The following is a 144,179-nucleotide window of genomic DNA, read 5'->3' as shown; positions in this document are numbered from 1 at the left end:
TGTTAATTGTTCGGCGGGCGCAGTAGAGGGCTCAGAAGGGAAGGAGCGACAAATGGTTTTTGGGGGGCATGTCACCTTTAGGAAGCCCCTATTGTGCCAGAACAGCAAAAGACCCCACATGGCATACCATTTTGGTAACTAGACCCCTCGGGGAACATAACAAGGGTTAAAGTAAACCTTAATACCCCACAGGTGATTCACGACTTTTGCATATGTAAAAAAAAAAATGTTTTCCCTAAAATGCTTGGTTTCCCAAAAGTTTTACATTTTTAAAAAGGGTAATAGCAGAAAATACCCCCCCAAAATTTGAAGCCCAATTTCTCCCGATTCAGAAAACACCCCATATGGGGGTGAAAAGTGCTCTGCTGGCGCACTACAGGTCTCAGAAGAGAAGGAGTCACATTTGGCTTTTTTGAAGGAAATTTTGCTCTGGGGGCATGCCGCATTTAGGAAGCCCCTATGGTGCCAGGACAGAAAAAAAAAACACATGGCATACCATTTTGGAAACTAGACCCCTTGGGGAACGTAACAAGGGGTAAAGTGAACCTTAATACCCCACAGGGGTTTCACAACTTTTGCATATGTAAAAAAAAAAAAATTACCTAAAATGCTTGGTTTCCCAAAAAAATTACATTTTTACAAAGGGTTAAAGCAGAAAATACCCCCAAAATTTGAAGCCCAATTTCTCCCGATTCAGAAAACACCCCATATGGGGGTGAAAAGTGCTCTGCTGGCGCACTACAGGTCTCAGAAGTGACGGAGTCACTTTTGGCTTTTTGAAAGCAAATTTTGCTCTGGGGGCATGCCGCATTTAGGAAGCCCCTATAGTGCCAGAACAGCAAAAAAAAAAACACATGGCATACTATTTTGGAAACTAGACTTAATACCCCACAGGTGTTTCACGAGTTTTGCATATGTAAAAAATATTTTTTTTTTTTACCGAAAATGCCTCTTTTCCCAAAAATTTTACATTTTTAAAATTACCCCCCAAAATTTGTAACACAATTTCTCCCGAGTACGGCGATATCCCATATGTGACCCTTAACTGTTGCCTTGAAATACGACAGGGCTCCAAAGTGAGAGCGCCATGCGCATTTGAGGCCTAAATTAGGGACTTGCATAGGGGTGGACATAGGGGTATTCTACGCCAGTGATTCCCAAACAGGGTGCCTCCAGCTGTTGTTGGGGAGGGGAGGGGGGCTGTGTAGGGGTATGTGTATATGTAGTGTTTTTTACTTTTTATTTTATTTTGTGTTAGTGTAGTGTAGTGTTTTTAGGGTACAGTCTCACGGGCGGGGGTTCACAGTAGTTTCTCGCTGGCAGTTTGAGCTGCGGCAGAAAATTTGCTGCAGCTCAAACTTGCAGCCGGATACTTACTGTAATCCTCCGCCCATGTGAGTGTACCCTGTACGTTCACATTGGGGGGGAACATCCAGCTGTTGCAAAACTACAACTCCCAGCATGTACGGTCTATCAGTGCATGCTGGGAGTTATAGTTTTGCAACAGCTGGAGGCACACTGGTTGTGAAACACAGAGTTTGGTAACAAACTCAGTGTTTTGCAACCAGTGTGCCTTCAGCTGTTGCAAAAGCTACAACCCCCAGCATGTACGGACAGCGGAAGGTCATGCTGGGTCTTGTAGTTATGCAACAGCTGGAGGCATACTACTTTGGCTGGGGATGCTGGGGATTGTAGTTATGCAACAGCTGGAGACACACTGGTTTGCTACATAACTCAGTGTGCCTTCAGCTGTTGCAAAACTACAACTCCCAGCAGTCACCGACAGCCAACGGGCATGCTGGGAGTTGTAGTTATGCAACCAGCAGATGCACCACTACAACTCCCAGCATGCACATTAGCTGTTTGTGCAAGCTGGGAGTTGTAGTTACACAACAGCTGAAGGTACTCTTTTCCATAGAAAAAATGTGCCTCCAGCTGTTGCAAAACTATAAGTCCCAGCATGCCCATAAGGGAATGCTGGGAGTTGTGGTGGTCTGCCTCCTGCTGTTGCATAACTACAGCTCCCAGCATGCCCTTTTTGCATGCTGGGAGCTGTTGCTAAGCAACAGCAGGAGGCTGTCACTCACCTCCAACGATCCACGCCGCGCAGGTCAGTCCCTCGTCGTCGCCGCCGCCGCTGCTCCTGGGGCCCCGATTCCAACATTGACGCCGGGGATCGGGGTCCCCAGCACCCGGGGTGCACGTCCCGCACCCGCTTACGTTCTCCGGAAGAGGGGCAGAGCGGGTTGCGGGAGTGACACCCGCAGCAGGCGCCCTGATTGGTCGGCCGGGAAACCAGCCGACGAATCAGGGCGATCGTGAGGAGGCACCAGTGCCACCTCACCCCTGCTGGCTATGGCTGTTCGGGGCCGTCTCTGACGGCCCTGATCAGCCAGTAATTCCGGGTCACCGGGTCACTGGAGACCCGATTGACCCGGAATCTGCCGCAGATCGCTGGACTGAATTGTCCAGCGATCTGCATCCATCGCCGACATGGGGGGGCATAATGACCCCCCTGGGCGATATGCCCCAAATGCCAGCTGAACGATTTCAGCAGGCATCGGGCACCGGCTCCCCTCCAGTTAGCGGCGGGTGGCCGGGATTTGACAGGAAGTACTCAAACGTCCTGAGTCCTTAAGGACTCGGAAAAGGGGCCGTTTGAGTACGTCCTGCGTCCTTAAGGGGTTAAGGTACTGAAGGTATTAATGGACTAATACTATCTACTGTAAGTGGTCCCAATAAAGGTCAATGAAATCTATAGTTTGGACTCATTCAAGAACGGATCTGTCATACCAATATGAACAGGGCCTAAACCATAACTTAATTTCTATAATCCCCAAAGTGTGTGTAAAGGGGGTACATCTCATATAACCTATGGCAAAAATTTTATGTATGCCACTTTAACAGAGGTTTATTGTTGTCATGATGTCATGCAATGTTGTGTTGTACCTCCATTATGCTGTACAACTGTTAAGACCTCAAGTGACGTGAAGTGGGGTCCTCAAGTGACTAGAAGTGGGGTCCTCAAGTGACGAGAAGTGGGGTCCTCATGTGACATGAAGTGAAGTCCTCAAGTGACATGAAGTGAAGTCCTCAAGTGGCGTGAAGTGAAGTCCTCAAGTGACGTGAAGTGGGGTCCTCAAGTGACGTGAAGTGGGGTCCTCAAGTGGCGCTAAGTGGGGTCCTCAAGTCACGTGAAGTGGGGTCCTCAAGTGACGTAAAGTGAAGTCCCCAAGTGACGTGAAGTGAAGTTCTCAAGTGACGCAAAGTGGGGTCCTCAAGTCACATGAAGTGGGGTCCTCAAGTGACGAGAAGTGGGGTCCTCATGTGACATGAAGTGAAGTCCTCAAGTGACGTGAAGTGAGGTCAAGTGACATGAAGTAAAGTCCTCAAGTGGCGTGAAGTCCTCAAGTGACGTGAAGTGGGGTCCTCAAGTGACGTGAAGTGGGGTCCTCAAGTGATGTGAAGTGGGGTCCTCAAGTGACGTGAAGTGGGGTCTTCAAGTAACATGAAGTGAAGTCCTCAAGTGGCGCTAAGTGGGGTCCTCAAGTCACATGAAGTGGGGTTCTCATGTGACGTAAAGTGAAGTCCTCAAGTGACGTGAAGTGAAGTCCTCAGTGGCGCAAAGTGGGGTCCTCAAGTCACATGAAGTGGGGTCCTCAAGTCACATGAAGTGGGGTCCTCAAGTCACATGAAGTGGGGTCCTCAAGTCACGTGAAGTGATTATGGGAGTTGTAGTTTTGCAACAGCTGGAGGCGCCCTGGTTGGGAAATATTGCAATAGACAATCAAAGCATGGCTACCCCTAGGCCTAGAAAGAGTCCTGCATATTTTGGACCAGCAGAGAGAGTAAACTGGTGGAAAGTCAAGGCACTGTGATAAAACCACTGAGCTCTGGGAAGATTATCTAATCATGTAGGAATAATCCCTCCTCTGTGTACGGTAAAGGATTAAGAATTAACCTGTGTGAAGATTTCATTGCAAGTTATTTTGGCCTGAAAGGGAAAGTGTCATAAAAAACGACCCAGGGAGGAATGTATCAAAGCTTTTTTTGAGATGTAGAAAAGTCGCAAAAATTTGTGCCACCTCTTAGAAAAGTGATTTTGACTAAAATGACTTTGGTACACTCTTCGTCTTTTCACTTTGCAGTGGTTGCGGATTGATGAAGTGCGATTTTTATTTAAAAGAGTCACAAGTTTGTCTAAAAGCCCTCAATGGGCCACAAATCTACACCAGCCCAGATCTGGCGTACGAAACTGGCTGTGGAGAGCATTTAAAAAAAGTTGCACTTTTTTTTTTTGCCCAATAGGGTAAAAAGGAGGAATAATATAGAGATGTTCTGAAGTGATCTATTGTTTTTTGCTTAGGACACACTTTCTCCGGTGGAAAACTTTTTTTCTTTTTTTTTGTTAAACAGATTTGTAAATGGCTTCTATTAAAAAATCTTAATCCTTCCAGCACTTATTAGCTGCTGACTACTACAGAGGAAATTATTTTCTTTTTGGAACACAGTGCTCTCTGCTGACATCATGAGCACAATGCTCTCTCCTGACATCTCTGTCCATTTTAAGAACTGTCCAGAGTGGGAGAAAATCCCCATAGAAAACATATGCTGCTCTGGACAGTTCCTAAAATGGACAGAGATGTCAGCAGAGAGCACCATGGCCATGATGTCAGCAGAGAGCTCTGTGTTCCAAAAAGAATTTCCTCTGTAGTATTCAGCAGCTAATAAGTACTGGAAGGATTAAGATTTTTTTATAGAAGTAATTTACAAATCTGTTTAACTTTCTGGCACCAGTTGATTAAAAAAAAAATATATATATATATTCCACCGGAGTACCCCTTGAAGCATATATTTTTCTGAATTTTTGGTGCTTTTTTTTTTTTATTTCATATCTCCCTATTTCATTTAAAAAAAAGAAGGGGGGGGGGGAATAATATGCATTGAATTATGCTAGGTTCACATTGCTGTTCGCATCCGACACGTTAAGGGTCCGATCGGATTATTATTATTATTTTTTTAGCTTATTGGTCCCTAAATTGGGTCGGATGCAAACAGCTACTGCCTGGTCCCGACGGACCCTATTCACTTGCATGCGCTCTGTCGGTGATTCCATAATTTTACAGGAATTTGGCAGAGAACAGAATTGTGCTTGCATTATTTTTTTCTCCGCTAAGCTCCTGTTCTTCTGGCCGGATTATCGACGGAACTCCGAATAGCAGAGTCCGAACTTTTGTTAACTCTTTTTGAGGGATAATAAAAAAACAATTCAGTTACTGATGCAGCATAAACAATGTCTCACCAAACATATGAGGCCAAATATGGTATCAAAAGTATATGTCAATCTTTATTAAACACAAATGTTAAAAAGACATACCGTATTTTTCGCCGTATAAGGCGCAAAACTGGGGGGAACGGCTGTCCGGGCATGCTGGGAGTTGTAGTTTTGCAACATCTGGAGTTCCGCAGGTTGAAGACCACTATTGGGTTCAAAATCTTTATTTTTTTAGATTTTGCACCTATAAATTGGGTGCGTCTTATACGCCGGTGCGTCCTATAGGACGAAAAATACGGTACATAAAATTGCTAGATAGAAATTGGTAAACAGAGTACACCTACGGATGAAATGGAGGTGAGTATATCACCAAAGCAACTAAAATAAACACATAGGCCCTGATTTACTAAAGTCCAACCGACTTTTTTCTCAGTTTATGCGCCTAAATTTTTGTTGCATCATCCGTGAGACTATTTCTGTGCCCAAATTTTACGCCGCACAACCTACACTTTTGAAAACATTCGGAGTGTTTTTTTTTTACTCTGAAATGGGAGTTGTTAAACCAAAAATGGGCGTGTTCCCGACAAAAAGCCAAAAATACTCTGAGTACTTCAAAAATCACTCCAGAAAAAGCTTGAGTTTGTCTCACAGAATAACCGACAGCCAAGAGGACGAATGCGCATTGTGATGACCTCATTGGTGGGTAACATGCGCTATCTGCATTGTTATGTTATACTGGGCTTTTACCTGTTGGAGACACGCGCCCTGATGAAGCCACAGGCAAAAACGCGTTTGGGGTGAGGATAGATCCCGTGATAGGTCTACCTTACTACTCTCTTCCATATACACCTGTATATCCACAGTGATAGGGGCTGTTACACTCCATTCATTTATATGATATGTTTTGGATTGGACAAACAATGGCCCTCCTTTGCTATTGCAAACCCGACTTGTTTTGTCAGGTTGTGCACCAGATTCTGTGTCATTGTACCAGAAATTCTGTCTGCGCCATATTTTGCGCCAGAATTTAAAAACCCCAACTAACTCTCCATTTTGCTAAGAAAACCCGAAAAAGGGGCATGGTCGCCGGGAAAGGGGGCGTGGTCTCCGAAAAGGGGCATGTTCCCGACATTTTCACAAAAAAACAACATATTTACTAAGGTTTCCACATAAAATGTGGTGGATTTGAGCTGAGGAAAACCCGACAGATCAGAACATGTGTAAAAAAAACAAAGTGTACGGAAAGTGGAAAATGTTGGGAAACCTTAGTAAATAACGTGGAAAATAAATTGTAGGGGATTAAAACCCACAAAGAAACCTACACAACACTCTTAGTAAATAAGGGCCAATGAAGATTTATCAAAACCTGTGCAAAGGAAAAGATGCCCAGTTGCCCATGGCAACCAATCAGATCGCTTCTTTCATTTTACAGAGGCCTTGTTAAAAATGAAAAAAGCGATCTGATTGGTTGCTATGGGAAACTGGGCAACATTTCCTCTGCACTGGTTTTGATAAATCTCCCCCAATGTGTTTATTTTAGTTGCTTTTGCTTTTTTTTTTGCTTTTCACCCGTATGTGTACTCTGTTTACCAATTTCTATCTAGCAATTTTATGGATGTCTTTTTTAACATTTGTGTTTAATAAAGATTGACATATGGGCCCTTATTTACTAAGAGTGTTGTGTAGGTTTCTTTGTGGGGTTTAATTCTCTACAATTTATTTTCCACGGTATTTAATAAGGTTTCCCAACATTTTACACTTTCCCTACATTCCCTACATTAGCAAAATGGAGAGTTAGTCGGGTTTTTTCAATTCTGGCGCAATTTTGCGCAGACAGAATTTCTGGCGCAATGCGACAGAATCTGGCGCACAATCCGACAAAACATGTCGGGTTTGCAATAGTAAATGAGGGCCATACTTTTGATACCATATGTGGCCTCATTTGCTTGGTGAGAGTATGGGATAGTGTCCTATGGTTATAGACGATTTTGTGCCCACTATTTTCTGATAAGCATAAACAACGTGTTAACTATTGGTCGTTATTATTATCGCTATACCCAATATATACTTTTACTTCTAAATATATTATTTTGTCACTACATTCCAAGACTTCTATAGATGCAGCTTGTTTCGGTTGAGGACTTTTCCTTTTTTTTTTTTCCGTCACAAGTCATTGGGGCATCTTAAATATTAAGATTTATTATTTATTGATTTATTTACAGCATTTACTATACCATTAAAATAAGGCTTCTTTCACACTAGTAAAGTTACTCCGTTACAAACGGACGTTAATGGCTTTTTTTTTTCTTCTACTTTGACTGCCATTAATGTCCGTTATTGTAACGGAGCATAACGGGTGTTATAACGGGCATAAAGGATCCCATTCACTTGAATGGGATTCTCTAACGTCTGTTATAAGTCCCGTTATTGTGGTCGAAGATTGCGGGAGAAAAAGACGTGTCATGCACAAATTTTTCTCCCGTTATCTTCCTAACGGACGTCACCTACTGGACGAAAACAGTAGCGTGAAAGGAGCCTAACGTGGTAGAAGAGTTTTCAGGATTGGGATAAATTTCCACTTACATTTTTGTTTTGCAAAAAAACACCAAAAATGGTTTTGGAATTAGAAAAACATAGCTGTTTTTTTTTTTTTTTTTTTCCAAAAACAGGGCCCCACCTGTCCTCAGGTTGTGTGTGGTATTGCAGCTCAGTTCCACTGAAGTGAATGAAGATGAGTTGCAATACTAAATATAACCTGAGGACAGATGGTGGCGCTATTTTTTAAAGAAAGCAGCAATTTTTTTTCTAATTCTGGATAACCACTTTAATTTTGTTTTACTGGAGTTGTTATGACTGCAGACATAATATATATGTGTGATGTTTTTTTTTGTTTGTTTGTTTTTTTAAACACTAAAAAATTTGCTTTTAAAAAAAAAAACATTTTTTAGATTGTTTAGATTTTATTTTACATTGTACTTTTATAGATCTTCATTTAGGGTAGAACTCCAGATGTTGCAAAACTATAAGCCCCAGCATGCCCGGACAGCCAACGGCTGTCCGGGCATGCTGGGGATTGTAGTTTTGCAACATCTGGAGGTCCACTGTTTGATGACCACTGCACTAGAAGAAGTCAAAATGTATCCTAAAATTGTATCTATAATGCTTTGATATACTCAATATACCAACCAACGTAAGATAAGTACTATATACAGTGATGGATGTTGCCTCCTATGGTGTCTTAACATTATTAATTATGAACCAGATCTGTACATTTCCCTATTCATCTACTTTAAAGTGTCATTTCCCCTCATTAGGATTCATAGTACATGATTCCAGAGCAACAAGGCAGTTCAGATCATCTAGTAGACATGACACGCATACTTTGATTAAAGCGCCGTAATGTCAGTACCACCTGAACATGGCTGCAGAACATCACAACTACCCCCTCTAAACTTTTTGTGATGACACTGTGACACTGCCAATTATATTTCACTGCACACATCGAATTGCACATCCGACAACACGATACCAGTATCAGCATTAGAAATGTGGATGCTACCCCCCTGTGCCATTTCATTCCCCCTCTTGATCGCCCATGCCACTTAATTCCTTCCCCCCTTGAACCCCTCCTGTGCCACATCATTTGCCCCATTGATCCTCTATATCATATCACCCTCCCCCTCCTTGATCCCCCGTATCATATCACCTTTCCCCTCCTTGATCCCCAGTGTTCCATTTCATTTCCCCCATTATCATCCCCTGTGCTATTTCACTCCCCCTTCATCATCCTCTAGCACATCATTCCCACCTTGATCCTCCCCTGTGCCATTTTATCCCCAATTTATCAACCCCTGTGACACATCATTCCCCCTCTTGATCCTCCTGTGCAATTTTATCCCCCCCCCCATTTCATCCCCTGTGCAACATTATTCCCACCTTGATCTTCCCATGCCATTTCATCCACACCTCTTGACCACCCCCTGTGCAACATCTTTAAACCGTCCCCCCCCTTTAACACCCCCCCGTGACATTTCATTCCCTGATCCCCCCCACTTTATCCCCCTGTGACATTCCATTCCCTCCCCGATCGCCCCCTTTATTCCCCTGTAACATTCCATTCCCTCCCCGATCCCCCCCCCTTTATCCCCCTGTAACATTCCATTCCCTCCCCGATCCCCCCCCTTTATCCCCCTGTGACATTCCATTCCCTCCCCGATCCCCCCTGTGACATTCCATTCCCTCCCTGATCCCCCCCTTTATCCCCCTGTGACATTCCATTCCCTCCCTGATCCCCCTGTAACATTCCATTCCCTACCCGATGCCCCCCCTTTATCCCCCTGTGACATTCCATTCCCTCCCCAATCCCCCCCCTTTATCCCCCTGTGACATTCCATTCCCTCCCCGATCCCCCCCTTTATCCCCTGTGACATTCCATTCCCTCCCCGATTCCCCCCTTTATCCCCCTGTGACATTACATTCCCTACCCGATGCCCCCCCTTTATCCCCCTGTGACATTCCATTCCCTCCCCGATCCCCCCCCTTTATCCCCTGTGACATTCCATTCCCTCCCCGATCCCCCCCTTTATCCCCCTGTGACATTCCATTCCCTCCCCAATCCCCCCCCCTTTATCCCCCTGTGACATTCCATTCCCTCCCCGATCCCCCCCTTTATCCCCCTGTGACATTCCATTCCCTCCCCGATCCCCCCCCCTTTATCCCCCTGTGACATTCCATTCCCTCCCCGATCCCCCCCTTTATCCCCCTGTGACATTCCATTCCCTCCTCGATCTCCCCCTTCATCCCCCTGTGACATTCCATTCCCTCCCCGATCCCCCCCCCTTTATCCCCCTGTGACATTCCATTCCCTCCCCGATCCCCCCCCCCTTTATCCCCCTGTGACATTCCATTCCCTCCCCGATCCCCCCCTTTATCCCCATGTGACATTCCATTCCCTCCTCGATCTCCCCCTTCATCCCCCTGTGACATTTCACCCATCCCCTTTATTACCCCCTGTCCCACATCATTCCTCCCTCTGATCCCCCTCTGTGCCATTGCATTTATCACCAGGCTCAGGTGCAGACTCTGTATCTTGGTGGGTGTGATGAGCGACGTCCTCTGCGCGCCACTTGGGAATTACATCCCGACATCTGGAGCAACACTCGTCAGCCATGTTGATTGATATACATGGAGTGTGACGGTGAGGACATTCATTCTGATCCCACAGATCTACTGTAGAACAAATATTAACACCGGCTACGATAGAAAGATGTCAGAGCACAAAGCTCGTTCTATTCCATCTTGCTCTATGTGAACTACAGAAATCACATTGTAGTGCGCTGTAATACTTAAATGGTCACTGTTGTTTTAAACCACTTCCCTAAAGTGTTAATCACTTTATTTACTAGAAATTACTCTCTAACCTTGAAAATGCAGCTTTAATGTCTTGGCCACTAGGAGTCTCCCTTCCCTGCAATCTGCTGTCCACTGCCTGTTGTTGGGGAAAATTTGTCTCAAGTTACTGCTAGATCAGGATGAAACACAAAAAAGTGGGTGCAAGGAGGAGAGATAGAGAGCTAAAGAAAGCCTGAGCTGTGTACCTGCAAGCTGAGCCAGTCTGCCTGCTGAAGATTATCCCCACTGTGCCTGAAAGGTAAATTAAGGCTTCACAAGCGAAAGGGAAGTGAAGCCTTAATTTACCTTTCAGGCGCAGTGTGGGTCATCTTCAGCCACAGCTTTTTGGTACTGCGTGACTTTCTGGTCTTGACTCTGGCCTGCTTGACTTCGGTGTCCTAAGGATCCGGTGTCATTTCATTCCCCCCCCCCCCCCCCCTTGGATCCCCTGTGTCATTTCACCCTCCCTCTCCTTGATCCCTAGTGTGCCATTTCATTCCCACCTTCATCATCCCCTGTAGCACATCATTCCCCCTCTTGATCCTCCTGTGCCATTGTATCCCCCCTCCCCTTTTCATCCCGTGCCACATCATTCCTGTCTTGATCTTCCTGTGCCATTTTATCCACACCTCTTGACCACCCCCTGTGCCACATCAATACTCTTTATCCCCCCTTTGCCATTTCAAACCCCGTCCTTTATCACCCCCCGTACCACATCATCCCCCCCCCCCCCCCGTGTCATTGCATTAATCACCAGGCTCAGGTGCAAACTCGGTATCTTGGTGGGTGTGATGAGTGACGTCCTCTGCATGGCACTTGGAAATTACATCCCTTCGTTCCCCGGCCCGACATCAGGGGCATCACTCATCAGCCACTGCTGCTCACTGATTTAAAGTGGCCTGTGATGCTGATCCTGAACTGGCAGCTGGCACGGAAGCCACTTTGAATTATTGAGAATTGGTGGCTGCTGCTACAGGGACAGACGGTCCCGCGGCACACCTGGGAATTGCTGCCCACACACTAGTGCAGTGTTTCCCAATCAGGGTGCCTTCAGGTGTTGCAAAACTATAACTCCCAGCATGCCTGGACAGCCTTTGGCTGTCCAGGCATGCTGGGAGTTGTAGTTTTGCAACATCTGGAGGCACCCCGATTGGTAAACACTGCACTAGTGTGTCGCGGCACCAAGGTTAGAAAGCCCTGGCTTAAATAACGTGAGAAATAAATACACAAGCTCTGACACGTTTTCAGTTTGCTGATTGGATGCTGTTTTGCCTCTTTATTGCGCTTACAATACACAGATCCACAAAAGCCGCCAACAAATTCTTTAGCTGCAGCTCCCCATTGCCTTGCAGTTGGCTGTGCCTAGTGGATGGGGATAAGGTGCAACATAGTGATCAGACAGAACCAAAAAACAAAAACAAAAAAATGGATTTCTCCTTTAAACCATACTGTGGAAAAAAAAACACAAGCATTGCTTGCTCTGATTTAAAAGGGAAGTCGTGGAATTGAAGGTATTGCTATGGAATTTTCTGCTGGTTGTGTGGTAGTTAATGGGTTAAAAAAGAAGACTATGTTAAAAAAATAAACCTACTGTGCTGGAAAACCTTCCTGCACAGGTATCGAAATGAGTGGAAGCTCTGGGTTTTGGACTCACCTGTAGTTACCATGCACAACCTGGGGGAGGGGCTGGTCAGGGTGGGGCTGGGTCTCTGCGTAAAGCGGAAGGGTCCAAATCTAGACATGAAAGGTAACACAACCATAGAGGTGTTTGGGGGTTGGTCTGTGTGCCACAAGGGGAATAAGTGTATTGGTGGTGAAGAGCAGGGACATCTGTTTCGTTCTGCAGGGGTGTTAACCTATTTTTTAGCTTTGGGTTTTTCCTCTGCAGCTTCTTCTTCCTCTTCTTCTTCACCTTCTCCCTCAGCTTCCTCTTCTCCTTTATCCTCCTCTTCTTCTCCTTCACCTTCTCCCTCTTCTTCACCTAATATATATATATAAAATGAAGAGATAGTCCTCTACCGGAATTCAACGTGCAAAGTTATAGTCCTAAGGAAGTAACAAGTCTTACCCTCTCCTTCTGCCTCTTCTTCCTCCTCAGCAGCCTCTTCTTCTTCTTCTGGAGGTGCCGCTTTGGCGTCTTCTGCTCTGGAGGACTCAATGGTCTCTTCTACATCCAGTTGTTCTTCTTGCACATGGCTGGCATAGTAGGTGGGGAAGGAGCGTGTGGAGAGGTATGAACTGCTCTGCAGGCTGTAGGCTGATCGGCCAAATATCGGAGCACTTTGTGTGTAACCACTGGTGATGGCTCCGACACCGGAGAAGCTCAGTCTGGTCTCCTCTCCCTCCAGTAACTTTCTGCGAAAACAGACACAACAACTTCCAGTACTTATCAGCTGCTGTATGCTCCACAGGAAGTTGTGTAGTTCTTTATTAAACAGATATAAAAAAAGACATACATTTCAAAATAGAGAGAACGTTAAAATATGGGTACATAGGTGACAAAAACAGAAGAATGGAGCTGGCGAGGGAGGTACAGCAATACATGGAATACGGGACAAAGGCAAATGTAATGGTGATATCACTCTGAGTAATCAACCGCAGGATATGGCATGTAAAAAAAGAAGTACTACAAGCATAGACAGAGAGATGGTCACACCCCCTGACGAAGCACAAACGCGAAACGCACGTTGGGGTGAGCTGGTAGGTGGAAACATGCATGGTGGGCAGTGTCTTATTTCCTAGCTGGTTTCTCTGTCTTTTTCCAGCCTTATTTGTAAAGGATTTATCTTATGTTTTGACCATCTCTCTGTCTATGCTTGTGGTTAGAGATGAGCGAACTTACAGTCAATTCGATTCGTCACGAACTTCTCAGCTCGGCGGTTGCTGACTTTTCCTGCATAAATTAGTTCAGCTTTCAGGTGCTCCCGTGTGCTGGAAAAGGTGGATACAGTCCTAGGAGACTCTTTCTTAGGACTGTATCCACCTTTTCCAGCCCACCGGAGCACCGGAAAGCTGAACTAATTTATGCAGGAAAAGTCAGCAACCGCCGAGCTGAGAAGTTCGTGACGAATCGAATTTACTGTAAGTTCGCTCATCTCTACTTGTGGTACTTTTTTTTACATGCCATATCCTGCGGTTGATTACTCAGAGTGATATCTCCATTACATTTGCCTTTGTCCCGTATTCCATGTATTGCTGCACCTCCCTCACCAGCTCCATTCTTCTGTTTTTTCACCTATGTGCCCATATTTTAACGTTCTCTCTATTTTTAAATGTTCGTCTTTTTTGATATCTGTTTAATACATTTTGTGGTTTTACGCGATTGGTTCTTTTTGATTGTGAGAATTGGTTAAGTGAACCAATTGTGGTTACTTCACTGTGGCCATTATCTTGTTGGTGGTATAATTGTGTAGTTCTGACCACAGTGCTCTCTGCTGACACCTCTGTCCATGTCAGGAACTGTCTGGAGCAGGAGCAAATCCCCATAGCAACCAGTGCGCCTTCAGCTGTGGCAAAACTACAACTCCCAGCATGCCCGGACAGCCGAAGGCTGTCCGGGCATGCTGGGAGTTGTAGTTTTGCAAAAAGCTGCAGGCACACTGGTTGAGAAACAATACTGTAGAGAACAAAAGCAAACAGGGAACCCATTAATAAATATCTTTCTATTTAATTAATATAACATTATAAACATATGACGCTTACCTGCTCCTGGGTCTTAAAAGTGAAGTGCTCCGCTGCCCCGTTCTCTTATTCACGCCGCTGCCGCTGTCCCGTTCTCCTGTCCGCATAATGGAGTCTTATGGAGGAGCATGTGACACACACGTCACTCCCCTGCGCCCAGCGTAACGCTACGGAGGAAGCAGAGTGACGTGTGTGTGTCACATGCTCCTCCATAGACTCCATTATGCAGACAGGAGAACTGGTAAGCAACTACAAGGGGGGTCCTGCTGGCCACAAGGGGGGTCCTGCTGGCCACAAGGGGCGTCCTGCTGGCCACAAGGGGGGCCCTGCTGTTTACAAGGGGGTCCTGCTAGCTACAAAGGGGGTCCTGCTGTTTACAAGGGGGTCCTGCTGGCCACAAGGAGGGTCCTGCTGTTTACAAGGGGGTCCTGCTGGCTACAAGGAGGGTCCTGCTGGCTACAAGGGGGGTCCTGCTGGCCACAAGGGGGGTCCTGGTGGCCACAAGGGGGTCCTGGTGGCTACAAGGGGGGTCCTGCTGGCCACAAGGGGGGTCCTGCTGGCCACAAGAAGGGTCCTGCTGGCTACAAGGAGGGTCCTGCTGTTTACAAGGGGGGTCCTGCTGGCCACAAGGGGGGTCCTGCTGGCCACAAGGGGGTCCTAAATATTTTAGTACCCGTTTGGTTCAGAATATTGTTTTTCTTGTTCTCCTCCTCTAAAACCTAGGTGTGTCTTATGGAGCCAAAAATACGGTAATAGCAAAAATCTATAAATCTGGTTATAAACTGACCGTTCATAGCCCCATATCCATTACCTGTATGCAGCTATCTCTATGTCCAGCGCCATCTTGACATTCAACAAGTCCTGGTACTCTTTCAGGTATCTCGCCATTTCGCTCTTCGTATTCCGTAACTCATCCTCTAATTTGTTAATGGCGTCCTGTGAGCAAGAGAAGACATTATAAAAGAAGAGCTATTATGATATTGACCGTATGTATGTAGCTGAAATGCGTGCAGCACTATAAGCTATAGTGTTAAAGGAGTACTCCGGAGAGAGAAAAAAATGTTTTAAAATCAACTGGTGCCAGAAAGTTTGTATATTACTTCTGTATAAAAATCTTAATCCTTCCAGTACTTAACAGCTGCTGTATGCTCCAGAAGAAGTTGTGTAGTTCTTCTGTCTGACCACAGTGCTCTCTGCTGACACCTCTGTCCGTGTCAGGAACTGAGCAGGAGCAAATCCCCATAGCGAACCTCTCCTGCCCTGGACAATTCCTAATACGGACAGAGGTGTCAGCAGCGAGCACTGTGGTCAGTCTGGAAAGAACTACACAACTTTCTCTGGAGCATACAACAGCTAATAAGTACTGGAAGGATTAAGTTTTTAGATAGAAGTAATTTACTAATCTGTGCAACTTTCTGGCACCTGTTGATTTGAAAAAAAAAATGTTTCCCCTTCGGAGTACCCCTTTAATAATAATATAATATAACCTATACGCTATATCACTAGATAATATTAATTAAGAAAGTTTAATCCAACCGATAAAAGTCTTTTATTATTATTATTTTTTTATAGCTATGATCATACATTGTGTTGCACTTAAAAAAAAATGTCAGTGCCCCCTAGAGACAGGGCATGAACTCGCTGCGGTAATGATACTCTAAGGCTCTACAGCAGTGTTTCCCACCAGTGTGCCTCCAGCTGTTGCAAAACAACAAATCCCAGCATGCTCTACAGCAGTGTTTCCCAACCAGTGTGCCTCCAGCTGTTGCAAAACAACAAATCCCAGCATGCTCTACAGCAGTGTTTCCCAACCACTGAGCCTCCAGCTGTTGCAAAACTACAACTCCCAGCATGCTCTACAGCAGTGTTTCCCAACCAGTGTGCCTCCAGCTGTTGCAAAACAACAATTCCCAGCATGCTGGGAGTTGTAGTTTTGCAACAGCTGCAGGCACACTGGTTGGGAAACACTGCTGTAGAGAACAAAAGCAAACAGTGAACCCATTAATAAATATCTTTCTATTTAGTAAATATAATATTGTAATTATAATACAGTTTCCTCTACATTCTACAATCAATCTAGATTTTTGTTTGATTGGGTACAGGTAAGGAGTCTTTTTGAGCACCAATGGGGCACATGCCCTGCAAATGTATATATATATATATATATATATATATATATATATATAATAAACAACAGCAATATATATATTTTTATATATATATATATATATATATATATATATATATATATATATAAAATAAACAACAATATATATATATATAATATATATATATATAATAAACAACAATATATATATATATATATATAAACAACTATATATATATATATAATAAACAACAACAAAATATATATTATATATATATATATATATATAAATAAAAAATAAAATAATATATATATATATATATATATATATATATTTTTTTTTTTTTTTTTTTTTTATAAATATTACCAATAATACTGTTAAGTGCCCTGTTATAGGTGGCTGTGGCATATACATGACACAGCAAATTCTGAGCAAAAGGAGGAAGGGTCCTTAAATCTGCTTTATAGGGAACCAGTCACATTGAACATGCAGTCCTATGCATGGACATCATGTTATAGAGCAGGAGGAGCTGAGCAGATTGATATATGGTTTTATGGGAAAAGATTCAGCAGAACTTGTACTATATTCATTGGATTTTCTACTCATTCTGGGCTTAGGAGTCCAATGGGCGGTCCTAACAAGTGGGTGGTCCCAGCAGCGACTGGCAGTTAGCTTTCTATATACTCGTAAACGGGCTGTCAGTCACTAATTAGGTCTGCAAACTTATTAAGGTGCCCACTGGACTCTTAAGACAAGAATGAATAGAAAATTCTATGAATATGAAATGCTGACTTAAAGGGGTACTCTGGTGGAAAGCATTTTTTTTTTTTTTTTTTTTTAAATCAACTGGTGCCAGAGAGTTAAACAGATTTGTAAATGATTTCTATAAAATAAAAAAATAAAAAATAAAAAATTGGACAGAGAGGTCAGCAGAGAGCACTGTGGTCATGATGTCAGCAGAGTGCTCTGTGTTCCAAAAAGAAAAAGAATTTCCTCTGTAGTATTCAGCAGCTAATAAGTACTGGAAGGATTAAGATTTTTTTTTAATAGAAGCAATTTACAAATCTGTTTAACTTTCTGGCACCAGTTGATTAAAAAAAAAAAAAAAAAAAAAAAAGTTTTCCACTGGAGTACCCCTTTAATTATACCTCTGCCCTCTGATCTTCTCACCTGTCCATGGTTCTGATTCAGTTCTGAACTGTCCAGGGTGCTGAACGCCTCCACTAGTAATATCTAATGCAATGTTTAACCCTATCATGGCTCTGCATTTTCCTATTAGTTACTGATATATAATGCAAAGTTTAACCCTATAGCGGATCTGCTTTTTCCGACGAGTTACTAATATCCAGTGCAAAGTTTAACCCTATAGTGGATCTGCGTTTTCTTATTAGTTAGTAACATATAATGCAAAGTTTAACCCTATAGTGGATCTGCGTTTTTCTTATTAGTTACTAACATATGACGCAAAGTTTAACCCTATTGTAGCTCTGCTTTCCTTTATAAGATACGAATATCTATTGCCAAGTTTAACCCTATCGTGGCTCTGCTTTTGCTTATCAGTTACTAATGTGCAATGCAAAGTTTAACCCTATAGTGGATCTCATTTTTAACTTATTGTGGATCTGTCTTTCCTTATAGGTTACTAATATCTAATAAAAAAAATATCATGAATCTGCTTTTTCTTATCAGTAACTAATAGTTAATCCAGTTTAACCATATAATGGATCCTAATTTTCCTTATATCCAATGCAGAATTTAACCCTATAGTGCAGTGGTCTTCAACCTGCGGACCTCCAGATGTTGCAAAACTACAACTCCCAGCATGCCCGGACAGCCGTTGGCTGTCCGGGCATGCTGGGAGTTGTAGTTTTGCAACATCTTGAGGTCCGCAGGTTGAAGACCACTGCTATAGTGGATCTGCTATTCCTATAGTTTCCTAACATCCAATGCAAAGTTAACCCTAAGCCTCCTATAATCTAGTCAGAGTTGTAGTTTTGAAACAGCTGGTGAGTCACAAGTTGGGGAACACTAGTCTTGAGTTCTATAAAACTTTTTGACTCTGCAACTCCCCCTCCCCCAAATACCTGCATGCCTCCGATCTCCTGGTTCTGCTTGTCCTCCAGCTCCTGGATCTGCCTCTGCAGTGCCTCATTCACCCCCCTGCAGGCGTCGATCTCGAGCGCCTTGGCTTTGAGCATCCGCCGACTCTCCGACACCTCGTCCTTGGCCACACGAACAGCGTCAGTATTGCGCGCCGCGCTCTGCGTCAGGACGGTGAACCTGGACTTGAACCACTCTTCGGCCGACTGCATGTTCTTGGCCGCCAGCTTCTCATACTGGGCCCGGATGTCGCGCAGGGCCGAGCTCAGGTCCGGCTTGGCCACGTCCACCTCCAGGGAGATTTGGGCATACTGGACCTGGGACTGGAGTTGGGCCAGCTCCTCCTCGTGCACCTTCTTCAGGAAGGCTATCTCGTCCAGCAGGCTGTCCATCCTCTTCTCCAGCTCGGCCCTGGCCAGGGAGGTCATGTCGGCCTCCTTCCTGATCTCCAGCAGCCTGGCCTCTGCGTCCTCCCTGCTCAGCGCCTCCTCCTCGTACCGCCCCTGCAGAGCGCGCAGCGCCTCCTCCAGCCGTTCCCGCTCGGCGCGTAAGCTCTGCCTGTCACCCACCGCGTCCTCGTGCGCCATGCGCAGCTCGCGCACCTCGCGCTCGTACAGGTCGCGTAGTCGGGACGGCTCGCTGTGCTTCTGGCGGAGCAGCATCAGCTCGGCCTCCAGCACCTTGTTGCGCTTCTCCAGCTCGTGCACCCGCTCGATGAAGTTGGCGAAGCGGTCGTTGAGGTCCTGCAGCTGCACCTTCTCCTGGGTGCGGACGATCTTCAGGTCGCTGCTGATCGCCGCCACTTGGTTCAGGTCGACGGAGGCGCTGGCGGAGCCGGACATCAGGGCGGAGGACGAGGAGCCATAGGAGCGGCGCACGGTGGAGTAGCTGCTCCGGCTGGGGGACGCATAGCTGCTCCGGAGGTGCACCCGGGGGCTGCTCTCCACCACCCTGCGCTTGTAGGGGGCGCTGCTGTAATACTGCTCGTAGCTGTAGGAGCTCATGGTGCCGGCTGGACGCAACTCTGTACGGCGCACCTACTTATAGGACTGGGGTGGTGGGGGAGAGAGACGGAAGGGGCGCGCATGCGCACAGGACAGCGCACTTCATCACCCAGCACCAAGGACGGCGGACAGTTCACACTGCACAGTATCCAGGCGGCTCCCCCCGGAATCATTAGTACAGCTCGCGTCTCTATCCCGGACCTATTAAGGCGAGTATATTAGTCTAGAAAAGCCGCTGTTAACCCTTTGTGTGCATTAAGGGTCTGCGGCACTTTTGACAGGCTGGGGTCGCCACAGCTCCCCCTGCAGGACGCGAGGGGTTTTTCTGATGTAGCGGAGTTTGTCCTTTAGCGCAGGACCTTGTGGAGGTGTCCGGTGTTCACACACAGCGGGGGATGCCGCACCTTGTGGGGGGGAGAGGTCATTTATATATATGGGGGAACTCTGGGGGGGGGGGTGAGGAGTGAACATGCAGCTAGATGGATGGAGAGAGAAGGAGGGATAGACTGATGATAGGTAAATAGAAAGGGAAAGATAAGATGATAATAATACAAATGTTATAATAACAGATAATAATACATTATATAATACATAATTCGATATATAAATAAAGTATACATTAGATATATAAATAGATAAGATAAGAGATAATAGATATCACATAGAATGATTATAGATATATAGGAAGAGAATGGTACTTATAGATAAGAGATAATAGATGCATACATGTGAGATAGACTGATGGTGGATAGATATATACATATATATATATATATATATATATATATATATATATATAGATTGTGAAAGATAGTGATAGAAAAACTAAGAGATGAAAGATGTACACATACAGGCACAAGATAGATAGATGCTTAATGTATATTATAGATATGAGATAGATACATAGGGAGAGATAGTGATAGATAAGATACAATAGGTACATACATATGAGATAGATACATATGAGATAGATAGATATGAGATAGATAGATAGATATGAGATAGATAGATAGATAGATATGAGATAGATAGATATGAGAGATAGATAGATAGATATGAGATAGATAGATATGAGAGAGATAGATAGATAGATATGAGATAGATAGATAGATATGAGATAGATAGATAGATAGATAGATATGAGATAGATAGATATGAGAGATAGATAGATAGATATGAGATAGATAGATATGAGAGAGATAGATAGATAGATATGTTGAGTCAGTTGATCCCGCCCCCATAGATAATAATGGGCTGGGTTAAATCTGCACAAAAAAAACTTCTGCTAAATACACTTGATTTGCTGCCGATTTTCAGCTGTTGACACCACTGCTGAAATGCCTTAGATTTTCTGCTGCAGCATATCTGCTATGTGTGGATGTACTTTTATTTTCCTTTATAATTTTGAAGGAATATACGTATGTCTATGTGTTTATTCTTCTCAATGGTTGTGGCTCCTAAGCATTGGATGGAGTTCCTCAATCCCACCAGGGAAGATACTTCTAAGGTGTGACTCTCTATGTATACACAACATGTGTGCATCCACTGCAGTGTGGGCGCATCACTGTACACGAAAGATGTATCAACACGATCTAATAGATGGTATATACCTATAAGAAATAGACCAGGTGACAAGTGATTGTCTCCAAGGTCACCTTCATGTATGGTGGTGTCTTCTGCATTATCTTTAGGGCCTTAGTATTGTGCTAAAACAGTATTTCCCAACTAGTGTGCCTCCAGCTGTTGAAAAACCACAACTCCCAGCATGCCCGGACAGCCAACGGCTGTCCGGGCATGCTGGGAGTTGTAGTTTTACAACACCTGGAGGCACACTGGTTGGAGAATACTGTGCACTGGTTTCTATTCTACTTTGTAGTCTGATCCTGGGAGTATTTCTCTTTTTTGCCCATTGATTACAATAGGAATTTTACAGCAGATGTTCTGTGAATAGAAACCTAGAAAATCTGTCTGGTTTTCTGCATTATGACCAGTGTGCAGCATGTACACCAGGCAGTCTATTCTGCAGTATTTCTAGAGCTAGTACATTGCTACAGACATCACTTTGTCTATATAACACTCCAGGATTAAAGGAATGGTCCCAATTCACAAAGATATCCCCTATTCACAGGGTGGTCCAACTGCTGGGAAACCCCTTGATCTCGAGAATAGGACCCGAGTCTCTATTGTGTAACTAAGATGGACCCATAGACTTACATTGTGTGAACAAGATGGTCTCATAGGCTTTTATTGTGTGATCAAGACAGTCCCATAGACTTACATTGTGTGACCAAGACAGTCCCATAGACCTACATTGTGTGACCAAGAGGGTCCCATAGTCTTTTATTGTATGATCAAGACAGTCCCATAGTCTTTTATTGTATGATCAAGACAGTCCCATAGACTTAAAATGTGTGACCAAGACAGTCCCATAGACTTACATTTTGTGACCAAGACAGTCCCATAGACTTACATTATGTGACTAAGACCGTCCCATAAACATAAATTGTTTGACCTAGATTATCCTGTAGACTTACATTGTGCGGCCAATACGGTCCCATAGGCTTATATTGTGTAACCAAGAATGTCCTGTACACTTACATCGTGTGACCAAGATGGTCCCGTAGACTTACTTTGTTTGTCCAAGACGGTCCCGTAGACTTACATTGTGTGTCAAAGACGGTCAAATAGACTTACATTATGGGACCTAGATGGTTCCATAGGCTTACAATGTGTGACCAAGATGGTCCCAGACTTACACTGGTTGACCAAGACGGTCCCATAGACTTACACTGTGTTACCAAGACTGTCCCATGGACTTGCTATGTATGACCAAGACGGTCCCATGGACTTGCTATGTATGACCAAGACAGTCCTATAACTTACATTGTGTGACCAAGGCAGTATCCTAGACTTACATTGAGTCCAAGTGACCAAGACATAAATTTACATTGTCTGACAAAGAAGGTCCCTTAGACTTACATTGTGTGACCAAGATAATCCCATAGACTTACATTGTGAGACCAAGATAATCCCATAGACTTGCACTGTATGACCGAGATGGTTCCATAGACTTAAATTGTTTTGAACAAGATGATCCCATAAACATGCATTGTGTAACCAAGATGGTCTCATAGACTTACATAGGCTGTTAGGGCATGCTGGGGGTTGTAGTTTTGTAACAGCTGGTGGTCCACAGTTTGAGACCACTCGAATAGGTTATCTCAGTTTTATTATGTAATACAGCAGTGAATAGTAACCAGCAGAGAAGCTGTAGTATACAGGAAGGAATTCTGATGATGGAAACAAAGGTTGGGAAATGTGATTCATGGATGGTGGTGATGGGATTAGCAGCACTACATGTATCAGTATATGGTGACCCCACGAGGCTCTGTATTCTCCCCTACACTCCATACCTCCATAATACAGCATCCAATGGAGCATGCCATAAGGAACCCATGAAAAGAAAGTGTCAGTGTGTCTCTATATTAAATCAGCGTACACAATGGGGACCATAGCAGAACCCTGGAATTTTCTAAATCTGGAATAGAAAATAAGATCTGGGACATCAGTATTAATCAGAATCGTAGTTTTCACTTTTAGGGAACTGCAACCGCTCCTCCTTTGGTGGGTACATCTGTAGATGTAGTAGAGCTGAGTTTGTCACTTTATCCACATGCAAATCTGTCCTCTAACTATTTCACATATGTAATTTCTAGCTGATGTTTTCCTAGAACAGTCAACTATACATTGTGATATTACCAACATGAGTTGTCTTAAATGCCATACTCGGTTCAGCAATGTTATGTATATATGTGTTTAGGATTTACAATATAACCCCTTATGGCTGTCATGACCAGGGGAGGACAGGGAGAGTGAGCCCTAAGCTGTCCCTAGAAACACTCGCCCTGCCTACTTGCCAATCCACCCTAAACGGCGAATCAACAACTTGGAGCCGGTCCCCCCCTGCACTAAAGTGCAATGGGCGTAAAGGTACAAAAATAATATTGTACATAGTCGTGGACAGATCAGAAACATAACGGGAAAACAACCAAACAACCAGATAAAACAGACAGGATATAAATATACAAACAGGGCAGGATATAGCGTACTATCATACAGATCAGAAACCGGAATCAAGATAAATGGCAGATAAGAAAAAATGAACAAGACTAGATATGGAATAAGTATAAACCAGGAGATGCAGGGGATGAACAGATGAACTGAATGTCAAACACCAAACAGGTCAGGAAACATAGAACACTGTTCACACTTGACACAGAACACTCTACAAAAACAGATAAAAGTTCTGAGGACACAAATCAGTGTTAATGTACAATGTTAATGTACAATGGACACTAAAGACCAATGGTAATGTACACTCTACACAGTAATCATTTACACTATGATCAATGCATGAACTAGAAACACAAAAGATCAGAAATCATGAACTCTTCAGAATCCCCACTCCAAACATGGAGGGACATCAATACTAACTCCTAATAGACTTCAAGCCAGCAGGCACACTCCACCATGTGATCAGGATACTGGCCTAGAAGGAAACAGAAATATAATACAAGGAACACTAGACTGAGAACCGGATGAGTCTGAACAGACTCCAGAAAAAACTTCAAAAGCCAAACTCCATAACATGGAGGAATGCAGGTCAGGACTCTAAACAGGAATTCTAAGTACTGAGCACGGGTACAAGCACAAGACTAACAGTGTGAACACAGACTAAGATAACAAGGACCAAGCAGGCTAAAATCTATATCAGAATAGGAAACAAACATAGAACTAATGACCCAACCCAGAGTTCCAGCAGAGGTCGGGTTTTAAAACCACACCCAAGCTGTCATAGGCTGAGAGCATTAACTCTTCCAACCTAAGGAAGACTAGCACAGAAAACTGTTCAGGCACAAACCTGGTATCTGAAGAGACACCAAAACAGAAAAATACAAAAATGGACATTACAATGGCTAGCACAAAATGTTCATCAAAATAATAATAATCATTATAACAAGACTTGTGACTTTGAAATGTAACATAACAAAGTTTTGCGGATGGATACATATGAGATAGATAGATATGAAAACAAGATAACGATAGATAAATAGAAATACATTAGATAGATTATAGAGAGAGAGAGAAGATAGATATGAGTTAGATAGATATGAGATATATGAGATAGATAGATATGAGATAGATAGATAGATATGAGATAGATAGATAGATGTGAGATAGATGGATAGATAGATATGAGATAGATAGATATGATAGATAGATAGATGTGAGATAGATAGATAGATAAGAGATAGATAGATAAGAGATAGATAGATATGAGATAGATAGATATGAAATAGATAGATATGAGATAGATAGGTATTAGATAGATTGATAGATATGAGATAGATAGATATTAGATAGATATGAAATAGATATGATAGATATGAGATAGATAGATATGAAATAGATATGATAGATAGATAGATATGAAATAGATATGATAGATAGATAGATAGATATTAGATAGATATGAGATAGATAGGTATTAGATAGATTGATAGATATGAGATTGATAGATATTAGATAGATAAGAAATAGATAGATAGATATGAGCTATATAGATAGTTATTAAAAAAAAAAAGGTATACTTTTTCAAAATGGAAAGTCTAATAACCTACTCTGCAGTATTTGATTAATGTCATATCTGACTGGTATTATTAGTTTTTGCCCATTTGGGGTACATTTGGAGCATTGTCTGAACTGACTGTATAAACATATGCAGCAGATCTTGTTTCCCGGCTGAACCTGCAGATGTATAGAGAATTTTACCTACATAAAACCAGCTGTAGTGTCCAATTCTCCTATGGAACATTCTGCAGGAAAGAAATAAGATCTCTAGAGGTTTAGTCAGCACATCATCCCAGATAATGCAATAGGGGTGAAAGCAGACATTGTAGGGGGAAGAATAAAGCCCAGAAGAGGGCTGTCCTTCAGGGGGGGGGTCCAGAGCATGCTGCAGGAGCTCTGGCTTATATTCAACACTGCAGCAAGTTCAGAGAGGGACGGAGAGAGAAGGATGTGTGCATGCTGAGAACAAGACGAGGACGGGAGCGGGAGTGGCTGAAGAACAAGAGAAGACAGATAGACAGACAGATAGATAGATAGATAGACAGACAGATAGATATGAGATAGATAGATATGACATAGATAGATATGACATAGATAGATATGAGATAGATAGATATGAGATATATAGATATGAGATAGATAGATAGATAGATATGAGATAGATAGATATGACATAGATAGATATGACATAGATAGATATGAGATAGATAGATATGAGATATATAGATATGAGATAGATAGATAGATAGATAGATAGATATGAGATAGATATGAGATAGACAGATAGATAGATATGAGATAGACAGATAGATAGATATGAGATAGATAGATATATGCATAGATAGAGATAAATAGATACATATGAGATTGATAGAGTAGGAGATAAATAGATCTATGCATGTTAGTGTCTTTATATTGTAATACTCTATTAAACAACCACAGAGGTCTGTAAACACTAAGCAACACATCCGCACCACTGCAATGTCCTCTATTCTACACTGCTCAAAAAAATAAAGGGAACACTTAAACAACACAATGTAACTCCAAGTCAATGACACTTCTGTGAAATCACACTGTCCACTCAGGAAGCAACACTGATTGACAATCAATTTCACATGCTGTTATGTAAATGGAACAGACAACAGGTGGAAATTATAGGCAATTAGCAAGATACTCCCAATAAAGGAGTGGTTCTGCAGGTGGTGACCACTTCTCAGTTCCTATGCTTCCTGGCTGATGTTTTGGTCACTTATGAATGCTGGCGGTGCTTTCACTCTAGTGGTAGCATGAGACGGAGTCTACAACCCACACAAGTGGCTCAGGTAGTGCAGATCATCCAGGATGGCACATCAATGCGAGCTGTGGCAAGAAGGTTTGCTGTGTCTGTCAGCATAGTGCACAGAGCATGGAGGCGCTACCAGGAGACGAGGAAGAGGCCGTAGGAGGGCCACAATCCAGCAGCAGGAACGCTACCTCTGCCTTTGTGCAAGGAGGAGCACTGCCAGAGCCCTGTAAAATGACCTCCAGCAGGCCACAAATGAGCATGTGTCCACTCAAACGGTCAGAAATAGACTCCATGAGGGTGGTATGAGGGCCCGACGTCCACAGGTGGGGGTTGTGCTACAGCCCAACATCGTGCAGGACGTTTGGCATGTGCCAGAGAACACCAAGATTGGCAAATTCACCACTGGCACCCTGTGCACTTCACAGATTAAAGCAGGTTCACATTGAGCACATGTGAGAGACGTGACAGAGTCTGGAGACGCTGTGGAGAATGTTCTGCTGCCTGCAATATCCTCCAGCATGACTGGTTTGGCAGTGGGTCAGTAATGGTGGGGGGTGGCATTTCTTTGGGGAGCCGCACAGCCCTCCATGTGCTTGCCAGAGGTAGCCTGACTGCCATTAGGTACTGAGATGAGATCCTCAGACCCCTTGGGAGACCATATGCTGGTGCGATTGGCCCTGGGTTCCTCCTAATGCAAGACAATGCTAGACCACATGTGGCTGGAGTGTGTCAGCAGTTCCTGCAAGAGGAAGGCATTGATGCTATGGACTGGCCCGCCCGTTCCCCAGACCTGAATCCGATTGAGCACATCTGGGACATTATGTCTCGCTCCATCCACCACAGACTGTCCAGGAGTTGGCAGATGCTTTAGTCCAGGTCTGGGAGGACATCCCTCAGGAGACCATCCTCCACCTCATCAGGAGCATGCCCAGGCATTGTAGGGAGGTCATACGGGCACGTGGAGGCCACACACACTACTGAGCCTCATGTTGACTTGTTTTAAGGACATTACATAAAGTTGGATCAGCCTGTAGTGTGGTTTTCCACTTTGATTTTGAGTGTGACTCCATATCCAGACATCCATGGGTTGATAAATTTGATTTCCATTGATAATTGTTGTGTGATTTTGTTGTCAGCACATTCAACTATGTAAAGACAAAAGTATTTCATACGATTAGTTCATTCATTCAGATCTAGGATGTGTTATCTTAGTGTTTGCTCTCTTTATTTTTTTGAGCAGTGTATAATAAACATCCTCATGATGCCTTAAAGGGATTATCCAGGAAAAAACCTTTTTTATATATCAACTGGCTCCAGAAAGTTAAACAGATTTGTAAATTACTTCTATAAAAAAAATCTTAATCCTTTCAGTACTTATGAGCTTCTGAAGTTAAGGTTGTTCTTTTCTGTCTAAGTGCTCTCTGACAACACCTGAACCGACCAATTTAGAAGCAAATCCCCATAGCAAACCTCTTCTAAACTGGGCGGTTCCCGAGACACATGTCATCAGAGAGGACTTAGACAGAAAAGAAAAACTTTAACTTCAGAAGCTCATAAGTACTGAAAGGATTAACATTTTTTAATAGAAGTAATTTACAATTTTTTTTTAACTTTCTGGAGCCAGTTGATATATTAAAAAAAAGTTTTTTCCTGGATAACCCCTTTAATTTTTTTTAGAAAATTATCTTAATGTTAACTGATGTTTAACAAACATCTTATATTAGTGGTGATCAAGTATCTGTCAATATTTGCATAAGATCACTTGACTGATTTCTTAAAGTGTATTCACGCCATTAATCATAGTGAAAAGCCTAAGGACAAAGCAAGTCCAGTCTATAGTGTGTGCTTAGTAATAATTAATGTGATTACACGTACAGGTGAAGAGTTAAAAACTAATGAGGGGGAGGGGGATTTGATCATTTGACGTGTAATCACATTAATTATCACTATGTACTGTATGGTGATATTGTATACACCACTTATTGGAGATACATGTTTGTAAAGATACACCTCACTGTATATATGTATACTATATATATATATATATATATATATATATATATATATATATTATTTATGCACTTTTTTATGTATACTATGTCATTTATTTAGTTTTGTGCATTAATTGCTTGTTATTTGGAATTGGGATGTCCTTCACATAAATATGGCTGTCTGGGCATGCTGGAAATTGTAGTTTTGCAACATCTGGAGGGCCACAGTTTGGAGACCAATGTGTAGTGGTCTCTAAACTGTAGTCCTCCAGATGTTGCAAACCTACAACTTTCAGCATGCACTGACTGTCTGGGCATGCTGGGAGTTGTAAGTTTGCAACATCTGAAGTGGCACAGTTTGGAGACCACTATACGGTGGTCTCCAAACTGTAGCCCTCCAGATGTTGCAAAACTACAATTCCCAGCATGCCCAGACAGTCAAGGATGTTGTGCGTGTAGTTCTGTAATATCTGGCCCTTCAGATGATGCAGAACTACAACTCCCAGGATGTCTGGGCATGCTTGGAGTTGTAGTTTTGCAACATCTGGAGGGCTACAGTTTGGAGACCTCTACTTAGCGGTCTCCAAACTGGTCTTCCTCAGTTTTTGCATAACTACAACTCCTAGTATTCCCAGACTGTCCAGACATCCTGGGAGTTGTAGTTCTGCAACATCTGAAGGGCCCGATATTGCAGAACTACACGCTCAGCATCCCTGCTGTCTGGGCATGCTGGGAGTTGTAGTTCTGCAACAGGTGGAGGCACCCTGGTTGGGAAACACTGAGCTAGAGTCTGTTTCCTAACTCAGTGATTCCAACCCGTGTGCCCCCAGCTGTTGCAAAACTACAACCCCCAGCATGTAGGTGCCCCCCCCCCCCATTGTGAATGTACAGGGTACAGGGTACATTCACACGGGTGTGTTTACAGTGGGTTTCCTTCTACAAGTTTGAGCTGCGGCAAATTTTCCGCTGCAGCTCAAACTCCCAGCGGAAAACTCACTGTGAACCCCCGCCCGTGTGAATGTACCCTAAAAACACTACACTAACAAATAATAAAAAGTAAAACACTACATATACTCCCCCTTACACGTTCCCCCCCCCCCAATAAAAATGAAAAACGTCTCATACGGCACTGTTTCCTGCCGGACAGCCATTGACTGGGAGTCTTGCAAAAGCTGGAGACACCCTGTTTGGGAAACACTGCTGTAGGGTTTTGATGGGGACAAGCACCATCCTTGTAACCGTGTCCGCCCCTATTGCAAATTCTTCATCTAGGCCTCAAATGTGCATGGCGCTCTCTCACTTCAGAGCCCTGTCATATTTCAACAGTTTAGGGCCACATATGGGGTATTTCCGTACTCAGGAGAAATTGCTTTACACATTTTGGGAGGCTTTTTCTCCATTTACCCCTTATGAAAAGGTAAAGTTGGGGGCTACACCAGCATGTTGGTGTAAAAAAAAAAAAATTCTTTTACACTAACATGCTGGTGTTGCCCCATACTTTTCATTTTCACAAGAGGTAAAAGGAGAAAAAGACCCCCAACATTTCTTACGCAATTTCTTCCGAGTATGGAGATAACCCATATGTGGACGTAAAATGCTCTGCGGACGAACTACATGTCTCAGGAGTGAGAGAGCGCCATGTACATTTGAGGCCTAAATTGGTGATTTGCACCGGTGGCTGATCGTTACAGCGGTTCTGACATAAACACAATAAAAAAACACCCACATGTGACCCCATTTTGGAAACTACACCCCTCACAGAGAGTAACAAGGGGTATGGTGAGCCTTAACAACCCACAGGTGTTTGATGAATTTTCAGTAAAGTTGGACATGAAAATTAAAAATGTGTTTTTTTCCCCCTGAAATGCTGGTGTTACCCCACATTTTTCATTTTCACAAGGGGTAATAGGAAAAATGCCCCCCAAAATTTGTAACCCCATTTCTTCTGAGTATATAAATACCCCATATGTGGATGTAAAGTGCTCTGCAGGCGAACTACAAGGCTAAGAAGAGGAGCGCCATTGGGCTTTATGAGAGAGAACGTGTCTGGAATTGAAGGCCACGTGTGTTTACAAAGCCCCCATTGTGCAAGAACAATGCCCCCCCCCCCACATGTGACCCCATTTTGGAAACAACACCCCTCAAGGAATTTAATAAGGGATGCAGTGAGCATTTACGCCCCACAGGTGTCTGACAGATATTTAGAACAGTCATCTGTAAAAATTAAAAATTTTATTTTTCATTTGCACAGCCCACTGTTCCAAAGATCTGTCAAATGCCAGTGGGGTGTAAATGCTCACTGCACCCCTTATTCAATTCTGTGAGGGGTGTAGTTTCCAAAATGGGGTCACATGTGGGGGGGGGGGAGGGTCCTATGTTTTTGCACCAGGGGGGCTTTGTAAACACATGGCCCCCGACCTCCATTCCAACCAAATTCTCTCTCCAAAAGCCCAGTGGCGCTCCTTCTCTTCTGAGCATTGTTATTTTACCCTCAGAGCACTTATGGGGTATTTCCATGCTCAGAAGAAATGGAGTTACAAGTTTTTGGGGGCTGTTTCTCCTATTACCCCTTGTGAAAATGAAAAATTTGGGGTAACACCAGCATTTTATTTAAAAAAATACTTTTTTTAATTTTTACGTCCCAATTTAACGAAAGTTTGTCAATCACCTGTGGGGTGTTAAGGCTCACAGTACCCCTTCTTACGTTCCTTGAGGGGTGTAGTTTCCAAAATTGTATGCCATGTGGGTTTTTTGTTACTGTTCTGGCACTATAGGGGTTTCTTAAATGAGACATGCCCCCCAAAAACCATTTCAGCAAAATTCGCTCTCCAAAATGCCGTTGTCGCTTCCTTCCTTCTGAGCCCTCTAGTGCATCCACAGAGCACTTTACATCCACATATGAGGCATTTCCTTACTTGAAAGAAAATTATTTACAAGTTTTGGGGGGCCTTTTTACCTTTTACCCCTTGTAAAAATGAAAAAATGGGGCTACTATAAGAAAAAAATGGGTCTACAATTACATTTTAGTGTAAAAAAATTGAGATTTTGATTTTTCTCCTCCATTTTGCTGCTATTCCTGTTAAACACCTAAAGGGTTAACAAACTTTTTGAATGTCATTTTGAATACTTTGAGGGGTACAATTTTCATAATGGGGTCCATTATAGGGGATTTCCACCATAAAGACCCCTCAAATTCACTTCTAAACTTAAAAATTCAGATTTTGAAATTTTCTGGAAAAATTGGAAAATTGCTGCTATACAGTACTTTGAAGCCCTCTTATGTCTTCAAAAAGTAAAAACATGTCAACTGTATGATGCAAACATAAAGTAGGCATATTGTATATGTGAATCAATATGTAATTTATTTGACATGTCTCTTTTCCTTACAAGCAGAGAGCTTAAAATTTTGAAAAATGCTAAATTTGGGAATTTTTCCTGAAATTTGGGAATTTTTCACCAAGAAATGATGCAAGTTAATGATCAACGTAAATTTACCACTAACATAAAGTAGAATATGTCACGAAAAAACAATCTCGGAATCAAATTTATAAGTAAAAGCATTCCAGAGTTATTAATGCTTAAAGTGATAGAGGTCAAGATTTGCAAAAAATGCTCCCGTCCTTAGGGTTATAATGGGCTCCGTCCCCAAGGGGTTAAGGATATCTGGCATACCTGTACGCCGCTTCTTACCCAGTGGGTCCTGGTTGCTATCAGCAGCTGGGACCCACGGCTAATGCTGATGTCCGGCATTAACCCTTTAGATGCCACGATCAAAGCTGATTGCAGCATCTAAAATGAGAATAAACTTATCCCAGTTAGCTCTGTGGGCTGATTGGGGCCACCACAAAGAAATTGCAGGGTGCAAATCAGCTGTGCAGACAGACAGAGGTCTCTTACCTGCCTTCTGCCTGTGTGATCGGTGCTCCAGTTCTGCAAGCAGCTTCAGCCGCCACGCACCTCCCATAGACTTGTATTGAGAGGGCGTGGCCTGATGTCACAAGGGGGTGTGGTTGACCCTGGCAGCACGCGCACAGCTTCGGAACTAAATGTTACTAATGCAGCCGGAACACTGGCCAGTGGAGACCCCTTTAAGCCACTCATTGAGGACAAGAAACATCTTGGATCAATGCTCACTCACTCTCACTTTTTTAACCCCTTAACGACCCAGGACGTATATTTACGTCCTGTGCCGGCTCCCGCGATATGAAGCGGGATCGCGCCGCGATCCCGCATCATATCGCGTCAGTCCCGGCGCTCATCAACGGCCGGGACCCGCGGCTAATACCACACATTGCCAATCGCGGCGATGTGCGGTATTAACCCTTTAGAAGCGGCGGTCAAAGCTGACCGCCGCTTCTAAAGTGAAAGTGAAAGTGACCCGGCTGCTCAGTCGGGCTGTTCGAGACCGCCACGGTGAAATTTCCCCGAACAGCTGACAGGACACCGGGAGGGCCCTTACCTGCCTCCTCGGTGTCCGATCGGCGAATGACTCCTCCGTGCCTGAGATCCAGGCAGGAGCAGTCAAGCGCCGATAACACTGATCACAGGCGTGTTAATACACGCCTGTGATCAGGATGAGAGATCAGTGTGTGCAGTGTTATAGGTCCCTATGGGACCTATAACACTGCAAAAAAAATGTTTTTTAAAGTGTTAATAAAGGTCATTTAACCCCTTCCCTAATAAAAGTTTGAATCACCCCCTTTTCCCATAAAAAAAATAAAACAGTGTAAAAAAAATAAAAATAAACATATGTGGTATCGCCGCGTGCATAAATGTCCGAACTATAAAAATATATCATTAACTAAACCGCACGGTCAATGGCGTACGCGCAAAAAAATTCCAAAGTCCAAAAAAGCGTATTTTGGTCACTTTTTATACCATTAAAAAATTTATAAAAAGTGATCAAAAAGTCTGATCAAAACAAAAATCATATCGATAAAAACTTCAGATCACGGCGCAAAAAATGAGTCCTCATACCGCCCTGTACGTGGAAAAATAAAAAAGTTAAAGGGGTCAGAAGATGACATTTTTAAACGTATAAATTTTCCTGCATGTAGTTATGATTTTTTCCAGAAGTGCAACAAAATCAAACCTATATAAGTAGGGTATCATTTTAACCGTATGGACCTACAGAATAATGATAAGGTGTCATTTTTACCGAAATATGCACTGCGTAGAAACGGAAGCCCCCAAAAGTTACAAAATGGCGTTTTTTCTTCGATTTTGTCGCACAATGATTTTTTTTCCCGTTTCGCCGTGCATTTTTGGGTAAAATGACTAATGTCACTGCAAAGTAGAATTGGCAAAAAATAAGCCATAATATGGATTTTTAGGTGGGAAATTGAAAGGGTTATGATTTTTAAAAGGTAAGGAGGAAAAAACGAAAGTGCAAAAACGGAAAAACCCTGAGTCCTTAAGGGGTTAAATAACTTTTCTGAATGGTTGCATTCCTCAAGTCAGTTCTATGCATAATATGGACACAGATCATATGGCGCCTTAATGTGACTGGCCAGAATTGTATTACATATGTACTACACTGAAATTTATGGCCGCCCAACTAGCAGACATTGATCAACAAGCAAATACATGAGTGATTATAAGTCTATGGAGGACTCTGCCCTGCTATTGTATCATGTGAGCGGGAAATCTGCGGAATCTGTCCCTATAGTTCTTCAATATAGACCTCTAGGAATTATTCTTGATGTCATATTGTGCTTGCCTAGAACCCATGGCTAGATAGATATGAGATGATAAATAGATAGATGATAGATAGATAATAGATAGATAGATAGATAGATAGATAGATAATAGATAGATAATAGATAGATAGATATGATATGATAAATAGATAGATGATAGATAGATAGATAGATAGATAGATAGATAATAGATAGATAATAGATAGATAGATAGATAGATAGATAGATAGATAGATAGATAATAGATAGATAGATATGAGATGATAAATAGATAGATGATAGATAGATAGATAGATAGATAATAGATAGATAATAGATAGATAGATAGATAATAGATAGATACTGAAGATGTGGGAGAAGCAGCACAACTAGAAGTTGCTCAGGTGCCGGGTGCCAGCTGGTATAGGCTCTGGTCCGGAGACTTAAAGTAGATATCTAAAATAAAGAAACTCCAGCAGCACACCGTTGTAGTGAAAAACAAATGTGAAGTTTATTCACCCAAAGTCTTGCGACGTTTCGGCCGTCCAATTACAGCCTTTCTCAAGCATGAGGCATGTGATACAAACAGGAAGTTAAATAGTGACTCAATGGTGGTATCAACCAATCACAGTGGTATCAACAATAGTGACTCAGTAGCGGTATCGGCCAATCACAATAGTGTCCACAATATTTACATAGTTGTAAGGGTATAATCCGTTTACAGTGAATACAAGTCCGTACATACACAATAGATGCAAAAACACTGTTGTTACATACATCTCAGCAGTGTCGTGAACGTATATAAGTGCTAACTCATAGTGACATAGATATGTGAGTTTAAGAGTAGGTATATCGCAATGTAGTGATGGGCGGAGCATACATACTGTATCCCGATGTCTGCAGCATACGGTGTGGCGTCAGACGCCGCTGTGAGACTCCGGTGGCGTGCGTTCGGGCCGGGGAGTCACTGCGCATGCGCATAGATGACTCGCTCTCGGTCGGGGCCAATCACCTGCCGGCATCAGCGGCGCCATGGTTACAGGTTTTCTGGCAGGCCCGCGCCTGCGCAGATCCATATACAGAGTCTCTGACAGCCATTTTAACTGTGGGACAACCTGTGGGCATACGGCTATGCTTGAGTGCGGTTTCAACGGGTACCCATGGTTGGGGTGGAGGGCAGTAGCGGCCTTCCCCACATGGACATGTGGAATGAGTGTCACCAGTCAGCCCCCCTCCACTCCCGTAATAGATAGTTAGATAGATATGAGATAGATAGATATGAGATAGATAGATAGATATGAGATAGATAGATAGATATGAGTTAGATAGATAGATATGAGATAGATAGATATTAGATAGATATGAGTTAGATAGATATAGATAGATATGAGATAGATAGATAGATATAGATAGATATGAGATAGATAGATAGATATGAGATAGATAGATAGATATGAGATAGATAGATAGATAGATAGATATGAGATAGATAGATAGATAGATATGAGATAGATAGATAGATACAGATAGATATGAGATAGATGGATATGAGATAGATAGATATGAGATAGATAGCAGTAGAAAAAGAACAGCACAACCACTGAAAGGAAAAGTGTCGTAGGGAGGTGCATGCAGCTTCTGGATCCTTGGTCAGGGGATCATCTTTCAAACAGAAAAAAAGTCTCGTCCACAGCACCAAAGTTCATGAAAAAAATAGGTGTTTATTCCATATAAGGTGTCAATACAGCAGCGACGTTTCAGTCAGCTCAACCTGAGAAAGGTCAGGTTGAGCTGACTGAAACGTCGCTGCTGTATTGACACCTTATATGGAATAAACACCTATTTTTTTTCATGAACTTTGGTGCTGTGGACGAGACTTTTTTTCTGTTAGATAGATAGATACCGTATATACTCGAGTATAAGCCGACCCGAGTATAAGCCGAGACCCCTAATTTCAACCCAAAATCCCAGGAAAAGTTATTGACTCGAGTATAAGCCTAGGGTGGGAAATACCTCATCCCCCCCTGTCATCATCCAGACCCGTCATTAACATCCTCATCATCATCCCCTTGTCATCATCCCACACATCCCCTTGTCATCATCCCACACATCCCCTTATCATCCCACACATCCCCCCTTCATCATCCCACACATCCCCCCTTCATCATCCCCTTGTCATCATCCCACACATCCCCTTATCCCACACATCCCCCCTTCATCATCCCCTTGTCATCATCCCACACATCCCCTTATCCCACACATCCCCCCTTCATCATCCCCTTGTCATCATCCCACACATCCCCCCTTCATCATCCCCTTGTCATCATCCCACACATCCCCTTATCATCCCACACATCCCCCCTTCATCATCCCCTTGTCATCATCCCACACATCCCCTTATCATCCCACACATCCCCCCTTCATCATCCCCTTGTAATCATCCCACACCCCCCCCCCCTTCATCATCCCCACCCCCCTTCATCATCCCCACACCCCCCCCCCTTCATCATCCTCTTCTCATCATTCGCCCTCAGTGGTCTTCAACCTGCGGACCTCCAGAGGTTTCAAAACTACAACTCCCAGCAAGCCCGGGCAGCCATCGGCTGTCCGGGCTTGCTGGGAGTTGTAGTTTTGAAACCTCCGGAGGTCCGCAGGTTGAAGACCACTGCGGCCTTCAACATGCGGACCTCCAGAGGTTTCAAAACTACAACTCCCAGCAAGCCCGGGCAGCCATCGGCTGTCCGGGCTTGCTGGGAGTTGTAGTTTTGAAACCTCCGGAGGTCCGCAGGTTGAAGACCACTGCGGCCTTCAACATCATCCAGCCCCCTCTCACCCCCTTTAGTTCTGAGTACTCACCTCCGCTCGGCGCTGGTCCGGTCCTGCAGGGCTGTCCGGTAAGGAGGTGGTCCGGTGAGGAGGTGGTCCGGGCTGCTATCTTCACCGGGGGCGCCTCTTCTCCGCGCTTCCGGCCCGGAATAGAGCCGTTGCCTTGACAACGACGCATCTGCGTCGTTGTCAAGGCAACGTGACTATTCTGAGGCCGGGCCCGAAGCGCTTAGAAGAGGCCTCCCCGGTGAAGATAGCAGCCCGGACCACCTCCTCACCGGACCACCTCCTTACCGGACAGCCCTGCAGGACCGGACCAGCGCCGAGCGGAGGTGAGTACTCAGAACTAAAGGGGGTGAGAGGGGGCTGGATGATGTTGAAGGCCGCAGTGGTCTTCAACCTGCGGACCTCCGGAGGTTTCAAAACTACAACTCCCAGCAAGCCCGGACAGCCGATGGCTGCCCTGGCTTGCTGGGAGTTGTAGTTTTGAAACCTCTGGAAGTCCGCAGGTTGAAGACCACTGCGGGTGGGGGAGTTCACTCGAGTATAAGCCGAGGGGGGTGTTTTCAGCACGAAAAATCGTGCTGAAAAACTCGGCTTATACTCGAGTATATACGGTAGATATGAGATATATAGAGATGAGATAGATGCAGTCATGGCCGTAAATGTTGGACCCCGGAAATATTTTAATAAAATGAAGTATTTCTCACAGAAAAGGATTGCGGTAACACATGTTTTGCTATACACATGTTTATTCCCTTTATGTGTATTGGAACTAAACCAAAAAAGGGAGAAAAAAAACAAATTGGACATAATGTCACCAAACTCCAAAAATGGGCTGGACAAAATTATTGGCACCCTTAACCTAACATTCGGCTGCACACCCTTTGGAAAAAATTACTGAAATCAGTGGCTTCCTATAACCATCAATAAGCTTCTTACACCTCTCAGCCGGAATGTTGGACCACTCTTCCTTTGCAAACTGCTCCAGGTCTCTCTTATTGGAAGGCGCCTTTTCCCAACAGTAATTTTAAGATCTCTCCACAGGTGTTCAATGGGATTTAGATCTGGACTCATTGTTGCCACTTCAGAACTCTCCAGCGCTTTGTTGCCATCCATTTCTGGGGGCTTTTTGACTTATGTTTAGAGTCATTGTCCTGCTGGAAGACCCAAGATCTCGGACGCAAACCCAGCTTTCTGACACTGGGCTGTACAGTGCGACCCAAAATCCATTGGTAATCCTCAGATTTCATGATGCCTTGTACACATTCAAGGCACCCAGTGCCAGAGGCAGCAAAACAACCCCAAAACATAATTGAACCTCCACCATATTTCACTGTAGGTACTGTGTTCTTTTCTTTGTAGGCCTCATTCTGTTTTCAGTAAACAGTAGAATGATGTGCTTTACCAAAAAGCTCTATCTTGGTCTCATCTGTCCACAAGACGATTTCCCAAAAGGATTTTGGCTTACTCAAGTTCATTTTGGCAAAATGTAGTCTTGCTTTTTTATGTCTCTGTGTCAGCAGTGGGGTCCTCCTGGGTCTCCTGCCATAGCGTTTCATTTCATTTAAATGTTGACAGATAGTTTGCGCTAACACTGATGCTCCCTGAGCCTGCTGGACATCTTGAATATCTTTGGAACTTGTTTGGGGCTGCTTATCTACCATCCGGACTATCCTGAAATTGACCTTTCATCAATTTTTTTCTTCTATCCACGCCTAGGGAGCTTAGCTACAGTGCCATGGGTTGCAAACTTCTTGATAATGTTGCGCACTGTGGACGAAGGCAAATCTAGATCTCTGGAGATGGACATGTAACCTTGAGATTGTTGATATTTTTCCACAAATTTGTTTCTCAGTTCTCTTCTCCTCTTTCTGTTGTCCATGTTTAGTGACCCACAATGCAAAGACTAAGTGAACTTCTCTCCTTTTTATCTGCTTTCATGTGTGATTTTTATATTGCCCACACCTGTTACTTGCCCCAGGTGAGTTTAAAGGAGCATCACAAGCTTGAAACAATCTTATTTATCCACAATTTTGAAAGGGTTCCAATAATTTAGACCATTTTTGGACTTTGGTGTAACATTATGTCCAATTTGCTTTTTTTCCTCCTTTTTTTGTTTAGTTCCAATACAAAGGAATGAACATGTGTATACAGGGGTGGGGAAATTTAATAAAAAAACTACTTGTCCACGGGACTAAAACAGAGCAAAATCTACTTGTCCCTCATGACGATCCACTTGTCCGGGCCATTTTTCGCTTTTACGCTCTCATTTTTTCCTCCTCGCCCTATAATAGCCATAACTACCTACTATAATGATACCTTTTAATTTTTCAATAACATATTCCCCTAAACATATATATATATATATATATATATATATATATATATATATATATACAGTGGTCCCTCAACATACGATGGTAATTCGTTCCAAACGAGCCATCGTTTGTCGAATCCATCGTATGTTGAGGGATTCGTGCAATGTAAAAAAGTAAAGTCATACTCACCTGTCCCCGCCACTCCGGACCGCGTCCCGCCGCTCTCAATGGTGTCCCCGCCGCTCCCGATGGTGACCCCGGGCCTCCGCTGGGCTCCCCTGGTCTTCTCCGGTCCTCTGCTGGGCTCTCCTTGTCTTCTCCGGTCCTCCGCTGTCTTCTCCGGTCCTCTGGTGTCTTCTCCGGTCCTCCGCTGTCTTCTCCGGTCCTCCGCTGTCTTCCGCAAGGCCTTACTGGGTCTACGTAGCGACGTCATTACGTCGCTGCATACGCCGTTCCTATTGGATGACGGCTTCGTATTGACGTCACCGGAGAGGGCCGAGAAGACACCGGAGAACCAGCGCTGGACCCGAAGGGCACCCCGGAGCATCGTGGAGGGGTAAGTAATACTTACCGCACCGCACGGGGAACATTAAGCTGCTATCCGGCAGCAGCTTTAGCATTTTGCGCTGCCGGATAGCAGTTAATGCGATGGCCCCAACATAAAAAAGCATCGTATGTCGATGCTGACATCGACATGCAATGGCCTCTGAGAGGCCATGGTATGTCGATTTGATCATATGTCGGGGTCATCGTATGTGGGGGGGTCACAGTATATATATATATATATATATATATATATATAATCAGTGAAGTGGAATTGAAATAGTAAAAGATGATTTTGCAGATTTGGTGGTTTTCTTTTCTATGCCATTTACCTTGTGGTTGAGATAACATGTTATTATGGTACTTTAGGCCGACCTGATTACAGAAATACCAGATTTGTATAGTTTCCGTCATGTTTTACTAATGTAAAAAAATTCTGAACTTTTTCAAATTTTTTTAATTGCCATTTTTTGACCCCTGTACCTTTTTATTTTTTTCACATACGAGGCTGTATGAGGGCTCATTTTTTGTACCATAATCAGTTTTTTGTATCGCTACCATTTTGGTATTGATCTGATTTTTTAATCGCTTTCTAACTTTTTTTTCTGGGATATTATAAAAATTGCAATTCTGTGGTTTAGTATTTTTTTTTTACATTTACGTCATTTACCGTATGGGATACATAATGTTATATTTTAATAGTTCGTACAATTACGCACGCAACAATACTAAATATGTTTATTATTATGTTTACATGTTTTTATATAGGAAAAGGGGGTGATTTGAACTTTTAATATGGAAGTGGTTAATGTGTGTCTTTTAAACTTTTATTAAAATTTTTTTTTTACACTTTATTACACCTTTAGGAGGAATCATTAGATTCCTCATACAGATCAATAGAGTTCTATTGAACGCCATTGATCTGTGGGCTCTACGCTCCATTGATAGAACTTAGTCCAGCCAGGCTTTACCAATGACAGAGCCACAGACACCAGGGAACAGAGGTAAGCCCTCCGGCTACCTCTATAGTGGACCGTCCCCCCTGCGATTGCGATGCGGGGGGGGGGGGGGCGATCCACCCCACTAGCTCACAGGGGAGCATTAACATGTCCCTTTAGGCAATCTAAAGGGTTAATAGCCAGATCGCCGCATGCTGGCTATTAGCGGCGGCCCCCGGCTACTAAAATCAGCCGGGGGCTGCAGAGTACAGAGCGAGCATGAGTCGGGAGCCCGCTCCATACAGACTGCTGAGTGCCGCTGCCCTTGTCAGGTCTGGCCCTGCTTGCCCGAAGCTGGGCTAAGGGCCAGAAAAATTCACCTGCCCGGTGCCCGGAACTGCATGTCCCGGTTGTCGGGCGATAGGTATTCCACATCCCTGGTATAGCAAAACATGTGTTACTGCAATCCTTTTCTGTGAGAAATACTTCATTTTCTTGAAAAATGTCAGGGTGCCAACAATTACGGCCATGACTGTAGATAGATAGATAGATAGATAGGAGATAGATAGAGAGATAGATAGATAGATAGATATGAGATGCAGCACAGTATTTTCCTCAGGAACAGGGGTGTCTAACTCAATTTCACCGAGTACCACATTAGCCTTATGGTTGCCTTTTAAGGACCATTTATAATAGTAAGGCTGTATAAATGTAACTACTCCCTAACATATTGTTCAATCCCCTGAGACACCATATCACATACCAATGTAGTTCTAATTACTCTACTAAAGATGTTATCGTGTTTAACTTGGTAAGTAAAAGGCCACAATGTCCTTTAGGACATAGCTACCTTGGAAGGTGGTTAGGGTGCCAGGTTAGGGTGCCACATCTGTGAGTTGCTGAACAGAGTGGTGTGGAGGTGCTTGCAGGAACTCTGAATCCAAGATGGCCCCCTGGGCATTGCACTAGAGTGTGTGTACTACACACACTGCTATACATAGGGGGTATGTGCATAGCATTGCACCCTAGTGTCTGTACATTCCTATGTTAGCGGGAGAGGGCGGGATTGGACAAACATTTCAGCGGGAGCGGGCGGGATTGGTCAAAAAAGTAATCGGGAGCGGGCGGGATTGGACAAACATTTTATCAGGAGCGGGCGGGATTGGACAAACATTTTTGTGGGAGCGGGTGGGAGTGTAGAAAACATCCTACTGGAGCAGGCGGGATTGATAAAAAAAAATCATCGGGAACAGGCAGAAAAAACAGTCCCGCGCAGGCCTCTACTCTGAAATATGTCTAGACCTTGTGGACCACATAAAATGACGTGGTGGGCCAGTAGTTGTGTGCCATTTTTTAATAAATGGTTTGTCCTACCAATAACACTTGTCCCCCATCCCAGTGGTTATACTCTGAGTGGTCTTGAGAACAGGGGTCCTTGTCTCCCACCAGAATGAAGTGGTGGCCATGCATGCACACTGCCGCTCTATTTATTGACTATGGATCTGCTGAAGATATGATCTGGAATCCCATAGACATTGAATGGGGCCTTAGAGTGCACATGGGCAGCCAGGAGAAAGAAGCATTTTGATCTAGTAAGATATATTCTAAAGTTTCTTTTATTAGTTTGCACTACTGATCTATGCACAGTTTGTTGAAGTGACAGTGCCTATTTAACCCACACCCCTGTGATATCAAAGCCATGCCCTTATGGGCGCGGAGATGAAACAATGACTAAAATACAGAAAAGATGCACATACAAGCTTTGATAAATTCTCCCCAAGTGCTGTTGGTAGGTCAGACTCTCTAAATGAGTCTACCATGTCTGAGGAAATTTAGGAGGCCACCCACTTTATACAATCCCAAATGTCACCCAAATATTAACTGATCCTAGAATATCCCACTGCTAAGAGATCCAGAGATTAGCTGTGGAATCTGTGGGAGATCCCATCACCAACTGTTTAATTCCCTTACAGCACCCCCGGAGGGGAAATGTAGTATTGTACAGTTCATGGTCTTTTTAAAGGGGTAATCCGGTGCAAAACATCTTATCCTCCTATCCTACTTATCAAAAGGATAGGGGATAAGATGTTAGATCGCGGGGATCCCGCCACTTGGCACCCCCGCGATCACTGGCACGCCACCAGTCATTCGTGCAGGGAGCGAACTCTGCTCCGCCCCCCTCCATTCAGGTCTATGGGAGGAGGTGTGATGCCTACGTACTAGCCGTCACGGCCCCTCCCATAGACATGAATGGAGGGGGCGTGGCGTGATGTCCATTCTCCCGTGTTCTGGACGCCGCTGCTGCCGGCCCGGAGATCGCGGGGGTCCTCTGCGGTGGGATCCCCACAATCTAACATCTTATCCCCTATCCTTTGGATAAGATGTTTTGCATCGGAGTACCCCTTTAATGCAAAGAAGAGACCAACCATAGAGACCAGTGTAGTAGCAGAGCAGGAGGGAAGACCTATGGAAATGGAGCTTTCCATGATATCAGTCCTGTAATAGCACCATGTTGTCCCTAAATGATACAGCGTTAGCGCCTCTAGTGGAGAACACTTGCATAGCAAGTGAAGGGGCTTAACTCGTGCACCTCGGGTGGAGTGCCAGCTCTTCAGACAGGGCGTTGGTGCATGCTGCAGTGAAGAGTCAGCAGTCCTGCCGCTCATACAATATTAATCCACAATGCTGCTGATGGGACAGAAAGTACAAGGACTTATTCCAGGAAACTGTGTACTTAACCATGACACGGCCGGCATGATGTGCGCACGTAGAACCCGCGGTGTTGGTTTTTGCATTTTCAGCAGTGAACATGAATTCCCACACAATTTGATTTGCCAAGGAAGGAGGAATTCATTGACTTTATTGTATTTTACTCTTTCATTACAGATGTTTTAATCGCCGGGTGACCTCATGGTGAAAGGGTTAATGAGGCCGCAGTGTCAGATCGATTGTCAGTGCTGAGGGTGCAAAAGACGACTCAACCTCTGCAATCCGGAGGCCTGATGTGATCAATGATAAGTGAAGTGGTGATGCCGCCTTCTTCATGCCTGGCTTGTAAATGGGGATAATGCATTTTTCTGCTCCGTTAACCTCTTACATGCCAAGAGATCTGAACGATTACATCCGCCTATCCCTGTGCACCGCACCTCAAAGAAGCAGTCCAGGAATTTGTTCCTTTTTTGCTTATATAGAGCAGCATAGGCTATTATAAAAGAATCATGTAGAGAGAGGTTCTTGTGGACACCTTCTCCTTACCTGTGTTAGCTGTTGGGCACTGGGCAGGCATGGAATAGGCGTCATGTTGGGTGCACACAGAATCTCCAAAACAACTTTGTTAGGGTAGGTTTCCACACAGGTTTTTTTCTGCAGTTTTTTGGAAACCTGCCACTGCAGTTTTTGAGCCAAAGTAAGAAGTGAATCCATGTGGCAGAAGAAGTCCTTCTTTTATATTTCTCATTCCTCTCGAATACACTGCTGGCAGTTTTACAAAAATTGTCAGAAAATAAACCTGTGTGGAAACCTGGCCTAATACTGCATACATTTCCTATGAATCCTCTGCCTGAGGGTGTGGTGTTTGATCATTATACCTAGTTATCTAATTAAGCTGCTAGTGCTGGAGATCACCCAGTTGAACTCATTAGACTCATAAGTGGGTTGGTGTCAGTGCGCACTGTGCAGTTCTGATGTGTTTTCTTACTCAAAAAAGAGACATTTTGTCATGAAGCAAAAGTGACTCGACTTGTAATTACAATTAAAGGAAAACTCTAGCAAAGATTAACTTACCCCCTATTCACAGCTAAATGGCACGCACTCCATTCATTTCTATAGGATTCCCATAGAAATGAATGGATTGAGTGCCGACTACTCACCGTTCAGAAGGTCGCAAGGGGTCCCAACGGTTGGACGCACAAAAATCCTCCACCCCCACCCTGCCATCAGCTCCTTATTTACTATCCTGTGGATAGGGAACAAGTTCATTTTTGCTGGATTTCTCCTTTAAAGAGTACCTGTCACCAAACGAAACTCTTAATATATTGTTCCTTCTGTAATTATAAGACACTTTGCTATTTACTTGCTGTTAAAATTCTCAACCTTTATATGTTTTTAAAGTGATTGAAAACACGTCCACTAGGTGGCTCTATTCTGTTCCCTGTGCAAGTCAAACAGTTAGTTTGGTCTCCTCCCGGCCTGGCAGGAGACCAAACTCAGGAAGTGCGTGCGGGGCATGGGGAGACACAGCTCTCGCAGGCTTCAGTAACATTGCGCCTGCTGGGGAACGCCCACTTTCTCCTGCTGGGAGCTCACACAATGTGAGCAAGGGGAAAGGTATCATACAGAGCTTTTTAAAGCTCAGAAAACATTTTTAAGGGCAGGAGGGGTGGTAGGAGTAGTTATATGGGAATATAATCTGAGTTAGTTTACAAAATGTAGTTTAATGGCAGGTACACTTTAAGGTGTTTTATGAAGATTTGACATTGTTAGGCTGTGTTCACACATTGGCTGTCTGGGCATGCTGGGAGTTGTAGTTTAGCAACAACTGAATCAATACCATTCGAAATAGATACAAGTAATTTCAGGCAGGATAAGATAGGAAACATCCTTCATTCCTTATCATGTACAGGGAAGAGGGGGACCTCTAGTGGTCAAGTTAAGTATCCCCCCACCTATAAAAAATAATTTGTCAGTCTATATTATAATTTATAAAACTTTTCATTTTAAGAAGAATCGTTCACCTTTACGTTTGTTTGTTTTATGATTCTCTGTTTTTGTTCTCTCCACAGATTCTTGTGTTATTGTTCATCTACTGACTTATTATGGCGTCTGAGGCACAAGTCACTAATGTAATGTCATGTAGAAATACAGTGCGGACACAAGTACCGTATTTTTCGCCCTATAGGACGCACCAGCGTATAAGACGCACCCAATTTTTAGGTGCAAAATCTAAAAGATTAAAGATTTTGAACCCAATAGTGGTCTTCAACCTGCAGAACTCCAGATGTTGCAAAACTACAACTCCCAGCATGCCCGGACAGCCGTTGGCTGTCCGGGCATGCTGGGAGTTGTAGTTTTGCAACATCTGGAGGTCCGCAGATTGAAGACCACTGCAGGAGGTGGTAATACTCACGTGTCCTCGCCGCTCCGGACCCGTCACCGCTGCCCTGGATGTCGCTCCATCACTGTCGCCGTGTCCCCGTCGCTCCAGAATGTCTCTGCTGCCGGCCGGGTATCCTCGCTCTCCGTCACCGCCATCACGTTGTTATGCACGCCGACGCACGTACGCGACGACGTGATGACGAGGAAGGAGAGCGCCGGCCATACAGGGGATCCCTGAACGGAGAAGACACCGAGGAGGCAGGTAAGGTCCCTCCCGGTGTCCTGTAAGCACTAACCCGGCTATTCAGTCGGGCTGTTCGGGACCGCCGCGGTGAAATCGCGGCGGTCCCGAACAGCCCGACTGAACAGCCGGGTTAGTGTCACTTTCCCTTCAGATGCGGCGGTCAGCTTTGATCGTCGCGTCTGAAGAGTTAATACAGGGCATCACCGCGATCGGTGATGTCCTGTATTAGCCGCGGGTCCCGGCCGTTGATGGCTGCAGGGACCGCCGCGATAGCGGTGTATTCGCCGTATAAGACGCACCGACTTTTCCCCCCCAGTTTTGGGGAAGAAAAAGTGCGTCTTATACGGCGAAGAATACGGTTTTTGATACACTGCCGATTTTGCAGGTTTTCCTATTTACAAAGCATGTAGAGGTCTGTCATTTTATCATAGATACTCTTCAACTGCAAGAGATGGAATCTGAAACAAACATCCAGAAAATCACATTGTATGATAAAAAAAAAATAATAATAATAATTTGCATTTTATTGCATGACATAAGTATTTGATACATCAGAAAAGCATAACTTAATATTTGGTACAGAAATGTAACCCATGATGGCGTGTTACTAATGGTTTTCTTTGAGACTGTGGTCCCAGCTCTTTTCAGATCATTGACCAGGTCCTGCCATGTAGTTCTGGGCTGATCTCTCACCTTCCTCATGATCATTGATGCCCCATGAGGTGAGATCCTGCATGGAGCCCCAAACGCTGCAGCCAGATGTTTGTTGTAAATCAATGAGAAATCGCTAAATTCTTATTCCACTTGGCGTTTTTTACTTTGGCGTTTTTTTATTCTTTTGGCGTTTTTTCACTCTTTTTTGACGTTTTTCAGATCCTCGGCAATCGCAGCATGTTGAGCCACTGGGGATTTTTTAGTCAAAATCGTGGCATGTTTCTCCCATAGGAGTCTATGGGAGTAAAAAAACGGCAAGAAAAATTATGTTTTTTTTTTTTACTTTGACGTTTTTGCAGGCAGTTTTCATTCTTTTTTGGACTTTAGCGATCCAAAAAAGTGATGGATATACCTTTTTTAATAAAATTTCGCAGGGTACCGTAAAAAAAAAAAAAAAAAAAAAGATACAGTAGTGAAGGAAAAATTGTATCTAACAAAATGTATTACTTTTTAAACAGGGATCAATTTATGTGGGCGGGCGGGGATTTAAAAATGTAGCCGACAAGAAAAATGTAGTGTGTGTGTTTTTAACTTTTTTTCTTTTTTTTTAATACATTTTTTAGTTAGTACTACTACTCCCAGCATGGAACACACGGTTCCATGATGGGAGTAGCAGTACCTGTACTAAGTGACAGATCGCCGTTGCGATCCTCCTGTATAATGTATAGATGCAGCAGCCGCTCTTTTATGGTCCTCTGCACTGACATATATATATATATACCTATTCATATTTCCAGCAGAGAGTTGTGATTGTCCAGATGGTTCCAGCCAATCACAGCTCTCTGTGAGAAATAAGAATATGTGTATATATACGGCAGTGCAGGGGCCCGCATCTATACATTATACAGAAGGATCACAGCGGGTGTCAGTAGTGACATCCGCTGTGATCTTTCCTTAACTTCAGGTACTACTACTCCCAACATGGAGCACACTCTGCTCAATGCTGGGAGCTGTAGTACCTGCATTAATAGACAGAAGTTACACATGTTGGGAGTAGTAGTAGTACTTGCAGGTAAGAACAGATCACAGCGGGTATCACTACTGACATCCGCTGTGATCGTCCTGTCTATAGCAGAGATGTAGAGCGGCTGTATACAGCACTCACATCTCTGCACTATACTTAGCAACTCACTCATATTTCCCTCAGATCTGTGATTGGCTGCAACCATCCGGCCAAACACAGCTCTGGACGGAAAATATGAATGAGTGATGTTCTATTCACATCACTGGCCGGAGTACAGAGTAGAGATGCGAGCGCTGTATAGAGCCGCTCCACATCTCTGCTATAGACAGGACGATCGCATTGGGTGTCATCGGGGCGATATGTCTATAGTACAGGTACTACTACTCCCATCATGGAACAGTCTGTTCCATGCTGGGAGTAGTAGTACTACCTAAAAAATGTAAAAAAAATAGAGAAAAAAAGTGAAACACACACACTTTATTAAAAAATAATAAAAATGTTGTTATAAAATATATACATTTCGTTTAATAACATTTTTTTCTATCACTGCTGCATCCTTTTTTTTTTTTTTTTTGGTACCCAACAAACTTTGGGTACCAAAAAAACTGCCAAGGTGCAATTTCCACACAAATGAAAAAACGCCGGACGCAGGAAATTGCACTGGTGTTTTTTCATGTGTTTTTTTCTACCCAAAAAAAGCAGCACAAAAAAACATGTAGAAACTTAGCCTTAGGGTGCATTCCCACGTGGCGTATTTTGCTGCATATTTGCTGCCTATTTGGTGCTATTTGGTGCCTATTTGGTTTAAAGAAAAAATTACAGGTCGGAATTCTTACTGGTTGGTAGGTGATCAAATACATATGTCCTGCAATAAAATGCAAATTATTTATTTTATTAAGTCATACAATTTGATTTTGTGGATTTTTGTTTTTTTGTCTCTTACAATTGAAGAGTACCTATGATAAAAATTAAAAACCTCTACATGCTTTGTAAGTAGGGAAACCTACAAAATCTGCAGTGTATCAAATACTTGTTCTCCCCACTGTATAACATCACATTCTAGGGAAAGGAAATGTTACAGAAAAACATAAAAGGAAATCAGTAGAAAGAAAAGAAATTCCAGCAAGGAGTGAAAACTTTAGAATTTATTTCATTAGATACACATGATAAGACATGACAGGACAGAAACTGACACATTTCAGGTGAAGCTCACTCTTAGTCATATGAGAAAACCCCAATATTAAATACACATTGGGGGGCATATTCAAAAACTACTGTACTGTAATGTCCATTTATCTGTATTTTGTGTTTTCTTCTATGGGTCGTGTTCAGACATTAGGTTTCTGTCTAAACAGTTTCTGTGTTAATTCACCCTGGTTTGGGAAGAGTTAATGCTTCCAGCCTGTGGCATCCTGGGTGGGGGTATTTAGACCCTAGCTTTGCTGGAACTCTCTGCTGGTAATTAGATCTGTACTCTGACCATGTCTTGTTTGAGCACATATCCTGAGTTTTAACCATGGTTATCTGTCCTGTTTGATACATAGATTTTAACCTGCTTTGTTTTAATACATTTGTTGGGTTTTAGTATGTGTGTATGTTTGTTCTGCATTTACTTTGTGCTGCGATAGTCTGTATTCACACTGTGCGTTTTGTCAGTCCCGTTTTTGCCTTGTTATCCTGCAACTCCGAGGATAGAATCCTGTTCTGAGCCTTGTGCTACTCCATCCATCTAGGAGTGAGTGAGTCTTGTGCCTGTACCTGTGTTTGCTTGTATTTAAGATCCTAGGCCAGTATCCTGATCACTCGGTGGAGAGTGCCCGCTGACTAGGAGTCTATTTGGCTTTGGTAATGATGTCCCTCCATGCTTGGAGTGGGGTGTTCAGTGTGTTCCTTGTTCTGAGTCCAGTGTGAATAGTGCTCTTGATTTCCTGACCAGTTTAGTGTTATGACAATCAGTTAACCTGTTCATCCCCTGCATTTCTTGGTTTTGTCTGCTGTAAACTTATCCCCATATCTAGTCTTGTTCATATCATATCTGCCATTAATCCTGATTCTGGTTTCTGAACTGTATATAAGTATTCTATATCCTGCCTGATATATCTGTTTGTTGCTTTGTTGTATTTCCATTATGTTCCTAACTTGTTCCCCGACATGTACAGTTCCGTTTGTTTTGTTGACTTCGACGCCTATGCACTTTAGCACTAGGAAGGGACCAGCTCCAAGTTGTCGATCTGTAATTTAGGGCAGATGAGCAAGTAGGCAGGGAAGTGGTCTTAGGGACAGCTTTAGGGCTCACTTTTTTCTGCCCCATGTTCATGACATGTACTTTCTGTTACAGCGATATCAATCACACTTTTTTTTATTTCTCCTCATTTTTAAAGGTCCCTTGTGCTACTCTGGAATCATGAAAATATGTGAGAGTGTCAGGGACCGGACAGGGAGAGTGAGCCCTAAACTGACCCTAAAACTGCTCTCCCTGCCTACTTGCCCATCCACCCTAAACGATGGATCGATAACTGGGCGCCAGTCCCTCCCTGAACTAAAGTGCAGGGGAGGGACCTGCACTAAATTACATACTAATAAATAGTTGGTCACAAACCAGAAACATAACAGGAAAATAGTACTCTATAGTTTAAAGTTCAGAGGACACAGATCAGAGAGTTAGTACAGAGGACACTATATCAGCGGACATGAACAGAGGACTCAGTGGTCGTGAACAGAGGACACTATAGAAAAGCAGTCATGAACAGAACTCCAAAAATCTGAATAAAGAACTAATAAACATATAGAATTCAAAACACCATACAGGAAAAAGGGTAAGTCTGAACATACTCCAGAACAAAACAGGAATATGCTTAATCCCCTAGAAAAACAGACACAGGAATAACAATACCCTCTGAGTCCCCACGGACAGGTAAACGGGATCTATCGCTAAACAGGAATAATCGCAGTCCCTCTGAACACCTCCAGTAGACATGGAGTCCCCATGGAACGGTAACAAGGATGCAACATAGGACACTGTTTACACTGGACACACAAACCTGCCACTCTACTCCACTAACGAAGTAGCCATTAATAATAAATCCAAATAGACTACTGGCCAGCGTGCCACTCCACAGTGTGGACAGAAGCAGACCCAGTAGGAAAACAGAAATATTAAACACAGAACTTCATATAAACGGATACAAGAGAAAACACAGTGTGAACAGACACATAGCAAAAATAATATACAAATCTTAAAACCGACTAAACAAACACAGCTTAAAATCTACTAAAAGCATGCCACATAAATTTGGCTAAAACCAGAAAATGCAAAGTGCATGCTAAAACAGAGATAGTAGATTAAAAGCTCAAACGAGGAGTGTTTCACCAAGAGCTCCATGCAGCATGTCCAGAATCTTAGCAAGTCAGGATATAATGAAGTCAGTCACCACCCTAGAGGCTAGACTGGGCGTGACTTTAAATAGACACACCCTAGGAACTATTGGCTAGCAAGCAAAAAGCTATTAACTATTCCCTGACCAGGGAACATAAAACTGTTCACACACAAGCAATCCAATAGCTGTGTGTGAACACAGGCCAATACAGACATGACAGAGAGTTCATTTTCATCCCTTTTTTATTTCTTTTACGCACCAAGATTGCTGTTTTTCGCATCAAATTGTAAATCCTGCTAAATTCTGGCGGAAGTATCTCATGTGTCAGCAGAGAGCACTGTGGTCAGACAGAAAAGAAATTCAAAAGGAAAAGAACTTCCTCTGTAGTGTACAGCAACTGTACTGGAAGGGTTACGATTTTTAAATAGAGGTCATTTACAAATCTGTTTAACTTTCTGGCACCAATTGAGTTTAAAAAAAAATTCCACCGGAGTACCCCTTTAAATGCGAGTGCAGGAGCAGTGACCATGTAAAGGTAAAAACATTTTATATTAACATTTGCCAACAAATAATATTTATATTTAAATAATTGATTAAATAACACACAAAAAAGAAAGAAAAAACATCACCGCGCCTACTTTTGCAATACTGTCATTACTAGTGTAAATCTTGGATCATTCTCATGTAAAACACTTTAAATAGATGATGGGAACTTTTTTGCTACAAAGTGGAGCGAAACTCAAAATTTTGACATGAATAGTTTTTAATTTGATCCCCATTGTTTTATAATTCTGGAGTTTTTTTTTCCTCCCATGGAAGTCTATGGGAGAAAAAATGCTAAGATTTCATGAAAAAAAAAAAAAAAAAAAAAAAAAAAAAAACATCCCCTCAGCATGCTGCTATTTTGTAAATGGCAAAAGGCCAAAAAAATGCCCCCAAAAAAAACAAAACCCTTGTTGGCCTGGCATTTCATATTGCCCTATTGACTCCAAGATAACATCTGGCCTCAACGTTTTTGCCTCAAAAAAACACGACAGGGAGTATGGCATTTTTGTATTAAAGGGGTACTCCACTGCCCCAGCGTTCGGAGCAAAATGTTCCGAACGCTCGGAGCGGGTGGCGGGGGTCGTGATGTCACGTCTCCTCTCATAGACTTGCATTGAGGGGGCATGGTGTGACATCACGAGGGGCATGGCCGTGACCGCCGCCACCCACACCCAACTTTCTTAATGAACACCGGGGGGGCTGCACAGAGATTGTGGGGGTCCTTTGGATAGGGGATAAGATGTCTAGGGGCGGAGTACCTCTTTAAAGTCTATAGGAAAAGTGTCAGACAGTGCACACATTGGGGGAGATTTATCAAAACCTGTCCAGAAAAAAAGTTGCTGAGTTGCCCATAGCAACCAATCAGATCGCTTCTTTCATTTCTCAGAGGCCTCTTCAAAAATATATGAAGCAATCTGATTGGTTGCTATGGCAACTTTTCCTCTGAACGGGGCCCCGTGCTACCGCTCCTTTGTTTGTATGGCCATGCTACCTCACCAATAAAGAATGTGACGTTTTTTCTACGCAATAAGTGAGTGCCATCATCTATAACTTCTACGTACATTCACCTAATAAAAATAATATAAAGGTCTAATAAAGCTCTTTAATAAAAACGGGCATCTAAAAGATAAAAAGTGTTTCTGGTGTCATTTCTTCTAGAATTGTTCCATAACTCTGTCACCATAATCCAGAGATCCAGTCATTGGTAAAACACCATATTTGGGTTGCAAGTCCCATTTTGTGCAGAAATATGACTTTTGCGTCACATGCACCACTTTCAGGAAATCGCCCTATTCTAACCCCTATAACTTTATTATGTTTCCATACACACGGCTGCATAAGGTATCATTTTTTGTGGCATCATCTGTAGTTTTTATCGGTGCCACCTTTGAATATGTTTCATATTTTGGGCTCTTTTTATATACCGTATTTTTCGCCCTATAGGACGCACCGGCGTATAAGACGCACCCTATTTTTTAGGTGCAAAATCTAAAAAAATTTAAGATTTTGAACCCAATAGTGGTCTTCAACCTGCGGACCTCCAGATGTTGCAAAACTACAACTCCAAGCATGCCCGGACAGCCGTTGGCTGTCCGGGCATGCTGGGAGTTGTAGTTTTGCAACATCTGGAGGTCCGCAGATTGAAGACCACTGCATAGGAGGTAATACTCACGTGTCCCCGCCGCTCCGGACCCGTCACCGCTGCCCTGGATGTCGCTTCATCGTTGTCGCCGTCGCTCTGGAACGTCTCTGCTGCCGGCCGGGTATCCTCGCTCTCCGTCGCCGTCATCACGTCGTTACGCACGCCGACGCATGTATGCGACGATGTGATGATGAGGAAGGAGAGCGCCGGCCATACAGGGGATCCCTGAACAGAGAAGTATAAGACGCACCCAATTTGTAGGTGCAAAATCTAAAAAATTCAAGATTTTGAACCCAATAGTGGTATTCAACCTGCAGAACTCCAGATGTTGCAAAACTACAACTCCCAGCATGCCCGGACAGCCAACGGCCGCGATAGGGGTGTATTCACCGTATAAGACGCACCAACTTTTTCCCCCCCCAGTTTTGGGGAAGAAAGAGTGCGTCTTATACGGCGAAAAATATGGTATGTTTTTCTAGGATGTGATATTAATTTGGCATTGTTTTGCATTTGCGCCGTTTACAGGATAAATTATGTTGTATCTTAATAGTTCAGACAATTCTGCACCCGGCTATACCAAATATGTTTATTTTTATTATTTCAATAAATTGGAAAGGGAGGGCAGGTCAGCAGATCATCGCGGGACAAGCATGGACTACACGGGGGAAAACAATTGGAAAACTACAACTACTTGTACTACAGAAGGTAAAACGATTAGAAAACTACAACTCCCAGCATGCCTAGATAGCCAAAGGCTGTGTGGGCATTCTGGGAGTTGTAGCTTTATAACAGCTAGAGATACAATGGTTGGGATAAACTGGTCTTTTTGCGGGGTGTAAATTAAAGGGGTTATTCAGGAATAGAAAAACCAGTTCCTCAGGTTGTGTGTGTCATTGCCGCTAAGTTCAATTGACGTGAATTAAGCTGAGTTGTAATACCATACACAGCCTGAGGACAGGAGTGGCGCTGTTTTGGAAAAAAAAAAAAAAGCAGAAATATATTTTTTCTAATCCTGGATTAAGTTTTTATTAAACTTTTTTGCAACTCACCGCCTTTCATTTTTCTCTCCTTTCCATGAATCATGACCATTGACTTACTGGTTATATCGATGATTTATTTTTAGTTTGGTTTATTGTATTACAATTTATGCTTCAGTCTTAAGTTACATCCCAGCACTTTACTGGAAAGGACACTGTCTATGTTGATGGTGCAGAGCCACCCAGAGGTCAACTATGGTAACTGCAGGTTTCAAAAGCAAGGAGCAATTTAGTAGAGGAGTAAAATAATAATACAACATAGACATCTGCTGTAGTCCATATACAGTACAGCAGACACCCATTCATATATATATATATATGTATATATATATATAAAAGGTGGTGTGATGAGCTGATTTGCATATATATATATATATATACAGCAACCAAGTAAACGCAGCAGCACTCCAGCGTAGTGAAGAATAGTGACTTTTATTTATCACCAAAAAGCAATAGCTATTGCTTTTTGGTGATAAATAAAAGTCACTATTCTTCACTACGCTGGAGTGCTGCTGCGTTTACTTGGTTGCTGTATTTCATCGGGGCCCGAGGACCAGGGCCCATCCACAGCCTGCACCCACTGCACCTAACTCAACTTGAGTGCTGCTCCACCTGCTTCTCTCTATATATATATATATATATATATATATATATATATATATATATATATATATGAAGGAAAGAACAAGGTCCGGCACTAGGTTGCAGGTAAAAACTTCTTGTTTCTTTATTTGAAGATTCTGCAGTACAGGGTAGAAAGTCTGACGCATTTTGCTAAAGAGCTTAATCGTAGACTGGGTCTGAGTCTACGATTAAGCTCTTTAGCGAAACGCGTCAGACTTTCTACCCTGTACTGCAGAATCTTCAAATAAAGAAACAAGAAGTTTTTACCTGCAACCTAGTGCCGGACCTTGTTCTTTCCTTCACAAGTGAGCAGCCGGAGGTGGTACCGGCCGGTCTGCGGCACAAGTGGCGAGGTGGGCGTGCACAGGGTGAGCGACTCACAAGTCAGCCTTTGATATATATATAAACTTATAAAACACATTGAAAACTACACAGCCTGTAATATATAGCGCAAAAGATTATATTTATTTGCCAAACAGCATATTTCAGTCTGGTATATACTTATATACTGCAAAAATCTTATGCAGTAGTATTGTAGATTACTCTATCCCATACAGTGGTTTTCAGTAAGGCAGTGTTTGCCTACCAGGATGTCTCTAGCTGTTGCAAAACTACAGCTGTTAGTTGTCCGGGCATGCTGGGAGTTATAGTTATGCAACAGCTGGAGACACCCTGCTTGGGAAACACTGTAGTAAGAAAACTTTAAACACAATCTTGCATTCAGCACCTACATCGGGGAGCTGCACGCCGCACTGCCAGCTCAGAATCTGCAGTGTGATGACCACGTGTGACGCCCCTGCTATGCAAATCTATGGGAGGGGGCATGATGTCACACGGGGGCGGAGTCGTGACAGCAAGATACTCCGGCCCCGTGGTTGTCACACGGCAGATTCTGAGCTGGCAGCGCGGTGTGCAGCTCCCCGAGGAGGGTGCTGAATACAAGATTACGGTGGTCCCCAACGGTCAGACATCTTATCCCCTATTCTTTGGATAGGGGATACGATGTCATAGGGCCGAAGTACCCCTTTAACCGTGCAGTTAGAATGGTAGCCTATAGGTGGCAGATGCCACTGTAGGTCAATCACAGTCCTGTCGTGAATTATTATTAGAGCTGTCACTTATCAGGCATCTGTTCTATCCAGATTCTTCAGGTCCATTTGATAACAATACCCAATTTATATAGGTTTGTCTTATTTTACTACTTATATTACTACTATATTACTACTTAATTATCACTTTTTGTAAGAAAATTTGTAAGCTTAAATTGTCCTCTACTGACCCCTATGACACTTTTATTTTTCTGGGAAATTAGGTAATTGGGTGACTACTCACTATATCTAAAATATGTATAGTTTGCTTAGACCCAGGAACTGAGTTGCACTATAATAATAATAATAATTTTATTTATATAGCGCCTACAGATTCCGCAGCGCTTACCCTAAGTGCCAATGGATAATCGAACATAAAAAGGTTTCAGACCTCAAGGTGTAAACAAACCAGTGTTTGGCTGATTAAAATGAATACATTGAAATGTAGCTGGTTAATGTAAAAATGCCCCTTTGCTGTAAAAGTTCAATAGTGCCTTGAAAAAGTAAATATGGAAAGTTTTGGAAATAGAGTTCCTCTAAATGAAGGCGGTGGTCCCCAAGTATTTTAATAGGGTTTTATTTGCAACGCATTTCGATCCCGGACAGGGATCTTCATCAGGCATGAGGCCTGTCAGGGATCAAAACGCGTTGCAAATAAGACCCTATTAAAATACTTGGGACCACCGCCTTCATGTAGAGGAACTCTATTTCCAAAAATGTACATATTACACTTCCAACAGAAGTTCCTCATGGCAGCAGTCCGGCCATTTCTCTCTCCAGACGTTACTGTAGGTGTTGTGCCCTGAGCGCAACACCTAAGGGTAAGAACCCATCTTTGTCTCCTTTTGGATACACCCGCATAACGGTCCTCTCTAGGGGCGCACCTCTTGTTCCTTTTTTTCCCCTTTCTATATTTGAAAAAGTAAATGCCATTGGAGTCAGTGGAGCAATAGTGATCAGCAGTAGTTGTCTCCAATAGTCTGGTATTTTATCTGCCCTGGAGGACTCCGGGATTAGCAGATGTAGATAAGTAACAAGTTCAATTCAGAAGAGGTTTCAGAGAGGTAAATTCCTTATACATGAATGGATGACTCTGCAGGTTGGCACGGGCTGCTCCCGGCCTCTGGGTGAATGTTACCTGTGGTTGCCAATGTATCCGCTCGTTCTGGTGAAGGTGTCGCAGTGTATGAGCTTGTCCTGCGGGAGAAAGCTGGCAGGCTTGATCAAGCCATTGAAAAAGGGGTACTTCCCGGAAACGCGTCTGGCCACCATTTGCCCAGTACTGCCATCTTATTGCTGCCACAATTTGATATACAGTTGGCCTTGTATTCACAATGTATGAATCGCTGCAGTCTACCAGGAGACCACTGCAAGGTTTGGTCACACGCCTGAAATCTCTAACTAATGCACGAGGACACCGGAAACAGAGACTTTACTGACCAGATCCTGTTGCCCAGACACTGACATCAAGCCGGATGGAGATCCGCGTCACCTCGCAGCAGAGCCTGCCAGCTTCCTCCCGCAGGACGAGCTCATACCCCGCTCACAGCGACACCTTCACCAGCACGAGCCGATACATTGGCAACCACAGGTAACATTCATCCAGAGGCCGGGAGCAGCCTGTGCCAACCTGCGGAGTCATCCATTCATGTATAAGGAATTTACCTCTCTGAAACATCTTCTGAACTGAACTTGTTACTTATCTACATCTGCTAATCCCGGAGTCCTCCAGGGCAGATAAAATACCAGATTGTTACTATTGGAGACAACTACAGTGGTCCCTCAACATACGATAGTAATTCGTTCCAAACGACCTATCGTTTGTCGAATCCATCGTATGTTGAGGGATTCGGGCAATGTAAAAATGTCTTCTTCGGGATCCTCCGGCTTCTTTCTGGTGACGTTATTACGTTGCTGCATCGGGACGGCGTAATAACGACGCCGGAAAGCGAGGCCCGGACCCCAGAGAAGATGCAGAAGACACCATGAGGATCGCGAAGTGGACCCGGAGCAGCGGGGATAGTTAAGTGAATCTGCCCAGGATGCTTAAACTGCTATCCGACAGCAGCTTAAGCATTTTGCGCTGTCGGATAGCAGTTAATGCGATGGCCCCGACATATAAAAGCATCGTATATCGATGCTGACATCGACATGCGATGGCCTCTGAGAGGCCATCGTATGTCGATTTGATCATATGACGGGGCCATCGCATGTCGGGGGGTTACTCTACTGCCGATCACATATATCATTGCTCCACTGACTCCAATGGCATTTACTTTCTCAAGGCACTATTGAACTTTTACAGCAAAGGGGCATACTGCTTTATATTAGTATTTTATTTTCCCAAACTTACACTGTACCATTATTATCCGATATATGTTTTTCTACACTATATTTTTATCTGCTAACTTGCCTATGGCTTGCGCAGCGAAACGCGTTGCATTCTGGTCAATAAACCCTTTTTTACCTACTCACCTGTCTGGTCGATCAGCGCCGTGGAGCCGGGTTCCCTTGAAGCTGAACAAACTGATAGCATGGAGGCAGGTATGGACCCTCCTGCCGTCGTCTCAGCTGTTCTGGACCCCATTATTTCCCCGCTGATAAAAAAAATACCTAGGACAGCAGAGGAGAATGGTGTAGGCAACTGGTACTGCAGTTGTTTTAAGAGGGTAGCAAAAGTGTATGGGGGATGGGGGAGCAATGGATAGCAACGGTGGCTCAATCGGTGTCACTGTGCTGCAGTGGGAATGCCACATATAGTAAGAGGTAAGTGAGCGCAGCATTACACGTATATGTGATCCTTCATGTGTCCCTGCAGTACACAGCTCACCAAAACAAGGTTTCATTTTATTTATTTTTTTAATTGTGATAAGTAATAAAAATATCTCAATAAAGTGAAAAAAGTTTTCTAAATGTAAAAAATGTATATTATAAAAAAGAACATTATTTTACCAGAATGTTAGGGGGCTGACAGAGAAACAGATTGACACATACTAAATAAGCCAATATAATGTCCAGGTATAAAAATATATATATCTATTAGTATTCAAGCTGATGTAATATCACAGATATCAAACCATTGCTCAGAGACTCTTCTTCTGGGTAGCACACCATTGATAGGCAAGCTGGCATTCTGAGATCTCTCCTTGGATCCCACCACCTTCCAGAAATAGACGCCCTTAAAAAAGAACAAGGCCTGGTGTGTAAAGGAGTAATACACTGCATCCAGGTTACCGATTGGATGATCCGAAGGGGTCACTGAAGGGAACATGTCTGTAATCCTCTGCGGGTATCCTCCTAAGGGCCGATGGGTCTTGATATCGAAGACGGTGACCTGAGGGTAGGATCAGGGGTGTCAGATATAGGATGATATAGAAAAGAACTATGAGTAAAAGCAACATTGATGCCTCCAACATGTATCCTGTTAAACTCAAAAGTACTATTTCCATCATTCATCAAAGAGAACAAGTACAGTGACCCCCCCCCGACCTACGATGGCCCCGACATACGATCATTTCAACATACAATGGAGGCAGCATCAACATACGATGCTTTTCTATGTCGGGGCCATCGCATAAACGGTTATCCGGCAGCGCAAACTGCTTCAGCTGCCACCGGATAGCCGTTTACGGTGCCCCGTGTGGTCCGCTGACAATCACTTACCTGTCCTCGGGGCTCCGGCGCATCCTCTTCGGGATCCCCTGCATCGTCAGCGCTCTCCATTGTCGTCATCACGTGGCTGCGCACGCCGTCCCGTCATCCAATAGGAGCGACGACGGAGAGCGAGGATGCCGGGGAAGCAGAGGCCTTGCCGGAGCGTCGGGGACACCCCGGGGACGCGGCGTCAGCGATGGAGGGTGACATCCAGGGCAGCAGTGACGGTCCGAAGTGGCGGGGACACGTGAGTACAACCTCCAATACCAGTGGTCTTCAACCTGCGGACCTCCAGATGTTGCCGTTGACTGTCCGGGCATGCTGGGTGTTGTAGTTTTGCAATATCTGGAGGTCCGCAGGCTGTAGACCACTGTCCTATACTTTACATTGCACGGATCCTTCAACATACGATGGTTTCAACAAACGATGGTCCATTTGGAACGGATTACCATTGTATGTTGAGGAACCACTGTAATGTTTTGTAAATGGCAGACATCTAATAATCCAATATCAGAAACTCAACCATAAAGACCAGAGTTAGAAAAACAGCTGTATTCTTCAAGAGCAGTGCCACACTGGTCCACAGGTTGTGTGTGGTATTGCAGCTCAGCCCCAAGCTCTCTGATATAGGGGGGGGGGGGGTAGTAGCCTTATATATCACAATACCTTAGCTGCTTTCTTCCACATACATTGCCATAGTTATATCTGGTATTGCAGCTCAGCACCATTTCAGGGAATGGGATTAAACTGCAATACCATCTACAACCCACAGACAGGAGTGGCACTGTTTTGAGGTAGAAACCACCTGAGGCTAGGCCCACATGTTCAGAAGTGATCCAGCAGCCATCTGTATTAAAGGGGTACTCCGGTGAAAACCTTTTTTTTTTTTTTTTTTTAATCAACTGGTGCCAGAACATTAAACAGGTTTGTAAAGTACTTCTATTTAAAAAGCTTAATCCTTCCAGTATTTATCAGCTGCTGTATGCTCCAGAGGAAGTTCTTTTCTTTTTTAATGTCTTTTCTGTCGACCACAGTAAAAAGAAAAGAACTTACTCTGGAGCATACAGCAGCTGATAAGTACTGGAAGGATTAAGATTTTTATATAGAAGTAATTTACAAATCTGTTAAACGTTCTGGCACCAGTTGATTTAAAAAATTGTTTTTCACTGGAGTACCCCTTTAACACAAGTGTCATACATTAAGCTGATCTACAAAGCTCCATCCACCAAACAGAAGCCAAAAGTATGTAGTTATGGCCTCCGTTCTGGACATATATGTAAGGGTTTGCCAGATGGCATAGTACAGTCTACCATGCTATTCCATATGGTTAAATCCTGTAAAAATAATTATACCGAGTGATTTTTATTTTATTTTACTTGCCCCTATGTGGTGTTCGTCATAGGCGTACATCAGACATATACATCGGGAACTTCCCCTGACGTGTACGTCTAATGGTCACTGCTCATGCCGTGTAGACCAACCCTTAACAGTATGGGCTCACCATCGATCCAGTAAAGAAGTATATGGTTTTCTGGGTGTAACTGAAGTATGCTGCATCTATAGGTCCAGTGATACCAGGAAACCTCTCCTGGATAAGCTGAGTGGATTTCGGGCCATAGGGATCCTTAGATTCCTCAGAATTATGGATCCAGACACGAGCTCCTGAAAGAATAATAGTTTTTACTATCCAGAAGGTAATGCCTACTCTTGCACAAGAGGCTTTTGTAATTGTATAAAACGCTGGGCTCTGTCCCATTTAGGGTCAATTTGGTGACAAACAAGCTGAATCGACACTTTTCACAAGGACACCATCAGGTCCCACCCGATCCCATTGACTTCGGTATTTTACGGGAGTAGGACATACAGTATTTTGTTTTCTGCTCAACTCCCGCCCTTTGAACAGGTTAAGCAACAGAGTTACCTTTAGCGGAGCCCAGCATCAGTGTGAACTGAGCCTTAGGGTCTATTCACACGGCAGAATTTCCGCTTGCGGAATTCCGCCTCAAATGAAAGCCCATAGACTTCTATGGGATTCCGAACTCCCATTCACACTTCTGAATTTCCGCTTGCGGAATTCCGCAAGCGGAAATTCAGAAATGTGAATGGGCGTGCGGAATCCCATAGAAGTCTATGGGCTTTTGTGGTGTGCCACGGGGGTGCGATGAGGTGTATGGGGCAGATGTTGCTAATCCCTATATGTTCGTGATGCCAGGGCATGGTTTTCCTAAGTAACCACCCGAAGGTATCTCCGCTATCCCTAGGTTAGGCAGGGTAATACTAGTCCAAGACCAGGTCAGGGTTAACGGTAGCTTTACTGAGGTAGACAGATGGTACAGTCTTTACAGCTAGGCCAGGATTCTAGAGAGATGACCAGTAACACAGGGGACCTCGCAGCTTGCTGGGACTTGCAGTGACTTTGACAGACTTTAGGACAGCCATGCTGACTATAATAGACTTGACTGAGGGTAGTGACAGCAGACAGAGATGACTTGACTTACTGACATGTGGCTGTAGGTAGGCTTGAGGCCTCCAGATGTGCTGGACACTAGCTCGGAGACGTCTGGTTTGAACTTGACCTCAGCAGAGAATAAATCACAAGAGCACAAGAGAGAGATTGTAATAACTCCCCCTCTTATAAAGGGGGGCTGAGCAAGGAGCCCATAGGTCAAGCTGCAGGTCACCTGGTTAGCTGGTGCTCTCTGGGTAACAAACATGTTAATTGAACATGTGACAACAGTGTCATGTGGCTAACTCAAAGGTCCTTTATACCAAATACATATAACACAATGGGGGAGAGGCTGCAGGAGAGACCCTAGGACACAGAGGGACTCAAACTGACAGGGGCAAAGTACTGTATGGGACTATATCCCGTACTGGGACATCACTCTTTAATTTGAGACAGAATTCCGCAAGCGAAAGAATAGACCCTCAGTAGTATGTAACTAGCAGTTCCAACCACTTCCCAGCAGGATTTTTCCCATTGCTTCTGCAATCTATGTAAAATGTCCATTCTCACCTGCAAAAAAATAGGTTACTTGCTTGGTTGAACCCCAGATGTGCAGTACTGTGTCCAGCTTGGTTCGCAGCGGGATCCCCCATTCACTAGAAATCAGTCTCGGCTCTCGGGGACGCGTTCTGTTTTTGTTTTCATACAACCAAGACCATCGTCCTCTGAGAAAGAAGGTGTTAAACCTCAAAGTCTGTGTCCCCTTAGAACTCCGCTTTGTCCATAGCCAATCAAAGACAGCATCAAAGGGACCTTCACAAACACCTGCAAAGACATGAATGATACACCAGTGCTTCCCAACCAGAGTGCCTCCAGCTGTTGCAAAACTACAACTCCCAGCATGTCCAGACAGCTTAAGGCACACTGGTGTGGAAACACTGTGGTTGACATTCACAATATGTTATAATGCGGCTGTCAAGGTGTTATAGCCATAGTATGTAGAGGGGTTTGTGGTGTCCCGGTACCACATCCTATACGGTACCTGTATATAGGTCCCCATAGCCAGAGTCCCTATGACGTCGGAGTCCTTCTTATCTAGTCCGCCCCTTGTCACCTCTCATCTAGGAATTAGTAGATCTAGCAGTTTATTCAGGATTTATATAAATATAATTGTACAAATGTATATAATTGGTTAATTACCTGTACGGAGTGTAGCAGGACCTGTGGGTCACGTGATCAGGTAAACTCTATGGTTTTTGCTTAAGGACCTTTGGAGGTCCCTATGATGTATTGCACCCATCATTCCTTGCAACGGTGAGTGACAGATATTCGGACCAATAGAAACGGCCCTGCCCATATAAGGGAGCGGCGGCCATTGCTCACTCTCTTGTTCCTGGGCTGTTGTGAGAGAAGGATCTGCGCTGCTGTCATCAGTGAGTTAGGCCTGAGCCTTGCGGCGACGGCTGACCATTACGAAACCGTGAGTGTATCAATCCCTAAGCACTCTGCAAGATCACCGGACCGTATGTATCCCCTAAATCCAGATGGATCTTCGCAAATAACCCTAAATTCAGAGACTTTTAGCAAAAGTCAAGGTCCGCAACAACTGTCAGTGACTGAAGTGTATAGAGACTGTATTGATGAGACTGTTACTGTTCATTGGATGTACCGCAAGCCTTTGAGTAAATCAAGTTCAGCTACTTGGTGGACCTTCAGTTATTATTTACATGCACCTATCGTTACTGGGAAGGGCGGCGATAGGCCGGAGAATTACCTCAGCATCCTAGCCCTTAGCCTGGCTTCACGAACTATAGGGTTAACCTTAACCCATAATATACTAAAGCAAAACCCTGACTACACTACCCCTACCCCAGAGGCCTACCACAAAGCCTTTTTGGCATTGCAGGAACAGGATTCGGGTTTGTGCCTACTACAGTCGCCACTAGTGAAAGTGTACTCCCCCCAGAAAACAAACTTTATTCATGTGCTGTAAACCGTGTTGCTGTGTACGGGAGCGGTGTTTGTGGTGCACCATACAAGGGGGCCACGATAAAAGTAAGGGGGGAGGTTAAAATTCATCTACAACTAAGATGTGTAAACTGCGCAATGAGTTCATGCTGCAATCCTTTGGTCCGGTCGGCACAGGCGGAGCCGAACTGCTGCCGGAAAAGCGCGCTGGGCGTGGCTGCCAAGTTGCTGTGTCACAGCCGAAAGGGAACTTGGAGATGCAGGAGTCATCTCTGGAGGGACCAGAAGTCGGGGCAGCACTGATAACGTCCTTCCTGCCAGCCGCCATTTTGGGGAAGCCCACTACAAAAGACGCAACACACAGCAATCTCTTCAGTCTGCACAGAGAGCCGGAGAGTGCAGACATGGCGGAGAGCAGCGTTCCACGTGGTGAAGTTGGCAAAATGGCAGCGGAAAAGCGGAAAGTTGTGACGGTCGCAGCCCGACTTTTCCGGGAACTTGCTGACCGTCTGCAGAGGTTGTCATTGGACGAAGAGGGGGCCTGCAATCTTCCCCCACTGCCTGATGATGATGACGATTGGTCAGACACACCTCCAACGGAGAGTGCAGGGAGGTGCATCGCCGGTGAGATTGTCCGCTCACCACAGAACTTGGGGCTCGTGGGCCGAGATCCCATCGGAGGAGTCTGCAGTGAGTACCCTGCCAGAGGTGGCCTATTCTTCCTCCTCCAGCCCTGAGGTCATATCTCGATCAAGCTCACCAAAATTGCTGCAATGGGTGTTCGGAGATGAGCCGGAGCTGATCGAGTACATGCACAGAGTACTTCAACCATTACCTGGGAAGTCACTCCCACCAATCCCAACTGCAGAAAAAGAAAGGGCCCGTCAAGAAGCCGAGCTGGCCGAATTGATGGAAAAGCTAAAGGCCCGACACAAAGAACTCTATGCCCCCAAGCATGTGCATTTGCCCCATGAAGAGAAAGTACGGTGGCAAGAAAACACCAAAGGAATGGAGGCATTGTACATTTGTAAATGGGATCACCCCCGAGAAGGGGAGGAGCCATTAGAAAAAAGAAGAGCAACTGTGGCCAAGTTCAACAAGGTCAGAGGTTATGGGACACTCCTTGACTGCCACACTGGGCAGACCATCCTCGTAAACCGGCGAGCAGTGCAAAGACCATATCTCCATAAGAAGTTCTACACCTTGGAGGTGGGTGAAATTGTGGAGTACACCCCCGTCCAGAGCCTTCGTGGAGAATGGGCTGCAGCGATCACCAGACCAACAGCCCCAACACAGCTTCCCTTCAAATATTTTCCGTCAACTGATTGGGAGTCCGAGCCCTTCAACTTGAGGCCGAAAAGGTCTGCTCCTAAAGCCTCCACCAGCGTACCCAAGGAGGAGGAGCCTCAACAGCCAAGTTTATCATCTTCTATGTACAGCAAAGAGTCAAGTTCATCGTCTTCTATGTACAGCAAAAAATCAAGTTCATCATCTTCTGTGTACAGCAAAGAGTCAAGTTCTTCATCTTTTACAAACTGTCGAGAGTCAAGCTCTGCTCAAGTTCAGGAAAGTAAGCCCAAATTGCGGGCACCAAAGACCGTACCTAGACCCTCTCGGAGCAATGAGAGTTTGTCTGTTCCAGAGGTACCAACGCACGTACCTAGGCCCTCTCGGAGCAATGAGAGTTTGCCTCCTGCACAGGTACCAACGTATGTACCAAGGCCCTCTTCTGACATAGAGAGTTTGCCTGCTTCCAGGGTACCAACGAAATAGTCATGTGTCCATCCTAATTTGGAGATGGTACTCAAGCCCTATTGCCCCACTTTGATCCCAGCTAGAAAGCCTGTGTCCCCTTCTAATGCTGCCATCCACCACTCCATCCTCACCAATGTGGTGTGGCAAAGCTATGTCAATTCCAATCCTGCCCCTGATGTTCTCAGATACAGAGGAACCCAGAGAGGCACTAGAAGAGTGAAGAGGAACATCCTCTAAAGAGACTCTAAAGTAATGTCAGATTGTTTCTTGTTTTAACCACTTTCATTTTGCAGCAACCAAGTTCAAGAATTGTGCCTAGCAGGACTGTGCTAAGATTGTTCCAGTTCAAAGTTCAGCAACATAACCACTAAGCTTGTGCCTGACTATTAAGTCAAGAAACTCCCGGCTGAGTTGTGGTTACCTTTCCCTTCCATGAACTCTTAGTGTAGGTGGACTGCTGATCCTTACACGCCACTTTGTATATTTCCCTTTGAGTGGACTCCTAGTGTAGGTGGACTGCTGATCCTTACATGTCTGTTTTATGTATATACCAGCAGCTTTGTAAGAACTCTTATGCTAAATGTTTCACTTATCAGGTGAATGCGCCTGAACCATGTTGGAGTGTTCATAATTGTGTAAGTCTGTATAGTAAATATGTATATGGTTCTTGTACACAGGAAGGTATCCTTGTGTCTGTGTACATAAAAAATAGGTAAGGGTTGTACATAGAAAGATAGTCTGATATCTATGTACATAAAAAGTGAGTCAGAGCTGTACACAGTAAATATCAATGTACTGCACGTGTACACTCAACACTAAAAACGTAAATAATTCTTGTACATACAAATGTATAAAATGCTAAAGGTGTTTTAGTAGTTACTTAACAGGTGACACCCTGGCTCCTCCGAGGGTAGTATTATTGCCGTCGCCAATCGCTAGCACCTGTCTCAACAAAAATAATAGGGAAGATTGCCCTTAAAGGGGTATTCCAAGCAAAACATTTTTTTATATATATCAACTAGCTTCGGAAAGTTAAACAGATTTGTAAATAACTTCTATAAAAAAATCTTAATCCTTCCAATAGTTATTAGCTTCTGAAGTTTTCTGTCTAACTGCTCAATGATGATGTCACGTCCCGGGAGCTGTGCATGATGGGAGAATATCCCCATAGGAACTGCACAGCTCCCGGGACGTGAGTCATCAGAGAGCAGTTAGACAGAAAACAACTCAACTTCAGAAGCTAATAACTAGTGGAAGGATTAACATTTTTTAATAGAAGTAATTTACAAATCTGTTTAACTTTCCGGAGCCAGTTGATATATAAAAAAAAGTTTTGGCCTGGAATACCCCTTTAAAATAGTACTTGCACACATAGTACCTTAACTAACTGACTTAAATGTACTACTTCAAGTTTCTCTAGTACATACACCAAAGTAAATAACTCACTTAAGAAAACATTTTAGGGATTGTAGCCTATTGATATCCAATTCATGTCACTGTTAGGTACACTCGTACTTCTTCTCCTTCTTTGCGTGTGTGAGATGCTCTGCCTGGCCAGTAGGTGCTCTTGCGAATATAGAATTAAACACATAATTCTTAAAGTAACCTAGGTAGGTTATGTGAAGTGCTCTAGGGGTAAGTAGCGTGTAGCCGATAGACCCTAGCAGCCAACCTTACTGTTACCTAGTTTCCGGCTAGCCAGTATAACTTTCGTGTACTAACAGGTAACTCATTGTTGGCGAATAAAATGTGTGAGATAATAAAAATGTTTAGTCAGCTTGACGCTAAAAGTATATAGAGCTGTACTAATGTTTAATTAGCCTCATAAAATGTGTAGAGAGCTAATAAAAATGTCTTAGGAGCTAGTAACTAGATGTCAGATAGCTGCCTAATTGTATAGTAAGTTTAATGGAATGTCTAAGAAGCTAAAAACTAAGGGTTAGATACAGCATATGTTTGCTATGGGGATTTCCTTTTACCCTGGACAGTTCCTAAAATGGACAGAGATGTCAGCAGAGAGCACTGTGCTCATGATGTCAGCAGACAGCTCTGTGTTTCAAACGGAAAAGAATTTCCACTGTAGTATTCAGCAACTAATAAGTACAGGTAGGATTAAGATTTTTTAATAGAAGTAATTTACAAATCTGTGCCGAAACTTCTCCTTTATCAGGACTTTCACTAACACAGGTTCTGCTTGGCTTGAATTATATTGCAAAAATTGTATCACTTAAGCGTATTGCAACAGTTTGATTGACAGATATAACGGCAGTGTTTTGAAGAGATCTACACCTTTACAGGATATATTTTGGATTAACATATATTCTCATTGGATTTGTTAATATTTGATTTCTTCTTTTTAAAAGATTTGGACTTTGCTTTACAGGACATTCCTACTAAATATTTTTTGTGCTACATCATCCTAATTTTTTGTGTTATATTATCCTTTGTTACAGGACAATTTTTATCACAAAGTATTTCATTATTTCTGATATTTTTTATGTTTTATTATTTTTTCTTTGCTGCAGGATTATTATAGGATTATTTTACATATATTGTAATTATTATGACTATAGAGGTGAACCGCATTATTATATTATCTTAATCCATATTGTTTTATATATTCTCTGAAGCGTGCCTATATACCGCAAGGGCCCTGCGGCAGGCAGACTTCTAGAGATTTTTTTGAATTGTGTAATAAATACTACTATTTTGAACTGGCTTTATAAAAATTAATTATCACCAGATATCCATTACACACTCATTCGTGAGTGGAACAGTGAGGACTGATCTTTTTACATTTTTTACTTTTCTCCCTATCCTTTGAGTGAAGGAAATCAGTTAACCTCGTGTTCCTTAGTGTGAGCTCCACGTTTTTTTTAATAATTTACAAATCTGTTTAACTTTCTGGCACCAGTTGATTTAAAAAAAAAAAAAGTTTTTCACCGGAGTACCCCTTTAAAACGATTCGACTCCCACCTACCAATGCGCTTGATTAAATCAGGACCCAGCACCCACTGAGCCGCCTCCGTCGCCGCGCCTATGCAAAAGGAGTGCGAACTGCACAATGGCCAGCATCCCCCAAGCACTTGCGGAACACCGCCGTAAATTGGAAGCACGACAAAAAAAAAAAAAACGTCCTAATGTACCAATAGGGGGCCCAAACCAGAAGGACGTACCACCAGAAAATCCTGGTAGCACGCCACAGGACACAGTCCAGACCTCTCCAAAGGCGCCAATCAAACCACCACCCCTTTACCCAACTGGTCCGTCTTGGAGCGGCAAACCAAACACTCCAAAGCCCCATCCACGACTCGTACGTCCGACAACAACAAACCCCCTGCCTTCCGCTTAGTAGGAGCAACCAGCTCTGATATACGGAACGCCCCGAAAAAAGCCAAGGCAAACCCCAGGCGAAACAGAAGAACTTCAAACTCCAAATCCCCGGGAACATTTGGCCCAGCAGCTGAAAGGACACCGGCCTGCGTGTGTCCCTCCGAACCGCCCCTTTTCGAAAACCCTGCACCGTCTGCCAGACCAGAAAGAATTTTGTAACGTCCGGCAGCCATCTAGCCTTAAACCATAATGCAAGCGTGGACAAGTGGCGACCCCACACAGATGGAGAAATACCCACACAAAAAGCCCTGCCAATATAGAACAACATAGCAGCCTCCCACTCAGAAACAGCCTCCCCTAGCGCTAAGCGCCCAACCAAAGCCTCCCAATCAACCCACCACCGACTATACGCAGCCCAGGGAGCCCCACTCACAGACCGGCCGACCAGACCCATCGCCACAGCTACACCAGACTCCACAGCCAAGCAGGACAAGGGACCACATTCTCCGCTGCCTCCGGCACCAACTCACAAAAACATTCCCACTGAAAACAAGAGAGGACATCAGCAACATCATCAACAACACCGGGAACATGCATGGCAACAAATTGAGAATTGAGCTCCAAACCCCTCAACACCAGTCTGCGCAACAAACAGACCACAGGCAGGGAATTCGCCGACTGTCTATTAATGGCTTGCACCGCTCCCAAGTTATCACAATGGAAGCAAACCTTCCAATTGCGAAACGACTCCCCCCAAATTTCCACCACAACAATAATGGGGAACAATGCCAACAGTGCCAGATTCTTAGTGAGCCCTGCCATCCGCCAAGCATCAGGCCACCTCCCCGCACACCACTGTCCCTGCAGATAAGCCCCAAAGCCACAGCTCCCTGCTGAGTCTGTGAACAGACACAAGTCTCCACTAGACACCGGATGTCCCATGACCACTGACCGACCATTGAGGCAGCTCAAGAATTCCTTCCATACCTTTAGATCAACCCGCAGATCAGCGGACAGCTTTACAACTTCGACATGGGCATTATCCGGCAGGCAAAATAAGGCCAACCCAACAACACCTGCACCTCCCTCAAACGCAACTTGCGAGCCCGACACCCCTGCTCCACTGCTTTCAGCTCGGAGACCTTATCCTCCGGCAACCAGCATTCAATAGCTACCGTGTTTATCACTATCACTATATCACTCTGAGCCTTCCATTTTTTCCGGGGACAAAGGGACCACGAACCAGCGGGCCACCCACTCCAAAACCTGCAGCAGGATCGCACAGACTCTAGACCCTGCCAGGCCGATAAACAGAAAATTCATCCAGGTAATGAAGCATTGAGTCAATCTGTGACTCCCACTTCACCACCCATTCCAAAAACAAACTAAACTGCTCAAAATAGGAACACGAAACCGTACATCCCATGGGCAAACAGAGATCCACAATGTACCGCCCCTCTAAACAACAATCCAGCAAAGAAAACCTCGACCTCCTTCAACAGCTTTTCCACGACCAAATCAGGGCGGAAGAAAGCCGAAACCAAGTTCCGCACAGGCCCCACCAAACCCGTGGCTGAACTCGGAATCTGAAACCCTTCCAAAAAAACCCACGCAACAATTATGCCGCCTCCCTATTTGGATACAGATCTAAAAAGGGGGCCATCCTTCCCACCATCACCGGAGTTGCCCCTCTTGAAGTCAGAATCCCCACCCTTTCCTTTGTCTTTCTTAAAGCAGCGGGACAGGCCGTGATTGCCCCCACACCCGGAACACTCATGCCGGCACTCTGCCCCGAATTTGCAAGTCCTATTGTTGAACTATAATTAACCAAACCCCAGGGCCGTAGCCTGGGGTGCAAAACACCTAAATTTTCTCCCCCCTAAAACATAACTTTTAATAGTATATATCTAAAAAGTAACAATTCCAGAAAGTGATAATTAAAAATGCAATGTCACATGGGAGAATAATAGTTATTGGGGCAACATGGCTCCAGTGTACAGGGCTCTGCAGAAGCCCAAACTTCCCAATTGTGACACTAATTAAAACACAAAATTGCCGCCTCTACATGTTTCGCCGTCACACGGCATTCTCAAGAGGCAATATGTGGCAACATCTATTGTTGAACTGCCAACAAACTCCCTTTGGGGTAGGAAAAAAGGGAAAAAAAGAAATACAAAAGCGACCCTGGTGAAGTATGTCAGACACAGGTGTGGTATTGCTGGTTAGAAACACTCACCCTGTAGTGTTGCGCTAAGAGCACAACATCTATAAGCGTATGTAGGTTGCAATGGGGTCCTGCAGCTTGGTTCCCCCGATCCCAGGAATGTTCTGGTCCGGTAGTATAGTGGCAGGCAAAGGAGAAGGAAATGTAACTTTTCAAAGCGCCCAACCCCATTAGATTCAATTTCCTTCGCCTTTGCCTGCTACCAAACTCCCTTTGGCATGCTAGCCATCCGGGCAGCTCCCGAGCCGTCGACGCCATCCCAAAAGGACTGAGGCCCACCACTAGGAGCGACCATGAGCCCCATCCACAAACCAATATCCTTATGATCCCACCTCAAGGAAGGCTGTACAGCCATCCACTGCCTAAACTGCTCATCATAGCGCAACCACGCCGCCCCCCCATAAACGTGGTACGCCTCACCTGTGCAATCCATATAACAAAAAAGCCCGGCAAAGGCTAAGATGGCAAAAGCCTGCAGCCAATTATCAAACGACCGCGGAATCAATCGATACCGTCACCGCTCCTCCTCCTTCCCCCTCTTCTTCCCCTCATCCACCTTGACTCTGTCCAGATTAAACTTTTCCAGGGGCAGCTGAGAGAATATGTCCACGTATTCCCCCTTCCAAATTTTTTCCTGCTCCTCAGCCTTCAGGTGCGACCCTAGAGGGCCCTCAAAGCAGACGTACACTTCCCCCTGCGCAGCATCCTCCAACCGCACGTCCCCCCCGGCCCCAGAGCCATCAAGATCCTGACCCCCCCCCCCCCCCCAAAGCCCACCCACCGCGCCAGGAGGGGCCAATGTCGGCACTGCACGAACCTGCTCATCCGAAAAACCCACTGCAGCAACAGCACCCGAGGGCCCGCTGTCCCCGAGGCCCACAGCAGCTGTCAAAGCAGAAGACCCCCCAGCCTAGGGCGCAGTAGGTTCCCCAGCACCTGCCCACCCCACCGTTCTGCCACCTGAGACGATCCCTGCAAAGCCTGTACAGCAGGGGCTTCCTCATCCTGGCCCATCATCCTCGCTGACATCACTGGGGGAGGTTCCAGCCTCCCGCGCAGCACACAGTCTTCCTCCAGCAGGCCCGCCTCCTGCCCGTCCTCCTCTTCACTGGAGACGGGAGGGTCCTCCACCACCGCAGCCTAGGAGAACTCCAGGCCAGCAGGTGACCGTCTCTGGGGGAGCACGTATAGTTGCCGAATGCTGTGCCGGTCTCTGCCGAGCCCCACCGCCTGCCGGAGCAGGGGCATGTGAGCGGGCCGCAATCAAAGGCTCCTCCAGACACCGGGAGGCTGGGGCATCCATACACCGGCCCCTCCGCTCCACCGCACCAGAACAGCTGCTGGCAGCCCCCACAGACCGCCCCCGAGCGGGAGGTAGAGGGGCCCGCAGGTGGATTTACCCACGAGTGCCTGGCACGTGGGGACGAATCCCTGGATAGCCGCTCCGGCGGGCGCGCCAACCTCTAGACCTGGCCCCCAGCACTGCATCCGGCTGCAAGACCACCTGCGAAAAGGAAGTGAACTGCTCCTCCAGCCACCTGACCTCTTCTCATGGCCCCCTCCCGCAGGCGCTGCAGAACTTCTTCCATGGACGCCATCCCTCCGGTAAAAGCGCTTTCGCCAATCTTCTTCCTTGTCCACGTGCCGACTGACTCCCCCCCTTCCTTGCTTGCTCTTAAATACCTTCCTAACTCCTCCTATTCCTCCCCTACTCCTTCCTATGTGCCTTAACCCCTGTTAACCCTTCACTACCCAGCGCATTTTCCCCTGTCATGCGCCTTTCCAGTCTGAGATTCTCCCTTCCAGGGCTTCCTTCCCTTCTGCTGTCTGTAGATGTCGCTGTTGCTCTCTTTTGCTACCTACATGTCTACATGTCAGTGCTTGTCTTTATATTGTCCATACATGTCCTTCCTTGTCTGTTATCATTTATACCAGTCATTGCTTGTCTCTATTTATTTATAGGGGTTTTCCCAGAATGCATGTCTCATTGAGCAAGATTTACTATTGCAAATGTGCCAGTATTCTGGCATAATTTGCACCACAAAAAAATCCACATGACTTTTCCAAATGACCCACAAAATTCCCCATTATAAAGGGGTACTCCAACATCAGGTAAAATAAATTAAAAAATGCTGCAGTGGCATATAGCATTGCTTGCATGTCTGCCTCAGCTCTAAAATAAATTACAACCCATTTTTATTTGCTCTTTAGATTCTCTTCCCATTTCTCATAATCACTGTCTTTCCTGATTGAGCACTGCAGAGGCACTGCAGAACATTTCTCTACTCAGTAGACTCTCTCTCCACATCAAGTCTGCAATAACTGCTGTATTAATTTCCTGTCTGCTCCTCTGCCTGTAGCATTGTTGAGCACATGGCAGCATGCTATGAAGACACCTCATTATTCCATAAGGCTGGGTTCACACTCTGAAAATCCCTAGTGTACACTGTGCAGCAATATCCCACTGACAGCAATAGAATTTTCCAGTACCGTCATTTCCAAACTGAGGTTTTAAAGCGGAATTTCGCTCTGAAATTGCATAGTGTGAACCCAGCCTTAAAGTCTTAAGCAGGAGATACAGGGGCTAGTGGGAAAAGTAACTTATTAATGTAAACTGTGGTCAGGTGTATAGAAGCAGCCAGACTGACCAGATTTTGCACTGAACATGACAATGTGGTGTCCCAGTACAGGACCTTGTCCTGTCCCTGTCTTAAGTCCCCTCAGTTAGAGTCCCTCCATTCCACAGGGCTCTTCTGCAGGGTTTACCCTTTACTCGCCTCGCATAATGCATTAAAGATATAATGTATATTGGTCAATATGTATACAATTATGTACAAAGTTGTATAGTAAAATGTGATGTACCCAGAGTTCTCTGGGTTCAGGACCTCCAGGCTTGACAACCAATGGGATTAGTCCAGCCCCCTTAATATATAAGGGACTGTAGTCTCTTGATTCCTGGATCTAAAGCAAGCACAATCAGCATATCTCAATTCATCGTACCTAGGCCAAAGCCTAAAGAACCAGCAGCCACTAAAACCGTGAGTTATCAAGCTCTATCTACAAATTCCTAGTGACTACTATTCAACTCAAATCCTATAATTAATAGCACAGTGGCCAGCTTAAAGCTCAAGACTACTAGTCTCATCAAAGCCTGTGAGGAACCTGCATCCCGGTTACCTCAGGAGAAACTGTATATTTGTAAAGACTGTTTGTTCAAGAAGTTAAGTAAAACTTCCAGTTATCTCATAAATCCTGCTGTGGACATTCCATTTATCCCCTGCCGTTTTCGGGCCGGTTGGCGGCAGGGCCTTCTATACTAAGCAAACCTCACCCTGGCGTCACGACAAACCAAGGGTTAATACCACCAGACCCTGTAACATCATTGCCTCACCCAGACACCACAACAAGATCAATGGAGGAGCCACAAGAGAAGGAAGGAAATCACACAGTAACATTATATATTGTATATATGTGTGTGCGTATGTGATTTGTTTTCTTTTGTAGGAACAATACAAGGGATTTTCCAAAAAACTTGAAATTCTAGTGTAACGTGACTGTTGCTACCATTGAGTGTATCCTGCTTGTACATGTGAATGTTTGTCTCTATCATTGCCTGTACTTGGCTGAGTAATTTTCTTTGCCTGTCTTTATCATCGTCCATACGTCTGTGCTTGTCACTGCAGGTCATTGCTTGTCTGCATCATTACCATGTACCTATCATTGCCTGGCCGGGTCACTATTGAAGTCATTGGGTGCCACTATTAGTGATATGTACAGATATATATGCTATCTGTTACACCTGCGCTCCAGCCGGACACGCCAACCCTGAGTGCTCTCTGCTTATGTCCCCTCTGCCGGCGGGGCTGAAATTCGCATCGTGGGACCCGCCCACATGCAAATCCCAGCCCGTCAATCACCTCCCTCATCTTCCGCCTCTCCGTGTCCTCGCAGCCCCGGCGCGTGTGCCCCTGCCTCCTAGGGCACGCGCGCCGGAGCTCTCACTCTTAAATGGCCTGTGCTCATTTAATTAAGTGTCTACACCTGCACCCTGTCCTTAAATATCAGCTCCTCCCTTGGTTCCCTACCGGATCTTTGGTTGCCTAAGCCATAGTGAAAGTTCTGTGTCCCTGCTTCTGTGTGCCTGTTCCTTGCTACCTTACCTATCCTGCACCTGTGTTACCTGCCCTGACCTACTGCCATCTTGCCACGTCCTGCCTTTCTCCTTCTGTGCCACTCCACTCCCCAGCTACCTGTGTGGACGAGTCGGGCCAGGGGTAGTGACCTGGGTGCCACCTGCAGCAGCAAGACCATCCCGCTTTGCGGCGGGCTCTGGGGAAAACCAGCGCCATCTTAGATACCGCTCCCTGACACGGCTCACGTCATCATCCACACAGGCCCAAGGGATCCACAACCTGCCGTGAACGTAACACTATCATAGTGGTCTCAAACTTTGGCTCTTCACATGTTACAAAACCACAACTCCCAGCATACCCGGACAGCCTTCGGCTGTCCGGGCATGCTGGGAGTTGTAGTTTTGCAATATCTGTAGGGCCACAGCTTGCTGACCACTGCAATGATCATGAATGCTTGGTTACATTGCCTGTACTTGTCATTGCTTCTACCCCGATCTCCACCTCGGTACCTACTGTCATATATATGATCGCTTGCCTCCTTCATGATCTCACCATAAAGCCGCTGGATATCCCTTCTGTCACCGATTCCCAATTCCAGGCTGCTTTCCTCTGTATTGTATGATGGAGACATCACTGAATCGGCCCGGGTACTGTGAGGTAACCCCAGGACATGTCCAATCTCGTGCACTGCCACCTGTAAGAAGGCATAAGAGGTGACAAACTAGTAGAAGCAATAAAAGAATCTAAAAATGACCCTCATCCCATTATCTAAAGGGACTGTCCTTCAGTCCATCCAGAGCGGAGCTGTCAGGATGTCACTCACTGTCAATAAGGGCCTCCCTATTTTCTAGAGTCCACCCCTCACATTATACACAGTATCTCCCATAAGTGACTCCACCCCTCACATTATATACAGTATATCCCATAAGTGACTCCACCCCTCACATTATATACAGTATCTCCCATAAGTGACTCCACCCCTCACATTATATACAGTATCTCCCATAAGTGATTCCACCCCTCACATTATATATACAGTATCTCCCATAAGTGAGTCCACCCCTCACATTATATACAGTATCTCCCATAAGTGAGTCCACCCCTCACACTATATATACAGTATCTCCCATAAGTGATTCCACCCCTCACATTATATATACAGTATCTTCCATAAGTGAGTCCACCCCTCACATTATATACAGTATATCCCATGAGTGACTCCACCCCTCACATTATATATACAGTATCTCCCATAAGTGACTCCACCCCTCACATTATATATACAGTATCTTCCATAAGTGAGTCCACCCCTCACATTATATATACAGTATATCCCATAAGTGAGTCCACCCCTCACATTATATACAGTATCTCCCATAAGTGATTCCACCCCTCACATTATATATACAGTATCTTCCATAAGTGAGTCCACCCCTCACATTATATATACAGTATATCCCATAAGTGACTCCACCCCTCACATTATATACAGTATCTCCCATAAGTGAGTCCACCCCTCACATTATATATACAGTATCTCCCATAAGTGACTCCACCCCTCACATTATATATACAGTATATCCCATAAGAGAGTCCACCCCTCACATTATATATACAGTATCTCCCATAAGTGAGTCCACCCCTCACATTATATATACAGTATCTCCCATAAGTGACTCCACCCCTCACATTATATACAGTATCTCCCATAAGTGAGTCCACCCCTCATTATATACAGTATCTCCCATAAGTGAGTCCACCCCTCACATTATATACAGTATCTCCCATAAGTGAGTCCACCCCTCACATTATATATACAGCATCTCCCATAAGTGACTCCACCCCTCACATTATATACAGTATCTTCCATAAGTGAGTCCACCCCTCACATTATATATACAGCATCTCCCATAAGTGACTCCACCCCTCACATTATATACAGTATCTCCCATAAGTGAGTCCACCCCTCACATTATATATACAGTATCTCCTATAAGTGAGTCCACCCCTCACATTATATACAGTATCTCCCATAAGTGAGTCCACCCCTCACATTATATATACAGTATCTCCCATAAGTGACTCCACCCCTCACATTATATACAGTATCTCCCATAAGTGAGTCCACCCCTCACATTATATATACAGTATATCCCATAAGTAAGTCCACCCCTCACATTATATACAGTATCTCCCATAAGTGAGTCCACCCCTCACATTATATACAGTATCTCCCATAAGTGACTCCACCCCTCACATTATATATACAGTATATCCCATAAGTGAGTCCACCCCTCACATTATATATACAGTATACCCCATAAGTGAGTCCACCCCTCACATTATATATACAGTATATCCCATAAGTGAGTCCACCCCTCACATTATATATACAGTATCTCCAATAAGTGAGTCCACCCCTCACATTATATGTACAGTATATCCCATAAGTGACTCCACCCCTCACATTATATATACAGTATCTCCAATAAGTGAGTCCACCCCTCACATTATATGTACAGTATATCCCATAAGTGAGTCCACCCCTCACATTATATATACAGTATATCCCGTAAGTGAGTCCACCCCTCACATTATATACAGTATCTCCCATAAGTGACTCCACCCCGCACATTATATACAGTATCTCCCATAAGTGAGTTCACTCCTCACATTATATACAGTATCTCCCATAAGTGAGTCCACCCCTCACATTATATATATAGTATCTCCCATAAGTGAGTCCACCTCTCACATTATATATACAGTATCTCCCATAGGTGACTCCACCCTTCACATTATACACAGTATCTCCCATAAGTGACTCCACCCCTCACATTATATACAGTATCTCCCATAAGTGAGTCCACCCCTCACATTATATATACAGTATATCCCATAAGTGAGTCCACCCCTCACATTATATATACAGTATCTCCCATAAGTGAGTCCACCCCTCACATTATATATACAGTATCTCCCATAAGTGACTCCACCCCTCACATTATATACAGTATCTCCCATAAGTGAGTCCACCCCTCACATTATATATGCAGTATCTCCCATAAGTGAGTCCACCCCTCACATTATATATACAGTATCTCCCATAAGTGACTCCACCCCTCACATTATATACAGTATCTCCCATAAGTGAGTCCACCCCTCACATTATATATACAGTATCTCCCATAAGTGAGTCCACCCCTCACATTATATACAGTATCTCCCATAAGTGAGTCCACCTCTCACATTATATATACAGTATCTCCCATAAGTGAGTCCACCCCTCACATTATATATACAGTATCTCCCATAAGTGACTCCACCCCTCACATTATATACAGTATCTCCCATAAGTGAGTCCACCCCTCACATTATATATGCAGTATCTCCCATAAGTGAGTCCACCCCTCACATTATATATACAGTATCTCCCATAAGTGACTCCACCCCTCACATTATATACAGTATCTCCCATAAGTGAGTCCACCCCTCACATTATATATACAGTATCTCCCATAAGTGAGTCCACCCCTCACATTATATACAGTATCTCCCATAAGTGAGTCCACCTCTCACATTATATATACAGTATCTCCCATAAGTGAGTCCACCCCTCACACTATATATACAGTATCTCCCATAAGTGATTCCACCCCTCACATTATATATACAGTATCTTCCATAAGTGAGTCCACCCCTCACATTATATACAGTATATCCCATAAGTGACTCCACCCCTCACATTATATATACAGTATCTTCCATAAGTGAGTCCACCCCTCACATTATACATACAGTATATCCCATAAGTGAGTCCACCCCTCACATTATATACAGTATCTCCCATAAGTGAGTCCACCCCTCACATTATATATACAGTATCTCCCATAAGTGAGTCCACCCCTCACACTATATATACAGTATCTTCCATAAGTGACTCCACCCCTCACATTATATACAGTATCTATCTCCCATAAGTGAGTCCACCCCTCACATTATATATACAGTATCTCCCATAAGAGAGTCCACCCCTCACATTATATATACAGTATCTCCCATAAGTGAGTCCACCCCTCACATTATATATACAGTATCTCCCATAAGTGACTCCACCCCTCACATTATATACAGTATCTCCCATAAGTGAGTCCACCCCTCACATTATATATACAGCATCTCCCATAAGTGACTCCACCCCTCACATTATATACAGTATCTTCCATAAGTGAGTCCACCCCTCACATTATATATACAGCATCTCCCATAAGTGACTCCACCCCTCACATTATATACAGTATCTCCCATAAGTGAGTCCACCCCTCACATTATATATACAGTATCTCCTATAAGTGAGTCCACCCCTCACATTATATACAGTATCTCCCATAAGTGAGTCCACCCCTCACATTATATATACAGTATCTCCCATAAGTGACTCCACCCCTCACATTATATACAGTATCTCCCATAAGTGAGTCCACCCCTCACATTATATATACAGTATATCCCATAAGTAAGTCCACCCCTCACATTATATACAGTATCTCCCATAAGTGAGTCCACCCCTCACATTATATACAGTATCTCCCATAAGTGACTCCACCCCTCACATTATATATACAGTATATCCCATAAGTGAGTCCACCCCTCACATTATATATACAGTATACCCCATAAGTGAGTCCACCCCTCACATTATATATACAGTATATCCCATAAGTGAGTCCACCCCTCACATTATATATACAGTATCTCCAATAAGTGAGTCCACCCCTCACATTATATGTACAGTATATCCCATAAGTGACTCCACCCCTCACATTATATATACAGTATCTCCAATAAGTGAGTCCACCCCTCACATTATATGTACAGTATATCCCATAAGTGAGTCCACCCCTCACATTATATATACAGTATATCCCGTAAGTGAGTCCACCCCTCACATTATATACAGTATCTCCCATAAGTGACTCCACCCCGCACATTATATACAGTATCTCCCATAAGTGAGTTCACTCCTCACATTATATACAGTATCTCCCATAAGTGAGTCCACCCCTCACATTATATATATAGTATCTCCCATAAGTGAGTCCACCTCTCACATTATATATACAGTATCTCCCATAGGTGACTCCACCCTTCACATTATACACAGTATCTCCCATAAGTGACTCCACCCCTCACATTATATACAGTATCTCCCATAAGTGAGTCCACCCCTCACATTATATATACAGTATATCCCATAAGTGAGTCCACCCCTCACATTATATATACAGTATCTCCCATAAGTGAGTCCACCCCTCACATTATATATACAGTATCTCCCATAAGTGACTCCACCCCTCACATTATATACAGTATCTCCCATAAGTGAGTCCACCCCTCACATTATATATGCAGTATCTCCCATAAGTGAGTCCACCCCTCACATTATATATACAGTATCTCCCATAAGTGACTCCACCCCTCACATTATATACAGTATCTCCCATAAGTGAGTCCACCCCTCACATTATATATACAGTATCTCCCATAAGTGAGTCCACCCCTCACATTATATACAGTATCTCCCATAAGTGAGTCCACCTCTCACATTATATATACAGTATCTCCCATAAGTGAGTCCACCCCTCACATTATATATACAGTATCTCCCATAAGTGACTCCACCCCTCACATTATATACAGTATATCCCATAAGTGACTCCACCCCTCACATTATATATACAGTATCTTCCATAAGTGACTCCACCCCTCACATTATATATACAGTATATCCCATAAGTGAGTCCTCCCCTCACATTATATATACAGTATCTCCCATAAGTGAGTCCACCCCTCACATTATATATACAGTATCTCCCATAAGTGAGTCCACCCCTCACATTATATACAGTATATCCCATAAATGAGTCCACCCCTCACATTATATACAGTATCTCCCATAAGTGAGTCCACCCCTCACATTATATATACAGTATCTCCCATAAGTGAGTCCACCCCTCACATTATATATACAGTATGTCCCATAAGTGACTCCACTCCCCACATTCTATACAGTATCTCCCATAAGTGAGTCCACCCCCCACATTATATATACAGTATCTCCCATAAGTGAGTCCACCTCTCACATTATATATACAGTATCTCCCATAAGTGACTCCACCCCTCACATTATATACAGTATCTCCCATAAGTGAGTCCACCCCTCACATTATATATACAGTATCTCCCATAAGTGACTCCACCCCTCACATTATATATACAGTATCTCCCATAAGTGAGTCCACCCCTCACATTATATATACAATATCTCCCATAAGTGAGTCCACCCCTCACATTATACATACAGTATATCCCATAAGTGAGTCCACCCCTCACATTATATATACAGTATCTCCCATAAGTGAGTCCACCCCTCACATTATACATACAGTATATCCCATAAGTGAGTCCACCCCCCACATTATATATACAGTATATCCCATAAGTGAGTCCACCCCTCACATTATATATACAGTATCTCCCATAAGTGAGTCCACCCCTCACATTATATACAGTATCTCCCATAAGTGACTCCACCCCTCACATTATACATACAGTATATCCCATAAGTGAGTCCACCCCTCACATTATATATACAGTATATCCCATAAGTGAGTCCACCCCTCACATTATATATACAGTATATCCCATAAGTGAGTCCACCCCTCACATTATATACAGTATCTCCAATAAGTGAGTCCACCCCTCACATTATATGTACAGTATATCCCATAAGTGAGTCCACTCCTCACATTATATATACAGTATATCCCATAAGTGAGTCCACCCCTCACATCATATACAGTATATACCATAAGTGAGTCCAGCCCTCACATTATATATACAGTATCTCCCATAAGTGAGTCCACCCCTCACATTATATATACAGTATATCCCATAAGTGAGTCCACCCCTCACATCATATACAGTATATCCCATAAGTGAGTCCACCCCTCACATTATATACAGTATCTCCCATAAGTGAGTCCACCCCTCACATTATACACAGTATCTTCCATAAGTGAGTGCACCCCTCACATTATATACAGTATCTCCCATAAGTGACTCCACCCCTCACATTATATATACAGTATCTCCCATAAGTGACTCCACCCCTCACATTATATATACAGTATCTCCCATAAGTGACTCCACCCCTCACATTATATACAGTATATCCCATAAGTGAGTCCACCCCTCACATTATATATACAGTATCTCCCATAAGTGACTCCACCCCTCACATTATATATACAGTATCTCCCATAAGTGAGTCCACCCCTCACATTATATATACAGTATCTCCCGTAAGTGAGTCCACCCCTCACATTATATACAGTATCTCCCATAAGTGATTCCACTCCTCACATTATATACAGTATCTCCCATAAGCGAGTCCACCCCTCACATTATATATACAGTATCTCCCATAAGTGACTCCACCCCTCACATTATACATACAGTATATCCCATAAGTGAGTCCACCCCTCACATTATATATACAGTATCTCCCATAAGTGAGTCCACCCCTCACATTATATATACAGTATCTCCCATAAATGAGTCCACCCCTCACATTATATATACAGTATCTCCCATAAATGAGTCCACCCCTCACATTATATATACAGTATCTCCCATAAGTGACTCCACCCCTCACATTATATACAGTATCTCCCATAAGTGAGTCCACCCCTCACATTATATACAGTATATCCCATAAATGAGTCCACCCCTCACATTATATACAGTATATCCCATAAGTGAGTCCACCACTCACATTATATATACAGTATCTCCCATAAGTGAGTCCACCCCTCACATTATATACAGTATATCCCATAAGTGACTCCACCCCTCACATTATATATACAGTATCTTCCATAAGTGACTCCACCCCTCACATCATATATACAGTATCTCCCATAAGTGACTCCACCCCTCACATTATATACAGTATCTCCCATAAGTGAGTCCACCCCTCACATTATATATACAGTATATCCCATAAGTGAGTCCACCCCTCACATTATATATACAGCATCTCCCATAAGTGAGTCCACCCCTCACATTATATATACAGTATATCCCATAAGTGAGTCCACCCCTCACATTATATATACAGTATCTCCCATAAGTGAGTCCACCCCTCACATTATATATACAGTATCTCCCATAAGTGAGTCCACCCCTCACATTATATATACAGCATCTCCCATAAGTGAGTCCACCCCTCACATTATATATACAGTATATCCCATAAGTGAGTCCACCCCTCACATTATACATACAGTATATCCCATAAGTGAGTCCACCCCTCACATTATATATACAGTATCTCCCATAAGTGAGTCCACCCCTCACATTATATACAGTATATCCCATAAGTGACTCCACCCCTCACATTATATATACAGTATCTTCCATAAGTGACTCCACCCCTCACATCATATATACAGTATCTCCCATAAGTGACTCCACCCCTCACATTATATACAGTATCTCCCATAAGTGAGTCCACCCCTCACATTATATATACAGTATCTCCCATAAGTGACTCCACCCCTCACATTATATATACAGCATCTCCCATAAGTGAGTCCACCCCTCACATTATATATACAGTATATCCCATAAGTGACTCCACCCCTCACATTATATATACAGTATCTCCCATAAGTGAGTCCACCCCTCACATTATATATACAGTATATCCCATAAGTGAGTCCACCCCTCACATTATACATACAGTATATCCCATAAGTGAGTCCACCCCTCACATTATATATACAGTATATCCCATAAGTGAGTCCACCCCTCACATTATATATACAGTATATCCCATAAGTGAGTCCACCCCTCACATTATAAATACAGTATATCACATAAGTGACTCCACCCCTCACATTATATACAGTATATCCCATAAGTGAGTCCACCCCTCACATTATACATACAGTATATCCCATAAGTGAGTCCACCCCTCACATTATATATACAGTATCTCCCATAAGTGAGTCCACCCCTCACATTATACATACAGTATATCCCATAAGTGAGTCCACCCCTCACATTATACATACAGTATATCCCATAAGTGACTCCACCCCTCACATTATATATACAGTATATCCCATAAGTGACTCCACCCCTCACATTATACATACAGTATATCCCATAAGTGAGTCCACCCCTCACATTATATATACAGTATATCCCATAAGTGAGTCCACCCCTCACATTATATATACAGTATCTCCCATAAGTGAGTCCACCCCTCACATTATACATACAGTATATCCCATAAGTGAGTCCACCCCCCACATTATATATACAGTATCTCCCATAAGTGACTCCACCCCTCACATTATACATACAGTATATCCCATAAGTGAGTCCACCCCTCACATTATATATACAGTATATCCCATAAGTGAGTCCACCCCTCACATTATATATACAGTACATCCCATAAGTGAGTCCACCCCTCACATTATATACAGTATCTCCCATAAGTGAGTCCACCCCTCACATTATATATACAGTATATCCCATAAGTGAGTCCACCCCTCACATCATATACAGTATATCCCATAAGTGAGTCCACCCCTCACATTATATACAGTATCTCCCATAAGTGAGTCCACCCCTCACATTATACACAGTATCTTCCATAAGTGAGTCCACCCCTCACATTATATATACAGCATCTCCCATAAGTGACTCCACCCCTCACATTATATACAGTATCTCCCATAAGTGACTCCACCCCTCACATTATATATACAGTATGTCCCATAAGTGACTCCACCCCTCACATTATATACAGTATATCCCATAAGTGAGTCCACCCCTCACATTATATATACAGTATCTCCCATAAGTGACTCCACCCCTCACATTATATATACAGTATCTCCCATAAGTGAGTCCACCCCTCACATTATATATACAGTATCTCCCGTAAGTGAGTCCACTCCTCACATTATATATACAGTATCTCCCATAAGTGACTCCACCCCTCACATTATATACAGTATCTCCCATAAGTGAGTCCACCCCTCACATTATACACAGTATCTTCCATAAGTGAGTCCACCCCTCACATTATATATACAGCATCTCCCATAAGTGACTCCACCCCTCACATTATATACAGTATCTCCCATAAGTGACTCCACCCCTCACATTATATATACAGTATGTCCCATAAGTGACTCCACCCCTCACATTATATACAGTATATCCCATAAGTGAGTCCACCCCTCACATTATATATACAGTATCTCCCATAAGTGACTCCACCCCTCACATTATATATACAGTATCTCCCATAAGTGAGTCCACCCCTCACATTATATATACAGTATCTCCCGTAAGTGAGTCCACCCCTCACATTATATACAGTATCTCCTATAAGTGATTCCACTCCTCACATTATATACAGTATCTCCCATAAGCGAGTCCACCCCTCACATTATATATACAGTATCTCCCATAAGTGAGTCCACCCCTCACATTATATATACAGTATCTCCCATAAGTGAGTCCACCTCTCACATTATACGTACAGTATCTCCCATAAGTGAGTCCACCCCTCACATTATATATACAGTATCTCCCATAAGTGACTCCACCCCTCACATTATATACAGTATTTCCCATAAGTGAGTCCACCCCTCACATTATATACAGTATCTCCTATAAGTGAGTCCACCCCTCACATTATATACAGTATATCCCATAAGTGACTCCACCCCTCACATTATATACAGTATATCCCATAAATGAGTCCACCCCTCACATTATATACAGTATCTCCCATAAGTGAGTCCACCTCTCACATTATATATACAGTATCTCCCATAAGTGAGTCCACCCCTCACATTATATACAGTATATCCCATAAGTGACTCCACCCCTCACATTATATATACAGTATCTTCCATAAGTGACTCCACCCCTCACATTATATACAGTATCTCCCATAAGTGAGTCCACCCCTTACATTATATATACAGTATCTCCCATAAGTGAGTCCACCCCTCACATTATATATACAGCATCTCCCATAAGTGAGTCCACCCCTCACATTATATATACAGTATCTCCCATAAGTGACTCCACCCCTCACATTATATATACAGTATCTCCCATAAGTGAGTCCACCCCTCACATTATATATACAGTATCTCCCATAAGTGACTCCACCCCTCACATTATATACAGTATCTCCCATAAGTGAGTCCACCCCTCACATTATATACAGTATATCCCATAAATGAGTCCACCCCTCACATTATATACAGTATCTCCCATAAGTGAGTCCACCTCTCACATTATATATACAGTATCTCCCATAAGTGAGTCCACCCCTCACATTATATATACAGTATCTCCCATAAGTGACTCCACCCCTCACATTATATACAGTATCTCCCATAAATGAGTCCACCCCTCTCATTATATACAGTATCTCCCATAAGTGAGTCCACCTCTCACATTATATATACAGTATCTCCCATAAGTGAGTCCACCCCTCACATTATATATACAGTATGTCCCATAAGTGACTCCACTCCCCACATTATATACAGTATCTCCCATAAGTGAGTCCACCCCCCACATTATATATACAGTATCTCCCATAAGTGAGTCCACCCCTCACGTTATATATACAGTATCTCCCATAAGTGACTCCACCCCTCACACTATATATACAGTATCTCCCATAAGTGAGTCCACCCCTCACATTATATATACAGTATATCCCATAAGTGAGTCCACCCCTCACATTATATATACAGTATCTCCCATAAGTGAGTCCACCCCTCACATTATACATACAGTATATCCCATAAGTGAGTCCACCCCTCACATTATACATACAGTATATCCCATAAGTGAGCCCACCCCTCACATTATATATACAGTATCTCCCATAAGTGAGTCCACCCCTCACATTATATATACAGTATATCCCATAAGTGAGTCCACCCCTCACATTATACATACAGTATATCCCATGAGTCCACCCCTCACATTATATATACAGTATCTCCCATAAGTGAGTCCACCCCTCACATTATACATACAGTATATCCCATAAGTGAGTCCACCCCCCACATTATATATACAGTATCTCCCATAAGTGACTCCACCCCTCACATTATACATACAGTATATCCCATAAGTGAGTCCACCCCTCACATTATATATACAGTATATCCCATAAGTGAGTCCACCCCTCACATTATATACAGTATCTCCCATAAGTGAGTCCACCCCTCACATTATATATACAGTATATCCCATAAGTGAGTCCACCCCTCACATCATATACAGTATATCCCATAAGTGAGTCCACCCCTCACATTATATACAGTATCTCCCATAAGTGAGTCCACCCCTCACATTATATATACAGTATATCCCATAAGTGAGTCCACCCCTCACATCATATACAGTATATCCCATAAGTGAGTCCACCCCTCACATTATATACAGTATCTCCCATAAGTGAGTCCACCCCTCACATTATATATACAGTATATCCCATAAGTGAGTCCACCCCTCACATCAGTGGCGTTGCTAGGGTTGGTGTCACCTGGTGCAGTAGAAAAGGGTGTCACCCCCTCCCCCCAGTAAGTTTTTAGCCTGTTGTGACAGACACCACTGTTGTAGCGCATTGTGAGAAATTCCAGTATAATAATCAGATATACCAGTTGCCACAGAATAGGAAAGTGTTAAAGAAGTTTTCACCATTTAAATATACAGCTCCCAGAATTACTTAAAGGGGTACTCCACTGGAAAACATTTACTTTTATATCAACTGGTGCCAGAAAGTTAAACTGATTTTTAAATTACTTCTATTTAAAATCTTAATCCTTACAGTACTTATAAGCTGCTGTATGCTCCACAGGAAGTTGTGTAGTTCTTTCCAGTCTGACCACAGTGTTATTTGCTGACACCTCTGTCAAATACTGGAAGGATTAAGATTTTTAAATAGAAGTAATTTACAAATCTGTTTAACTTTGTAGCACCAGTTGATTAAAAAAAATGTTTTCCAGTAGAGTATTCATTTATGCAGTGGTAGAGTTATGCTGGGAGTTGTAGTTTCACTGACCTAACTGTAGAACTGACAAGCGACTACAGCTCTGATAGGACATAGTGAGGAGAATACACAATGATATCAGTGACTACAGGTGACGTCTTCTCTATAGTGAGGAGAATACACAATGATATCAGTGATTACAGGTGACGTCTTCTCTATAGTGAGGAGAATACACAATGATATCAGTGACTACAGGTGACGTCTTCTCTATAGTGAGGAGAATACACAATAATATCAATGACTACAGGTGATGACTTCTCTATAGTGAGGAGAATACACAATGAAATCAGTGACTACAGGTGACGTCTTCTCTATAGTGAGGAGTATACCCAATGATATCAGTGACTGCAGGTGATATCTTCTCTATAATGGGGAGAATATACAATGATATCAGTGACTACAGGTGACGTCTTCTCTATAGTGAGGAGAATACACAATAATATCAGTGACTACAGGTGACGTCTTCTCTATAGTGAGGAGAATACACAATAATATCAGTGATTACAGGTGACGTCTTCTCTATAGGGAGGAGAATACACAATGATATCAGTGATTACAGGTGACATCTTCTCTATAGTGAGGAAAATACACAATGATATCAGTGACTACAGGTGACGTCTTCTCTATAGTGAGGAGAATACACAATTATATCAGTGACTACAGGTGACGTCTTCTCTATAGGGAGGAGAATATACAATGATATCAGTGACTACAGGTGACGTCTTCAATATAGGGAGGAGAATACAGAATGATTTCAGTGACTACAGGTGACGTCTTCTCTATAGTCTTCCCTTATCTAATTCAGATGGTACATACCAGCGGGTCCAGCTAAAACTTCTGTAGAATGTGACGCCCAGACGTCTCCTCACTATGTCAGCGCATTCTCATCCTCTATATGAAAACAAGTATTATTATAAACCTGCCAGACACTGTATCCTCTAAATATAATACTACTATACACTACACTCTTTGATTATAAACCTTCCATACACCATACCCACTGAATATAATACCACACACTGTACATTCTGAATATAATACCAACACATACTGTACACTCTGAATATAAATCTGCCACACACCGTACCCACTGAATATAATACTACCACACACTGTACATTCTGAATATAATACCAACACATACTGTACACTCTGAATATAAATCTGCCACACACTGTACCCTCTGAATATAAATCTGCCACATACTGTACCCTCTGAATATAATACCGCCACACACACTGTACCCTCTGAATATAATACCGCCACACACTGTACATTCTGAATATAATACCAACACATACTGTACACTCTGAATATAAATCTGCCACATACTGTACCCCTGAATATAATACTGCAACACACTGTACCCTCTGAATATAAATCTGTCACATACTGTACCCTCTGAATATAAATCTGCCACATTCTGTACCCCTGAATATAATACCGCCACACACTGTACCCTCTGAATATAAATCTGCCACATACTGTACCCTCTGAATATAAATCTGCCACATACTGTACCCTCTGAATATAAATCTGTCACATACTGTACCCTCTGAATATAAATCTGCCACATACTGTACCCCTGAATATAACACCGCCACACACTGTACCCTCTGAATATAATACTACCACCCACTGCGCCCTCTGAATATAATACTAGAGATGAGCGAACTTACAGTCAATTCGATTTGTCACAAACTTCTTGGCTCGGCAGTTGATGACCTTTCCTGCATAAATGAGTTCATCTTTCAGGTGCTCCCGTGGGCTGGAAAAGGTGGATACAGTCCTAGGAGACTCTTTCCTAGGACTGTATCCACCTTGTCCAGCCCACCGGAGCACCTGAAGGCTGAACTAATTTACGCAGGAAAAGTCAGCAACCGCCGAGCTTAGAAGTTCGTGACGAATCAAATTTACTGTAAGTTCGCTCATATCTAATAATACTACCACAAACTGCGCCCTCTGAATATAACGTTGCCATACAGTGCACCCTCTGAATATAAAACCACAACTGATGTCACACCACTCAACATCCGTTAGCTGATGCTATTAACACGGGAGGGGGGTATTAGTGATGTTGCTAGTGGATGATGGGGGTGCTACTACTGGGGGGGGGGGGTGTTGTTGGAGGATGATGAGGCTGCTATTGGCCATACCCCCTGGCAGTATCACCCCCATCATCCATCGGCAGGATCATCCTCCTGGCAGGAGCACCGCCATCATCCACCATCAGGATCTGCTGATGGAGGTGCTACTGCTGAGGGGGGGAGGGTGTTGCTGGTGGATGATGAGGGTGCTACTGCCAGGGGGGGGAGCATAAGGTGGAAGCAGTTCCCCCAAATTAGGTAGGCAGCAGTTCCCCTACATTAGTTAGCAATTTCCCCACATTAGGTAGCACAGATTCCACACATTAGGTAGCAATTTCCCCAAATTAGGTAGCACAGATTCCCCACATTAGGTAGCAGTTTCCCCACATTAGGTAGCATAGATTCCCCACATTTGGTAGCACAGATTCCCCACATTAGGTAGCAGTCTCCCCACATTAGGTAGCATAAACTCCCCACATTAGGTAGCATAGACTCCGCACATTTGATAGTAGTTTCCCCACATTAGGCCGCAGGTTCCCTTGCAGGTTCCCCACAATGGGTCAAAGTCTCCCCACATTAAATCGCTGGTTCAAACCCCCCACACACACACACACAAACACACACCCACACACAGAGTCACACAATCACACACACAGAGTCACACAAACACACACAGTCACACAGTCACATACACACACAGTCACATACACACACAGTCACATACACACACACACACAGAGTCAAACACACACACACAGAGTCACACACAGACAGGGATAGAGACAGACAGAGAGACAGACACACACACACTCACCCATCCAGCGCAGCGATCCTTCTCACCGGGCGCCCTGTGACGTAACTGACGTCCTCCTGCGCGGCCATGCGGTGTGACGTCAGGCCGGCGCAGACGTGGGAGCGGAGGCCGGGCACATTGCTGGTGAAGGCGAGGGGGGGTGATGACGGACGGGCGCACAGTGCAGCTGAAGGCCGGGGGGGGCTGACGGACGGGCGCACCGCACACACAGCGCAGGTGAAGGCCGGGGGGGGGGTCTGACGGACGGGAGGCCGTTCGGGCACAGATGGGGGGGATGCTGCGGAGCATCTTGGTGTCACCCCATTAGGTTGGTGTCACCCGGTGCGGGCCACACCCCCCGCACCCGGGTCGCAACGCCACTGGTGACGTCTTCTCTATAGTGAGGAGAATACACAATGATATCAGTGATTACAGGTGACGTCTTCTCTATAGTGAGGAAAATACACAATGATATCAGTGACTACAGGTGACGTCTTCTCTATAGTGAGGAGAATACACAATGATATCAGTGACTACAGGTGAAGTCTTCTCTATAGTGAGGGGAATACACAATGATATCAGTGACTACAGGTGACGTCTTCTCTATAGTGAGGAGAATACACAATAATATCAGTGACTACAGGTGACGTCTTCTCTATAGGGAGGAGAATATACAATGATATCAGTGACTACAGGTGACGTCTTCTCTATAGTCTTCCCTTATCTAATTCAGATGGTACATACCGCCTGGTCCAGCTAAAACTTTTGTCTGTAGAATGTGACGCCCAGACGTCTCCTCACTATGTCAGCGCATTCTCATCCTCTATATGAAAACAAGTATTATTATAAACCTGCCAGACACTATATCCTCTAAATATAATACTACTATACACTACACTCTTTGATTATAAACCTTCCATACACCGTACCCACTGAATATAATACTACCACACACTGTACCCTCTGAATATAAATCTGCCACATACTGTACCCCTGAATATAACACCGCCACACACTGTACCCTCTGAATATAATACTACCACCCACTGCGCCCTCTGAATATAATACTAGAGATGAGCGAACTTACAGTAAATTCGATTCGTCACGAACTTCTCGGCTCGGCAGTTGATGACTTTTCCTGCATAAATAAGTTCAGCTTTCAGGTGCTCCCGTGGGCTGGAAAAGGTGGATACAGTCCTAGGAGACTCTTTCCTAAGACTGTATCCACCTTTTCCAGCCCACCGGAGCACCTGAAGGCTGAACTAATTTAAGCAGGAAAAGTCAGCAACCGCCGAGCTGAGAAGTTCGTGACGAATCGAATTTACTGTAAGTTCGCTCTTATCTAATAATACTACCACAAACTGCGCCCTCTGAATATAACGTTGCCATACAGTGCACCCTCTGAATATAATACCACAACTGATGTCACACCCCTCAACATCCGTTAGCTGATGCTATTACCACGGGAGAGGGGTATTGGTGATGTTGCTAGTGGATGATGGGGGTGCTACTACTGGGGGGGGGGTGTTGCTGGAGGATGATGAGGGTGCTACTGGCCATACCCCCTGGCAGTATCACCCCCATCATCCATCGGCAGGATCATCCTCCTGGCAGGAGCACCGCCATCATCCACCATCAGGATCTGCTGATGGAGGTGCTACTGCTGGGGGGGGGGGTGTTGCTGGTGGATGATGAGGGTGCTACTGCCAGGGGGGGAGCATAAGGTGGAAGCAGTTCCCCCAAATTAGGTAGGCAGCAGTTCCCCCACATTAGTTAGCAATTTCCCCACATTAGGTAGCACAGATTCCCCACATTAGGTAGCAATTTCCCCAAATTAGGTAGCACAGATACCCCACATTAGGTAGCATAGATTCCCCACATTCGGTAGCACAGATTCCCCACATAAGGTTGCATAGACTCCCCACATTTGGTAGCACAGATTCCCCACATTAGGTAGCAGTCTCCCCACATTAGGTAGCATAAACTCCCCACATTAGGTAGCATAGACTCCGCACATTTGGTAGTAGTTTCCCCACATACACCCACACACAGAGTCACACAGTCACATACACACACAGTCACATACACACACAGTCACATACACACACACACACACACAGAGTCAAACACACAAACACACACACACACACACACAGAGTCACACACAGACAGAGATAGAGACAGACACACACTCCCCCATCCAGCGCAGCGATCCTTCTCACCGGGCGCCCTGTGACGTAACTGACGTCCTCCTGCGCGGCCATGCGGTGTGACGTCAGGCCGGCGCAGACGTGGGAGCGGAGGCCGGGCACATTGCTGGTGAAGGCGAGGGGGGGTGATGACGGACGGGCGCACAGTGCAGCTGAAGGCCGGGGGGGCTGACAGACGGGTGCACCGCACACACAGCGCAGGAGAAGGCCGGAGGGGGGGGCTGACGGACGGGAGGCCGTTCGGGCACAGATGGGGGGGATGCTGCGGAGCGTCTTGGTGTCACCCCATTAGGTTGGTGTCCCCCGGTGCGGGCCGCACCCCCCGCACCCGGGTCGCAACGCCACTGCCTCACATTATATATACAGTATATCCTATAAGTGACTCCACCCCTCACATTATATACAGTATCTCACATAAGTGAGTCCACCCCTCACATTATATATACAGTATATCCCATAAGTGAGTCCACCCCTCACATTATATATACAGTATCTCCCATAAGTGACTCCACCCCTCACATTATATACAGTATCTCACATAAGTGAGTCCACTCCCCACATTATATACAGTATCTCCCATAAGTGAGCCCACCCCTCACACTATATACAGTATCTCCCATAAGTGAGTCCACCCCTCACATTATATATACAGTATCTCCCATAAGTGAGTCCACCCCTCACATTATATATACAGTATATCCCATAAGTGAGTCCACCCCTCACATTATATATACAGTATATCCCATAAGTGAGTCCACCCCTCACATTATATACAGTATCTCCCATAAGTGAGTCCACCCCTCACATTATATACAGTATCTCCCATAAGTGAGTCCACCCCTCACATTATATATACAGTATATCCCATAAGTGAGTCCACCTCTCACATTATATATACAGTATTTCCCATAAGTGAGTCCACCCCTCACATTATATATACAGTATCTCCCATAAGTGAGTCCACCCCTCACATTATATATACAGTATATCCCATAAGTGAGTCCACACCTCACATTATATATACAGTATCTCCCATAAGTGAGTCCACCCCTCACATTATATATACAGTATCTGACATAAGTGAGTCCACCCCTCACATTATATATACAGTATATCCCATAAGTGAGTCCACCCCTCACATTATATACAGTATCTCCCATAAGTGAGTCCACCCCTCACATTATATATACAGTATCTCCCATAAGTGAGTCCACCCCTCACATTATATATACAGTATATACCATAAGTGAGTCCACCCCTCACATTATATACAGTATATCCCATAAGTGAGTCCACCCCTCACATTATATATACAGTATCTCCCATAAGTGAGTCCACCCCTCACATTATATATACAGTATCTCCCATAAGTGAGTCCACCCCTCACATTATATACAGTATCTCCCATAAGTGATTCCACCCCTCACATTATATACAGTATCTCCCATAAGTGAGTCCACCCCTCACATTATATACAGTATCTCCCATAAGTGACTCCACCCCTCACATTATATACAGTATCTCCCATAAGTGACTCCACCCCTCACATTATATATACAGTATCTCTCATAAGTGACTCCACCCCTCACATTATACACAGTATATCCCATAAGTGAGTCCACCCCTCACATTATATATACAGTATCTCTCATAAGTGACTCCACCCCTCACATTATACACAGTATCTCCCATAAGTGACTCCACCCCTCACATTATATACAGTATCTCCCATAAGTGAGTCCACCCCTCACATTATATATACAGTATCTCCCATAAGTGAGTCCACCCCTCACATTATATATACAGTATCTCCCATAAGTGACTCCACCCCTCACATTATATACAGTATCTCCCATAAGTGACTCCACCCCTCAGATTATATATACAGTATCTCCCATAAGTGAGTCCACCCCTCACATTATATACAGTATCTCCCATAAGTGAGTCCACCCCTCACATTATATACAGTATATCCCATAAGTGAGTCCACCCCTCACATTATATACAGTATATCCCATAAGTGAGTCCACCCCTCACATTATATACAGTATCTCCCATAAGTGAGTCCACCCCTCACATTATATACAGTATATCCCATAAGTGACTCCACCCCTCACATTATATATACAGTATCTCCCATAAGTGAGTCCACCCCTCACATTATATATATACAGTATATACCATAAGTGAGTCCAGCCCTCACATTATATATACAGTATCTCCCATAAGTGAGTCCACCCCTCACATTATATATACAGTATATACCATAAGTGACTCCACCCCTCACATTATATATACAGTATCTCCCATAAGTGAGTCCACCCCTCCCATTATATATACAGTATCTCCCATAAGTGAGTCCACCCCTCACATTATATATACAGTATATACCATAAGTGAGTCCACCCCTCACATTATATATACAGTATCTCCCATAAGTGAGTCCACTCCTCACATTATATATACAGTATATACCATAAGTGAGTCCACCCCTCACATTATATATACAGTATATACCATAAGTGAGTCCACCCCTCACATTATATATACAGTATCTCCCATAAGTGAGTCCACCCCTCACATTATATATACAGTATCTCCCATAAGTGAGTCCACCCCTCACATTATATATACAGTATCTCCCATAAGTGAGTCCACCCCTCACATTATATACAGTATATCCCATAAGTGAGTCCACCCCTCACATTATATATACAGTATATCCCATAAGTGATTCCACCCCTCACATTATATACAGTATCTCCCATAAGTGACTCCACCCCTCAGATTATATATACAGTATCTCCCATAAGTGAGTCCACCCCTCACATTATATACAGTATCTCCCATAAGTGAGTCCACCCCTCACATTATATACAGTATATCCCATAAGTGAGTCCACCCCTCACATTATATACAGTATATCCCATAAGTGAGTCCACCCCTCACATTATATACAGTATCTCCCATAAGTGAGTCCACCCCTCACATTATATACAGTATATCCCATAAGTGAGTCCACCCCTCACATTATATACAGTATATCCCATAAGTGAGTCCACCCCTCACATTATATACAGTATCTCCCATAAGTGAGTCCACCCCTCACATTATATACAGTATATCCCATAAGTGAGTCCACTCCTCACATTATATATACAGTATCTCCCATAAGTGAGTCCACCCATCACATTATATATATACAGTATATCCCATAAGTGAGTCCAGCCCTCACATTATATATACAGTATCTCCCATAAGTGAGTCCACCCCTCACATTATATATACAGTATATACCATAAGTGACTCCACCCCTCACATTATATATACAGTATCTCCCATAAGTGAGTCCACCCCTCACATTATATATACAGTATATACCATAAGTGAGTCCACCCCTCACATTATATATACAGTATCTCCCATAAGTGAGTCCACTCCTCACATTATATATACAGTATATACCATAAGTGAGTCCACCCCTCACATTATATATACAGTATATACCATAAGTGAGTCCACCCCTCACATTATATATACAGTATCTCCCATAAGTGAGTCCACCCCTCACATTATATATACAGTATCTCCCATAAGTGAGTCCACCCCTCACATTATATATACAGTATCTCCCATAAGTGAGTCCACCCCTCACATTATATACAGTATATCCCATAAGTGAGTCCACCCCTCACATTATATATACAGTATATCCCATAAGTGAGTCCACCCCTCACATTATATATACAGTATATCCCATAAGTGAGTCCACCCCTCACATTATATACAGTATCTCCCATAAGTGAGTCCACCCCTCACATTATATATACAGTATATCCCATAAGTGAGTCCACCCCTCACATTATATACAGTATCTCCCATAAGTGAGTCCGCCCCTCACATTATATATACAGTATCTCCCATAAGTGAGTCCACCCCTCACATTATATATACAGTATATCCCATAAGTGAGTCCACCCATCACATTATATATACAGTATATCCCATAAGTGAGTCCACTCCTCACATTATATATACAGTATCTCCCATAAGTGAGTCCACCCATCACATTATATATACAGTATATCCCATAAGTGAGTCCACTCCTCACATTATATATACAGTATCTCCCATAAGTGAGTCCACCCCTCACATTATATATACAGTATCTCCCATAAGTGAGTCCACCTCTCACATTATATATACAGTATCTCCCATAAGTGACTCCACCCCTCACATTATATATACAGTATATCCCATAAGTGAGTCCACCCCTCACATTATATATACAGTATATCCTATAAGTGACTCCACCTCTCACATTATATATACAGTATATCCCATAAGTGAGTCCACCCCTCACATTATATATACAGTATATCCCATAAGTGAGTCCACCTCTCACATTATATATACAGTATCTCCCATAAGTGAGTCCACCCCTCACATTATATATACAGTATCTCCCATAAGTGACACCCTGGCGGAGAACTCAGCTGGACCTTGTCAGAACCCTAGCAACCTGGAACAGTCTTCAGTCTCACATCAAGTCAGTCTTAATCAATTGGGTGAAAACACCACAAGTCCCAGCGATGCAACAGGGCACCCAAGGGGTTACATCCTTTCCACTCTGCACCATACTGTTGGCGTGTAATACCATTTGAACCCTGCTCAGTAAAAGGCAGTTATCGTTAACCCAACGTCAGTGTGTTCCTTCACTCCCCGTGTCTGGCCCAGGAGAAGCTGTCTCCAACCTCGGACCGTGTATAGGATAACAGTGTCCTGGCATCACTAAGTGATAAGGTATTTCCTAGCAACCCCATGGCCACCACACATGTAGGTCATGGAACGGGCTTGGGAGTCGGGTCAGAGCCTTTACATTGGCAGGCTTTAGCAAAAGAGCGCTGATAACACTGATCAGTGTGATGCGATAGCTTAAATTGGCAGGCTATCAGAATAAAACCAGATATGGCTGTGATAGTACTTTGTACTTGAGAAGAGACCTTTTATCATGGGATCCCTTTCCTATTGTGACGCCCCATCTTAGGACCTGAGTGAGTGGTCCCCTAGTGTACCAGGTAATCTTCCTATCAGGTATTGTACAAAGAATGATCACAGCCATATTTGGTTGTATTCTGATATCCTGCCAATTTAAATCCCCTGATGAACCTGGTAATTGTTTTATTTATCTGACTAAGGGGGAAACGCGTGGGCCTCGTGGGACAATTTGTGATTCATGTTTCATTTAGCAGAAATTCATACTTGGGCAGTTTGGTGAGGGTAAATCTGTGGGCCATATTTGCTCAGCCCCTTACCCACTTTCATGTGGACATTGTGGCATTAGTATTGTTCTTTACTTATTTTGCCTTTGCTTTTGTTGTTTTTGAGAACAATTTATTTTAAATATAACCAAGTAAAAGATAAGTTTTAATAGAGCTTATACCTCAATATTTCTGTTATTATGTTGAATCACCTTATCTTGATTTTCTGTCATAGAGTATCCTGGCATACTCACGGCACATACCTTCAGCAGACTAATACCATGCTGCCCGCTGGCTGTGAAATGTTGATCGTCATTAAAATGGATTTCTCCATAACTTGTAGAATGTGCCAGTTCATTTCCTTCACTCTCAAATGCTTGAGGGCATCCAAAATGTCGACCTGAATATGAGAAAAGTGAACCAGGGATACTCAGACCGATTGTATAACACCAACCGTTCATGTATATGTTATCAATAAGCACATATATTTTTTACCAATTTAAATGAAAAAACAAAACAATGCTTATAGGTAGGCAGTGAACCTAAGGCTCAGTTGCTTATAGGTAGGCAGTGAACCTAAGGCTCAGTTGCTTATAGGTAGGCAGTGAACCTAAGGCTCAGTTGCTTATAGGTAGGCATTGAACCTAAGGCTCAGTTGCTTATAGGTAGGCAGTGTGAACCTAAGGCTCAGTTGCTTATAGGTTGGCAGTGAACCTAAGGCTCAGTTGCTTATAGGTAGGCAGTGAACCTAAGGCTCAGTTGCTTATAGGTAGGCAGTGAACCTAAGGCTCAGTTGCTTATAGGTAGGCAGTGAACCTAAGGCTCAGTTGCTTATAGGTAGGCATTGAACCTAAGGCTCAGTTGCTTATAGGTAGGCAGTGTGAACCGAAGGCTCAGTTGCTTATAGGTAGGCAGTGAACCTAAGGCTCAGTTGCTTATAGGTAGGCATTGAACCTAAGGCTCAGTTGCTTATAGGTAGGCAGTGTGAACCTAAGGCTCAGTTGCTTATAGGTAGGCAGTGAACCTAAGGCTCAGTTGCTTATAGGTAGGCAGTGAACCTAAGGCTCAGTTGCTTATAGGTAGGCAGTGAACCTAAGGCTCAGTTGCTTATAGGTAGGCAGTGAACCTAAGGCTCAGTTCACACCTGCATTGTAGGTTTTGTTATTTTTTCATGTATTTGCTCTGTCATTGGTGCAGGGAGCTGGTGCACACCACTTGACTTTAATTGGGTTTTACAGTGTGGTGTCCATCATTTTACTGGACTTTACCAAAACAAAAAAAATACTTTTTGCTATATTTTTTTTTTTTTTGCTTCATTCTATTATTTGATCCCATGATGATTTTGTTCACTTGCCCTATGGCAAAGAAATGATCAGTCTAAAATTCGATCAGACATCTTATTAAAGCCGACTATGAATGGAGGGGGCGCGGCGTGACGTCATGTCCCCAGTCCCGGAAACCTCCAGCTTTCTGAAACTGGAGATTCAGCACCCACATAGAATGCGGGTGCTGCAGGGAGATCGCGGGGGGTCTCAGTAGCGGGTCCCGCGCGATCAGATCTTATCCCCTAACCTTTGGATAGGGGATAAAATATTTTTGCCCGGAATAACCCTTTAATATTTCTTTGTCAGTGGGCAAATGTACAAAATCATTATGGTATCAAATACTCAGATGTGAACATAACCTATAGTGTCTCCTCTCATACAATTTTATCTGCCCTACCTGTTCCAAAACCCAGGGTGATGTCAGCACTGAGTGGAGATGTGGGTGACACTTCCCTGAAGATCAGAGGGGTCACTTCACTCCACATGCGGAATGCTTGCCTCAGGGTCCTCCTTTGCTCTTCTATCGTCAGGTGGGCGCTGTATCCTTCCCCCATTAACATCCAGTTCAGCTTTCTCTTAACCAGTACAAGCCCTGGTATGACAGATGATGGCAGTCCCCTTAGATTTTCATGTTTGCTTCGCCACATAGGACTCGTTTTCTGTTGTAGAGTAGACATCCCTGTGGTATTTGGGTGCACTAATATACCAGAAAGTTCAATTAAAGCTGATAAGATGCCTTCAGAGTGTAATGTATTTGCAGTTTTCCAGGACTTCATAGCGCTATTGGGACATGTTGTCTTTAACTGAGGATATTCCTGCATTTTGTCTGTGACTGCAACAGCCTTCATACAGAAAAGAGAAGTAAAAGACATAAGTTTTTATCAGCTTCATATAAAAATTACAACTTAAAGGGGTACTCCCGTGGAAAACTTTTTTTTTTTTTTTATCAACTGGAGCCAGAAAGTTAAACAGATTTGTAAATCACTTCTACTAAAAAATCTTAATCCTTCCAGTACTTTTTAGGGGCTGTATACTAAAGAGGAATCCAAAAAAGAAATGCATTTCCTCTGATGTCACGACCACAGTGCTCTCTGCTGACCTCTGCTGTCCATTTTAGGAACTGTCCAGAGCAGGAGAAAATCCCCATAGCAAACATATGCTGCTCTGGATAGTTCCTAAAATGGACAGCAGAGGTCAGCAGAGAGCACTGTGGTCATGACATCAGAGGAAATTCATTTCTTTTTTGGATTTCTCTTCAGTATACAGCCCCTAAAAAGTACTGGAAGGATTAAGATTTTTTAATGGAAGTGATTTACAAATCTGTTTAACTTTCTGGCACCAGTTGATAAAAAAAAAAAGTTTTCCATGGGAGTACCCCTTTAATGAAACACTTTCTGGAACACAGCATGCTGTGCCTTTTTCTATAACTCCTACTGGCTACAATGAAGAAAGCTGCATGTGCAGGTATTGGGGAATGAAGGGTTGCAACAGACGAGGGTCCCACAAGTGGGTGGCATCCGCATCTATCAGACATTTATGACAGATATTCTTCCAACAATGTGGCCAACCCCAATTGACTACATCATAAGCAAATGGGGTCCATCAGAAACCATTTGGAACTATGGTACAATGGAACTGGCAGTGTCATAGCTTCAATTATGCACAGTAGACATGATCTAGATATAAACAGAGCCTAATGCTCTGCAAGGACACTTTAACCTACGAAAACTTCAGCAAGTGCTTTACTTGCAATTTTCTGCGGACATAAGCACCGCCGCATTGACAAACGAAAATATGTGCAATCTTTTGCTGGAATTCAAATCCTTGTTGGAAGTTCCACTATGTGAAAAAAGCAATGGAATTCCCATAATGGGAATGTGCTGCAAGGCCGAATCTTCTGCACATATTTTCTGAAGTGTGATGAACGGGGCCTTGGAAATTCCCCCCAAATTGTCTGCACAGATGCTCCCTATTATAAGGTCCCCAAAGCCACAAACGTCCCCCAAAATATCTTCAACAGAAATGCTGCTTCAGTGTTTTGTAAAGATGGCCACTAGAGTGCCAGCCACAGATGCCCTCCTACATCACTTCAGAGGCACTCCAGTCTTGTGCTTCTCCTGCTGTACTTACTGTATTACTGTCACGATTCGGCTGGCAGGAGGTGGATCCTCTGTGCCAGAGAGGGATTGGCGTGGACCGTGTTGGTGGACCGGTTCTAAGTTGCTACTGGTATTCACCAGAGCCCGCCGCAAAGCGGGATGGTCTTGCAGCGGCGGTAGCAACCAGGTCGTATCCACCAGCAACGGCTCAACCTCTCTGACTGCTGAAGATAGGCGCGGTACAAGGGAGAAGACAAGAGCAAGGTCGGACGTAGCAGAAGGTCAGGGCAGGCAGCAAGGATCGTAGTCAGGGGCAACGGCAGGAGGTCTGGAACACAGGCTAGGAACACACAAGGAAACGCTTTCACTGGCACAATGGCAACAAGATCCGGCGAGGGAGTGCAGGGGAAGTGAGGTATAAGTAGGGAGTGCACAGGTGAACACACTGATTAAGCCTGCTGCGCCAATCAGTGGCGCAGTGGCCCTTTAAATTGCAGAGACCCGACGCGCGCCCGCCCTAAGGAGCGGGGCCGCGCGCGCCGGGACAAGACAGACGGGGAACGAGTCAGGTACGGGAGCCTGGACGTGCATCGCGAGCGGGCGCCTCCCGCATCGCGAATCGCATCCCGGCTGAGAGTGATATTGCAGCGCACCCGGTCAGCAGGTCTGACCAGGGCGCTGCGAATGAGAGGATGCTGCGAGCGCTCCGGGGAGGAGCGGGGACCCGGAGCGCTCGGCGTAACAGTACCCCCCCCTTGGGTCTCCCCCTCTTCTTGGAGCCTGAGAACCTGAGGATAAGACTTTTGTCTAGGATGTTGTCCTCAGGTTCCCAGGATCTCTCTTCTGGGCCACAACCTTCCCAATCCACCACAAAAATTTTTTTTCCTTTGACAGTCTTGGAGGCCAGAATCTCCTTCACGGAGAAGACGTCAGAAGAACCAGAAACAGGAGTGGGAGAAACAAGTTTGGGAGAGAAGCGGTTAATGATGAGTGGTTTAAGGAGAGAGACATGGAAGGCATTGGGAATACGAAGAGAAGGAGGAAGAAGAAGTTTGTAAGAGACAGGGTTAATCTGGCACAAGACTTTGAAAGGGCCAAGATAGCGTGGTCCCAGTTTGTAACTGGGGACACGAAAGCGGACATACTTAGCGGAGAGCCATACCTTGTCTCCGGGAGCAAAAATGGGGGGAGTTCTTCTTTTCTTATCGGCAAATCTTTTCATCCGGGATGAAGCCTGTAAAAGAGAATTTTGGGTCTCTTTCCATATGGTGGAAAGATCACGAGTCACTTCATCCACAGCGGGCAAACCAGAGGGCAAGGGAGTAGGGAGGGGGGGGAAGAGGGTGACGGCCGTACACCACGAAAAATGGGGACTTAGCAGAAGATTCGGAGACTCTGAAGTTGTATGAGAATTCGGCCCATGGTAGAAGATCTGCCCAGTCATCCTGGCGGGAGGAAACAAAATGCCGTAAATAGTCACCCAGGACCTGATTAATTCTTTCTACTTGCCCATTGGATTGGGGATGATAAGAAGAAGAGAAGTTTAATTTGATCTTGAGCTGTTTACAGAGGGCCCTCCAGAATTTAGACACGAATTGGACGCCTCTATCCGAGACGATATGCGAGGGCAAACCGTGAAGGCGAAAAATGTGTACAAAAAATTGCTTTGCCAACTGAGGCGCTGAAGGAAGACCAGGAAGAGGAATAAAATGTGCCATCTTGGAAAATCGATCAACAACCACCCAAACAACTGTGTTGCCACGGGATGAGGGCAAGTCCGTAATAAAGTCCATACCAATCTGTGACCGAGGCTGTTCAGGGACAGGCAGAGGATGAAGGAGACCAGCAGGCTTCTGGCGAGGAGTCTTATCCCGGGCACAGACAGTACAGACCCGCACAAAATCAACAACATCAGTCTCCAGAGTCGGCCACCAATAAAAACGAGAGATGAGTTGCAAGGATTTTTTGATGCCCGCATGGCCTGCGAGGTGGGAGAAGTTACCCCATTTGAGAATCCCGAGACGCTGGCGTGGAGAAACAAAGGTCTTCCCTGGAGGAGTTTGCCTGATGGAGGCTGGAGAAGTGGAGATCAGACAGTCAGGAGGAATGATGTGTTGCGGGGAGACCTCTACTTCAGAGGCATCAGAAGAACGAGAGAGGGCATCGGCCCTAATGTTCTTGTCAGCAGGGCGAAAATGGATTTCAAAGTTAAAACGGGCAAAGAACAACGACCACCTAGCCTGGCGAGGGTTCAGTCGTTGGGCAGACTGGAGATAGGAGAGATTCTTGTGATCAGTGTATATGATAACTGGAAATTTTGATCCCTCCAGCAGGTGCCTCCATTCCTCAAGCGCCAATTTAATGGCCAGTAGTTCTCGATCACCGATGGAGTAGTTTCTCTCCGCCGGAGAGAAGGTCCTAGAAAAAAACCCACAAGTCACAGCATGCCCGGAAGAATTTTTTTGTAGAAGGACAGCTCCAGCTCCTACTGAGGAGGCATCTACCTCCAATAGGAAGGGTTTAGATGGGTCAGGTCTGGAGAGCACGGGAGCAGAAGAAAAGGCAGACTTGAGATGTTTAAATGCGTCTTCCGCTTGGGGAGACCAGGACTTGGGATTGGCATTTTTCTTGGTTAAAGCCACGATAGGAGCCACAATAGTGGAAAAGTGTGGAATAAATTGTCTGTAATAATTGGCGAACCCCAAAAAACGTTGGATAGCACGGAGTCCGGAGGGGCGTGGCCAATCTAAGACGGCAGAAAGTTTATCTGGGTCCATTTGTAGTCCCTGGCCAGAGACCAAGTATCCTAGGAAAGGAAGAGATTGACATTCGAAGAGACATTTCTCCATTTTGGCATAAAGTTGATTGTCCCGAAGTCTCTGAAGAACCATGCGGACATGCTGGCGGTGTTCTTCTAAGTTGGCAGAAAAAATCAGAATATCGTCCAGATAAACCACAACACAGGAATATAGGAGATCACGAAAAATTTCATTAACAAAGTCTTGGAAGACGGCAGGGGCGTTGCACAGGCCAAAGGGCATGACCAGATACTCAAAGTGTCCATCTCTGGTGTTAAATGCAGTCTTCCATTCGTCCCCCTCCCTGATGTGGATGAGATTATAAGCATCTCTTAAGTCCAGTTTGGTAAAGATGTGGGCACCTTGTAAGCGATCAAAGAGTTCCGAGATAAGAGGTAAGGGGTAGCGGTTTTTTACCGTGATTTTATTAAGTCCGCGGTAATCAATGCAAGGGCGTAGGGAGCCATCTTTTTTGGACACAAAAAAAAATCCAGCTCCAGCAGGAGAGGAGGACTTGCGGATAAACCCCTTTTTTAAATTCTCCTGGATGTACTCCGACATGGCAAGAGTCTCTGGAGCAGACAGAGGATAGATTCTGCCCCGGGGTGGAGTAGTACCCGGGAGGAGGTCAATAGGACAGTCATAAGGCCTGTGAGGAGGTAAAGTCTCAGCTTGCTTTTTGCAAAAAACGTCAGCATAGTCCATATAAGCCTTAGGAAGACCGGATACAGGAGGAACCACAGGGTCACGACAGGGAGTACTGGGAACCGGTTTAAGACAGTCCTTGTGACAAGAAGTACCCCAGTTCTTGATTTCTCCTGTGGACCAATCAAGGGTTGGGGAATGGCGTTGAAGCCACGGTAATCCGAGAAGAATTTCAGAAGTGCATTTGGAGAGGACCAAAAATTCTATTTTTTCGTGATGGGGTCCGATGCACATTAGGAGAGGTTCCGTGCGGTAACGCACGGTACAGTCCAATCTTTCATTGTTAACGGAATTGATGTAGAGGGGTCTGGCGAGACTGGTCACCGGGATGTTGAACCTGTTGATGAGAGAGGCCAAAATAAAATTTCCTGCAGATCCGGAATCCAAGAAGGCCATAGCAGAGAAGGAGAAGGTAGAAGAAGATATCCGCACAGGCACAGTAAGGCGTGGAGAAGCAGAGTTCACATCAAGAACTGTCTCTCCTTTGTGCGGAGTCAGCGTACGTCTTTCCAGGCGGGGAGGACGGATAGGACAATCCTTCAAGAAGTGTTCGGTACCGGCACAGTACAGGCACAGATTCTCCATGCGGCGTCGTGTCCTCTCTTGAGGTGTCAAGCGAGACCGGTCAACTTGCATAGCCTCCACGGCGGGAGGCACAGGAACCGATTGCAGAGGACCAGAGGAGAGAGGAGCCGGGGAGAGAAACCGCCTCGTGCGAACAAAGTCCATATCCTGGCGGAGCTCCTGACGCCTTTCGGAAAAACGCATGTCAATGCGGGTGGCAAGATGAATAAGTTCATGCAGGTTAGCAGGAATTTCTCGTGCGGCCAGCACATCTTTAATGTTGCTGGATAGGCCTTTTTTAAAGGTCGCGCAGAGGGCCTCATTATTCCAGGATAATTCGGAGGCAAGAGTACGGAATTGGATGGCGTACTCGCCAACAGAAGAATTACCCTGGACCAGGTTCAGCAGGGCAGTCTCAGCAGAAGAGGCTCGGGCAGGTTCCTCAAAGACACTTCGAATCTCCGTGAAGAAGGAGTGTACAGAGGCAGTGACAGGGTCATTGCGGTCCCAGAGCGGTGTGGCCCATGACAGAGCTTTCCCAGACAGAAGGCTGACTACGAAAGCCACCTTAGACCTTTCAGTAGGAAACTGGTCCGACATCATCTCCAAGTGCAGGGAACATTGCGAAAGAAAGCCACGGCAAAACTTAGAGTCCCCATCAAATTTATCCGGCAAGGATAATCGTAGGCCGGAAGTGGCCACTCGCTGCGGAGGAGGTGCAGGAGCTGGCGGAGGAGATTGTTGCTGGAGCTGTGGTAATAGCTGCTGTAGCATCACGGTCAGTTGAGACAGCTGGTGGCCTTGTTGCGCTATCTGTTGCGACTGCTGGGCGACCACCGTGGTGAGGTCGGCGACAACTGGCAGTGGGACTTCAGCGGGATCCATGGCCGGATCTACTGTCACGATTCGGCTGGCAGGAGGTGGATCCTCTGTGCCAGAGAGGGATTGGCGTGGACCGTGTTGGTGGACCGGTTCTAAGTTGCTACTGGTATTCACCAGAGCCCACCGCAAAGCGGGATGGTCTTGCAGCGGCGGTAGCAACCAGGTCGTATCCACCAGCAACGGCTCAACCTCTCTGACTGCTGAAGATAGGCGCGGTACAAGGGAGTAGACAAGAGCAAGGTCGGACGTAGCAGAAGGTCAGGGCAGGCAGCAAGGATCGTAGTCAGGGGCAACGGCAGGAGGTCTGAAACACAGGCTAGGAACACACAAGGAAACGCTTTCACTGGCACAATGGCAACAAGATCCGGCGAGGGAGTGCACGGGAAGTGAGGTATAAGTAGGGAGTGCACAGGTGAACACACTGATTAAGCCTGCTGCGCCAATCAGTGGCGCAGTGGCCCTTTAAATTGCAGAGACCTGGCGCGCGCGCGCCCTAAGGAGCGGGGCCGCGCCCGCCGGGACAAGACAGACGGGGAACGAGTCAGGTACGGGAGCCGGGACGCGCATCGCGAGCGGGCGCCTCCTGCATCGCGAATCGCATCCCGGCTGAGAGTGATATTGCAGCGCACCCGGTCAGCAGGTCTGACCGGGGCGCTGCGAATGAGAGGATGCTGCGAGCGCTCCGGGGAGGAGCGGGGACCCGGAGCGCTCGGCGTAACAATTACACATGTCACATATGATAGTGTGTGGTGTCGGGTGAGGTTAATGTGTGTAATTAACCGCTTTGTGACGCCAGGGCGCGGTTGACCTATAAATCACTCAAGGTAGACCAGCTTTTCCTGTGCCAGACACGGGGCAAATAATATCTGGTTTGCTTTACTGAGGTTGGAAAGATGGTACAATCCGTTACAGCTCAGATTAGCATGAAGGAGTTGCAGGGTGAACTTTGGGAAGCTTATCGGCTTGCTGGGATTTATAGTTGATTGTGCTGTATATGACTGACTTGACTTGTATGCAGTCCACGCTAGACTTTAGTTACTTGGAATTGACTAACTTGACTTGAATTAATCCCCGGACTCTAAAGCTTACCGCAAGGCTTTGACTTTCACCTGGGTACTGGGGTTAACTGGTAGTAGATGGGTGGTTGCTGGACTAGGCCTCAGGCCTCCTTCAGAATCACCTCACAGACAGACTTCACACTTCTATCAACTGTACCTCAGAACAAGAGACTGAACTGCACTCTGACCTCACTATTTATGGGAGCAATTTAGAGCATTCCCATTGGGCAGATAAGTCACCTGATTCACCACTGAATACTCCCCTAACAACAAGGTTCATGACAACAGGACCTTTAAAGTAAGGCTTCTTTCACACTGACGTTGTGCCCGTTAGCAGATAGCGGGGGAAATATTTGTGCTTGCAACGTCTTTTTCTCCCACTTCTGGCGGAATAACTGGAGTCGAAACGGACGTTAGTGGAATCCCATTCAAGTGAATGGGATCCTCTTTGCCCGTTATGACTCCCGTTAGGCTCCGTTACAATAAAAAATGTTATTGGCACTAAAAGTGGGGGGGGGGGGAAAACAGCCCTTAAAGGGGTACTCCGGTCCTAAGACATCTTATCCTCTATCCAAAGGATAGGGGATAAGATGCCTGATCTTGGGGGTTCCACTGCTGGGGACCCCCGCAATCTTTCATGCAGCCCCCTGCTATGGGAGGGGGCGTGACAGCCACCACGCCCCCTCCCATAGGCTTGCATTGAGGTGGCGGAGCGTGACATCACATGCGGCGGAGCCGTGAGGTCACGATACTCTGGCCACGTGATCGTGATTCATCAGACACGGAGATATTTGCTCCTGAGGCTGATGATAGCGGGGTGCTGCATAAAAGATTGCGGGGGTCCCCAGTGGCGGGACCCCTGCGATCAGGCATTTTATCCCCTATCCTTTGCATAGGGGATAAGATGTCTTAGGGTCGGAGTACCCCTTTAACGTCCGGATGTAACGGAGCCTCACATGTAGTGTGAAAGAAGCCTAACAAGTGCATAGAAAATACAACACATTAACCCTTATGTAACAATATATTATCTAGTGCATTATGGAGAGTTCTGAGGAGAGTGGTCCCAAAACGGACATTGATGCAGCATCTGCAACACAGGATGGGCAGGAGAACAGAAGAACATGTGATTCTGTACTGGGTTACCACAAGAGTGTGTGTGTGTGTGTGTCCGGTCCCAGCAATTTGCTTTATACAATACAAGCAAAAGAAGAAGGAAGAGAATTCTCTGACCTTGTAAATGGAAGAAATGGTTTGAAAAAACTGACCGGTATTGGCGCTGGTAGTCTGGATGTAAAAGGACTATGAACACTGTATTGTCCCTTTAAAACGGTTTATTTAATGTACACACAGGCAACGCGTTTCTGGTCCATAAAGTGAGACACTTTTGCCTGATGAAGGGTCCGGTACGGACCAGAAACGCGTTGCCTGTGAGACTCTAGCCTGACGAAGGTTCCAGTACAGACCAGAAACGCGTTGCCTGTGTGTACATTAAATAAACTGTTTTAAAGGGACAATGCAGTGTTCATAGTTCTTTTATATCCAGACTACCAGTGCCAATTCTGGCCAATTTATTCAAACCATTTCTCCCATTGCCTTTAACTGGAACAGCAAGGCTGCTACCAGAGGACCGGGGCTGCGGATCTGGAGACATATTCTGAAAATGCTACTTTTAGGTGTTGTGCTCTTAGCGCGCCCCGACTCGGTGAGTGTAATCCTATATACCGCCTGTTACCTTCCTTATAACGGCCTTCACTAGGGGCACAAACTTACCCTTTCTTTTTCTTTATGTGGCTGACCTTGTAAATGACCTTGTCAGGCTATGAGGAAAAACACACTGGGGGAGATTTATCAAAACCTGTCCAGAGGAAAAGTTGCTGTGTTGCCCATAGCAACCAATCAGATTGCTTCGTTCGGTTTTTTTAGAGGCCTTTTAAAAAATGAAAGAAGCGATCTGATTGGTTGCTATGGGCAACACAGCAACTTTTTCTCTGGACAGGTTTTGCTAAATCCCACTCACTGTCCCTGGAGCATAACTGGTGGGCGGTATTACTGTACACATCCTCATTCACATACAGTGGAGCGTACACAATGAAGTCATCATGAGGATTACTCTCTCTGAGGTGATGATAGGACGGCCGCACTATACAAGCAGTGATTTTCTTCAGCACTAGGTGGCAGCAGAGTTCTACCTGTTCTAATACAAGAGTCTTGACTTACCGTATTTTTTGCCGTATAAGACGCACTTTTTCTTCCCCAAAACTGGGGGGGGGGAAAGTTGGTGCGTCTTATATGGCGAATACACACCTATCGCGGCGGTCCCTGCGGCCATCAACGGCCGGGACCTGCGGCTAATACAGGACATCGCCGATCGCGGTGATGCCCTGTATTAACCCTTCAGACGCGGCGATCAAAGCTGACCGCCGCGTCTGAAGCGAAAGTGACACTAACCCGGCTGAAATCGTGGCGTCCCGAACAGCTTACAGGACACCGGGAGGGACCTTACCTGCCTCCTCGGTGTCTGCTCCGTGCCGGGATCCCCTGCATGGCGGCGCTCTCTTTCGACGTAATCACGTCGTCGCGCACGCCGTCCCGTCATACAATAGAAGCGGCGTGCATAGCAATGGGATGACTGCGACGGAGAGCGTGGATCCCTGGGAAGAAGACGTCCGGAGCGTCGGGGACACCCCGGGGATATGGCGACAGCGATGGAGCGACATCCAGGGCAGCAGTGACGGGTCCGGAGCGGTGGGGACACGTGAGTATTACCTCCTATCCAGTGGTCTTCAACCTGCGGACCTCCAGATGTTGCAAAACTACAACTCCCAGCATGCCCGGACAGCCAACGGCTGTCCGGGCATGCTGGGTGTTGTAGTTTTGCAATATCTGGAGGTCCGCAGGTTGAAGATCACTGTTGGGTGCAGAATCCTTTTTGTCTAGATTTTTCACCTTTAATATTGGGTGCGTCTTATATGTCGGTGCGTCCTTTTATTCCTTATCATGTTCAGCAGCACAAGGGTTTTCAGAAGAAAAAAAATGTGTAGTAAAAAAAAAATCTCATATTGTTTTTCAAGTCTTTTTGTATTGTGCTGCCGGGGGGGGGGGGAGATAGAATTAGCTTACCCATAATTTTCCTTTCGGCAGCACAGCTTCCCCTCCCTAAATAGATTTATTGCTGTATATTTACATGAGGTTATTGTCTCAGGGGATATTTTAGGGCCGTACGTGCTGATTGATAGTTTATTCCTAATTAACCAGCAATGTTCTTTTCTTCTGTCCTAGTTGGCGGGAAGCAAATAAGACCCATTTGTCTTGTGCTGCCTTCATATTTAGGAAAAGGAAAATCCCAGGTAAGCAGATGATATCCATTGGTCACAGCATCCAAACATGTGGTTACAATGAGATAAACATTCTCACAAAATCATGAAGACCGAATGATATTGCTTGTACATATTTTCTAAATACAGTAAAGATTATCTACCGTTTTTTTTGCCGTATAAGACGCACTTTTTATTCCCCAAACCTGGGGGGGGGGGAAGTTGGTGCGTCTTATACGGCAAATACACATTAAAACCCTGTCATATCGCAGCGGTCCCTGCAGCCATCAACGGCTGGGACCCGCGGCTAATACAGGACATCACCGATCGCGGTGATGCCCTGTATTAACCCTTCTGACGTGCCGATCAAAGCTGACCGCCACGTCTGAAGTGAAAGTTAAACTAACCCGGCTGCTCAGTCGGACTGTTCGGGACAGCCGCGGTGAAATCGCGGCGTCCCGAACAGCTTACAGGATACCGGGAGGGCCCTTACCTGCCGCCTCGGTGTCCGATCGGCGAATGACTGCTCTGTGCCGGGATGCCCTGCATGGCCGGCGCTCTCCTTTGTCGTCATCACGTCGTCGCGCATGCCGTCCCGTCATCCAATAGGAGCGGCGTGCGTAGCGACGTGATGTCGGCGACGGAGAGCGAGGATACCGGGCAGCAGAGACGTTCCGGAGCAACGGGGACATCCAGGGGACGCGGCGACAGCGATGGAGGGCGACATCCAGGGCAGCGGTGACGAGCAGTGACGGGTCCAGAGCGGCGGGGACACGTGAGTATTACCTCCTATACCAGTTGTCTTCAACCTGCGGACCTCCAGATATTGCAAAACTACAACTCCTGGCATGCCCGGACAGCCAACGGCTGTCCGGGCATGCCGGGAGTTGTAGTTTTGCAACATCTGGAGGTCCTCAGGTTGAAGATCACTGTCCTATACTTTACATTGTATTTGGTTCAGAATCTTTGTTTTCTAGATTTTCCTCCTTTAAAATTGGGTGCGTCTTATATGCTGGAGCGTCTTATATGGCGAAAAATACGGTATATTGAGTAGTTCCCCTTCAGAGAAACAGCCACAGACCACATAAAGCTGAACAGAGGATTGTATCTTCACATAATAGTGTCATAACACTCTTAAAGGTTACAGCTCTCTCATAAGGCTCAGGAGCTTGCTGGTTGCAGTACACTCTATTTGGCACTATTGTTTGAATGTTCCAGAACACAACCTGAACAATCTTTACAACACAACAGGCTGTAACTATGACTCTTCGATTCCTGTTAACTTCATATGGGCCTCTAGATAGACTTGTCACAAGGAATCAGTAACTCCAATTAAACCTTATAACACAATGTGAATATATATATATATATATATATATATATATATATATATAGTGGCCCAGTACAGGATGGTGTTGCCCCGTACCTTTCCTGTCCTGTCAGGCAGTGTCCCTCAGTGTCCCCAAGGGCCCCCTGTAGTTGTTTCCCCATTTGTAGATATGTTGTATATTAATAGATGTGTTATGCCTTTAATAAAATGTACCATGTGATTGTTACCCAGGAGGTACCAGTGACCAGCTGACCCCAAAGGTGACCTATGGGCTCCATGCTAGTCTCCCCCATATAAGCCCTGGGCGGAGCTTCTCTCTCTCGGAGCTTCTCTCTCTTGGAGCTTCTCTCTCTTGCTTCCTGCTGAGGTCCAGTGCAGTCTTGTCTAGTGTGTGTGTCCAGAGTGTTGGAGGTCTCAAAGTCCAGTCCTGCAGCCACCATCAAGTCAAGTAAGATAAAGTCATCATCCTGTCAGTCACAAGTCAGTCAAGTTATCTGTCTACCCAGCGTAGCCTGCATTCAATTCTCCCATCCAACTACAAGTCCCAGAAAGCCTGCGAGGCCTCTGAGTCACTGGTCACCTCCTTGGGCCCTGGCTGAACTGTATTGACTTTACGATCTGTGTACTTTCAGAAAAGCTACCGTTATCCGTAACTTGGTGTCAGTGTCTTTATTGCCCCCGTGCCTAGGCCAGGAGCCAGCCATATACCTTCAGATGGTTATAGGCTAAACCATGCCCTGGGTTAAGGGGTTAATGCCATCTGCCCCTAAGGTAATTCCATCTGCCCTGCATCACATCCACATACCACAATCTCTCTCTCTCTCTCTAAGGGGTAGATTTATCAAAACCTGTGTAAAGAAAGAGTGGTGCAGTTGCCCATAGCAACCAATTAGATTGCTTCTTTAATTTCTAAGAGGCTTTGTTAACCTCTTAAGGACCAATGACGTCCTGGGACGTCATGGCACCCTGGGCTTTAAGGACCAATGACGTCCCACGACGTCATGGCCTTTTCCGGTCCCTGCCGCTCGCCGGGCAGAGATCGGAACTGGATGCCTGCTGAAATCCTTCAGCAGGCATCCAGGGCAAACGCCGAGGGGGGCCATGTATGCCCCCCATGTCGGCGATCGCCGCAAATCGCATGGGAAATCGCCCTTGCGATCTGCGGCGATACCGGGTTGATCGGGTCTCTGAGACCCGATCGCCCGGAAATTTTGCATGATCCCGGCTGTCACAGACAGCCAGGACCATGCTAATGTATAGGAGCGAGGTGGCAAGCCTGCCATCTCCTCCTATACCCTGCGATCTGTCGGTTAGTTAACCGACCAATCGCAGGAGGGGGGGGCGGTTACTTCCTCCCGTCCTGTCCGGCCCCTGAAAGTCCGGAGAGGACGGGAGGAAGAATGGAGGAAGCGGCGGGGGACGGGGGAGTGCTGGGGACCGGCCCCGGTACTTACCTCGTCCCTGAAGACCAGGATCCAGACGATGAAGGCGGCGGCGGCGGCGACAGGTGAGTAGATCTTCAGCCGCGGTCGGGCCCTTTACAGCAATGCACGTCGCCGTAAAGCGACATGCATTGCTGTATTGGGACCCTGTATACTACAACTCCCAGCATGCCCAGACAGCCCTTGGCGTCTGGGCATGCTGGGAGTTGTAGTTTTGCAACATCTGGAGGTCCACAGTTTGGAGACCACTGTGCCCTTCCAGATCTTGCAAAACTACACATCCTCAGCATGCCCTTACTGTCCAGGCATGCTGGGAGTTGTAGTTCTGTAACATCTGGCCCTTCAGATGTTGCAGAACTACAACTCCCAGCATGCCTGGACAGTTTTGGCATACTGGGAGTTGTAGTTTTGCAACATCTGGAAGGGCACAGATTGGGAACCACTGTATTAGTGGTCTGCAAACTGCATTCCTCCAGATGTTGCAAAACTACAACTCCAAGCATGCTGGGAGTTGTAGTTCGGCAACATCTGGCTCTAAAGATGTTGCCGAACTACTACTTTCAGCATGCCTGAGAATGCTGGGAGTTGTAGTTTTGCAACAACAGGAGGCACACTGGTTGGGAAACATTGTCTGTTTCCTAACTCAGTGTTTCCCAACCCGTGTGCCTCCAGCTGTTGCAAAACTATAACTACCAGCATGCACTGAGACTGTGCATGCTGGGAGTTGTAGTTTTGCAACAGCTGGAGGTTCCCCCCCTGTGAATGTACAGGGTACATTCACATGGGCAGGGGGCTTGCAGTGAGTATCAGGCTGCAAGTTTGCGATGCAGCAAATTTTGCGCGGCAGCTCAAACTCGCAGCGGGAAACTTGCTGTAATCCCCCGCCCGTGTGACTGTACCCTAAAAATACTACACTACACTAACACAAAATAAAATAAAAAGTAAAAAACACTACATATACACATACCCCTACACAGCCCCCCTCCCTCCCCAATAAAAATGAAAAGCGTCTGGTACGCCACTGTTTTCAAAATGGAGCCTCCAGCTGTTGCAAAACAACAACTCCCAGTATTGCCGGACAGCCGTTGACTGTCCAGGCATGCTGGGAGTTTTGCAACAGCTGGAGGCACCCTGTTTGGGAATCACTGGCGTAGAAAACCCCTATGTCCACCCCTATGCAAATCCCTAATTCAGGCCTCAAATGCACATGGCGCTCTCTCAATTTGGAGCCCTGTCGTATTTCAAGGCAACAGAATAGGGTCACATATGGGGTATCGCCGTACTCGGTAGAAATAGCCTAACAAATTTTTGGGGGTCTTTTTCTCCTTTCACCCCTTATGAAAAGGTGAAGTTGGGGTCTACACCAGCATGTTAGTGTAAAAAAAAAAATTTTTTACACTAACATGCTGGTGTTGCCCCATACTTTTCATTTTGACAAGAGGTAAAAGGGAAAAAAGCCCCCCAAAATTTGTAATGCAATTTCTCCCGACTACGGAGATACCCCATATGTGGGCGCAAAGTGCTCTGGGGGTGCACAACAAGGCCCAGAAGGGAGAGTGTGCCATGTACATTTGAGGTGATTTGCACAGGGGTGGCTGATTGTTACAGCGGTTTTGACAAACGCAAAAAAAAAAAAACCCCACATGTGACCCCATTTCGGAAACTACACCCCTTACGGAATGTAATGAGGGGTGCAGTGAGAATTTACCCCCCACTGGTGTCTGACAGATCTTTGGAACAGTGGGCTGTGCAAATAAAAAATTTTGTACAGCCCACTGTTCCAAAGATCTGACAGACACCAGTGGGGGGTAAATGCTCACTGTACCCCTTGTTACATTCCTCAAGGGGTCTGTTTTCCAAAATGGTATGCCATGTGGGGGTTATGTTGCTGTCCTGGCACCATAGGGGCTTCCTAAATGCGACATGCCCCCGAGCAAAATTTGCTCTCAAAAAGCCAAATATGACTCCTTCTCTTCTGAGCATTGTAGTTTGCCCATAGTGCACTTCAGGTCAACTTATGGGGTACCTCCATACTCAGAAGAGATGGGGTTACAAATTTTGGGGGGTATTTTCTGCTATTAACCCTTGCATAAATGTGAAATTTGGGGGGAAACACACATTTTAGTGAAATTTTTGTAAACATTTTTTACATATGCAAAAGTCGTGAAACACCTGTCAGGTATTAAGGCTCACTTTATTCCTTGTTACGTTCCTCAAGGGGTCTAGTTTCCAAAATGGTATGCCATGTGGGTATTTTTTGCTGTCCTGGCACCATAGGGGCTTCCTAAATGCGACATGCCCCCGAGCAAAATTTGCTCTCAAAAAGCCAAATATGACTCCTTCTCTTCTGAGCATTGTAGTTCGCCCATAGTGCACTTCAGGTCAACTTATGGGGTACCTCCATACTCAGAAGAGATGGGGTTACAAATTTTGGGGGGTATTTTCTGCTATTAACCCTTGCATAAATGTGAAATTTGGGGGGAAACACACATTTTAGTGACATTTTTTTAATTTTTTTTTACATATGCAAAAGTCGTGAAACACCTGTCAGGTATTAAGGCTCACTTTATTCCTTGTTACGTTCCTCAAGGGGTCTAGTTTCCAAAATGGTATGCCATGTGTTTTTTTTCCTGTTCTGGCACCATAGGTGCTTCCTAAATGCAACATGCCCCCCATAAACCATTTCAGAAAAACGTACTCTCCAAAATCCCCTTGTCGCTCCATCGCTTCTAAGCCCTCTACTGCGCCCGCCGAACACTTTACATAGACATATGAGGTATGTGCTTACTTGAGAGAAATTGGGCTACAAATATAAGTATAAATTTTCTCCTTTTACTCCTTGTAAAAATTAAAAAATTGGGTCTACAAGAACATGCGAGTGTAAAAAATGAAGATTGTGAATTTTCTCCTTCACTTTGCTGCTATTCCTGTGAAACACCTAAAGGGTTAAAATGCTGACTGAATGTCATTTTGAATACTTTGGGGGGTGCAGTTTTTATAATGGGGTCATTTGTGGGGTATTTCTAATATGAAGACCCTTCAAATCCACTTCAAACCTGAACTGGTCCCTGAAAAATTGTGATTTTGGAAATTTTGTGAAAAATTGGAAAATTGCTGCTGAACTTTGAAGCCCTCTGATGTCTTCTAAAAGTAAAAACACGTACATTTTATGATGCCAACATAAAGTGGACATATTGTATATGTGAATAAAAAAAAATTATTTGGAATATCCATTTTCCTTACAAGCGGAGAGCTTCAAAGTTAGAAAAATGCAACATTTTCAATTTTTTCATCAAATTTTGGAATTTTTCACTAAGAAACGATGCAAGTATCGACAAAATTTTACCAATAACATAAAGTAGAATATGTCACGAAAAAACATTCTCGGAATCAGAATGATAGGTAAAAGCATTCCAGAGTTATTAATGTTTAAAGTGACAGTGGTCAGATGTTCAAAAAACGCTCTGGTCCTAAGGTGTAAAATGGCCTGGTCCTTAAGGGGTTAAAAATGAAAGTAGCAACCTGATTGGTTGCTATGGGTAACTGCACTACTTTTCCTCTACACAGGGTTTGATAAATCTCCCCCTAAGAGCCTTTTCCTATTAGATGCACTATTATAACACTACAATTTAGTACACTACAACCAGGCCTCAAGGCAGCCAACCTTACCAGTCACTCTTAAAGGGGTTCTCCAGTGCTTACACATCTTATCCCCTATCCAAAGGATAGGGGATAAGATGCCTGATCGCGGGAGTCCCGCTGCTGGGGACCCCCGTGATCTTGCATGTGGCACCCTGTTTGTAATCAGTCCCCGGAGCGTGATTACGGGCAACTACAGGGCCGGCGGCGTGTGACGTCACGCCTCCGCCCCCGTGTGACATCACGCTCCGCCCCTCAATGCAAGCCTACGGGAGGGGGAGTGATAGCTCCACACACAGACCCTCTAAGCACTCTAACTCTTGGCACCAAAACATATTATACTTATTATAGCTTATCTTATTCCCTATCTAAGTATCCAAACAAAAACACCCATGTTAGTGTCAGGCTCCTCCTGGACCCACTGTGACACTTTGAACTCCCCTATTCAGCATTGGACTGGCTCACCAGGTGGCTACTTCATGGACCACGGCTTGGGAGAGAAGTGGAACCACGCAAGATTTTAGGGCTCATGCACCAGGTTGGAACCTCTATCAACTGTATCTGTGGTCTAGAAAGGACCTGAAGCAGCCAGTAATGTCTTACTCAGCACAAGCAACACAATGACATCTTATACCTGATCGTATTGATGTATCTGCACTGTCACTTCACTCATTTTTACCTCTGGAAATTGACCTCCTTTCTTTTGATCGGGGGGGGGGGGGGGTTCCATTGATTCTTGGATAAGAAGAATCCTTGGAGCCCCATCTCTACTTGCTAATATGTATATACATTAATAGGACACATAGAAAGGGTTTTTTAGTTGTTTTTTTTTTTTTTTTAACCTAGAAGTTAAGCTCCTACCTGTGGTATCTGATGTCTCAATTGTTGCCATTGGTTAGGAGTAGGCATTGTAGATCCTCCATAAATTAAGAGAAAGTAAAGAAGAAGGGGTCCGTCCCATTGTCTGTCCATCATGCTGACAATCCCCAGGCTTACCAGCACTGCCTCTTATACCTAAAGTGCACCTGTTCCCCTCATAAGATGGACTTGCCCTTCGCCCTAAATGAAAACTACTTTAATCTCCGTCTCAATTTACCTGATCATTTTACATGGGACTCTATGAAATTGCACGATACTGTTACAGTCCGAAGTCTTCATCATTTCTCGATCGCCATCTAATTTTTCTTAAGGACTCATTGTTGAAAATGGATTTGTGATCTCACCCATGCAGCTCAGTGTCAATCTGCCATAATACAGTCCATTAACCGTAAGCAGGATGTGTGGACATGCCAATATAATAAATGAAGATAGAACTTATATAATCCGGTTCCTTGTAATTATAAGACAGGTCACCAAACATTCTTTAGTATCTTCTAAGTTATTATTAAGTGATGGGCACACAATGGTTTACTTACCATATAGGCCTTCACTGTGACTGCTATGGGGCCTGTGGAAGAGGGAAACCAACTACGGTTGGTTGCATCCCACTTTTCCACCTGAATTGGCCGTGCCCATTTCCCAAGAACTAGAATATAAGCAAACAAAGAGGTATTCCTACGAAAAACAATCCTTCCCTATCTGCAGTACAGGTGATGAGTGTCTGATCAGTGGGTGACTGACGCCCAGGACCCCCAACTTTGACTAGTTGAATGTCTGTTTAATTGTGCATTACTAATCCATTCAACTCTATGGGCCTGATGAAGTTTGCTATTCTCTGTACTTTGCTTTGTTTTTGTAGCCTATATCGTAGAATAAAGTGGCAATGCATTTGCCCAATCGTCACTGTAGTCAAATGGGGGGGGGGGACACAAGACTCCAGTTCTCGCGATTGGCGGGGGGGACTGACCACTGGGGAACTACCCCGTTGATTGATGATGCTTGTTGTTGGTTGAAAACCCCCTTAAAACAATGACCCACCTTTTATGAGTGTAATTTTCAGGGGACCCCTTGCAATCTCAAGAACAGGGTATGGACTCAGTGGAATGGAACAACAGAGCTCTGAATGTTTTAAAGATATACTGAGAAATTACATAGAGTTGTTGATATAAACTGAAAAATATAAATTTGGTTTTAGGGGCAAAATTAACTGTTTGGTTCACATTATGCTTTTCTTCTACAACAATGCATAGTGTGGGTGGAATAAGTATGACGTACCCTGTCCTATAGTGGCAGTCAAATTATGTTCATTTAGGGTATATATGTGATGCTGCAGATTTCATTCAAGGAAATCTGCAGGTAAAAACTACAGTGTGTCATCAGAAACTTTTATTCACTTTATTCTTCTTTCAATTTTTGGATACCACATTAAATTCACGAAGAAATCCTCAGCACCAAATCCACAGGATTGGGTGCAGATCTTATGCAGAAAGACTCACATACTAGCTGTGGATTTTACTTGTGGATTTCCCTGCAAGAAATCTACAGTGTATACACTACATGTAAATGTGACAGCCACATGGAGTTAGACAGACTGTGGTGTGGTATGTGACTCGAGATGGTTAGATGTATCACTTCGTGATGCCAGGGCACTGTTAACCTACACGGTCTGAGGATAGGACAGATTCTCCTAGGCCAGGCATGGGATAATAAATACACTGATGCCAGGTTACAGATAACAGTCTTTACTGAGGCAGGAGTAGATGTTACAATACTCACAGCGCAGATTAGAGTAGAGGAGATGAAGTGTAACCCTTTGTTAGCCCTGTAGACTTGCTGTGACTTGCAGTATTGTGCTTGGGACTTTAGACTTAACGCTGAGGCCTCCCACTCTGACTAGGGTTCTAATAGTGTCTAATTTAATTACACCGCCAGGGTATGAACTATCATTATCACCGTCGACTCTCCAGGTATTATGTCTACAATTAGGAATCTCTGAATCCTCCTGGGTGGAGAACACTTGCAGAATGGCACGGTCGCTTACTTGAAGATTTGTTTAAGGCTTCCCTTGAATCACCTCACACTTCTGCTGTCTCTTCTCCACACTACAGCTTACACTGAGCTCTGCAAAGTTTTTCTCTTTACTAGAACACATTACGGTCACTTGAGAACTCCATGATAACTAAATTCTGTACTGCATTACTATCTGCACATAGACCAATGTGAATTGAAAGATTTTCCATAGCAGCATATGCTTTAGTCATTGAAAATATACTCTCACTTTTAATCTACTCAAAGGAGTGTGGTATTTGGCAAAAGGGTATCACCGGGTCATGAGTAGTTTTCGATAAGTTGTGAGTGTCAAAATACATACCATCCAGATGGTCCTTAGTCAGAGATATGGTAGAGGAGCAAAGGTAAAGTAATATATGTACAGCTTTGATAACAGGTAACTACAGAAGAGCTGAGAGACATACCAGAGATGTAGCCAGAAAAGCAAAAAAGCAAGAACTAGAAGGAAGATAAACCCAAGCAGCAGCCAGAAGAACAACTGGTCTGTACCAAACAACAAGCCACCAACAGGACCAGAGATCACAGGCAGGGAAGATGACAACATTTAAAGGGGTTTTTCTATTCCTGGATAACCCCCTTCAAAGGGGTTGGCCCACCTCGTTACTTTCTGCTTTTCCGTTTGTAGCAGCCGGAGGAGGTTGAGAAAGCAGCCGAAGTAGGAAGGTTAATAAGTTTGACTTTTCCATTGACTTCAATAGAAGTTGTGCAAACGGCATAGCCCAGCGAGCTACTCTATTTGCTTAAGGGGCTATGCAGTTTGTGCAACTTTAATTAAAGTCAATGGGAGTTACATAAATTGCGTAACTTTTCTGCTTCGGCTGCTTTTAGCTTTTTTGGCAATCTCTGGCCGCTGTAAACAGGCCAGAGGAAATGGAAGCAGAAAGTAGGAAGTGGGGCAACTCCATTTAAGTGAATTGTATTGAACTGTAGTACCAGGTACAGCCAGCATGATAGGAAGCCTCTTCAATCAGGAAAACTCTTTAAAAGGTTAACCTAAAATGATTATTTTATGTTTTATTTTTTTATACATTTTTTTTCAAAATTTAGGACTTCTATCCAAATTTTTTTATTAAATAATTTTCAGACTTTAACTTTATAGATTATTTTATTTAAATTTTTGTCCCACTTACATTTTTTCTGTTTTTTCCTTTGTTGTTATGTCTCATTTGAGGATCTGAAAAAAAGAATTGTGGCAAGCAAACAAAAATAGAAGAAAAAAAAGCATTTTTCCTGTTTCTCCGAAACTCTGCACATCACTTTTGGATACCTTCCACGTCTCTGCGGATTATCTGTGGTTAGCATCAGAATGAGAGCACAAGCAACAGGAAAAAAAAAATCATTCATATTCCGGATAAAGCAATATTGATCACTGGGCCTAAAATGCTGCACGAGAAACTCATTTATGTACAGGTTATAAAAGGCTCAGAACAGGAAAATGATTGGTTGTCCGGCAAAAATAACAACCTGTCTATGGTGTCAAAAAGTATAAAGCAACTTACTTATATAATGCTATTATCCATACTGAACATGTCTTCCATATGAGCTGAGCTGTCTGGCTTGTAGCTGTGACATCATGTTACACTCTCTTAAATAAGACTTCCCATCCCTGCTTTCCCCTCCCCTTCAGTCTACTCAAGACCACCATTGATGTGGAGAAGGGAACTCGTATTACTGCTTATTAGATTTTTTGGCAGCAGGAAGCCTTTCTCAGATAAGGCAGGTTGTATTAGTGGAAACTACTGTGACTGAAAAAGGCTTTCTGCTGTTTTACAAATCTAATGAGCAGGAATATAAGCACCCCTTCTTTACATTCATGGTCTCATCCTAAGCAGACAGGAGAGAAGGGTGGGAGCATGGGTGGGAGCATGGGCGGGAGCTCTACATTCAGAGTTTGTGACGTGGGAGGGAGACAGCACAGATGATATGGAAGATCTGTGCACTATGTGTCAAGAACAGGGGGCAGAGAGAAATGAGCCCTAAAGCCGTTCCTAAAACATCTCTCCCTGCCTACTTGCCCAGACACCCTAGCGGTGAATGACAACTTAGAGCCAGTCCCTTCCTTGCGCTAAAGTGCATGGGCATCAAAGTCAACAAAACAAACAGAACTGTACATGTTAGAAAACAAGTCAGGAACATAACAGGAATACAATAACCAACAAACAGATATATAAATCTGAACAAAGCAGGATATAGCATACTAACATACAGTTCAAGAACCAGAATCAAGATAACAGCAGAAATGATAATATGAACAAGACTAGATATGGGGATAAGTTTACAGAGGACAAAAAACAGGAGATACAGGGGATGAACAGGTTAACTGAATGACAGAAACTAAACGGGTCAGGAAATCAAGAGCACTGTTCACACTGGACTCAAAAAAAGGAACACACTAGACACCCCACTCCAAGCATGGAGGGACATCAATACCAAAGCCAAATAGGCTCCTAGCCAGCAGGCACTCTCCACTGAGTGATCAGGATACTGGCCTAAAAGGAAACATAAATCCTAAATACAAGCAAACACAGGTACAGGCACAAGACTCACTCACTCCTAGATAGACAAATTATCCCAAGGCTCATAGCAAGAGTCTATCCTAGGAGTCGATAAATATATACAAGGTCAAAACAGGACTGACATAACACACAGTTTGAACACGGACTAAGATATATCAAAGCAAATGCAGAGGAACATACAAGATACTAAAACCCGACAAATGTACTAAAACAAAGCAGGTTAAAATCTATATATCAAACAGGACAGATAACCATGGTTAAAACTCAGGATAAGTGCTCAAACAGACAAAGTGAACATAATAAACCAGACATGGTCAGAATACAGGACTAATTACCAGCAAAGAGGTACAGCAGAACTCGGGTCTAAATAACCACACCCGAGATGCCATAGGCTAAAAGCATTAACTCTTCCCAAACCAGGGGAATAGCACAGAAACTGTTCAGACACAAAACTAATGTCTGAACAGGACCTAAAACAGAAAAATGCAAAAACACAGAAACGGATATTACACTATGGCTAATAACATTATCTTAGTAAGTGGCTTTATTATAATTTTTGACACCATACACAGGTTGTTTCATTTGCTGGACAACCCCTTTAAAAAGATTGTCTGGTTAAGACTATGAGGGGCATTTACTAAGGGGTTTAGTCATTTTTTTCTGACTATTTTTGGCGCAAAATTGTCGCAATTGCGCCTACCCTATAAATTGTGCGACTTTCCCTAGCAAGAGCTAGAAAGTAAAAAAAAAAATTCCCGCTTAATTTACGCAAGTTTTCAGTTTTTACTTGCAGTGGTCAGGAATTTATTAACTGAGACAGTTGCAGTTGCGCAATAAACTGTCGCAACGGCCATAAAAATTGACTAAATTTACTCCAGCTCCAACATGGAGCAGGAAAAGCTACTGCCGCCCGGGCTCCGACATACTTTCTCCCCGCTACCCTCACTGCGCTACCGGGACACTACAGTGATTTACATCCCCCCCCTCTCACCTGCCAGCGCCACACAACTCCCATCTGTCTGCTGTTGCAAGACTACAAGTCCCAGCATGCCCTTACAGTGAGGACACGATGGGAGTTGTAGACTTGTAGCAGCGGGAGCTGAGCGGCGCGGGCAGGAGACAAGGGGGGGGGGGGTAGCGGGGAGGCTGTAATGTCAGCCCGGGCTCCTGCCCTGAGAGCCATAGGCTTTGGCTGTCAGGGCATGCTGGGTGTTGTAGTTTTGCAACAGCTGGAGGGCCACAGTTTGCAGACCACTGGTGTGTGGTCTGTAAACTGTAGTCCTCCAGCTGTTGCAAAACTAAACAGCTGAAGGGGACCGGCGAAAACGTTCACTTACCCTTCCGAGGCTCCAGCGACGATCGCTGACGGAGATCGTCGTGCGGCAGTGTCGTGCAGCGCTGGATCCTACGGAAGCCGGTAAGTTGCGCAAGCTTCCCAACCAGTGTGCCTCCAAATGTTGCAAGACTACAACTCCCAGCATGCCTGGACACCCTTTGGCTGTCCAGGCATGCTGGGAGTTGTAGTTTTGCAACAGCTGGAGGCACCCTTGTTGGGAAACACTGGCCTAAAACAGTGTTTCCCAACCAGGGTGCCTCCAGATGTTGCAAAACTACAAGCCCCAGCATGCCTGGACAGTCAAAGGCTGTCCAGGCATGCTGGGAGTTGTAGTCTTGCAACATCTGTAGGCAACCTGGTTGGGAAACACTGTTTTAGGCCAGTGTTTCCCAGCCAGGTTGCCTCCAGATGTTGCAAAACTACAACTCCCAGCATGCCTAGACAGCCTTTGACTGTCCAGGCATGCTGGGACTTGTAGTTTTGCAACATCTGGAGGCACCTTGGTTGGGAAACACTGTTTTAGGCCAGTGTTTCCCAACCAGGTTGCCTACAGATGTTGCAAGACTACAACTCCCAGCATGCCTGGACAGCCTTTGACTGTCCAGGCATGCTGGGGCTTGTAGTTTTGCAACATCTGGAGGCACCCTGGTTGGGAAACACTGGCCTAAACAGACAGTCAGTCCAGATCTGTGAAACGTGTCAATGGCTGGAAGAACCAACCAATCAAAATGGGCATTCACTGGTAAAACCCCTGTATTACTGAAGTGTATGCACTGACTGGTGTCTGGTATTACATGTTCTGTACACTTTACCTGTATCAGGGTTAGCTGCTCTTTTGGACACCAGGTGAGGGCGACTCCATTACTTGTTTGGGACATTGCCTGTACTGTACAGGACCCCTGAAGAAGCTCCTGTCCTCTACATAGACCAGTGTTTCCCAATCAGGGTGGCCCCATCTTTTGCAAAACTACAACTCCCAGCATGCCCAGACAGCCTTTGGCTGTCCAGGCATGATGGGAGTTATAGTTTTGCAACAGCTGGAGGCTCCCTGCTTGGGAAACACTGACATAGACAGTAATTTACAGCTCCCAGCAGATCTTTATTACTTTTATATGTAAGGATTTGCTTTATTTATATTAGTTATCTACTTATTTTTCTTTGTCACTTTTTCCTATTTTGGATGACATTTTGGTGCCTTTAGAGCCAATTACCACGTTTCCATAGAGTTATGGTCTCAACATACAATGGTTTCAACTTACAATGGTTTTCCTGGAACCAATTAATATTGTAACTTGAGGGAGCACTGTAGTTATTGAATTATTTAGATGTGGTGAAAAAGCTAAAAAAAAAAAACTCAAAAACAAAAGATCCAGAAGGAAACCAGCAGCCAAACCTATTCGGACAGCAGGAAAAAGGAACAGACAATTTTTTCTACTACATGAAGTAAATTTCCCACTTTTGCCTATGTGTGCCAAATTTATTAATGCCGTGCAACAATTTAGCAAATTTGTCGCACATAGTCAAAAATGAAGTAGCAAAAAACAGGGTAAAAACCAGACTACATAGTAAAAGATTAGTAAATGCCCCTCTATGTTCACACACAGTTTTTCGCCCCATCTTTTTACCTGAATTGAATAATACAATGTGTACATTACCAGCAGTTTTTTCATTGAGTTTATCTGAACTCAATAACTGGGAAAATATTTTTTTGACCTCAGGGTTTGTTCACATGGTCAGGTTTTAATTTCAATTATTGAATACAAAGCCAGGAATGGATTTGAAGAGAGGAGAAGCCTCAGTCTTCTTTTATATGTGTCTGTCCCTCATTGTTTATTACCTCTGTATTGTGACATCACTCTGCTTATTATATTTTGTATTGTGACATCACTGTTTATTACCTCTGTACTGTGACCTCACACACAGTATTTTGATCAGTTTTTGAGCCAATAAACCCAATGAAAACACAGCTGGTAATTCCCATTAGGTGATGTACAGTCAGCCAGACTCCATGATAAGGAGAACAAAGACTTTTACTTGTAAAACCTGGTAAAATAGTCTTCACAAATTGAGGTAAAAAGCAATAGCTGGAGTGTGAAGCCGCCCCTTGGGAAGAATACTACTAGTGACAGTAGGGTCCCTGGAACAAGCTATGCTCTTATTTAGCCTTTCTAGTCCTTAGAATCATCACTGAGGTTCCTTACTGGTTGGCTCCAAGCAGATTAAGTAAATCTGTAACATGGCAGCCACAACATTTTTAGGCCTGGCCTGAAGCTCTTGAACGTCCTAAATGGGCTAAGGGACTTTTACATAACTTCTTGCATAATTTCCCCTCTGATGATACCTCAGTTTGGATTTGATTTGAAGCTCTGTAATGTATATTGTCTTCATAGGAGTATTGTTATTCTAAATAGTCTTGTCACGATGCCGGCTGGCAGGTAGTGGACCCTCTGTGCCAGAGAGGGATTGGCGTGGACCGTGCTAGTGGACCGGTTCTAAGCCACTACTGGTTTTCACCAGAGCCCGCCGCAAAGCGGGATGGTCTTGCTGCGGCGGTAGTGACCAGGTCGTATCCACTAGCAACGGCTCACCTCTCTGGCTGCTGAAGATAGGCGCGGTACAAGGGAGTAGGCAGAAGCAAGGTCGGACGTAGCAGAAGGTCGGGGCAGGCAGCAAGGATCGTAGTCAGGGGCAACGGCAGAAGGTCTGGAAACACAGGCAAGGAACACACAAGGAACGCTTTCACTGGCACTAAGGCAACAAGATCCGGCAAGGGAGTGCAAGGGAAGTGAGGTAATATAGGGAAGTGCACAGGTGAAAACCCTAATTGGAACCACTGCGCCAATCAGCGGCGCAGTGGCCCTTTAAATCGCAGAGACCCGGCGCGCGCGCGCCCTAGGGAGCGGGGCCGCGCGCGCCGGGACAGAACAGACGGGGAGCGAGTCAGGTAGGGGAGCCGGGGTGCGCATCGCGAGCGGGCGCTACCCGCATCGCGAATCGCATCCCGGCTGGCAGCGGGATCGCAGCGCCCCGGGTCAGAGGACGTGACCGGAGCGCTGCAGCGGAGGGAGTGAAGCGAGCGCTCCGGGGAGGAGCGGGGACCCGGAGCGCTCGGCGTAACAGTACCCCCCCCCTTGGGTCTCCCCCTCTTCTTGGAGCCTGAGAACCTGAGGAGCAGACTTTTGTCAAGGATGTTGTCCTCAGGTTCCCAGGATCTCTCTTCAGGACCACAACCCTCCCAGTCTACTAAAAAAAAATTTTTCCCTCTGACCTTTTTGGCAGCCAAAATTTCCTTGACCGAGAAGACGTCCGAGGAGCCGGAAACAGGAGTGGGAGGAACAGATTTGGGAGAAAAACGGTTGAGGATGAGTGGTTTGAGAAGAGAGACGTGAAAGGCATTAGGGATACGAAGAGAAGGAGGAAGAAGAAGTTTATAAGAGACAGGATTAATTTGACACAAAATTTTGAAAGGACCAAGATAGCGTGGTCCCAACTTGTAGCTAGGGACACGGAAGCGGACATATTTAGCGGAGAGCCATACCTTGTCTCCAGGGGAAAAAACGGGGGGAGCTCTTCTTTTCTTATCCGCGAACCTCTTCATGCGTGAAGAAGCCTGTAAGAGAGAATTTTGGGTCTCTCTCCATATAAAGGAAAGGTCACGAGAAATTTCATCCACAGCGGGCAGACCAGAGGGCAAGGGGGTAGGGAGGGGGGGAAGAGGGTGACGGCCGTACACCACGAAAAATGGGGATTTGGAGGAAGATTCAGAGACCCTGAAGTTATACGAGAATTCGGCCCATGGAAGGAGATCTGCCCAGTCATCCTGGCGGGAGGAAACAAAATGTCGCAAATAATCACCCAGGATCTGGTTAATTCTTTCTACTTGTCCATTGGACTGGGGATGATATGCAGAGGAAAAATTTAATTTAATCTTGAGTTGTTTACAGAGAGCCCTCCAGAATTTAGACACGAATTGGACCCCTCTATCCGAGACAATCTGCGTAGGCAACCCGTGAAGACGAAAAATGTGTACAAAAAATTGTTTAGCCAACTGAGGCGCAGAAGGAAGACCAGGAAGAGGGATGAAATGTGCCATTTTGGAGAATCGATCAACGACCACCCAAATAACGGTGTTGCCACGGGAAGGGGGTAAATCAGTAATAAAATCCATACCAATCAGAGACCAAGGCTGTTCGGGGACAGGCAGAGGATGAAGAAAACCAGCGGGCTTCTGGCGAGGAGTCTTATCCCGGGCACAGATAGTGCAGGCTCGCACAAAGTCCCCAACATCCGTCTCCAGAGTCGGCCACCAATAGAAGCGGGAGATGAGTTGCACAGATTTCTTGATGCCCGCATGACCTGCGAGATGGGAGGAGTGACCCCATTTGAGGATTCCGAGGCGTTGGCGTGGAGAAACAAAGGTCTTTCCTGGAGGAGTCTGCCTGATGGAGGCAGGAGAAGTGGAGATCAGGCAGTCAGGTGGAATGATGTGTTGCGGAGGGAGATCAACTTCTGAGGCATCCGAGGAACGAGAGAGAGCATCGGCCCTAATGTTCTTATCGGCAGGACGAAAGTGAATCTCAAAATTAAATCGGGCAAAGAACAGAGACCACCGGGCCTGGCGAGGATTCAGCCGTTGGGCAGACTGGAGGTAGGAGAGGTTCTTGTGGTCGGTGTAGATAATAACAGGAAATCTTGATCCCTCCAGCAGATGCCTCCATTCCTCAAGTGCTAATTTAATGGCTAGAAGCTCTCGATCCCCGATGGAGTAGTTCCTCTCCGCTGGAGAGAAGGTCCTAGAGAAAAAACCACAAGTGACAGCATGCCCGGAAGAATTTTTTTGTAGAAGAACAGCTCCAGCTCCCACTGAGGAGGCATCAACCTCCAATAGGAAGGGTTTGGAAGGGTCAGGTCTGGAGAGCACGGGAGCCGAAGAAAAGGCAGACTTGAGTCGTTTAAAGGAGTCTTCTGCTTGAGGAGGCCAGGACTTGGGATCAGCATTTTTTTTGGTTAAAGCCACGATAGGAGCCACAATGGTAGAAAAATGTGGAATAAATTGCCTGTAATAATTGGCGAACCCCAAAAAGCGTTGGATAGCACGGAGTCCGGAGGGGCGTGGCCAATCTAAGACGGCAGAGAGTTTGTCTGGATCCATCTGTAGTCCCTGGCCAGAGACCAAATATCCTAGAAAAGGAAGAGATTGGCATTCAAACAGACATTTCTCAATTTTGGCATAGAGTTGGTTGTCACGAAGTCTCTGAAGAACCATACGGACATGCTGGCGGTGTTCTTCTAGATTGGCAGAAAAAATTAGGATATCGTCCAGATATACAACAACACAGGAGTATAACAGATCACGAAAAATTTCATTGACAAAGTCTTGGAAGACGGCAGGGGCATTGCACAGTCCAAAGGGCATGACCAGATACTCAAAGTGTCCATCTCTGGTGTTAAATGCCGTTTTCCACTCGTCCCCCTCTCTGATGCGGATGAGGTTATAGGCGCCTCTTAAGTCCAATTTAGTGAAGATGTGGGCACCTTGGAGGCGATCAAAGAGTTCAGAGATGAGGGGTAAGGGGTAGCGGTTCTTAACCGTGATTTTATTAAGACCGCGGTAGTCAATGCAAGGACGTAGGGAGCCATCTTTTTTGGACACAAAGAAAAATCCGGCTCCGGCAGGAGAGGAGGATTTACGGATAAAGCCCTTTTTTAGATTCTCCTGGACGTATTCGGACATGGCAAGAGTCTCTGGGGCAGAGAGAGGATAAATTCTGCCCCGGGGTGGAGTAGTACCCGGGAGGAGGTCGATAGGGCAATCATAAGGCCTGTGAGGAGGTAGAGTCTCAGCTTGTTTTTTGCAGAAAACATCCGCGAAGTCCATATAGGCCTTAGGGAGACCGGTTACTGGAGGAACCACAGAGTTACGGCAAGGGTTACTGGGAACCGGTTTTAGACAGTTCTTGGAACAAGAGGACCCCCAACTCTTGATCTCCCCAGTGGACCAATCCAGGGTTGGGGAATGAAGTTGAAGCCAGGGAAGTCCAAGGAGAATCTCCGAGGTGCAATTGGGGAGGACCAAAAGTTCAATCCTCTCATGATGAGATCCGATGCTCATAAGAAGGGACTCCGTGCGGAAACGTATGGTACAGTCCAATCTTTCATTATTTACACAATTGATGTAGAGGGGTCTGGCGAGACTGGTCACCGGGATGTTGAACCTGTTGACGAGAGAGGCCAAAATAAAATTTCCTGCAGATCCAGAGTCCAAGAAGGCCACTGTAGAGAAGGAGAAGGCAGAGGCAGACATCCGCACAGGCACAGTAAGACGTGGAGAAGCAGAGTAGACATCAAGGACTGTCTCACCTTTGTGCGGAGTCAGCGTACGTCTTTCCAGGCGGGGAGGACGGATAGGACAATCCCTCAGGAAGTGTTCGGTACTAGCACAGTACAGGCAGAGGTTCTCCATACGGCGTCGTGTCCTCTCTTGAGGTGTCAGGCGAGACCGGTCGACCTGCATAGCCTCCACGGCGGGAGGCACAGGAACAGATTGCAGGGGACCAGAGGAGAGAGGAGCCGAGGAGACGAAACGCCTCGTGCGAACAGAGTCCATATCTTGGCGGAGTTCCTGACGCCTTTCAGAAAAACGCATGTCAATGCGAGTGGCTAGGTGAATAAGTTCATGTAGATTAGCAGGAATTTCTCGTGCGGCCAGAACATCTTTAATGTTGCTGGATAGGCCTTTTTTGAAGGTCGCGCAGAGGGCCTCATTATTCCAGGACAATTCTGAAGCAAGTGTACGGAATTGTACGGCATACTCGCCAACGGAAGAATTACCCTGGACCAGGTTCAACAGGGCAGTCTCAGCAGAAGAGGCTCGGGCAGGTTCCTCAAAGACACTTCGGATTTCCGAGAAGAAGGAGTGTACAGAGGCAGTGACGGGGTCATTGCGGTCCCAGAGCGGTGTGGCCCATGACAGGGCTTTTCCGGACAGAAGACTGACTACGAAAGCCACCTTAGACCTTTCAGTGGGAAACAGGTCCGACATCATCTCCAGATGCAGGGAACATTGGGAAAGAAAGCCACGGCAAAACTTAGATTCCCCATCAAATTTATCCGGCAAGGATAAGCGTATCCCAGGAGCGGCCACTCGCTGCGGAGGAGGTGCAGGAGCTGGCGGAGGAGATGACTGCTGAAGCTGTGGTAGCAACTGTTGTAGCATAACGGTCAGTTGAGACAGCTGTTGGCCTTGTTGCGCTATCTGTTGTGACTGCTGGGCGACCACCGTGGTGAGGTCAGCGACAACTGGCAGAGGAACTTCAGCGGGATCCATGGCCGGATCTACTGTCACGATGCCGGCTGGCAGGTAGTGGACCCTCTGTGCCAGAGAGGGATTGGCGTGGACCGTGCTAGTGGACCGGTTCTAAGCCACTACTGGTTTTCACCAGAGCCCGCCGCAAAGCGGGATGGTCTTGCTGCGGCGGTAGTGACCAGGTCGTATCCACTAGCAACGGCTCACCTCTCTGGCTGCTGAAGATAGGCGCGGTACAAGGGAGTAGGCAGAAGCAAGGTCGGACGTAGCAGAAGGTCGGGGCAGGCAGCAAGGATCGTAGTCAGGGGCAACGGCAGAAGGTCTGGAAACACAGGCAAGGAACACACAAGGAACGCTTTCACTGGCACTAAGGCAACAAGATCCGGCAAGGGAGTGCAAGGGAAGTGAGGTAATATAGGGAAGTGCACAGGTGAAAACCCTAATTGGAACCACTGCGCCAATCAGCGGCGCAGTGGCCCTTTAAATCGCAGAGACCCGGCGCGCGCGCGCCCTAGGGAGCGGGGCCGCGCGCGCCGGGACAGAACAGACGGGGAGCGAGTCAGGTAGGGGAGCCGGGGTGCGCATCGCGAGCGGGCGCTACCCGCATCGCGAATCGCATCCCGGCTGGCAGCGGGATCGCAGCGCCCCGGGTCAGAGGACGTGACCGGAGCGCTGCAGCGGAGGGAGTGAAGCGAGCGCTCCGGGGAGGAGCGGGGACCCGGAGCGCTCGGCGTAACAAGTCTGGGGCAGAGAGGACTTACTAATGGAAGGTGGGAAGTAACACACTCCTCACTCTTCCTCGCACTAAGCTTGTATAGACTAGGCAGAGTTTCCTCTCTCTCTGAAGAGAGAGAATGGCTGGGCTAGGGGGGCTCCTACCCCCTCATTGGCCAATACAATGTAATGTAAAACTGTTAGTGTATGGGCTATTCTACCTCTCTCACAGCCTAATAACAATGGTATATACAAAAATAAAATAGTAAAAGCCAGTACAACACAATGCCAGTACACAAGTGGCATAAACCTATGAAATAACTCTATAGCATGCTGGGGAGCCTGTCACAATCACACCCTATTGGTCCAGCCAAGATGCTAGAGAGAGTGTGATGGTGCAAGGGTTAAAGCCGCCAGACCTCTGGGTATCCACTACTAGTCCCAGCAAGTCACCAAATTAACCCTTAGATAAACGTGTTTCCACCAGAGCTGCCTTCAGAAAGGTGAGCTCATATATTTAGAGATCAAAGACCAGAGCTGATTAATTAAACATTTAATCTGATAAAAGGTATCACAGTGCTGACTATATAAAAATACAGGAACAAATGACATACAGGTACAAAAATATATAAAAGAGTTTGGCAAGACAAGTTCAGAAAACAAAAGATGAAGTTCTTACAGCATGATGATATAGCATTGTTAAATATTATATATCTGCCTTTTTGGAGGGAGACTCCATTCCCCCTCCCCTCTGATCCCACCAGGGGGGGCATCTTTGTTCCTGGCCCTCTTATCTGGTTGATTATATGATGGGACCAGAGTGCCCTTACATCCTGCTGCTTCAAAAGACTTCAAAGATACAAACAAACAGCCAGACCCCCAATAAAATGCAATACACAAAAGGATACACCGTCTGAATGACCTCTCACCCATGTCTTGGATAATACATCACACACAGTTATAATTTATAATACACATATAGGATTTTAATAATCAGGCCTTGGGCCTGACAGAGCCATACTGGGGAACATTAATAACAGGAAAGCCATATTGGGGACCAGGAATAAGATGGTAAACCTTGCTAAGGATCAGGAATGAGAGGAAGAGACATGCCGGGCACCAGGAAAAAGAGGGGTGCCTTGTTAGGGACCAGGATTGAGAAAAGCAGCCATGCTGGTGAACAGGACTTAGAGGGGGAGCTGTGCTGGTGATCAGACATAAGATGGCGAGAGGGAAATCCATGCTGAAGGTTAGGAATATGAGATGAAGGCTTGTTGGGCACCAGGAGTAGAAGGGGAACCATTTTGAGGGCCAGAATTGAGAGGGGGGACCAGGAATCACAAATGAGCCATTCTGCGGGTTATGAATATGAAGGGAACCAGGAGTTCACCCTTGCTGGGTACCAAAAATTAAAGAAATGGCCATGCTGGGCACAAGAATTAAGAGGAAGAACAATGCTGAAAACAAGCAATTAGAGGGGGAGTCATACTGGGGACCAGGAGTAAGGTGAGGAGACACACTGTAGGCAATTAATTATAGGGGAGCCATGCTGAGGACTAATGATAAGATAGGGGGAGCCATGCTAGGCATCAGGATTGAGAGGTGGTACCATGCTGGGGAGCTAGAATTTGACACAAGATAAAAGACATGATTTTTGGTATTTTTACCACTATTTGTTTATTTTTATGCTGTACATGTTTGTGTGCTCCATCATGCAATTTAACCTGCAATTTTTTTTTATTGTTAGGACTGTTTTCTGTGCAAATTGGGGGATCAACTTAATGAAGTTTCACTGTACTTTGAATTTACCCTTATGTTCAAATCTGCTGAGACTTTATCAGCCTCCAGGCAGGAGCAGAATGTATCTCAGTTACATACTTAACAAAAATAAACCCAAATAATCCAGCAGTTGAGATATATAAAGATACAGGAAAGGCCACGCACTAAACATTCCTGGGTGGTGTAAACAACCCACCCAGATGGAAATATTATCATTAACTTGTGCTACGAAAATCTAAATGTTGTAAACAAGACATTACATAGTATCAATATTTGTCCACTAATTGCTTCAACGTGTAAATATTTATCAAACTTATTAAAGGTTATTCTCATTTAGCACAAATAATACATGGGCTGTCCTAGAGATATTTGGCATAGTGTGATAAAAGAAGGTCATCTATTGATGTGAAGTATTTGTGCTTAAAGGGGTATTCCAGGATTTTTTTATTTATTTGACTATTCTACAGGGGGTGCAAAGTTAGTGTAGTTCATAATATAGTGTCTGTACCTGGGTTTGGTGGCTGATCTTGCAGTTCGTATGTGATCTTTGCCCCAATGTTCATTTTTAAGAGCATACAAAAAAAAATGTTGTCTCAGCTTTTCACAGTTTGCTGTTCTGCCCAAGACAAAACATCACTAGTCAGGTGTTCAGAGGGAGCCTGTTTGCTGGGTAGAGCGACCACTGGGTGTGTGTGTGGGATGGGGGGGGGGGGGGGTAATCAATCTCCACGGAGCTGCAGGGAATTGTCCTTGGTGTGGTTTAATGGGTGGGGTGGCTGATGTGTAGGAGGGAGAAATGTGTCCTCATACAAACAAGGGTTCCTGGGGCTTGTAGTTGTAAGGAGGGAACTCCAACAGGAAATAGCCATTTCACAAAAAGAAAGCCACTGCATTTATGGTGCACTGACAACACAGCCATTTAGCTCCAAGACAAGCATGGATCCTTCTTAAGAATGTCATGGCAGGTAAGTACTAAAATCTCCTTATGGTGGATAACCCCTTTAAAGGGGTACTCCGGTGAAAAACTTTTTTATTTATTTATTTTTTTTTTTTTAATCAACTGGTGCCAGAAAGTTATACAGATTTGTAAATTACTTTTATTAAAAAATCTTAATCCTTCCTGTACTTATTGGCTGCTGAATACTACAGCGGAAATTCTTTTCTTTTTGAAACACAGAACTGTCTGCTGACATCACGAGCACAGTGCTCTCTGCTGACATCTCTGTCCATTTTATGAACTGTCCAGAACAGCATATGTTTACTATGGGGATTTCCTTTTACCCTGGACAGTTCCTAAAAATGGACAGAGATGTCAGCAGAGAGCACTGTGCTCGTGATTCAGCAGACAGCTCTGTGTTTCAAACAGAAAAAAATTTCCACTTTAGTATTCAGCAGCTAATAAGTACTGGAAGGATTAAGATTTTTTAATAGAAGTAATTTACAAATCTGGCAAATAAAGGTGTGAGGTCCAGAGAACAGTCTATGGAAGTGGAGTGGTGCTCTGACTGGTGTGAACAAGTGCAGCAATCCAACGGTAAAGAAGTATGGAAACACAATCGGCACTCACCGGTCTTCTCCAACAAGGTAAATCCTTTAAATGGGCACTGTCACCAACTTTATTTTTTGATATGTTGTAGTACTTATGTACTACAACATATCTCTAATATACTTTTATTATATATATTTTTTTATTAAAATGGTTTCATTTACATTTGAAAACCGGCCACTAGGGGTCTCCCTCCTAGTGCCCGGCTGCAGCCTGGCGTGACGTCACGTCTGAAAAAGGACTGATGCGGCCCGGCATCGGTCCTTTTTCATTCAGCCTGCGCTCGCTCCCTGCCTGTCAATCAGACATGCAGGGAACGAGCGCATTGGCTCCCCCGCCACTGGATGGGAGGCCACTCCTCCCGCACATCGTCGCCGCCGTCCCTGCACGCCCGCTGCCGGACTCTGCAGTAAGTGTAATGAGGGAACGGGGTATGTGGGAGGGGGGTTTGTGATGGAGGGAACGGGGTATGCGGGGGGGGGGGGGGGGTTTGTGAAGGAGGGAACGGGGTATGGCGCGGGGGTAGGGAGACGGAGGGGACGGGCTAGCGCCGCAGCGCCGCATGTAACTAACTAATAGTTTATCTACATAGGGTGCCTCCAGCTGTTTCAATACTACAACTCCCAGCATGCCCTGACAGCCAATAGAAGTCAGGGCAAGCTGGGAGTTGTAGTGGTGAAACAGCTGGAGGCACCCTGTGTAGATGAACTAAGGGCGGAAGTCCCCCCCAGCAGGCATCAGTGACGTTGTGCCTGCTGGGGAAGTCTGCCTGGTAGTGAGCACATTACCAGGCAGACAAAAGGCATTTTTAAATTAGTAAAAATACAAATTAAAAGCAGGGAGGGGGTTAGGGATAGATTGGCAATAGGCAGGGACAGAAAAAAAAATAGGATGGTGGGAGCTACCCTTTAATGCAAAATACTCACATATACAATAGACAATGGGGGAGAGGGATCGATATGCAGGGGGGTAAAAACCTCTGGCGACAGATTCTGTTTCGCCCACTAAACGAGCTTCATCTGGCCATTTACAAATCTGTTTAACTTTCTGGCACCAGTTGATTTAAAAAAAAAAAAAAAAGTTTTCCCCGGAGTACCCCATTAAGAATAAAATACTTTCTATAATGGCTATTAATGTGTTCTATTTCACAAACACACACATATATATATATATATATATACTCTCTAGGACTTAAAAGCGTTGTCTGCTATGCTTTTGGGTCCTGCTACATAATAATAGACATACAGGAAATGGCCTGAACATAGTCACTAGCTGAATGAGGCCACGGTGGCCACTGTACCTCATTCAATGTATGGCCCATACGTAGTCAGCTAGTGACTATGTTCAGGCCATTTCCTGTATGTCTATTATTATGTAGCAGGACCCAAAAGCATAGCAGACAATGCTTTTAAGTCCCGGAACGTATGTAGTGGTATACATTGGTATTCCAGTTTGACAGAATGATGATGTATACCAATTACATATAGTAAAATCTCGACGTCAAATTAAAAAATTAGCATTATGTGCACTTTTAAAGGGGTACTCCGGTGGAAAAAATTTTATTTAAAATCAACTGGTGCCAGAAAGTTAAACAGATTTGTAAATTACATCTTTTTAAAAATCTTAATCCTTCCAGTACTTATCAGCTGCTGTATGCTCCAGAGGAAGATCTTTTCCTTTTGAATTTCTTTTCAGTCTGACCACAGTGCTCTCTGCTGACACCTCTGTCCAGGAACTGTCCAGAGCAGGAGCAAATTCCAATAGCAAACCTATCCTGCTCTGGACAGTTCCTGACATGGACAAAGGTGTCAGCACAGAGAGCACTGTGGCCAGACAGAAAAGAACTACACAACTTCCTCAGGAGCATACAGCAACTTATAAGTACTGGAAGGATTAAGATTTTTAAATAGAAGTAATTTACAAATCTGTTTAACATTTTGGCCCCAGTTGATAAAAAAAAAAATTGTTTTCCACTGGAGTACCCCTTTAAGCTTTTTCCATTCAAATCCGTGGGATTCAGTTTGCAAGTGGAAAATATACTGATTTAGATGTGGAATATGCACCGTATCCACATCAGTGCTTAATTTTGCTGTATGAATGGGGCCTAAAAAAGAAAGATGCCCTTGCAGACGAATATTGTATGATAACTGTGAGAGTTTTTAAATTCTTGGAAAGAAAGGTACCAGCAGAAAGCCTGCGGAAGACCCCCATGTGTTACAGCTTTGAAATAGAGATAGAAAATATCTTGGCAGATAGAACCAGATTGTAGTAAATAAAAATAAAGAGTTAGGCGTAATAAACACTGTAGACCCAGAATATTCTCCCTCACCTCTGTGTGTACACTCCTAGCAGATTTGGTAAAGTTAAAGGGGTACTCTGCTGGAAAAAAAAACTTTTTTTTAAATCAACTGGTGCCAGAAAGTTAAACAGATTTGTAAATTACATCTATATAGAAATCCTAATCCTTCCAGTACTTATCAGCTGTTGTATACTACAGAGGAAGTTCTTTCCTTTTTCAATTTCTTTTCTGTCTGACCACAGTGCTCTCTGCTGACACCTCTGTCCAGGTCAGAAATTGTCCATAGTAGGAGCAAATCCCCATAGAAAACCTTTCCTGCTCTGGACAGTTCCTAAAATGGACAGAGGTGTCAGCAGAGAGCACTGTGGTCAGACAGAAAGGAAATTCAAAAAGAAAAGAACTTCCTGTAGAGCATACAGCAGCTGATAAGTACCGGAAGGATTAAGATTTTTTAATAGAAGTAATTTACAAATCTGTTTAACTTTCTGGAACCAGTTGATTAAAAAAAAAAAAGTGTGTGGGGGAACTATACTGCACCTAATGTGGGGGAACTATACTGAACCTAATGTGGGGGAACTATACTGCCAACCTAATGTGGGGGAACTATACTGAACCTAATGTGGGTGAACTATACTGCACCTAATGTGGGGGAACTATACTGCCAACCTAATGTTGGGGAACTATACTCTTTATCTAATGTGGGGGAACTATACTGCACCTAATGTGGGGGAACTATACTGCCAACCTAATGTGGGGGAACCATACTCTTTACCTAATGTGGGGGAACTATACTGCACCTAATGTGGGGGAACTATACTGCCAATCTACTGTGGGGGAACTATACTGCCAATCTAATGTGGGGGAACTATACTCTTTACCTAATGTGGGGGGACTATACAAAAATGTAAAATTGTACTATTCTGATCCCTATAACTCTTATTTTTCTGTATATGGGGATGTGAGGGTCATTTTTTGCGCTGTGATTTGTAGTTCTTATCGGCACCATTTTTGTTTTGATGGGACTTTTCAATAGCTTTTTAGATATTTTTTTACAGTATTTGAAGTGACCAAAAATTTTCAAATCTGGTTAGTGCATTACTAAGACTTTTGGGCCCCACTTTTGATTTTGCCTAGGGCCACGCTAAGCCTAAAACCGGCCCTGAGTGAAGCTAGTCATCACAATGGTGATGTTTCTGCTTACTCCGGAGCCACAGTAACCTGGCACAGCCTCTACACAATGAATGGCACCTTCTGCTTCACCCTCTTCAACTGAAAATTCTGTAGCCTTGTTACCAGGGTTCTCCCTATCCTTTTGTAGGTCCTCTAGGTACTCCTTAAAGGGGTAGTCTGGTGAAAAACTTTTTTTTTTTTTAAATCAACTGGTGCCAGAAAGTTAAACAGATTTGTAAATTACTTCTATTAAAAATCTTAATCCTTCCTGTACTTATTAGATGCTAAATACTACAGCAGAAATTATTTTCTTTTTGAAACACTGAGCTCTCTGCTGACATCACGAGCACAGTGCTCTCTGCTGACATCTCTGTCCATTTTAGGAACTGTCCAGAGCAGCATATGTTTGCTATGGGGATTTTCTCCTAGTCTTGACAGTTTCTAAAATGGACAGAGATGTCAGCAGAGAGCACTGTGCTCATGATGTCAGCAGAGAGCTCTGTGTTCCAAACGAAAAATAATTTCCACTGTAGCATTCAGGAGCTAATAAGTACATGAAGGATTAAGATTTTTTAATAGAAGTGATTTACAAATCTGTTTAACTTTCTGGCACCAGTTGATTTAAAAAAAAAAAAAAAAGTTTTTCACCGTAGTACCCCTTTAACCTGTTCAGGACCCAAGACATATGCATACGTCTTGGGACCCTGGTACTTAAGGTACCCAGGACGTATGCATACGTCCTGAGTCATTCCGGTCTCCGCCGCTCGCCGGGCGGAGATCGGAATGGCATGCCTGCTGAAATCGTTCAGCAGGCATGCCGTGCAAATGCTGAGGGGGGTCCCAGGACCCCCACATGTCAGCAATCGGCACAGATCGCAAGCGAATTCACGCCGGCGATCTGCGCCGATTCCGGTCATTCGGGTCAATTGTGACCCGATGACCCGGTAATAAATGGTGATCGGCGGTGTACGATACACCGCCAATCACCTGCCGTTGCTGGGGAGAGGTGACAATACTGTCACCTCCCCAGCAACGCTGCTATTGGCCGGCGATCGTCCGACCAATAGCAGTGTGGCAGAGGAGGGGTTAACGGCTCCTTCTCCCCACTCTGCGCGCTAACTGAGTTCAGTCAGCGGGCAGAGCGGGAAGATAAGGACCGGGATCCCCCCTCGGAGCATCGGAGACCCTCAGGAAGAAGAGGACCCCATTAGATCAGGGTGAGCTTTTTCCAGGGACAGGTAGGGAATCAAAACGAAAGTAAAAGTGAAAAAACAGTAAAAAAATAAAAGTAACCCCTGACCCCCTAATAGGTCCCCAAGGGTCCGCCATCACCTGATCCATGTGACCCCAGGCCCTATTAGGGGTTCAGGGTGCTGCGAGTGCCACCCATTTTTTTGGGGGGCCGCAGCTTTTTTTCTTTTCCTGTAAGTTTACACCAAGCACCACACACTACACACTTCCCTGCAACCCCCCCCCCCCCCCCCGGACACACACCCTCCTCCCCGCCACCGCCCCACCCTCCGCTGGGCATTTTCAGCAGCGGAGGCTTGCGCTTTTTTAGCCTCCGACTCCGAATTTGCCAGTGAGGACGAGGATGATCCTACTTTTTTGTGTTCTTCCTCGTCCTCCTCATCATCTAGTAGTGATGATGAGTCCCCTGTACGGCGGCGGAGGCGCCGCCAGGTGAGGCCACGCACCCCCCATGAGAGTGACCAAGTGGCCGACACTAGTACAAGTGGCAATGCCGCTTGTAATAGAAGTCCGGCCCCCCAGACAAGTACACCGGAGCCCCCTTCCGATGACCCTGTCTGGAGCCCCCCAGAGGGTTATCAGCCACGGATTCCTGAGTTTGTTGGCGACTCAGGAATCCAGATTGACCATGCTGGATTCACTGATATAGACTTTTTAAAGTTGTTTTTCAGTGACAGCCTGGTCAATCACATGGTGGAGCAAACGAACTTGTATGCCCAGCAGTTCATTGCCCACCACCCCAATTCGTTTTTGGCCAGGTCCAATGAATGGCGCGCCATTGATGCAGCGGAAATGAGGACATTTTGGGGCCTCACGCTGCATATGGGCCTGGTCAAAAAACCAAGTGCTCGTCAGTACTGGAACGGGGACGTCCTCTATCAGACCCCTCTTTACAGTATGGCGATGACACGGAGGCGGTTCGAGGCGATTCGGAAATGTCTGCATTATGCAGATAATGCGGCATGTCCGCCCCAAGGTGATCCCGCCCATGACCGGCTTTACAAAGTGAGGCCGGTCATCGATCACTTTGGGGACAAATTTTTGGAGGCCTACGTACCGCTCAGGGACCTCTCTGTAGATGAGTCTCTCATCAGTTTTAAGGGGAGACTCATCTTCCGCCAGTATATTCCCTCGAAGGGGGCGCGGTATGGCGTGAAACTCTACAAACTTTTCAAGAGTACCTCCGGGTACACTTGCAAGTTTAGAGGGACGAGATTCCCGTATTGAACCCCCAGAATGTCCCCCCACACTGGGTGTTAGCGGGAAAAACCTTTGGGACCTTATGCACCCATTGCTGGATAAGGGTTACCACGTATACGTGGATAACTTTTATACCAGCATCCCTCTGTTAAAATCCCTTTCCGCCAGATCCACGTCCATTTGTAGGACCGTGCGGAAGAACCAGAGTGGCCTCCCTCTAAATTTGGTCCAGACGCCTATCCCCAAGGGTGAGTCCCGTGCCCTGACCCTGTTGTTGGGGAAGTATAAGGATAAGAGGGATGTCCTTATACTCACCACTATTCATGGGAACGGCAACACTCCTGTCCCCGTGCGAGGTACCGTGGGACCGGTCCTCAAGCCCGATTGTATTCTGGACTACAATCGGTATATGGGGGAGTTGATCTCTCAGATCAAGTCCTCAAGCCATATAACGCCATGCGGAAAACACGGGCATGGAACAAAAAAGTTGCGGTCTACTTGGTACAGGTTGCCATGTACAATGCTTTTGTACTATCCCAGTATGCTGGCAACACAGGGACATTCCTCCAGTACCAAGAAGAAGTCCTAAGGTTCCTGATCTTTGCTGACCGGGAAAGATCAGGCCGGACTTCTCAAGGGTCTGGAGTTACAGGCGCCAGGATCGTCCCAGGCCCCCCCCCCCCCCCCCCCCCCCACTGGAAAGAAGGGACGAACCCAGAAAAAATGCAGACTGTGTTTAAGGAAGGGGATTCGGAAGGACACCACATATCAATGTGACACTTGCCCAGATAATCCGGGCCTCTGCATAGGCTGCTTCAGGGAGTATCACACTTCCATGGAGCCCTAAATTTTCCATTTTTATGTTAATTTTCCATAATTTGACCAATGTACCAACTCCGGAGTACATTCCAAATTTTTAACCCCATAAATCTCTAAATTGCCCCAAAAACCTAAAAAATAAAATAAATAACTGATAAGACCTCTGGGGGTGTTTTTTTCAAAAATGGATCATAGGTCACTATCATTGGGGACTTTTTTATGTTGCCTCAAATGCACAGCGCTCTCTCTCTCCACCTGAGCGGGTGCACATTTGAGGCAACAGGTTAGGGACGGCCACACACATCACATTCCCAGAATGATGACTCAGAGCATAGGATTTGGGGCGGGCATATTTTTTTTGGCTATGCTCTGGGTCATCATTCTGGGAATATATCCTTTTTCATTCAAATTTTCTGGCCCACTGTACCCCATATTACGGGCCTCTGTACTCCACCTGTATACCCCAGTTACGGCCCGTTGTCCCCCCCCCATAGTGTTCCCCTACTTTAGGGCTCAGTGCTCCCCCATTAACGCTCCTTGAGGGGGGTTCCCACATCCTGGCTCCATATGAAGCTCAAGGCCCCTGACTGCCCTCCCACTCCAGCAAGACCTGCTGTGCACCCGCCAAGCCTAAATCATCAAAAATTAAGGTATGTCCTTATTCCAAAGAAATGTAATTACAAATTGTGGGAGGTCTTTTCTGCTATTAACCCTTGTAAAAATGTAAAATTTTTGGGAAAATTCACATTTTAGTGAAAAAAAACATTATTTTTTTTTTACATATGCAAAAGTAGTGAAACCCCTGTGGGGTATTAAGGCTTACTTTACCCCTTGTTACGTTCCTCAAGGGATCTAGTTTCCAAAATGGTATGCCATGTGTTTTTTTTTTTTGCTGTCCTGGCACCATAGGGGCTTCCTAAATGCGACATGCCCCCCGAGCAAAATTTGCTCTCAAAAAGCCAAATATGACTCCTTCTCTTCTGAGCATTGTAGTTCGCCCG

At 44.7% G+C, this 144,179-nt stretch overlaps 2 protein-coding genes and 1 long non-coding RNA gene across 7 annotated transcripts; 1 reads left to right on the top strand and 2 right to left on the bottom strand.

The window, feature by feature from the left end:
- Nucleotides 1-11,907: 11,907 nt before the first annotated feature.
- NEFL (neurofilament light chain) lies at nt 11,908-19,747 on the bottom strand. 2 transcript variants are annotated; one of them, XR_008892256.1, is made up of 5 exons: nt 18,540-19,747; nt 15,159-15,283; nt 12,735-13,021; nt 12,321-12,647; nt 11,908-12,028 (listed from the first exon to the last, which is right to left on the bottom strand). XR_008892256.1 is itself a non-coding variant. In XM_056571150.1 (4 exons), the coding sequence occupies exons 1-4, from the start codon at nt 19,557-19,559 to the stop codon at nt 12,523-12,525; spliced, it is 1,557 nt and encodes a 518-aa protein (XP_056427125.1). In that variant the 5' UTR covers nt 19,560-19,747; the 3' UTR covers nt 11,908-12,522. The 2 variants fall into 2 exon arrangements, 1 of the variants encoding a protein (XP_056427125.1); XM_056571150.1 differs by having other exon boundaries at nt 11,908-12,647.
- A 39,312-nt stretch (nt 19,748-59,059) lies between these two features.
- On the bottom strand, nt 59,060-122,566 carry LOC130366811 (matrix metalloproteinase-21-like). Of its 4 annotated transcripts, none has more exons than XM_056569179.1 (7): nt 122,373-122,566; nt 100,860-101,304; nt 99,401-99,537; nt 76,168-76,309; nt 62,773-63,027; nt 61,258-61,418; nt 59,060-59,436 (listed from the first exon to the last, which is right to left on the bottom strand). In XM_056569179.1, exons 1-7 carry the CDS (start codon nt 122,406-122,408, stop codon nt 59,149-59,151), a joined length of 1,464 nt encoding a protein of 487 aa, XP_056425154.1. In that variant the 5' UTR covers nt 122,409-122,566; the 3' UTR covers nt 59,060-59,148. The 4 variants fall into 4 exon arrangements, with proteins under 4 accessions (XP_056425154.1, XP_056425155.1, XP_056425156.1 ...); XM_056569180.1 differs by lacking the exon at nt 122,373-122,566 and adding an exon at nt 110,339-110,444; XM_056569181.1 differs by lacking the exon at nt 122,373-122,566 and adding an exon at nt 108,600-108,715.
- LOC130366812 (uncharacterized) lies at nt 111,190-122,466 on the top strand. Its single transcript, XR_008891934.1, has 3 exons — nt 111,190-111,323; nt 111,848-111,915; nt 122,414-122,466. It is a non-coding gene; the product is annotated as an uncharacterized LOC130366812 (long non-coding RNA).
- Nucleotides 122,567-144,179: the final 21,613 nt, after the last annotated feature.

This window comes from Hyla sarda, chromosome 4 (assembly GCF_029499605.1).
Source record: "Hyla sarda isolate aHylSar1 chromosome 4, aHylSar1.hap1, whole genome shotgun sequence".
Taxonomy (NCBI): domain Eukaryota; kingdom Metazoa; phylum Chordata; class Amphibia; order Anura; family Hylidae; genus Hyla; species Hyla sarda.
Note: the sequence above shows the minus strand (reverse complement) of the source record. Positions and strands in the feature narration are given on the sequence as shown.

Coding starts and splice junctions, on each gene's coding strand:
- NEFL (XM_056571150.1), bottom strand. CDS start 19,559: ATGAGCTCCTACAGCTACGAGCAGTATTACAGCAGCGCCCCCTACAAG. Junction 15,284..18,539: donor AGGAGATCGGAGGCATGCAG/GTATTTGGGGGA, acceptor TCTTGCTCACAG/GACGCCATTAACAAATTAGA. Junction 13,022..15,158: donor ATAGAGATAGCTGCATACAG/GTAATGGATATG, acceptor CTGTTTTCGCAG/AAAGTTACTGGAGGGAGAGG.
- LOC130366811 (XM_056569179.1), bottom strand. CDS start 122,408: ATGAGACATAACAACAAAGGAAAAAACAGAAAAAAT. Junction 101,305..122,372: donor AAGGAAAAAACAGAAAAAAT/GTAAGTGGGACA, acceptor TTCTGTATGAAG/GCTGTTGCAGTCACAGACAA. Junction 59,437..61,257: donor ACTTCTTTACTGGATCGATG/GTGAGCCCATAC, acceptor TCCTACCCTCAG/GTCACCGTCTTCGATATCAA.